The sequence below is a fragment of the Halichoeres trimaculatus genome, unplaced genomic scaffold, assembly GCF_033239565.1.
Source record: "Halichoeres trimaculatus isolate MK-OKI-2021-1 unplaced genomic scaffold, fHalTri1.1 fHalTri1_scaffold_5, whole genome shotgun sequence".
In the NCBI taxonomy this organism is placed as follows: Eukaryota; Metazoa; Chordata; class Actinopteri; order Labriformes; family Labridae; genus Halichoeres; species Halichoeres trimaculatus.
This window is the reverse complement of record NW_027437183.1, coordinates 32,814,381-32,954,612: the sequence shown is the minus strand read 5'-3', so window position 1 is coordinate 32,954,612 and position 140,232 is coordinate 32,814,381. Positions and strand designations below refer to the sequence as shown.

The following is a 140,232-nucleotide window of genomic DNA, read 5'->3' as shown; positions in this document are numbered from 1 at the left end:
TTTTTAGTTGGTTGTTATCCGGTCTCGGACACAGAGGAAAGCTTTCTTGACATTACATGGAGCATCGTTGAAGGGCTGCGGAGCTGTAGGAAAACACAAAAGACAGCAAGTGATCAGACACCACACTCTGAGAGACCATCTTAATTCATTTGTTGGTTCGTCATGACAGTATTTGCCCAAAGTCCTTTTCTTTCAAATAACTAATTCAATAATTTGCTTTACACTCAGTGTTTCCAAAAGATTTCACCAAAGTTACAAAACAGCAGTGAAAGTAAATTTGTACGTGTGTGCATCAGCTCCATGCAGCCTTCTGGTCCCATGTGGTTGTTTGGTTCACCAGGGGGCCAAGTGAAGACAAATTTTTCACCATTGCTCCATTTCCAAGCCCCCTCCTGAAGTGGGAAAAAATGATGATGAAGATAAAAATTATATCTGTGCACCTCTTCACCTACCAGAACTGTCGGTTCTAACAGTCCTAACAAGTCCTCAGCTGCCACCATCACCAGTGACGTGACAACACGGATACTTTCCTGATTAAAACCTTCACACAAATACGTATGCCAAGGACCTTGTGTTACATCAGTCTAATAAAACACGTTTTAATAAATACCCAAAGTACTTAACCTTTTATTTTTTCAGAAAAGAACAGTTTATTGCAGTCTGTAGTCTGATCCTCTCAGGTCTGTGTTTACTTTGCAGTGTCTACACTGGTTTATCAACTCCAAGTATTTCTCTGAGTATAGCAGTCAGTATCTCTTTATATAAACAATCTGACATAACTCACCTTTACTGCATCATAGCCTCCAAGCCAAGTTCGTGTTGGTCCACCTGCTAACTGTTTCACCAAATTTTTGACGAAGGCAACTTCATTACTACGAACTGAAGCCAGATTTCCACCTTTATCTATGCATTCTTTCTAAAGTGAGCAAACAAAGTGAGAGGCAGAATTAGAAGCAGAAATATAATCACCAAATAAAGGGTTAGAGAAAATATTAACATCAGAAAGATTCTTGTAACAAAGACATGCAGTAAACACAGTGTTATGAGTACCTCAGCATCACTCCAGTCCTTTGGGTCGTTCAAAAACTGGAAACAGCGAGAGCTATATGCTATCCAATCTTCAGGGCAGACCATGCAGCAGTCTTCAACAAAACAAATGTTGTGTTAGAAAGACTTTTAAATACAATCAGCTAAATAATACAGAAAGTCCATCAGCTGACTGAGAAAGGATGGAGAGTTATCAAACCCTCTGGTCTCTGACTGTGAGAGTGTGCTCTATGAGCCCTGTGTGTGTTTTTAGAGGATATCACCTCAAACTCCTCCCTCCACTTTATTTTCTCTCTTAAACTACATCACAGCTGATAGAGCTGCTGGAAGCTGCAGCTGGACTCAACCTGAACACGGCTTCATCTCCAGCTGCTGCTCAGACAACCTATACAGCACTATTTCAAGGACAGACTGGAACCAGAACTGAGACCAGCTCAGGCCTTCAGAGCACTTTGACAGCTGGAGACCATCTGATGCTTGGCTGCAGAATAGGGATAGACCTATAATTGGCCAGGCCGATTATCGGGGCCAGTATTTGGCATTTTGAGGCATGTCGCATGGGCCTTTTTTTTTAATCCGACGGTGGATAAGAAACAAATGGAAAACTGCGTTGTTGCTGCTCCACTGTCTGCAGTCACTACTCAGTCCCCAGCACTGTCCCACCCACAGTACCATCTGATTGGTTACAAGCAGAGCCATGGCTCGGTTAACAGCCAATCAGCGGAGCAGTTATTACTGTTATTGCAGTTATATTGAAATTTTGGAAAATCTGTATTTACTGTAGAAAACTTCAGCTTTTTATTTTTTTAAGTTTTCATTTGACTTTATAAAACATGCTGCTGAGCTGTTTAATAAACTTGTGCTTAAGGTATTTGAATGAAGTTAAGCGTTGGAGTTTGTATTGTTGAAAATTTTGACACCAATATTTTCACTTTGACTGCAAATTAATATCAGCTTCAAATATCAGTTATCGGCCTCCTTGACTACAAAAAAATCAGTATCTGTAGCAGCTCTGAAAAATCCATATCGGTCTATCTCTACTGCAGACACTTGAAATGACTTCATTATGACACAGAGACCAGTACCTACCTGATTTACAGTCAGCCTGTGAAAAGAAGAAAAACATTTTCATCAGTTTAACCCTCAAGATTAAAGCTGAAAACATGATGTTGGCGGCTTAACTAAACAGAAGTTTACTTTCAGGATTTTTGGAGAGGACATTTAAGAAAGAAACAGAAAAAAGGAGCCGTGACAAAGTCCACTGAAGGAGTTTGGCTTCAACTGTCATCATTAAACATGTTCGCTTTCCAAAAGTATGTGGATTTAAATCTGATTGAAGAGTTTCTAAAGTGACCAATATTATCTGTGATCAGATGTTTGTAGTTGGAGCACACAGCACAGCCCACAGAGCTCCAGAAGAATCCAACAAGACTTACATCTGCTCCCATCCACAGTCCACTGCTCAAGCCAAGGAGCACAATGAGTTGATAAGTGAGCGCCATCTGCAGGAAACAGAAAGAGCTAAATGTTAGCATAGCATGAGAGTAGAGTGATCCATTTGAACAGCCAGAAAGAGAAATGTCATCTGAACTGATAGAGATGAGAGAAAGACAGGACTGAGAGAAGCTTCACCACATGACTTCTCAAACGTCCATTTGGAGAAATCACCTCTGAAGCTGGAACTTAACAATATCTGATTCCCTGTTGTTGGTGAATGTCTTCTAGTTTACATCTATTATTGTAAATGAATAAGTACAGTGTGGTACAGGTCAAGAATATATAATATGAAGTAAATTCAGGAGTAGAAGGTAAAAACCAAACCCTTACCTTGTTCTGATGATAAGATCAGATTGGATTTGTCGAGATGTGGTGAAGTCATGGTAAGGAAACGCTCTTTTTATACATTCAACAGATGTTTAGATTAAAAAATTTGCATATTACAAGGTATACAGAGGACAATATTGATACTGCAATGAGCTTTGACGTACATATTTCAGCAGCCTTTAGTTAAGGCTGCTCTAAAAAAACATTTGCAGGGAACTTTGCTCTGTGATGTTCTTAGGAAGAAGAATGATAAAGAGCAAACATGTCCTGAAAAGTTTCTTAAACTCATATACATAAACCAATTTAGTACCTCCTCTGATCATATGGTCTCTTTATTTTTCTTCCCATGTCATCATTTCATTTACATTTTAAGCACAAACTCAAACAGTCATCAATTGTCACCTGAGAATTGTGGTGACATGTTAATGCCTATAGTGTCAATATTCAGTAATGATCAAATCAACACTCAGTAACACTTCAAGGCTTTGTCAGGTCATTTATATATACACTGAAATGGTTAAAGGTCAGTGGACACATTAAGAAAAAAGAAATGGTCACAAAGGATCACTGATGTTGTTCAGGTAAAAGGATGAACATGTGTTTTGTGGTGTTGTGTTCCAATAATTTCAGATTTGTCTCTGTAAAACACAACGGCCCTGCTCTAGATGATGTTGTGGCTTGGTTTAATGAGTCTTCTCTTGAGCTGAACGTGTCAAAAACCACAGACATGATTATCAACTTCAGGAAGTCTCCCTCTTTTCCTCCACCTACTGGTATCAAAGGTGCTGGTGTTGAGATGGTGAGACCTATAAATATCTGGTGTGGTCCTCAACAACATACTGTGTTTTTAACCCCATGTTGACGCAACCTCCAAGAAGGTTCAACAGAGATTGTTCTTCCTGAGGAAAATGAGAACCTTCCATGTTTCTACTGAAATGATGACTCTCCTACAGAAGTTTTATTGAATCTGTTTCAACCTTTTGTATTCTTGTTTGGTTTGGGAACCTGAACCTCACTAACAAGAATCGTCTTGGCAGTCTTGTTAGAACTGCTTGAAAAATCTCAGGTTGTCAGCAGGTCGGGGTAAGTGTTGAGAAAGGCCAATGACGTTCTGGATTGTCCCAATCATCCACCTGGGAATGAGTTTGAGCTTTTGCCCTCAGGTCCCACTGCTATCTTTTAGCCAATGGCAGTTAACCCTTAGGTTGCTCTTATTCCTGCACTTTTAATGCTCATTTGCACATCCACACATTGCACTTTTAGTTTACTTGGTGGCAGTGGCAGCTGCTGGTCAGTCAAGGAGGGGAAGCTGATTTTTTTTCCAGCCAACATCATTAATTTGTTTATTTATTTAAACGTAAATTCTACCCTCCGTTCCTTTTGAAGAAAATGATCTATGACCCTGTCGTACCAACCAGGTGTTTTTTCCAGGGATTTTATCAGTGTTCTCTCAATGGCCAGCAGAGCTAGACTGCTTAAACGGCCTTGGCCCATTGTGTTGAGGGTGTAAGACTTGAGCCGCTTTAAACAGGAGAAGCTCCTCTCTACAGAAGATGCTCTGGTGGAGGGTTATACTTCAAGATCTCTGACTGGCTCATTTCACTGTCAATCAAAAAGGGATTCGGCCTCAGACAGATCGTCCATTTCTCATGCAGAAGCCCAGCATCCAGGCCAGCCCACTGCCTTATAGACCCCCAGAGACGCTGAGCGTCCGATGGGCGGGATAAAGCCCAGCGTTTATCCAATGACAGTCCAGTTTCCACAGTGAAACAACCCACTCTAAGTTTCCCCACTAAAGTCAGAAGAAGCCCAGCGTCCGACTGTGTTAAAGTGCTGAGACGCTGTGGGGATGAATGAGAAGGAGGTGGAGCCAGTTACCTGTGATAGGAGCTGATTCTGAACAAAAGATGAAGGAATTCTAGCGCAGATTTTGTCTATGAAATGTACACACAGCAGAACATATCACCACTTTTTTTAGGGACATTTTAGGGGAAGCTGAGCTTCCCTTGCAGTATTAGAGCGATCACCACTGTTTTGTAGTAATTTTTCATTTTGGTATGAGCTCTGAACTAAACTTTTAGGGCTCTAATTTCGTGGTGCAGCGCAGAGGGCGCAAGCCTGGTGCACCCTGCGCAGTGCTAATATCGTGCGACGCACCACAGTGCACTGCCAATTTGACAATTTGGTAGACCGTCTGCGCAGAGATGGGTGTGACTGCGCGCCAGGGGGAGTTGACGGCGCACCAGGGAGAGGTGTCAGCAGATTCATGTTGGCGCAGTGACAATTTTGTGCCAAAAAAAGTGCACTGAAAGCTCGCCAGCTCCAACCTGGTCTATCTTCGGCGCAAAGCGGAGCACACCCTCCGCAGCTGTAATTTGGTGACAGGCGCACATGTGCGCACATGTCATCAAAGCCTCAGAGGCAGGTTTCCAGAGTGTCAGGCACATTTTAATGCAATAAACAATCACAGCAATCACTATTTAATGTAACCGTCTGAACCAGCATATACATTTATATCTATATTAACTGTCCCGTCACATCTGATGTCAGATTAAAGCCATTTGTCATAATGGAAAGTTAACCTGACGGCAGCTGGAAGTTTGATGCACATCTTACAATTAAACAATAAACAGCTTTAACATCTGATACTGAGTAAATATCTGGCTTCTCTCATTTCATTTAATTCAAAGAAAAGAGGGAGAGAAAAGACGAAAAAAAATAAATAAATAAATGTATGTCGCTCAGGATTTACCTGTGATTTCCCAAATTTCTCTGTTTTAGTCTTTATTTTTAGCCTGATCTAAAAAGATGGAGTAAATTATTGTAAGGAGGATGAGGTGGAGACACTGGGAGAGTATACAGTGTATCACCAAAGGTTCTGCTATTTGGCGATGACAAACCAGAAGTGCAGGTGGATCAAAAGTATTCTGAATGGATAAGCCAGCTGTGTAACTGTCTCTTAATTTTTTACTCCTATTAATGACAAAGGAACAGATTGAATCTGTCCTGGGAGCTGGCCCACACGGTGACGCGCTTCGTGTCCTCCGATGCGCCCAGCTGTCCATTCTCCTGCTGCAGGCACAGCGGCTCTGACCGTTTCCGCTACCAACACTGTTTCCACAGTGCTGGAGATCAGTCAGACCAATCAGACGCTGCGCCTCGGCCGCAGGGCATTTAAAGGCGAGGAGAGGCGCTCATTTGATTGGTCAAAACAGCGCTCGGCTGTGTTGTACGCACTCACGGCTTTTCTCCTCCCTCTCTGCCGTTTGCGCGGAGGGAGGCGTGGACGCGCACCTCTGTGCTCCTCTGCGCCTGGACTGCGCCTCTCTTGGCACTGCGGGAAACTTGCAAAGTTCGCCGGTCACGCCCTGTGCGCACGGCAAAGGCTGACGCAGGGCAGGTGCGCCTGCGCCTGCACCTGGTCTACGAAATTAGAGCCCTTATTTTTTTGTGTATTTTTATGTTTTTCAACTTTTATTTTCTCTAACCTTGTTGTTGTTGTTACCTTGTCTTTTGTGTGTCCTGCTGCAAAACATAGTTCCCTCCACGGGACAATAAAGAGATTCTGATTTTGATTTTATATATATATATATATATATATATATATATATATATATATACCCAACCAGGGACAAATTGTACTCTGAACTGTCCCTGTCTAAACTCATCTACATTTTCAAATAATGTAAGGATTCAAACATTTGCATATTACGAGGTATACAGAGGACAATATTGATACTGCAATCAGCTTTGACGTACATATTTCATCAGCCTTTAGTTAAAGCTGCACTGAAAAAAAAATTGCAGGGAACTTTGCTCTGTGATGATTTTAGGAACAAGAATAATAAAGAGCAAAAATGTCCTGAAGAGTTTTCTTAAACTCATATACATAAACCAATTTAGTACCTCTGCTGATCGTATGGTCTCTTTATTTTTCTTCCCATGTCATCATTTCATTTACATTTTAAGTACAAACTCAAACAGTCATCAATTGTCACCTGATAATTGTGGTGACATGTTAATGCCTATAGTGTCAATATTCAGTAATGATCAAATCAACACTCAGTAACACTTCAAGGCTTTGTCAGGTCATTTATATATACACTTAAATGGTTAAAAGTCAGTGGACACGTAACACACTGAGGAATAAGAAATGGTCACAAAGGAATCAGTGATGTTGTTCAGGTAAAGGGATGAAGATGTGTTTTGTGGTGTTGTGAGCAAACACACGACGAGAATGTGTCTGAGTGTACAAACACAGCTCTCACTTTGGCCATTCAAAGGTCGGATAGCTCATCACGGCAACAGCCCCAAACCCCAGAGTTCTACAGAATCCCTGCACACACAAGATGCACACCTTCTTGTAACCAACAAAACATATGTAGACTGCATGGGCGATCTCCTATCCCCCCTTAAGAAGCCTTGTAAGGCTATAGAGCTGGTTCAGTATCCCATGGCCATGAAGAAACCTGCAGGGACCAAGTGAGGAACTGATTTCTGCAAGGCCCTGCTATGAGTGGTGGAGGACAGCACCTCACCGGGTCCGGCTTTGGTCTCTTCTCTGCTGAACTAGGGTCAGCTGGGTGCCACATGGCCAAGACAGGATCTGACGTGGGTGGCTCTGATTGCCACCATGAGACCTACAAAAACTTATCAACCTGGTCCCAGTCTAGGGAGACCCACCAATTTGCCTTTGAATACCAAACAAGCACAACTAAGCAAATCTTTGAAATAGTGTATCTTTAAAAAAAAAAGTCCAAAGCAACACAGAGGGAGGACCCAGCTGCAGAATAACTCAAGATTTTATCTAACAGAGCCAAAAAGAAACATAAAGAAAAAAGACTTTAGAGTAGACTGGCATAGAAAAGATTAGAAAAGCTGGCAAAGAGCCGAAGAAACACAGAGAGATAGAGATAGAGAGAGGTAGACAAAGGATAAATGAACACAAGTGTGAAACAAATCATGGGTGAAAACCATGGGTAGAAATCAAGGCATGAAGTAAACACTGGGGTGTAACCGGATGCTTCTGTGGCACTCCTTGCCACCGTAAAGTGCTGTGCGAGTCTCCCTGGCACTTGAGGTGTGTGTTGGTGCTGGCCATTCAATCAGTGTCGACACAGAACAGCCTCACCTTTCTGCAACATCTGCAGGGGCAGCACGAATTGTTTGGTGTGGTCTGGACGTTGATGTGAGTGTCTGGGTAAAACAGATAAGCTGATCATTTCTCGCCTGCTTGGTGTACCACATAGAGCTGCAGTTAGCTACAGACAGTTTCTCTTGTCTTCTCTTCCCCCGTGCAGCGCCGCTGGTGAAGCTGCAGGGAGGGAAAAGAGTTGTGTTGCTATGGAAGAATTTCAACACCCAACTGCGTGGCTGGTGTGGCTGACAGGGTGGTGCTGTGGCTCGGCTTGGCTGAAGGGGTGGCCCTAAAGAAGAGCAACTTTAGTGTAAGTTGCCTTCCCTTGCTCAATGACCAAAGCATTTTGATGTTAGGTTGTGACACATTCTTTTCTGCCGTACAGATTCGAGCTTCCAGCATTGATCTCGTCCTTACAACCAGCCCTGGTTTCTCCCTGTGCAGCTGTGGTAGGACGCCAGCTTTAAACGGCCATCACTGGAGCTGATACTGCTGTTTTGGTTATACCAATCTGGTTATGCTATTGTTTAGTTCAGTTCTTCCTTTTTTTTTTCTTTTTTTTTTTTTCTCTTAATTTTGTTTTGGTTATTATCTACTTCTGCTTCACTTAGATGTGTTTTTTTTTGTTTCACTCATTTCATCAGTTTAAATTTTAATGCATCAAATTTTATTCCTATTGTGAGAAAATCTGGCTGTGTTTCCCAAAAATAATCTTATATTAAATCAAATTCAGATAATTTAGATTTAGCTTGTTTGGTCACATGATCCACGACCTGACCTGACGTGCCCTGAGCTAAGCGCCGCCCTGGCTGTAATTGCCGATGCCTACTGCTGACGGGCGGACAATCAACTGGTCCAGTGAGTAGGTTTTGCAGTGGTAGTGTTTAGTTTGTGCACAGTTTATTCTTGCAAAAAGACTGAAGTTAGAGTGAGCAATAAGCATCCTCTGTCTCAGCAACTGTTGAATGTTCATTCTCCAAACTGAAGCGAAAACAAAACTTTGCTCTGAGGAGAGGTTGTCTGAGGTAAAATGTCACTGTTATGTTTAAAAAACACAGAAAGACACTGACAAACACGCACACACACACACACACACACACACACACACACACACACACACACACACACACACACACACACACACACACACACACACCCTCCTTTATCCTCTTTCTCCAAATATTTACGTGTCTCTTTATGTTCACAACAGTTATTTAGTGTGTTATTTTTGTTTTTTGGTGTGAATTAAAAAATAAAACTGTGAAATTAAAATAAAGAGCTGTCATAACTGCTTCATTTTTGTCCTCCAGTTGCTACAATTCAGCTGGTTATATTGTAAGGTATGTACTTTCTGTATGGCATTTTAACTTTGTGCTCCATGTGCTCCCTTTTTAACTTGAAACACCTGCCCCTCCTGAAGTCTTTGCACGTCCCTGATTATCTTTTTGTTGCCCACAGGTGCCATTTTATTGTTGTTGTTGTTTTTTTGTTTTTCTTACTTTAATATGGTTTAAGAAGTGACCCTTCATGAACACAGGCATTCTGCGTAAATGTATTGATGTTAGACTGCGCTAGAACAGTTTCAGAATCCATCAGTATCCAACTTCACCGTACCCTTAATACCACACTCTCTGACAAAGAACTAATTTTTTTTTTTTTTCTTCGTGTGAAGACCAAAACCTGAAGGATATATCCTGTGTTGAAATCGTGCAAATATCTTTAACAGGCTTGGTGTGTTAGCTCTTGCAGTAAACAGTGGATTTCCTGCTGCAGCTAGAGGGCAAAGAGAAAAAAACTGAACATTCTGTTAATTCTGAAACACTGAGCTTTAAGAGGTCATAAAGAACATACCCGTCGGCAAAAACTAAAACTAGCAAAATGGGGTCTCCAGGATCTGAAGTGTGAGGGCCTCAGAATTCAATCTGTCATAACTTGCTGATGATGTTGTTCTATTTGCCTCTTCAGGCTGGGACCTCCAGCAGGCAGTGGAGGAACAGAGTGCAAAGCTTCCTGACTTTATTCCTCGAATAAAAATCAGAATCTCTTTATTGTTTCGTGGAGTGAAATAAGTTTTGCAGCAGGACACACTAAAGACAAGTTAACAACAACAGGGTTAAACAAAATAAAAGTTGAAAAAGATAAAAATACACAATACACAATACAGAGGAGCGCAGAGGTGCGCGTCCACGCCTCCCTCCACGCAAATGGCAGAGAGGGAGGAGAAAAGCCGTGAGTGGGTTTAACACAGCCGAGCGCTGTTTTCACCAATCAAATGAGCGCCTCTCCTCGCCTTTAAATGCCCTGCGGCCGAGGTGCAGCATCTGATTGGTCTGACTGATCTCCAGCACCGCGGAAACAGTGCTGGTAGCGGAGACGGTCAGAGCCGCTGTCCCAGCATCAGCAGAATGGACAGCGGGGCGCATCGGAGGACACGAAGCGCATCACCTTGTGGGCCAGCTCCCAGGACAGATTTAATCTGTTCCTTTGTCATTAATAGGAGTAAAAAATGAAGAGACAGTTACACAGCTGGCTTATCCATTCAGAATACGTTTGATCCACCTGCACTCCTGGTTTGTCATCGCCAAGCAGAACCTTTGATACACTGAATACTCCCCCGGTGTCTCCACCTCATCCTCCTTACAATAATGTACACTATCTTTTTAGATCACATTAAAAATAAAGACTAAAACAGAGAAATATGGGAAATCACGGGTAAATCCTGAGTGACAAACATTTATTTTGTCTCTTTTTTCTTCGTCTTTTCTCTCCCTCTTTTCTTTGAATTAAATGAAATGAGAGAACCAGATATATACTCAGTATCAGATGTTAAGGCTGTTTATTGTTTAATTGTAAGATGTGCATCAAACTTCCAGCTGCTGTCAGGTTAACTTTCCATTATGACAAACGGCTTTAATCTGACATCAGATGTGACGGGACAGTTAATATAGATATAAATGTATATGCTGGTTCAGACAGTTACATTAAATACTGATTACTGTGATTGTTTATTGCATTAAAATGTGCCTGACACTCTGGAAACCTGCCTCTGAGGCTTTGTTGACATGTGCGCACATGTGCGCCTGTCACCAAATTACAGCTGCGGAGGGTGTGCTCCGCTTTGCGCCGAAGATAGACCAGGTTGGAGCTGGCGAGCTTTCAGCGCACTTTTTTGGCACAAAACTGTCACTGCGCCAACATGAATGTGCTGACACCTCCCCCTGGTGCGCCGTCAACTCCCCCTGGCGCGCAGTCACACCCATCTCTGCGCAGACGGTCTACCAAATTGTCAAATTGGCAGCGCACGGTGGTGCGCTGCACGAAATTAGCACTGCGCACGGTGCGCCAGGCTTGCGCCCCCTGCGCTGCGCCACGAAATTAGAGCCCTGAAAGTTTAGTTTAGAGCTCATACCAAAATGAAAAATTACTACAAAACAGTGGCGATTGCTCTAAGACTGCAAGGGAAGCTCAGCTTCCCCTAAAATGTCCCTAAAAGTGGTGATATGTTCTGCTGTGTGTACATTTCATTGACAAAATCTGCGCTAGAATTCCTTCATCTTTTGTTCAGAATCAGCTCCTATCACAAGTAACTGACTCCACCTCCTTCTCATTCATCCCCACAGCGTCTCAGCTCTTTAACACCGTCAAGACGCTGAGCGTCTTCTGACTTCAGTGGGGAAGCCTAGAGTGGGTTGTTCCACTGGGGAAACTGGACGGTCATTGGATAAACACTGGGCTTTGTCCCGTTCAATCCCTGGAAAAAACACCTGGTTGGTACGACAGGGTCACAGATCATTTTATTGAAAAGGAACGGAGGGTAGAATTTACGTTTAAATAGGGTGACCAAGCATCCTCTTTTGCCCGGACATGTCCACTTTTTACGTCCTGTCCGGGGTGTCCGGGCGGGTTTAATAAATTCACGAAAATGTCCGGTATTCACTGATTTTCATAGGACCATCACGCGCGTCCTTAAATTGACCGCCGCTTGCAAACAATACTATCATGCGCATCACTTACCGAGAGGCTGCCTTGTGGGCAGGTCTGCTCTACGTGTGCACACACACATAGAGAGTGAGAAGATCAGAGAGAAGGCGAGAGAGAGAGAGACATAGACGTTGAGCGGAGAAGACGGGGCTGTTTGGACAGCGGAGCTGTATTGCACTGAAGATGCCTAAGCGTAAGTGCAGCTTCACAGATGAACTGCAAAAAAAAATTTCCGACATACCGTCCCAATCGGGACAAGTGGGAGGCGGAGTGAACCGTGTGCAAAGCTGGCACATATGTCTCAGTGTCCAATAAAGGTGCTGGAGATCTCAAAGCTCACATGATCACTGAAAAACATGACATGACAGGGCATGTTTGGCATTTCATACTGTAAAACACCACAACAGCTACAGGTCCATGGATTGCACCAGTGCCTTGCTAAAAAAAAGACATTTCCTGACTCTGACGTTGCTAAAAAGTTTAGGAGTGCTGGCACCAATGCCCGGTACCTGGCTACCAGTGCTCAACGGTACAAATTTTCGGTACTTTTTTGTAGTTATGTGGTAAAAAATATCAATTTCTTTAACAATATTACATATATTTTTTTCAATTTAACATATATATCCTTCAGTATATACCCTTGCAATGCTGTGTTCATGTCCATCATGGAAAATTGACTATTCTTTCACTTCCTCACAGTCACAAGGATGTGTTCAGGTACCCAAACGTGGTACCTTTTGATTTCACATGAATCGGTACTCTGTACTTTTGACATTTGGTCGGTACCTTTTGAAGTACCCGATTCGGTACCCATCTCTAGGTGTAAAAGCCCCCCGTTATGTTGAAGTCACTCATGAAGCACTCAAAAAAATCCAGTACTGTGGTGTTTCCACAGACGGGAGTAGCCACGGGGCAGTGAAATATTAAGAATATAAGAAGTCTGTCTGAATTAGTGCCTCGAGGCCAGTGCGGTTGTCCTCTTTTTTGGAAATCAAAATATGGTCACCCTAGTTTAAATAAGTAAACAAATTAATGATATGATGTAGGCTGGAAAAAAAATCAGCTTCCCCTCCTTGACTGACCAGCAGCTGCCACTGCCACCAAGTAAACTAAAAGTGCAATGTGGGGATGTGCAAATGAGCATTAAAAGTGCAGGAATAAGAGCAGCCTAAGGGTTAACTGCCATTGGGTAAAAGATAGCAGTGGGACCTGAGGGCAAAAGCTCAAACTCATTCCCAGGTGGATGATTGGGACAACCCAGAACGTCATTGGCCTTTCTCAACACTTACCCCGACCTGCTGACAACCTGAGATTTTTCAAGCAGTTCTAACAAGACTGCCAAGACGATTCTTGTTAGTGAGGTTCAGGTTCCCAAACCAAACAAGAATACAAAAGGTTGAAACAGATTCAATAAAACTTCTGTAGGAGAGTCATCATTTCAGTAGAAACATGGAAGGTTCTCATTTTCCTCAGGAAGAACAATCTCTGTTGAACCTTCTTGGAGGTTGCGTCAACATGGGGTTAAAAACACAGTATGTTGTTGAGGACCACACCAGATATTTATAGGTCTCACCATCTCAACACCAGCACCTTTGATACCAGTAGGTGGAGGAAAAGAGGGAGACTTCCTGAAGTTGATAATCATGTCTGTGGTTTTTGACACGTTCAGCTCAAGAGAAGACTCATTAAACCAAGCCACAACATCATCTAGAGCAGGGCCGTTGTGTTTTACAGAGACAAATCTGAAATTATTGGAACACAACACCACAAAACACATGTTCATCCTTTTACCTGAACAACATCAGTGATCCTTTGTGACCATTTCTTTTTTCTTAATGTGTCCACTGACCTTTAACCATTTCAGTGTATATATAAATGACCTGACAAAGCCTTGAAGTGTTACTGAGTGTTGATTTGATCATTACTGAATATTGACACTATAGGCATTAACATGTCACCACAATTATCAGGTGACAATTGATGACTGTTTGAGTTTGTACTTAAAATGTAAATGAAATGATGACATGGGAAGAAAAATAAAGAGACCATACGATCAGCAGAGGTACTAAATTGGTTTATGTATATGAGTTTAAGAAAACTTTTCAGGACATGTTTGCTCTTTATCATTCTTCTTCCTAAGAACATCACAGAGCAAAGTTCCCTGCAAATGTTTTTTTAATGCAGCCTTAACTAAAGACTGCAGAAATATGTACGTCAAAGCTGATTGCAGTATCAATATTGTCCTCTGTATACCTTGTTATATGCAAATTTTTTAATCTAAACATCTGTTGAATGTATAAAAAGAGCGTTTCCTTACCATGACTTCACCACATCTCGACAAATCCAGTCTGATCTGATCATCAGAACAAGGTAAGGGTTTGGTTTTTACCTTCTACTGCAGCCTCTGCTTCATATTAAATATTCTTGATCTGTGCCACACTGTGCTTATTCATTTACAATAATAGATGTAAACTAGAAGACATTCACCAACAACAGGGAATCAGATATTGTTAAGTTCCAGCTTCAGAGATGATTTCCCCAAAGGGACGTTTGAGAAGTCATGTGGTGAAGCTTCTCTCAGTCCTGTCTTTCTCTCATCTCTATCAGTTCAGATGACATTTCTCTTTCTGGCTGTTCAAATGGATCACTCTGCTCTCATGCTAAGCTAACATTTAGCTCTTTCTGTTTCCTGCAGATGGCACTCACTTATCAACTCATTGTGCTCCTTGGCTTGAGCAGTGGACTGTGGATGGGAGCAGATGTAAGTCTTGTTGGATTCTTCTGGAGCTCTGTGGGCTGTGCTGTGTGCTCCAACTACAAATATCTGATCACAGATAATATTGGTCACGTTAGGGGAATTTCCAGAAACTCTTCAATTAAATCCATACATTTTTGGAAAATGAACATGTTTAATGACGAGGGTTGAAGCCAAACTCCCTCAGTGGACTGTGTCATGGCTCCTTTTTTCTGTTTCTTTGTTAAATGTCCTCTCCAAAAATCCTGAAAGTAAACTTCTGTTTAGTTAAGCCACCAACATCATGTCTTCAGCTTTAATCTTGAGGGTTAAACTGATGAAAATGTTTTTCTTTTTTTCACAGGCTGACTGTAAATCAGGTAGGTACTGGTCTCTGTGTCATAATGAAGTCATTTCAAGTGTCTGCAGTAGAGATAGACCGATATGGATTTTTCAGAGCTGCTACAGATACTGATTTTTTTGTAGTCAAGGAGGCCGATAACTGATATTTGAAGCTGATATTAATTTGCAGTCAAAGTGAAAATATTGGTGTCAAAATTTTCAACAATACAAACTCCAACGCTTAGTTTCATTCAAATACCTTAAGCACAAGTTTATTAAACAGCTCAGCAGCATGTTTTATAAAGTGAAATGAAAACTTAAAAAAATAAAAAGCTGAAGTTTTCTACAGTAAATTAAGTTTTCCAAAATTTCAATATAAGTGCAATAACAGTAATAACTGCTCCGCTGATTGGCTGTTAACCAAGCCATGGCTCTGCTTGTAACCAATCAGATGGTACTGTGGGTGGGACGGTGCTGGGGACTGAGTAGTGACTGCAGACAGTGGAGCAGCAACAACGCAGTTTTCCATTTGTTTCTTATCCACCGTCGGATTAAAAAAAAGGCAGATGCCGACATGCCTCAAAATGCCAAATACTGGCCCCGATAATCGGCCTGGCCAATTATAGGTCTATCCCTATTCTGCAGCCAAGCATCAGATGGTCTCCAGCTGTCAAAGTGCTCTGAAGGCCTGAGCTGGTCTCAGTTCTGGTTCCAGTCTGTCCTTGAAATAGTGCTGTATAGGTTGTCTGAGCAGCAGCTGGAGATGAAGCCGTGTTCAGGTTGAGTCCAGCCGCAGCTTCCAGCAGCTCTATCAGCTGTGATGTAGTTTAAGAGAGAAAATAAAGTGGAGGGAGGAGTTTGAGGTTATATCCTCTAAAAACACACACAGGGCTCATAGAGCACACTCTCACAGTCAGAGACCAGAGGGTTTGATAACTCTCCATCCTTTCTCAGTCAGCAGATGGACTTTATGTATTATTTAGCTGTTTGTATTTAAAAATCTTTCTAACATGACATTTGTGTTGAAGATTGCTGCATGGTCTGCCCTGAAGATTGGATAGCATATAGCTCTCGCTGTTTCCAGTTTTTTAACGAACCAAAGGACTGGAGTGATGCTGAGGTACTCACACCACTGTGTTTACTGCATGTCTTTGTTACAAGAATCTTTGTGATGTTAATGTTTTCTCTAACCCTTTATTTGGTGATTATATTTCTGCTTCTAATTCTGCCTCTCACTTTGTTTGCTCACTTTAGAAAGAATGCATAGATAAAGGTGGAAATCTGGCTTCAGTTCGTAGTAATGAAGTTGCCTTCGTCAAAAATTTGGTGAAACAGTTAGCAGGTGGACCAACACGAACTTGGCTTGGAGGCTATGATGCAGTAAAGGTGAGTTATGTCTGGTTGTTTATATAAAGAGATACTGACTGCTTTACTCAGAGAAATACTTGGAGTCAATAAACCAGTGTAGACACTGCAAAGTAAACACAGACCTGAGAGGATCAGACTACAGACTGCAATAAACTGTTCTTTTCTGAAAAAATAAAAGGTTAAGTACTTTGGGTATTTATTAAAACGTGTTTCATTAGACTGATGTAACACAAGGTCCTTGGCATACGTATTTGTGTGAAGGTTTTGATCAGGAAAGTCTCCGTGTTGTCACGTCACTGGTGATGGTGGCAGTTGAGGACTTGTTAGGACTGTTAGAACTGACAGTTCTGGTAGGTGAAGAGGTGCACAGATATAATTTTTATCTTCATCATCATTTTTTCCCACTTCAGGAGGGGGCTTGGAAATGGAGCAATGGTGAAAAATTTGTCTTCACTTGGCCCCCTGGTGAACCAAACAACCACATGGGACCAGAAGGCTGCATGGAGCTGATGCACACACGTACAAATTTACTTTCACTGCTGTTTTGTAACTTTGGTGAAATCTTTTGGAAACACTGAGTGTAAAGCAAATTATTGAATTAGTTATTATAAAAGGAGAGGACTTGGTTGGGTTGGGGGGGTATTTTTTGATGGTACTATCTTCAATAAATACTGTCTCTCAGAGCGTGGTGTCTGATCACTTGCTGTCTTTTGTGTTTTCCTACAGCTCCGCAGCCCTTCAACGATGCTCCATGTAATGTCGAGAAAGCTTTCCTCTGTGTCCGAGACCGGATAACAACCAACTAAAAACCCTTCTTCAGTGATCCAGATGGAAATCTCTTCACTGCCGTTTTTGATAACATCAGTGTTTAAAGATATTTTTGACATTATGGATTATTTGAAATGTTTCAATAAATCAATTCCCAGCATTCACCATGACTCCCTTTTTTGAATTCTCTCCAACGCTTGTAATCAAAAGTCCATGTAAATTTCAGCATCAACACCAATGATTAAAATGTTTAAATGAGGTTAGGGTTTGACAAGCAGGGCAGATTTGATCATTTACAAATGACAAGAAAAAAAGAAACACCTGAAGAAAAAAAAAACACTATAACACTCTTCAGTAGGCTTTATCACAGGGGAGAAATCAACTTCTGTGAAAAGTACCAACAACACAATAAACAACAATAAATGTGGTTTCAGCAGCAGCAGAAACACAACCCGGACGGTGAGAAGAGTTTAGGGAGACTGTGGAGAAAGACTTCTGACTGGCCTCAAGGAAGCTCTGACAAACCAAGCTGTCCCCATCAGGGGTGGAGGACTACTCAACCAGACTGGGGACATCATCAGGTGGTGGAAACATCACTATGAAGAACCTCTTATTTCAGCTGACTCGTCCTCCTCTGAGGAGGACGAGTGAGTCCAAAGACTTGGAGGAAGGCCGAGTCATATCACTAACAGAGGCCAATGAAGTGGTCAAGGGGTGGATGAGATCCACCCAGAGGTGCAGAAAGCTCTGAACCAGTGATTCCCAAACCAGGGTTACACAAAGTAATGTAAGGGGTATGTGAAAAATAAAAACTTGATTTGAAAACAGCTTGATTACATATTTAAACTAGCTTACACATAGGGGAGAACGGGGCCATGTGAGACATTGGGTAAATTGAGACAACTCCTGTATCCTGGCAACAGATCATATTTGTGGTCATCTGGCCATCATGTTTTCAGACCCCTCCCATTTCCCCTTGGCCATGAAGGAGAAGATCTCATGGTGCAGTGTGAAGTATGTTATTTTTAAAGAAATATTTATTTTGCATGTAAAAGTAAATTTTCTTGCTGTCAACTTAATCAACTGTTGTGCCAAAGCAAATTAATTTAGTGCTACCAAACTTGGTTGACCAATCTGAACCGCATGCGCGGTTCAGATTGGTCAACTAGTCCATCCAATCCCCTGTCTCCCGCGCTTCACACCGTCATGCTCATGGTCTCACCTCGTCCTTCCCCACTACCCCTCTCACGTCAGCTAGCTGCTCAGCTACCGAAGCGTCATGGAGCCAGAGAAGACCGAAACCAGGAAGCTGTTACTTTTACCCTCCACACGGAAGGGAAGAAAACGAAAACGTTTCAAGGAAAAGGCTGAAGCAAGGAAGAATTATGAGCGATACAGGTGCTAACAGAGACTGAATATTGGAGAAATGTACGACTGGTGGAAAAAGCTGCAGAGAGATTTGGGACTGAAGACTGACGCCGAGACAGCTGAGTTTCTGTTGAACAGGTAATGACTTTGTTTACCACAGTGGGAGATGTCAGCTGAATAACTCTGGTTAGTCTGTGCCTATACTGGCTAATGACTGAACGCTGCTAGTCGGAACAGGTCGGCTCTGTCAATAGATTTAAGTTAGCCACACATCTTTAGCATTGTAAACTGAGCTGGTGAAGACACGCAGAGAAAGGTAAAGCCTTGCCCACAGTCGGCTCTGCTCTGATCAGCTGGCAGTGGCAACGTCAGACCTGCTTCGTCGGCTAATTCAGGGTTTTGATCGCGCCAGTCCAATTGAAAATGCTACCACTTTGTGTTACAAGGAGGGTGACTGTTGTATTCGTTACATTTTCTGTCGGCCAGCTTCTTGCTCTGTCGGAGGGGCCGTGTTATTAGGAGGCAAAGGGCGATACGAGCTGGGGGGCGGGATCTTGGAACACGGAGGGGAGGGGTGAGTGAGGCTGCGTTTTTCAAATGTGCCTCATCAGCCAAACTGGGTTTCAGATCGTAGACCATAGCTTCAAGCCCTGTTTCCACCAAGCAGTCCGGTATGGATCATTGCAGTGTGGTACTGGTTGGATCAGCAAAGCCTGATCCTGTTTGCGTTTCCACAGTCAACCGTGTCCTTCGACATGAAAGCCAGGTAGCCGTGTCAGCTACACAATAGCATAGGAGCAAAACTCAGAGTCCCTGGCTAATAAGTCAAACAGGGAGGAAAAATGCAACACAGTAAACACAGAGCACTGATGGAAGATCAGATTCTTTGTGATTGGCATGCAGCTCTTTGTTACAAAGTACAATCAAGGTTTGCTTAAGAGAAAGCTGTGTGCCAGGAAGAGAACTACAGCAATCGATCAATGGACTGCAGTGTTTCTAACTTCACTTTCTGGGGTTGGATCAGTGTGTCTGGCACACCAACAGAAGGGAACCAAAAAGAGGGACAGTAGGTGTCGGTAACTTGGGAGAACTGAACTGCTTGGTGGAAACAGGGCTTCAGAAACAAACAGATGGACTTCACAGATTAATCAGAGTCAGTTGATCTTCAGTCAGAAGAGTTTCTACAGAGTGCACAGAGACAACGAGGCACCAGAGTTGAGCCCAAACCCGGGATAAAGAGGTTCAGTGAATGTGGTGCTGAAGGTGTAGAGGTGGATCAGAGAGTCAGAGGAGACTCTGTAGAAGGACAGAGTGCCAGCAGAGTGGTCCACATACACTGCTACTCTTTGAGAGTCAGAGGAGGTGAGAGGAGGAGAAGGGATGATTGTCTCTTTTCTGTCGTGTCTTGCATAGTAACCTCTTTTGTCAGAGCAGAGCAGAGCCCAGGAGTGATCATTGAATCCAAATGCCTTAGCTTCATTTTTTTCTTTCCTCTCAATTCCTCTGTAACTCACTGATATTTGAACCTCTCTTGTCCACTCAACCTCCCAGTAACAGCGACCAGTCAGATCGCCTCTGCAGAGCAGCTGTTTCCAGTTGTCGAATCTGTCTGGATGATCAGGATAAGGCTGAGGCTCTCCCACAGTCTTCACCATCCTGTTGTTGCGCGACAGTCTGAGATCTCTGTGAACTGTGTTTGTGTCCACTTCCAGGTCACAGGCGTCTGATGGAGAGAATGAGACACAACAGCTGCCGGTGATCATCTGTTCATTCATAAACAACATGACTGACAGTTACCAGGAGACAATCAAACTAACATTAAAATTATCTGAATAACAGCTCTGATGATCAATAATCCAGTTATATTTAAATAATTTGTATTTGTTCATTATTTTGTGGACAGTCCTCTTTAATGTACTGTACAAAGTAAAAGAGGCAGCTTTAGCCTTTGTGGCTAATTTCCAGCTGCAGTCCCCGGCCAGATGTCAATAGGCAATGAAAAAAAAATTAAGGTACAATAAAATGCATTACATTTATAATCATTTTAATTGGCACCAAATCCACACTCTCTGAAATAGACACCTTCTCCCTCGCCATCGACAGCTCCTCGGTCCTCCCCTCCCCTCAGGTTAAGAGTCTGGGTGTCATCCCCGACAGCACACTCTCTTTCCATTCTCACATCAATAACATCACCCGGTCCACTTACTTCCACCTCCGAAATATTAACCGTCTTCGCCCTTCCCTCACGCCTCACAGCACCTCCATTCTTGTTCACAGCCTCGTCACCTCCAGCCTAGATTTCTGTAATTCACTCCTCTTCAGTCTCCACCAAAAGTCACTCCATAAACTTCAACTGGTCCAGAATTCAGCTGCCCGCATCATCACCAGAAGCCCCTCCCACCATCACATCACCCCCATCTTGCAGCAGCTCCACTGGCTCCCGGTCAAGAATAGGACTGAATTCAAACTCCTCCTGTTAACCTTTAAGGTCATCCTCAACCTTGCCCCTCCATATCTTTCTGACCTCCTCCACATCATCACTCCTGCCCACTCCCTCAGATCCTCCTCCTCCACCCAGCTCACTGTGCCCTCTGCTCGCCTCAGCACCATGGGGAGCAGGGCCTTCAGTTGCTCTGCTCCCCAGCTCTGGAACTCTCTCCCCCCGGACCTCAGAAATCTAACCTCCCTGCCTCTTTTTAAATCCAGACTCAAAACCCACCTGTTTCGATCCTCATTTTCCTTACCTTGAATATTCCCTCTCATCCACTTATCCATCACCTTCTGTTCTATTTTGCTGATTTTAGTTGTATTGTTTTTTGATGATTGGATTGATGTTATTGTTGTTTTATCCTGTACAGTGTCCTTGGGTGTTTTGAAAGGCGCTTTTAAATAAAATGTATTATTATTAAAATGTATTAATAACATCAAGTCCAAACTAAAAAAGAGAAGACACAACAAGTTACACACAAATTGAGCAGACACACACACTTATCAAATCAGTTCATTAACACATATAAAGTACCAGTTGCATTGCACATTGCCCAGCAAAAAAAATCAGAGACAGAGCCCCCGACACAATAAATATACAAGACAAGTACGCAAGTTCAGGCCTGGTTATGACAACCAGTTCCAGTAGCCAAGCTTTAAGCTGTTTGGTTAAAGAGGTCAGGGTTGGGAGTTCACGTATCGTGCTTGGAACTGAGTTCCAGGTGTGAGATGCGCGGACAGAAAAAGTGGCTTGACTATAGGCACTTTTTCTTAAAGGAACAACACAGTCACCTCTGGAACCGGATCTCGTTGACCTATTTTTTTTTTACAAATTCTTGTAGAGGAGGTGGTGCTAGGCCATGGAAAATGTTGTATATTAAGATAGCATCAGTGTGTTTAATAATTTTGTCCCAGCTCAAGCGCTCATGCTTTTTCAAAATCTGACAGTGATAGAAAGTTTTGGGTTTCTTATTTAGAACTTTCAGGGCTTGTTTATAAACAATTTTGATCTGCCTTAGTGTTGTCTTACTGGTCGCTGCCCAGCTTGTTACACAATAGAGTACATGTGACATGATCATGGTGTCAAGGTACAACTTTGTGGACTCAGGGGTTAGGTTGTTTCTAATAAATCTAAAGTTAGACAAGTTAAACTTAATTCTGTTCGTGGTCTTTTTTATCTGTTGTTTCAAAGTAAGTTGTGAGTTGAGCGCGATTCCCAGATATTTGACCTCTTGTACCACTTTAATTGTTTTACCTTGTACAAAGACGTTGGGATCATCGTCATTATTTGCCCTATTTGAGAAATACATGCAGACAGTCTGTTTTTTGTCTTTTGTATGGACATAAAGAACAGCATCATCAGCATAAATTTGACAAGTGACATTTGAAGGGCAACAGCTTAGCAGGTCATTTATCAATAAACTGAAAAGCAATGGACCCAGGACCGATCCCTGTGGTACCCCAAAGTTGTTGGCACGACATGTTGACTTAATGTTCTGTATTCTAACACACTGTGTTCTTAAAGAGATACAAGATTCAATCCAGTTCAGAGTGTGTGATGAGAAGTTGAAGTGAGACAGTTTGGTTAACAATATCTGATGATGTATAGTGTCAAAAGCTTTCCTGAGGTCAATAAAGACAGCACCAATAACACCACCTACATCCAACTTTGATTTTAAGTTTTCTAGAAAGAAACAGACAACCGTCTCATTCCAGTGATGTTTTCTAAAGCCAAATTGCATCTTATTTAAGGTATACGGACTGCTATTAAGATGTTTAATAATTTGCTCCAGGCACCATGTCAGTCAGGATGTTTGGAGCTGAAATTGATGGAGATCTGAATCAACAAACACATGAGCTGAATAAGTATCAGTAATAAAACTGAACCATCAGCCCTCTCAGACTAACCTCAGGGTTCACATTTTGTTTAAAGGTCAAAACTACAACTTTTTATCCCCAACCCCAATCTGCTTTTTTTCAAGTTGTTTTTTCCTGCTGTTTGCCAAGATAACTGCTACAAGAGCTGAGAGTTTTAAGATGCTTCATGTGTTTTCTCTTTGACAAAAACAGGGTTAGGTTTGAGTGAGGACTGTCCATCTGTGTTTTGGATAGAGGAGGGACTCACAGCAGCACTCACTGCTCATCGAGGAGAGTAAGATAAAAACATGCTTTAAAGTCATAGTCTCCATACTCCAGAAAAGTCGCCAGAAATTTCACAAGAGGGGTCTGAAAAGTCACTAAATATAGTGACAAAGCTGCTTAGTTGGCAACACTCAGTCGTGGTTTCTTATCGTGGTCATTAGACCTCACATAAAATCCAAAGTGCTCACAGACAACAGAATGACACAACACCACAGGGACACCCTCTAACCCCACTCGCCATTTACTGTACACAGCACACATGCCTCTCTCCACAACTGTCCTGCTGCGCTCCTCCACCTTGCTCTTCACATGTGTATGGTTGAAACCTCACGCTCTAAACTGAGTGGTAAAACTTTTTTTTTTTTTTTTAAAAAGAGGAAAAACATTAACCAAATAACAAAAGAATCCAACAGATTGGATTTTTCTCATAAACCATTTCATCTGTAGTAAACATCCAAAAAGCCTCCCTAATTATCAACAGCAGGTTGTAATCTCATCATTTTGCACCTATGATACAATCAGGTGTGCAGAGCTTTTAGAACTTGGGTTAACCTGAACCTAACCCTGAAATTATCTTTATTCTAAAACTGTTTAACCTTTTATCACCAGATGTGTCTGCGAAGACACATTTGGGCAATAGCATTTTGAATGACCGTTATTTATTACACAATTAAGAAAGTTTCAACGGTTTGTGATAGTTGAAAGTTGCTATTTCAGCCAATATGGGGTTTTAACAGTAACTTCACTCGAGTATTTAGGGAAGCCCGCACAGAGCAGAAAAGATTGATGACAGGAGCACACAAAGAGAACAGAGCTGAGTTCTCCTAAAAATGCCAAAAGAAGATCCTCCAGGGTTATAAAACCTCCACAAAGGTTTCTGCATGATTTTGAGACCAAAATAGCATCTAAAGGAGTGACTTCACATGAAAAAAGGTAACATACGATGGGATGGATGGGGCTCTATCTAGTTTTTACTTTGTGCAAACAAGTGTACATGAAGGTTGATGCTTGTATTGAGTAGTGAATAAGAATTAGTGCACCAAGTCTTATTTGTACAATATGTGTGAAATTCAGCAATAACCTTTTAGAAGGTAAAATTTGTTGCGGGTGTTTAATTAATGAGTTTTTTTCCTTCCCCTCGACTCTAAAATCCAATTCTGGTTTTGTGTCTTTCATATTAAACTGTTGTACTCTGATATAACATGCAGTAAATTGGAAAAAAAACTCTGGATACTGACAGTTCCAAGTATTCCCCAAAATTGGCCAAAGCCTTAATCCCAGGGAACTTTCTAACTTTTTATAACCAAAATAAGTAAAACGGTTCAGGCAGACACTCAGGCTGCACTCAGGCTCAGGTGTTAAAGGATTAAAATATAAATCATTTGAAAATGAGAAGTGACTAAATCCTGGTTTAAACCCATCTTTGTGCAGTGGAGTTCAAATATATCAGACACACTCACACTTCCTCAGTCCCCGTCTCAGTCTCTGCAGTCCACCATGGTCCAACCTGAAGGAAGAAACAAAGCTATTTGCACAGATCTTTTTCTCCACAGGTGTTTTAATGTTGGTAAACTGCTACATCTCAGTCTACAAGCTGTGTGTGTCTGTACCTCAGTGTCTCCAGTCTGCAGTCTGAGTTCTCCAGCTGAGCGGTCAGCAGCGTCTCTCCTGGTTCTCCTGGATGATTGTAGCTCAGGTCCAGATCTCTCAGACAGGAGGAGAGAAGAGCTGAGGCCAGAGCAACACAGCCTTCCTCTGCAACCAGACAGCCTGACAGACTGCACACACACACACACACACACACACACACACACACACACACACACACACACACACACACACACACACACACACACACACATTCAAACACAGTGTAATTGAAATAATACATCAGATACGTCTGCAGTGTGACTCCATTGTGCTGCGTCTTGACTGTGTTTGTCAGCTCACACCGGCTGCGTGTTCAGCCCAACAAGCTGCATGACTGACAGACAGCTGGAGTCACGGACCGAGGAGTTCCCACCAAGGTTATAATAGGTAACTAAAACGAAATTAAAAATGAAAACTAAAATTTAAAATACATTGCAGTTAACTCAAACTAATAAAAACTAGGAAGAAAACAAAAATGATAAGTAAACTAAAACTGTATCTTGTGCTCACAAAACTAACTGAAACTAACTAAAATTATTTAAAAAAAATGTCCTTAGTTATAGTTTTTGGCAATATTAATAGCCTTAAGAATTTAAATCTATCCAACACTTTTTCCCAACCAATTTTATGACAGTTTTCGGCAGTTGTCAGTGCCTTACAGAACCATCATAGCAACGTACTGGGACGAGCTTGTTTATGGCACTGATTGGCTGTGCGCTGTGCTGCAACAAAACATAGTGGAGCAATAAATCAGAGCATCTGTAATAGTTTAATTTCATGTGAGTCTGACTTAATTGTTACAGAGTCCAAGTTTCTAATTATTTAAGTTTATATTATATTGTTTTATATAATTTATGTTTATATCATTTATATTAAGTTTGTATTATTTTCTTGTGTTTAATGCAGCAACCAACATTTCAGTATCAGCATTGACTGAGCAGTGCGCACTATGTTGAACTGGAAAATAAACAGTATTAAAAAATATTTACTCTGACCTTTTTGAATCCTGCACCTGGTTAATAAGATATGAAAAACTAAAACTAAACTAAAACTAAGCCTTGTTGCAAAAATCAAAACTAAATAAAAACTAGATTGCCCGCTCTAAAACTAATTAAAACTAAACTGTAATGGGAAAAAAACTGTCAAAACTAACTAAAACTAAACTATAATGACAAACCCAAAACTATTATAACCTTGGTTCCCACACTCTCTTCATTCATGTTGGGCTGTAAAACCTCAAACCTGTTGACTCCTGGTCTGGCTCCGCTCATTATGTCTGTTTATCATCATAGCCATGCTAAATACAAACTGATTTTCACACGGTCTGTTTTATGAACATCACTTGGTGTTTTTAGGTAGTTTCTGGTCACTACTCCCTGTCCCACTCGATCTTCCCTAAACTGAATTTATGCGTCACAGCTCCACGTCCAGCAAAAATAGGATGACTGAGTATTACCTGCAACACGAAGGAGCAGCCACGCAGACGGACTGTAACAGAATGGATCTAGTGTGAGTTGCCACACTGAATGAAAGCTGTTTGATCCATTTGACGTAACTGAACACAGACGCACTGCAGACGCATCTGGTGTATTTTAGCTGTAACAGGTTAAAATGAGTTAAACAGTTTTAACTCTGGTTTTTCTGACAACTCAAAGTTTCCAATAAGCTGCACACCAACCTGAGAGTTTCCAGCCTGCAGTGCTGAGTCCTTAGTCCAGCTGACAGCAGCTCCACTCCTGAATCCTGCAGATCATTGTTGCTCAGGTCCAGCTCTCTCAGAGTACAGGACTGTGAGCTGAGGACTGAGGACAGAGCTTCACAGCTTCTCTCTGAGAGGTTACACTGACCCAGTCTGAAAGAGAATCATAAAACATTAAAGTGATTAACTGAGTGATAAAACAGTGTCATATCAGAGAGTTTTACTTTCACACAGCGCTGTACCAACCTGAGAGTTTCCAGTCTACAGTGTGGACTCTTTAGGCCCTCACACAGGAGCTTCATCCCTGAATCCTGCAGGTTGTTGTTGCTCAGGTCCAGCTCTCTCAGACTGGAGGACTGTGAGCTGAGGACTGAGGACAGAGCTTCACAGCTTCTCTCTGAGAGGTTACACTGACTCAACCTAAAGAACGGTCAGAAGAACATAAAAGAAAGTCGTTATGAAGAATGGTGTTTTCCTCTTAATGAAGAAAATAAAGTTTTATTCTGTTTATACTTTAGTTTTCACGTACAGAGCTTTACTGGATACTTTGATCACAGGCAGCAGCCTCAGCAGAGCATCGTCTGAAGCAGAGTATTTCTTCAGGTCAAACACGTCCAGATCCTTTTCTGACGACAGTAAGATGAAGACCAGAGCTGACCACTGAGCAGGAGACAGTTTCTCTGGGGCAAGACCCCCGTACGTCAGGGACCACTGGATGTCCTCCACCAAAGAGCAATCGTTCAGCTCGTTCAGACAGTAGAACAGGTTGATGTTTTTCTCTGCTGAGGGATTCTCATTCATTCTGGTCTTGATGTACTGGACCGTCTCTGTTGTATCTTGTGAACCACTTCTTGATTGTGTCAGCAGACCCTGAATGTGATCCTGATTGGTCTCCAGTGAAAGACCAAGGAGGAAGCGGAGGAACAAGTCCAGGTGTCCGTTTGGACTCTGTAAGGCCTTGTCCACAGCACTCTGATGGAGATGTGTCACTGCTGGTTTGGTTTTTCTTTCTCTGGACGTCAGGGATGTTGTTTGTTCTTCTTCCATCAGGTTGAGTCCAGACTTGGTGAAGGTCAGATGGACGTGAAGAGCAGCCAGAAACTCCTGAACGCTCAGATGGATGAAGCAGAACACCTTGTCCTGGTACAGTCCTCTCTCCTCTCTAAAGATCTGTGTGAACACTCCTGAGTACCAAGAGGCTGCTGTGACATCAATGCCACACTCTGTCAGGTCTGATTCATAGAAGACCAGGTTTCCTTTCTGCAGCTGCTCAAAAGCCAGTTTTCCCAGAGACTCAATCATCTTCCTGCTCTCTGGACTCCAGACAGGATCAGTCTCAGCTCCTCCATCATACTTGATGCTCTTCACTTTGGACTGAACCACCAGGAAGTAGATGTACATCTGAGTCAGGGTCCTGGGCAGCTGTCCCCCCTCTCTGGTCTTCAGCACATCCTCCAGAACTGTAGCAGTGATCCAGCAGAAGACCGGGATGTGGCACATGATGTGGAGGCTTCTGGAGGTCTTGATGTGGGAGATGATGGTGCTGGCCTGCTCCTCATCTCTGAATTTCTTCCTGAAGTACTCCTCCTTCTGAGGGTCACTGAACCCTCTGATCTCTGTCACCAAGTCAACACACTCAGGAGGGATCTGATTGGCTGCTGCAGGTCGTGTGGTTATCCAGAGGCAAGCGGAGGGGAGAAGTCTTCCCCTGATGAGGTTTGTCAGCAGCACATCCACTGAGGTGGACTCTGTACCATCAGTCAGGACCTGATTGTAGTTGAAGTCCAGAGGAAGTCGACACTCATCCAGACCGTCAAAGATGAACAGGACCTGGAACTCTTCAAACCTGCAGAGTCCTGCTTCTTTGGTTTGAGGGAAGAAGTGATGAACCAGTTCCACCAAGCTGAACTTTCTCTCCTTCAGCACATTCAGCTCCCTGAAAGTGAAGGGAAATGTGAACTGGATGTCCTGGTTGGTTTTGTCTTCAGCCCAGTCCAGAGTGAACTTCTGTGTTAAGATGGTTTTCCCGATGCCAGCCACTCCCCTTGTCAGCACTGTTCTGATTAGTTCCTGTCTTCCAGGTGGGCCTTTAAAGATGTCTTCTTGTCTGATGCTAGTTTCTGCTCTGTGTGGTGTCCTGGATGCTGCTTCAATCTGTCTGACCTCATGTTCCTCGTTGACCTCTCCAGTCCCTCCCTCTGTGATGTAGAGCTCTGTGTAGATCTGGTTCAGAGGGGCTGGGTTTCCTGCTTTAGAGATCCCCTCAAACACACACTGGAACCTCTTCTTCAGGTTAGACTTGAGTTTACGTTCACACACTGCATCATAGGTTCCTGAAAATTAAGGCAACATATGAAAACTATGAGTGCATCCTGTAGAAAATCTTCTTTGTATCAATTAATTGATCAACCAGTGCATGTTTTACGAACGTGATAATTTTCCTGTATGTCTATATCCCTTATTCACAGTGTATCCTGTAAGTATTCACAACGCTTCATTTTTCCCACATTTTCTTATCTTTCAGCTTTATTCTAAAATGGAATACGCCCATTATTGCTGTGAATGCAGCAATGCATTCACAGCATATGTTCTTCTGTGACAAAAAAATTTCTTCTTCTTCTTCTTCTTCTTCATTCTTCCGCCCGCTTTTTTGGACCGCTAAAACTCCAGCAAACTTCAACCGATTTTCACCGTTCAAACTTCAAAACGTGTGTTTCAGTGGGGACAAGGCAGCTATGACTCTTCAGAAATTTTTCACGAATACTTTCCGAGATATTCAACGATTTACGAAATTTCGGTCCCATAGAGATGAATGCGAAATTTTCAAAATTTCCTCTCTTCAGGACATTTTTTCAGCCTGCTTCAAACCCTCCTCATTCAGTCATACATTCAGCTACAAACTCCATTCAAACTTCAAAATATTCAGCTATCTTTTGGCTTCATTCAGTGGGTTTCAAATGTTTCCTAGCATTCATAGTTTCTTCACAATGACCCTTCAAAGGTCATGATGCATTTCAGCTCTTCGAGCCGTTTAACATTGGTGTGTATTGGACGGAATGTTTCGGCTTAGAGTGGGAGAGGGGGAAACGAAACCTGGAAAATTTCTGGGTAAACTGCTCTTTTGGTCACAATTTTTGCTCCACATAAGCATATTATATGTCAAAATGGAGGAGGGCTTGTCCTGCTTCTGACAAAGTGGTTTTTAAAGCAAAAGGATGGAGCACTTTTTCACAAAATGGCCAACTGTCATGAGAAGTTAAAAAAAATCCCCATATACCTCCATGTTAATTCCTGAGGGGTTTTCTCAGAGATCAGTAAAATTTCCCTCATCTATCTATCGCTCTCGTGGGTTCGTTTCTTGACCGTCATGCATGAAACTTAGATTGACAGCTTCCTCTGGGTCTCAGGATTCCTACGGTGTGTTCATTTTTATTCTAGCCCACACGGTTTTGGCAAGGTGACAGGAGATTCGGACTCTTGCTTTGCCACAAAATCTTCAGAAGATTACAGTAACAAGGGCAAAGTTGTGCACCTGCACCTGCTGCCTTTAACGAGCTGGTCACCGTGGAAACCTTTGATCTCATGCAGCTGTTTATAGTAACTCATCAAAACATCCAGGAACAAAGACAAGCATGTGTCTGTTAATTTATCAGTGATCACCAATGCAAAATCTGGCTTCAGATAAGCCTCAGCAGACAGGTTTACATGACTGAACACACACACACACACACACACACACACACACACACACACACACACACACACACACACACACACACACACACACACACACACACAGGGCAGAAAGTATCACACTTTAACAGCATTTGACTTCCATTTCCCTGAGTCAGCTCCTTATTTTCCTAGATTTTTTTCTTTAAATTTAAATTCCTTCCTTTAATTCCTGAATTGGTTCAGCCATTCAAACTTTTAAATCCAATTTTAGATTACACTGATTCATGCTTCATGATCATTCTTTTTGTCAGAATTGCAAGCACCTTTACACCCTGATTTCAAAGGGATTGTGTTGGAATCAACAGACTCCACCAGCTCTCTGATGGCAGTTGGTAAACAATGATCACCATGGCAACATCTGGCTTCAGATGGGCCTTAGCCTACAGGCTTACATGTTTAAAAACTAACACATAGGACACACAGGATTACATTTTAACAGGGTTTAAGATAGCCGACTTACATTTACCCTCAGTCAGGTCATTATTTCCATCAATGTTCTTTAAAATTTGATTCATTCCTTTAATTTTTGAATGGACACAACCATTTCAACTTTAAATTCCTTCATCCATTCCATTTATTCGTCCATTCCTTTCCTTTCATCCAAGAGTTCATGGCATGCTAATTCAGCATTCTGCATTAGCAGTTGAGCGCAAGCTTTTACAGGAGTTTTTAAAACAATTTTCAGACATATCCTCAGTCATTCATGATCAGCATTCTACATCAGCAGTTGAGCACAAGCTTTTAAAGACTTTATTCAACCATTTTAAGACAAATCTTCAGTCATTCATGTTCAGCGTTCTGCATTAGCATTTCAGTGCAAGCCTTGCATGACTTCATTCAACCATTTTCAGACATATCTTCAGCCATCCATGTTCAGCATTCTGCATTAGCAGTTTAGCGCAAGCTGCTTCAGCATTCTGCATTCACAGCGCACTTTCTTCAGAAATTGCTTTTCTAGTTATTTCACTGAAATTCTTCACACAACAGCCCGTACTGGCAATGTTAAAAAATAAAATCAGAAATTTTTGCAAGTTTATCAAAAATATAAAACTAAGATATCACATGTACAGTATTCACAGTCTTTGCTATGAAGCTCATATTTGAGCTCAGGTGCATCATGTTTCCACTGATCATTATCATTACAATGTTCCTACAGCCCAAGGTTTTAATAGTTTTGGATTTTCCATTACAGTTCAGTTTAAATTAGTTTTAGAGCGGGCATTCTAGTTTTTATTTAGTTTTGATTTTTTGCAACAAAGCTTAGTTTTAGTCTAGTTTTAGTCTAGTTTTAGTTTAGTTTTAGTTTTTTCATACCTTATTAACCAGGTGCAGGATTCAAAAAGGTCAGAGTAAATATTTTGTCATACCGTTTATTTTCAAGTTCAACATAGTGCTCACTGCTCAGCCAATGCTGATACTGAACTCTCGACTGCTGCCTTAAACACAAGAAAATAATATAAACGTAATGTAAAAAATATAAGCATAAATTATATAAAATAATGTTGACATTAATTACATTAAAATGATATTAACACAAATTATTAAAAAAACAATATAATATGAGCTTCAATAAATAAAAACTTGGACTGTAACAATAAAGTCAGACTTAAATACAATAAAAACTTGGACTCTGTAACAATTAAACTATGACAGATGCTCTGATTCATTGCTCCTCTACGTTTCGCCGCAGCACAGAGCACGGCCAGTCAGTGCAGTAAACAAGCTGGTCCCTGTACGCCGCTATGATGGTGCTGTGCGGTACTGACAACTGCCTAAAACTGTCTAAAATTGGTTGGGAAATTGTGTCGGATTAATTTAATTCCTCAAGGCTATTAATATTGTCAAAAACTATAACTAAGGGAATTTAGTCCGTCATTTTAGTTAGTTTCAGTTAGTTTTGTGAACACAAGATACAGTTTTAGTTTACTTATCGTTTTTGTTTTCTTTTCTAGTTTTTATTAGTTTGAGTTAACTGCAATGTATTTTAAATTTTAGTTTTCGTTTTTAGCTTTGTTTTAGTCAACTATTACAACCTTGCTACAGCCTCATTTGAGTCCACCTGTGGTAAATTCAGTTTATTGGACGTGACGGAAAGTGGTAAAATGTATCCTTTACACTCTAAAGGATCTCTAAATCCTACCCTGGAGGGCCGAGAGGCTGCAGGTTTTCATTCCAACCAAAAACTTCACCAGCTGATTTCACTGATTAGTCCCTGCTCTCTGCTTGAAGGTGAGGTAATCAGTGATATCAGCTGGTGGAGTTTTTGGTTGGAACTAAAACCTGCAGCCTCTCGGCCCTCCAGGGTAGGAGTTGGAGAACCCTGCTTTAGACCCAGTGGCAGCTGGCCAATAGAGGGCACCAGGGCACCGCCTCACCATCATTACCGTCAACATTACCTTGAAGAATGAGACATTAAAAAAGACAAAGAAATAATAGAATATAATGTCCTGAACTTTATATATATAGAGACAGACAACCTCTCACGCACTCACTCACACCTACATACAATTTAGAGTGACCAATTATCCTGGTGAGCATGTTTTTGGACTATGAGAGGCTGGAGTACCCACACATGCACGAGGGGAACATGCAGACTCCACACAGAAAGGCCCACCTGCTGACCTTCTTGCTGTGAGGGTGCAGGTCTAGATCCAGATCAGTCAAATGTCAGATGCCAATTTTTGGTGCAGAGATCGACTGATTATCAGTACTCTGGGAGGTACCAGGAACTCCAAACTAGAGTCAGTAGCAACAGCAGAATAAGCTGTTTGGCACTGGCAGAGAAGATTTGGCAAATTTTCATTGGTGCAACTCAAATATACATGTCCCTTACTAATGTGGCTCCATGTAAAAGAGAAACAAACAGGCTTCACAACAATGAAAGGCTTATTACCGAGAAGCTCTGTTACAACAAAGAAATTATCTAAACACAGATTTATTCACTTTTTGTGATAACTTTACAAAAGATATTGTCTTTGAAAAGATCTTTTTGGCTTTGTTGTGCCACCGACATAAAGATCAAAGGAATTTGAAAAAGACTAAAGGGTTTATTGACATCAGATCAAAGGATGGATCTAACATCCAGCCAGTGGGGCTGAGCACTCTGTTATATTCACTTACTGCTCTGCAGACAGTCAGCCAGCTCCTCCTGCTTCATTCTCTTCAGGAAGTGCAGGGTGATCTTCAGAAAAGCATCTCTGCTCCTCCTCTGCTCTTCATCCTCACCATCCACAACCACCCCGTCCTCACCCTGACCCTCTAAGCATGCTGGGTAGTCTGATCTCAGGGCCCTCTCAACTCTCTTCAGCTCGTCCTTCACAAAGTTGAAAATGTTTTCCTCCAGCAGCTGGAACAGAATGAAACACTGAACATTAAGTTTAGTTTAAACTGGCAGACCACAACATCTCAGTCATCTGTGCTCTTAAAGATCAAACAGAACGATGAGACAGCATTAACCCTGAGGTTTGTCTCCTTCATCATATAAATGTTTGGTACATGCCTTTAATACAGAGTCCAGGTTGGTCAGATGCTGCTGGTCGGACTGATCCCTGAGATCCTCTGAGCTCTGTTCATCTCTGTGGAGGAAACGTGAAGTTTTAGGAGTTAATGAAGGAAGGTGGTTTAAAGGTTCATGACACCAACATTAACACGGCCAGAATCCTGAGAGATCATGTTTGAGCTGAGTGGACCCAGAGGAGAACAGACTGAGGAGCTCAAAGAGGGTCGATCTACAGAAGATGTTTGAGCTCAGTCTGAGCCAGAGACAGTCGGTCTATACAATATCTATCCCATTATTTTGCTTTAGTCTCAATATGATGCTTTTATACGTACAATCAAACCAGAATGTCAACACTTGATATACACAGATATATATTTTCATGATTGCTATTGATTATTTATTAATTCTATGAACATACTGGACCTAAAGTTACAGAAAAACCAGTAAAGCAAAATCAACATTTCTCTACTGTGGAAAACACAAACATGTGCAAGAAATTATCTTTATGACTTAAAATGTGAATATAAATTGTAAATATGTAAAAACCAATGACCAAATTTTCCAAACAGTTGAATACAACTACAATATTTGAATCAAAACAGAAAACTGCCTGGCATTTTTGTACAATTTCTAGCAAAACCTTCAAATGTCACAAGAAGATTCTACAGAATACTTATCATGAATTGCCTCACTGATCTTAGAAACATATCACAACTACACCGTGCACCAATAATGTAATCCAAACATGTCAAAGGTTGAAAATCAATCAAAACTCACTTTTCTCTCTGTAACTCCCTAACCTTTCCCTCTATCCCAGCAACCATGTAATTCTGTGATTGGCTAAGGTGATGCATTTTCTCCCAACAGGAAAGCAGTGTCATGTTTCTCATTTGTTGTTTTTTTTCAATCACTCTTCACAGAATCACAACAGGTTTTTCGACATTCTTCACAGAACACATTTTTCTGCTGCTCATCTGACAAATTGAATCCCAACCATCTCTACATTATCCAAGCCATCGGTTATCTTTCATTGATCAACTCTCTTCTTTAGTAACAGACCCTGTTTGCTGCAATGAGTATGAGCCTGAGTGAGGGGAGGGTTTTTTGTCACAGAACTGGGGAGGTGGAGCAGAGAGGGAGTAGAAGGAGAGGAGAAGTAGGAGGGAACTTGCGTCCATGTCAAGAAATGTATTGCTACATGAGATGCAAAATGAACTTAATCAATACAAACGATAGTGTCCCATGCTATATCCCAGATAGAAATCTATTGATATAATGCAAATATCAACATATCCCCCAGCCCTAATGTAGCCTACATAATAATAAGGCAGCTATACCAGCTGTGTATTTGATATGCTAAAAACATGACTTAGCTAAATCGCAGACATCTTTAAGCTTATTTCAATTATCAACAAAGAATGTGCAGTGCATCCCTGTGTGTATCGATTAAGGTGGTTAGGATTGAGAGTGAGTCAGAGGCAGGTGCAGTGGAGACAGCTCTGTTCCTGAGGTCAGGGCTGAAAGGTGACAGGTAGCAACGGAAAATGTCACATGGCTTATTGGGAAGTTTATCACACTAAAAAGAGGAGTTACAAAATTCAGCTTCAGATTTCACCTTTCATCAGCAGGAAGTCCACCTTCAAACTCAACAGGATGACCCATAGACTGGACAGCCATCATGGACACACAGCTGGGTCCAGGAGACTCTGGTCTCTGATCCCCCTCCATCCTGAATCCTGATAGAGAAAAAGATCATCATCAGTGACTGTAGTTCTTCAGTGTTTCAGCAGCAGATGTGACGGTGAGTGACGATGGTGGAGGGAGGTGATGAGCTGTGACCTGGACAAGAGTCATGGACAGGTAGAGACCCTAATCTCACCTCAGAGAGACTTCAGAGGGAGAGGCTCCCTCCTCTTTGCTCTCTCTGTCTTATAGCAGAGCGCCCCCTTCTGGTAGAGGGTCCACTGTCTCTACAGCACCAGCAACACTGACAGAGTTTAGCTGAAGTCAGATCCAGTCAGAGACTTTGTAGCTCCAGCTGGAAAGGAAGCACAGAAAGAGAAGACGCTGATGATCCACCTTCATCATCACAGTGAGTTTTTCAGTTTTAGTCTTTGAGATTTTTTTGGCCACTTCTGAAAAGATGCAAAGAACAAAAAAGTCTGAGGACAGTGGATCAGGATTTTTGTTTCAAGACTTCACCGTAAAAATGTCAGTCTCTATCAAAAGTTTCATCAAAAATTCACCCACACAGCAGCTGATCTAATGTGGCTCACATGTTTGTAATAAAGTACAACAGTCATTAGCAATCATTTTTGTTTGCACCTGCTAACAGTGGGTAAGACAGAGAAAAAACAAAGAATAAGTGAGGTAGTTATGCAATGTTGTGTTTGAGTTTGATGAGGCCATTATTACTCATAGTGTTCCTCTTAACTGAACAAATTTAATTTGTAGAAATGTGTGACATGTGGCTGTCTCATCTGTGCAATCTGAAAAACATTAAGTCGACTAGAATTACTTGACATCTAAAGGTTTTCTGTCTTTAAATCATTTGTGTAGCTCATCAGAGTTTGGTATCAGAAAAGTGATATAAGAACAGGTCAATGTTGTCATGTTGGTTTTTACAGAGTTTCATGTTTATGTTTTGTAGAGATTAAATGTGATGTGAACATCAGTTTGATGCTAGGACTCTTTGATGAGCAGAAGTTAAATTTATGTCACCAGAGAGAAAGAAATGAATGGTTAAGTCCTCAGGCGTTGTTGCCATTCTCACCATGTTCCCTGCAACTTCCTTCAAGCTGTGAGTCAGGAAAACATCTTCTCTGCATCAGCTGCTCTGGAAATGACCCTTAAAGCAGAAACACTGCACGGTTTCCTTTAGCTGTCCCAGTTTACCTGAATCCACCCTTTGTGTAAATTTAGACAGAGTAAGGCTGAAAAATTGTTTTACATATCTCAACTTACAGACTGTTTTTCACCGTTGGTTTCCTCTCTGGTGTTTCTTGTTTCAGCTCTGTGTGTGTGTCTCTCCCTCTGTCTCTTCCTGTGTGTCATGTGACATTACTATAAACTCTGGGTTATGTCTTCAAGACACATCTGTAAATAGTCCCACTATCAGAGAGAGCGCATTAATGCTCAGAAAGTCAGTACAGGACCTTTCACACACTTCACCAGTCGACAGCCCTCACAGATTTAGTGTGAACACGCCTCAAAGTCAGTGAGCGTGTGTGTGAGTGAGGACAGATTTTTAACTTCTGACTCTGTCCGTTTGGAGCAGAGAAACTTTGTCACACATCAGTTCTCAGAGCAGCCGAGAGCCCAGAGATGAACTATAAACTCACAGCTGTGTTTACACTGTGATGAATTCAACCAAGAGTCTCTAAAACAGTTAAAAGTGTCACTTACCAAAACTTCAACACAGAGAGCAGCACTGGACCAGACGCTGAAAATGAACTGCAACACATCAGGGGGAACCGAAAGTAAAAAAACTCAGAGAGGAAGTAGAGAAAAGCATGAGACAACAAGAAAAAAAACTGTTCCAAATTTTACAATATATATATATATATATATATATATATATATATATATATATATATATATATATATATATATATATATATATATATATATATATATATATATATATATATATATATATATATATACATATATTTATTTATTTATTTATTTATTTATTTGTGTGTGTGTGTGTGTGTGTGTGTGTGTGTGTGTGTGTGTGTGTGTTTTTGTTTTTTAAGTTTTAAAAGCAAATAAAGCCCCGAGAGCACCTACAGACTATAGAAGGACTATGTATCAGTAACGGTTTGGTGGGACTTACATTAAATTTTGTTTTATATAAGTATCAAAAAGATTTTTTTGTTGTTCTTTTCAGTGGTTCTTATGTTTAGCTGTTAAATATTTTATTATAAAAGGTGTATAATATTATGATAGGTGATATTTAATATGGTTGTATAATGGGTGTTTGTGTTCAGTCGTTCACAGCAGGTGTGCAGTTTGTTTTACTAAAAAAGTGATCGAGGGGTTTTTGTCCTGCTTTTTGAGTGCTGCTGTTCCTGTCGAGCTCATGCACACCAATGTGTGTCTGGAGGTGCTTCGTTGTAGCTAGAAGGTATTGTTACTTGTTTTTGCAGGCAAAGCGCAGCAGTGACTTGGCTACAAATGAATAAATGCCTAAGCGAGAACTTATAGCCTTAACATTTCAAGTCCTCCTTGAGCAGTTATTAAGGGTCACAAACAACTACTTTCAAGAGCTGTGATTGCTTGAGTAGGGTTGGAAACGATGAATGCTGAGCATCGTGTCCTGGACTTGCGCAGTAAATAAAGGTATTTATTTTTAGCTTGACGGTAACCATCCTTCTTCATACTTCTTTTAATGAAAATCAATGCTTTTTTTTTCCAAGTAAAAAATTATACCTGATTTTTTAAATATGAAATTTGCTTTAAAAGAATGTACATTTACCAAAAAAAGTGTCCAAAATCACCCAGTGAATTAGATGTGATAAAAATCATTTTATTGATAAAAAAAAAAAAAAAAACGTTACAAATTTTAATACCTCATTAATATGTTTTTCCGTGGATTTTGTTGAGAGGGTCAATAAATAGGGTTAAAACAAAGCATTTCAGTTAAAGGCTGAGTTTCTTTACGTTTCACTCTTCTGATGTTTTTTATGTAATTGTTCCTTTTGATTCCTGATTAGTGTTTCTGTGTTACCTGAGTTAATCGAAGTTATTCTTTCTGTTTTCCCTTGTGTTTTCTCAGGGGTAATCCACTAAGCTGGCTATAAAAGGCTGGGCTATTGTCGGTAAGCATAGCTTAAATAAGTGGCCACTTTAGATAAACATTTTTTGGTTGAATCTGCAATTGGGTCCTCCACCTCTTGTTTCCTGCTCTGTTGTTCCTGACACAGGGGCCTTATTGATGAGACTGACTGCAGATTGGAAGAAACTGTTTTTATGGCGTGATGTTTTGGTTCTGATGGACCACAGCCTCCTGCCAGAGGGGAGAATCTCAAACAGTCCATGTGAGGGGTAAGTTTATTTATTTCCTCCGTCATGTTTCAGTAGGTGCTCCATTTTATAATGGCAACTTCAACGGATATGTTTGATGGTGATATGCTAATTACTCAAACCTTAACACGTTGATGATTTGTGTTTTCATTTGCTTATTTTATTCAAGGATATTCCAAATCATCTGGCTCTGGGTGGATGCCCAAAGAAACTGCCAGCAGATTGTTTGCCAGAAGCTGCAGAAGCTAAGGCTATACCACCAGGAAGTGGGGTCAACCCTGACACAGCTGAAAATAAATGTGCACAGCAGCACTCAGACATTTCTGGACTCTTTGGCAATGCTGTGAACGTGGAACCAACCGGTTTTTAAAACAGGATTAAGGTCCTCATTGATATAGTAAGAAGATATGTGTAAGTGAAGCTGGAGCTACTGTAACACGTGTATGTCTTGCTTGCTGTTACTTGTTATTCGAAGATTTAAGATTTTTATGATGTAATGCTATTAATGTGTAATTTTTACAGGTTTTTCTTTATCTTTCCTTACTTTGTTCTTGTCAGATAAAATGTTGGTGTGCAACCTTTACAAGTTTTACAGATGGCTGTGGTCCCAGGCTTTGGTCTCAACTCTGCTTAATTTTCTTGCCTCCTTAAAAATACTATTATCTATCACATATAATGCTATATTACATATATCATATCATGTTATAACATGACAAACTAAGGCAGTTCAGCACCACGGACAGCACAGAAGCCCTCAGTCTTCAGTACAGTTCACTTGTTGGTAAAAAGGATTTTTTTTCTTTGCACTGTGGATTCATTTGGCACTGTTTCCCTGTTAACTGGCTTGTGTGGCTGCACCATAACATTGTCACAAGTATGATCATACTTATTACAACTATGCTGATGTGCCAAAAGATGAACTAATTCCTTATCTGGAAAACCTTTACCCAGGTATAACTTCACAAGGTGCTCCATGGTCCTCATTTTATATAGGCCCTTTCCTGATAGGCTTTCAAGTTAAATTTATGACTTAAAAAAAATAAATAAAAAAAAATCTACAATTGTATTCTCGTAAATTTATGAGATTTATCTTTAAATTAACTGTTTTTAACGTTGCCCTAATCCTCTGTCCTGGGAATTTATTCAGATTGTTTTTTATATTCAGACTGTTTTGACATGCAAACATTTTAGCCCCAGATGTTTCTTATCCTAACAGAGCTTTATTTTTTTTTTTTACAAGTAGCCTCTGCACAGTCCAAATGTCGTTTAGCGAGATGTTACAAATAAACAGTTGTTGAACTTCAACTCATGATTTATACAGTGTAAGAGGCAAGTTTGGTTTTCTTCTAATTTCTTGCAGATCAATTAGTGACTGTTTTTATTCAGTCGTCCTCAGGAGCCCTCTGCTGCTCCTCTGACGCCCTCTACTGGCAGTGGCAGGTCGCTGCAAATGAAAGCACGGCGTCTCCTCTGGGCGTCCCTCAACTTTCCCAACAACCGTGAAGCGCAGCCTGTCATCCCCTCCACCACATCAGCAAATCTGGCCCCAAGCTCAGGGGGAGAGCAGATTGTTAAATTCACAACATCTTTAGTGTATTATGCTGTCACCTCTGTTGGCTGTCAGAGATGTTTTTCCATTGTTTACATGCAGTGGTACACTCTTTTAATGTGGGAAGAGCATGGCCATAGACCGCTTCACACACTAAAGCGTTAACGAAAACAGTTGGGAAGTTTTGATTTTGAAGCAGTTGTAGCTTTTTTGACTCTTTGTCCTGTATTTTCAGTGTTTTCTTGCACCGTGTTTTGAGCCATTTTCCCTAAGTATCTCCTAAAATTATAACTAATAGTACTCTACTTTGCAAGTTTTCTGGTAGAATATGGTTAGTACATTTCAGATGGTCTTGAGGGTGTCTATTCAGATGAACAGCTAAATATTTAAGCAGTTTACATTTCCATATTAAAAGCCAAGGTTGACAATATGTGAACGATCAAGAAAATGTATTTTTTGAAGACAATAATAAATATATATATAATTTATGTCCTTATTTCATTAAAAAAAAAACGTCATCATACAGTTTTCACCAATCAGAGCCCTGGATTAGTTTGACATCATCGAAATCATTCTACGGGGTTTCCCAATCGCTCCACGAAGTTATATTAAATTTTCCCATTATTAGAGCTGTTTAAACCGTCGACGTTGCGCAGAATACAAGGTAAGAATAAATTTTACCATATATAAAGTATGTTTACGTTAATTAATAAGATATAATTACAGTAATTGTGATTACACCAGTCCGTTGTCATTGGCGCCTCCTAATGTCAGAGGCCTGTGCTTAGTAAGCTCACATTGGCTAACGTTTGTCTAAAAAAAGCAGACATACTCTGTCTCCCTTTTCCAACTCTCAACGTTGGGCTGAATATAAGTAACTAAGAACTAAACCTCATATTAAGTATGTTTACGGAAACTAATTAGATGTAATTACAGTAGTCTTGATTACACCAGTCCGTTGTCATTGGCGCCTTTTAACGTCAAAGGCCTGTGCCCTGTTAGTTAGCGCACATTGGCTAACGTTGGTCTAACAGAAAGCAGCCATAATCTTTTTGTCTGTCAGGTATTGATAAAGTTTCCCTAAACTCAGTTCAACTGTAATTTATTATAAAATTTAATGAAAAGGCTTGATTTTTAAAAAGATATCGAGTATTGACCTATTTTAACATCAGATATACTGTGTAGAAGTGCTGAAATGTAAAAACCGTTATGCTAATGGGACGTTAGCTGCAGTGACGTTGTGTGAGAATCGGCAAATTTAACTCAGTAACCTGCCAGTATTTCGATTCACTAATAGATAAATGCAAAAACAAGTTACAGACACCAACGGGACCCAACGTTTAAGTTTTTCAGCCCCGATATATTCCTACAACAACAGACTTATTCTGTCGGGGATGATTAACGGCCAAAAATTAAGCCTAGCGTTAGTTCAGGCAGGTCACGACGTCAAGCTCTAACAACATAGCTGTCATCATCAGTGCAGATCAGCTGATGGCTCGGCTGACTCCAGTGTCCACCTCCTATTGGAAAACTGCTTTTAGAGCGGGCTATTTAAGCTGCTCCTGTCAAACCTACTTCCTGCTTCCTCTGCTGGCACTTCACAACCCACCTCCACCCCAGCTCCTCCTGTTATTTTATTCATGTGTGCTCTGCTCTGTCTGGGTTTTTATTTTTGCTGCTGCGCTCCCTGTTTATGTGTTCGTGATGGCTCATGATGGGCAGGAAGGTGTGCTCTTCCTGCCTCAGGCTTTCCACGCAAGCGTGTGGAAGAGCAGGGAGTCCCAGAACAGAACCATACCGCCAAATGAAAATTGTGCAAGTTAATGAAGTTTATTTTTGACAAAGTGGCCCTGACTGAAATCTAAAAAATAGTTAAGTTTCAGATAAATACCAAGTTTAAATACCTCTGTGTCAGTCCGCTATGTTGACCAATGTCACGATCAACTGTGTGGACTGGGTTGCGCACAGGATTGGTAGATGCGTAACTCCGGATACCAACCTGCTCCTGTCCTTTTCTCCTCTGTAGTCTCACTTTTCCGTTTTTAAAATGTTTGTTTTTCTCGTCAACCCCAGTTATGTGACATATTTTGTTTTTATCAGTATCTTTGGAACACAAAGTTGCCCAAGCTTTTACTTTGTGTTGACAACTTCTGATCACTAAGGGGCATTGCAGTCATACAAGAATATTTCCAGACTTTCATATTTTGCACAGTTTGGATCTATAATTCACTCTACATGAGTCTCTGGCTCACACTTCCTAAAAGAGAAAAAATGCAGATATGTGCATATTACATGTAGAACTTGAAGTCTGTAAATAATGTGGTTTCAGAGCTCTGACTTGAGATTGGTGAAGGTCTTGGACTTGACCAGTCACCAGATGATCTAGATGATCTGTCTATTGAGTGCTTGAATCACTGCTGGGTTGGTATTTTTAGACCACAGGGTCAAAGGTCATGATAGCTCTGACTGAAATGCTATAATGCAAATGCCAATCTGCAATATTCCAGATTACAGCCGAAAGCACAGAGGTCACAACCTGTGAAGAACGAATATAAATGCTTTTAATTTACACACTAACCGCCACACACAGATATTTGTTTTGGACAAACTTTGGGGGAGGTTTGATCGTGTTATTTCTATCTTAGCTCTGTTGCTTCTCTCTCAGCTTGTTTTAAGTATTAACTATCAGATGAATGAAATTTAGAAAAAGATGTCTTAAACTGTATAATGTTATAAACCGTATCACCTAAAATACTGGTGTGCAAAAACTTTCCTTTATGATAAAAATGAACTTTGGAGTGTAAACAATACATGTAGCCAGTTTTGACTTTAAAGTGAATGAGGGTCCTTTGTGTAATAAGTTGACTACAGTATGGAATGGCAGTCTCACAGTATCTCAGTAATTATTCATTTTCTCCCCATGCAGTCACAGAGTACCCACTGAGCCAGTGTTTATTTGGAAGGCCCCTGCAAAAGTCCCTGAAAAGGAGACATGGCCAGCCACTCTTCCCGAGGGGCCAAACGTGGCCGACGTGGTGAGGCCCCCCATGGAGCAGGGTTCAGATGCTCACTCCAGGAGCTTCGCTTACTCATGGAGCACAGGGGACCAGAAGCTGTGACCAAGATCCAAGAGCTTTATGGAGATGTTAATGGACTCTGTGCAAGATTGAGGACGTCACCAGTTGATGGTAAATATGTTCAGGATAGTGCTGGACAATATGTCAAAAGAGATGTATCACAACAAGATCAGGCCTGGCATGAAAGATTGATCTTTTTTTTCACTCTAAAAGCAGCTGGACGTTGTGTTTTCAATGGGGACACTTAAGGGTCATTATATTGAGATAACTATTGTAATGTTGGATAACTGCTGACTGTCAATGTTGGATTTTCCCCTTGTAGTTTCATGCATGTATTGTGGTGTGAGTCACCCATTATGTATGTTGGATTGATCAGAGGACATGTTTTAATGCTTTGTCTCCTTTTTTCAGGTTTGAAAGGAAGCGCAGAAGACATCAACCGAAGAAAACAGGAGTTTGGACAGAACCTCATACCTCCTAAAAAGCCAAAAACCTTCCTGCAGCTCGTCTGGGAGGCTCTGCAGGACGTGACACTAATCATCCTGGTTTTGGCAGCCATAGTTTCATTGGGCCTTTCTTTTTACAGTCCACCAGACGGTAACAGACAGAGTAAGTTTATCTACACACTTAAGGGTTGCTCTTTGTGTATCTCGGCCATTGGCTTGTTTTTGAGCTAGCCTCTTGCTTTGGAGAGGATCATTTATGGTGATGATGCATTGGCAGAGCAATCATTTGATCAGGTCATAACATTTCTGTGCTTTTCTCTCTTTGTCTGCTCTTGAATTGGGGGGCCAAAGTTTGTGGCTGAGTTGGGCCAACTACCTGTAATATTTGTCTGCCACAAAGAAACTTTTGGTTAGCTGATCTGTCCCTTTAACACAAGATGGCTGTAACATTAAGCTTGATGAATACAGGGGGTTGATCTGCTGCAAAGAAAATCTCCACAAACATTGACACTGTCACTGAAACTTAAACTGTATTCTGTTTCATCCTCATTCAGATTGTGGCAGTGCCGCTGGAGGTGTGCACGAGGAGGGTGAAGCGGAGGCCGGGTGGATTGAGGGGGCTGCCATCCTGCTGTCAGTGGTGTGTGTGGTCCTGGTGACGGCCTTTAATGACTGGAGCAAAGAGAGGCAGTTCCGTGGCCTTCAGAGCCGTATCGAGAAGGAGCAGAAGTTCACGGTGGTCAGAGGCGGGAAGGTGATCCAGCTCAACGTGGCTGAGATAGTGGTGGGAGACATCGCTCATGTTAAATATGGTAAAGACCCAGAGCATCTGCTTATTCATCCAAGTGCTCACAACTGTTCCAAAGTCACAGCATAAGTGTTGTGCTTTTGAGGATGCACCTCCGGTCTATTCAATAATCCTGTAACTATGATATTTAACCTGGTGCTATAACTAGTTAATCACTAATTCATCCTAAAATTGGTCCAGTGCCAACATGACAGTAAAACCTCAGGCCCAGGCACCAGGCTGCTGAGTTTTTGAATTGTAGAACTGAGTTGTCACCATACAACTGGAAAGTCGTATCAGTAACCCTGAAAGAAACCTTGATCACCACTTTTTCCTGAAATTCAGAAATGATGATGAAGATCAAATCACTGTTTTTGTTTGGATTTGCTCTAGCTGTAATATGACCCACAGGTGTTGTGTTGGTGATGTAACATGGCCTGGTGATGGCCTGCAGTCATTGAAGTGTTTGTGTTCCAGGTGACCTCCTTCCTGCTGACGGTGTGTTGATTCAGGGCAACGATCTGAAGATTGATGAGAGCTCTCTGACTGGAGAGTCAGACCATGTCAAGAAGACTCTGGACAAAGACCCCATGTTGCTGTCAGGTGCCTCTATTAGTATTATTTATCTAAATCATCTGTTAAGTCCTTAATGACCTGATCTATAACTTTCAGCTCTCACAAACAATTTCTGAAGTAAATTCTCAGGTAGATTTCAGTATCTTTTTTGTTTTCACACCTGCACACTGGTATTCTGAGGAGTAGTTAAACATGAGTATCATCGTGGTGTTTTTTTTGTACAACATGTCAGTTCCATTTCATTTGCTTAACGGGACTTAGCTTTCCTTACAGCCTGCCCTTTGTAGACCCTCATTTTTTGAGTAGATGAGTTAACACATTTGTGTTGCAGAATCTAAACACAGCAGCAGAAGAAGGATGCCCTGAAAAAAACTCTGATGTACTCATAATGTGGTTTGTTACCTTTGGACAGTAATACAACATTGTAGCTCCTCTCTCCTGCTCTCAGGTACCCATGTGATGGAGGGCTCTGGTAAGATGCTGGTCACTGCTGTTGGTGTCAACTCTCAGACTGGAATCATCTTTATGCTGCTTGGTGCCGGTGAAGAAGGTGATGGGGAGATGAAGGACAACAACAAAAGTAAGATCATCATAGAAACAAGATCAGACTTCTCTCTATGACTTCTCGTTATCTCATCTCGTCCTGTTTTATTGACTAGAGCTTAAATTTTGGTGCAAGTCTTTAAAACTAAAGAGGAGTAATGTAGCAGCACTGTAAAGTGACTGGCTTAGACCAGATGAAATGAGTAGAAATGAACCTTTTTTTATCATTTTACTTTTCAACAACCTGCCAAAAGCAGCTGGTTCCCACGTTAGTTTAGGATCACCAGCCGTCGCTCTCTTTTTTTGTACCTTGGCTCTTTATTTTGAATGAGTTGGTATTTTAAACCTGGCATCAGTCTCGTATAACGGTTGGGCCATATAGCTGTTAACTTTGCTTGGCGTGAATTGTCTGTTGAAGTTGTGATGGTTTGTTCTCGAGCAGATGAATGTTTTGCTTGATTCTTTTTGCCCTCTGTAGGAAAAGACACGGATGGAGCCCCTGTTGAGACGCAGCCTCTTGAAGAGGACGCAGAAATGGGTCGAGTGGAAAAGGAGCAGAAAGCTCCACCAAAGAAGGAGAAGTCGGTCCTACAGGGAAAGCTGAACAAACTGACTGTGCAGATTGGTAAAGCAGGTATGAAGATAAAAACACAAAAATGATGCAGAGATCTTTATCACATGGGCTGCACGGTGGTGCAACGGTTAGCACTGCTGCCTAACAGCAAGAAGGCCCTAAGTTTGGACCCCGCTCGGCCTGGTGGACCTTTCTTTGTGGGGTTTGCGTGTACCCCTGTGCATGTGTGGGTTCTCTCCGGATACTCCTGCTTCCTCCCACAGTCTAAAAACATGCTCGTCAGGTTCACTAAAACTGTCAGTAGGATGTGAGTGTGTGTGTGAAAGGTTGTCTGTCCTCATGTGTCAGCCCTGAGATAGACTGGCGACTGGTCCAGAGTGTCCCCCACCTATTGCCTCAGGACAGCTGGGATAGGCTCCAGCCACCTGCGACCCTGAACAGGATGACTGACATAGGAAATGAATGAATGAATGAATGTTTCTCACATGTAGGAGCTGAACACCACATCACTTCTGGAACCAGTGATTTGCTTCCCTTTTATCACCCTGACCTTATTTAAGTGGCCTAAAATTATCTGTCACCTCCTGGTTTTACTGGACCTGTTGTGGTTGCTACTAAGCTGAAAATCTTTAGAGTATTACTGAATTTACCCCTGGGATTTATAAAGTATTTCTGATTCTGATCCTTTCAAAAACAAGAACTCAGTCCTGAGACACTGTAAAATTCTAGCTTTACTAAAATGTGACACTGATTTGAGGACTCTAAGGGTAGAAATCTTACTTAAATCTTGTCTTGAATAACAGCACATTAATCAACAAAGGTTGTGTTGTTTTGTCATATGTGAAACAAAAATGCAGGAGTGTAATTTGCAGCATATTTAAGTATTTCTCGCTTTAATCTGATAGATCGACATTTTTATCCACAAGGTGTCAATATGAGCCGCAGTTAGAGGCTGCATCAGTAAAAAAATATTTTCACAGTGACACTCATGGCTTGAGCTCTTGTGACAATATAACTTGGCCGCACACTTACCTGGCTTCATGCAGCAGGTACGAAAGCATGTTTCAGTTTCTCCCATTTGTGAGTAACCTTCACCTGTAGCTCTGTCCTACCATGAGCTAAGCTCAAGTCAACCCCACAACTGATTTCTAGGATGGAGTCAGCGATGCTGGTTTTAGATTGTGATGATGACAGGGGCCAGTCAAAGTTTTGCTTTCATTGAATTTAAAGCTTGAAAGGCATTGAGGTATAATTTGACTTGAGCTCACTCTCACCACCTGTGTTGCAGATGTACCCTGCCCTAAGTCCATTTTGATGGGCTATAAAGTTTGTGTGAAATGTAACTCTCCTCTCATTGTTCATGTACAGGACTGTGTATGTCATCTCTGACCGTCCTCATCCTCATCGCTCGCTTTGCCATCGATACCTTCTGGATTCAGGGCGTTCCCTGGTCAAAAGCGTGTGTGCCCATCTACGTGCAGTTTTTGGTCAAGTTCTTCATCATTGGTGTGACCGTGCTGGTCGTGGCTGTGCCTGAAGGTCTCCCTTTAGCTGTCACCATCTCCCTGGCTTACTCAGTCAAGGTCTGTCTACTCAAGGACTGTATAGTCCTTTTTTAGTCGACCACCTGAATACACTGAGGCTGATCAAGTTCTTATCCTTTGTCTCTTAATATGTGATTTTAGAAGGTTACAGTTATTCTGGATGAAGTCTACAAAAGTGCTAGAGGGCTCTGTCTGTCTCATTCAAGACAATCCCTGATCAAATATTGTTCCTTCTGACAACTTTTCGATTCGTGCAGATTAAAGCCCTCTTCACTACTATTGTCTCATTCCAGAAAATGATGCAAGACAACAACCTCGTCCGCCACTTGGACGCCTGTGAGACGATGGGAAACGCCACAGCAATCTGCTCTGACAAGACAGGCACCCTAACTATGAACCGCATGACTGTGGTGCAGGCCTACATGGCAGAATGCTTCTGTAAAAGGGTGCCAGAACCGGACCGGATACCTGCCAAGATCCTGGACCTGCTCGTCCAAGGAATTGGGGTCAACTGCGCCTACACCACCAAGATTATGGTAGGCTGTAAAAAAAGCCTTCCATTCAGGAAGCACCGTGATTTAAGCATTTGGCCTAAAGTGAGGGATGGTTTGAACTAGGGCTGTCATTTTAACGTGTTAATTAGATTGATTAATTACAACGCAAATTAACGCGTCACAAAAATTAACGCAGATTTATCTGGATCCCAAACCCACGAGGCGTTCGAAGACGCACTTATTTTCAAATGTCTAGCATTTACAAACCGTTTGTCCTACATGAAAAAAGTGGTATTCTCGTCAGATTTTCAAATTTCCGACGGTCCCTGAATGTATCACACCGTGCAACATGCTTTGAACCGGGGGAAGAGAGAGCGCGCTTAAGGGGACTGCCATCCACATCTCGTTTATTCACACGTCCTTTTTGAAAATCTACAGAAAATCAACCGTTTGCTCTATCTCAATTCTGTAAAAAAACAGGTAATTTTACACTCTTTACTGCATCAAACAACCCCTGAATAATAGAAAAATGTCTCGTATTTAAATCTAAAGAATTCTTTGAAAATTTCCTTCCATCTTCCTGGTGTCATATTTCAGCTTGGGGCTGCTCTGCACCAATCAGCAACAGTTTGTGTGTTCAGAGCATGTTAAACCGAAAATACTTCACTTTTCTTTGATCTGAGACTTGAATTAAGTGTTTTGTACATAGTTCCTCACAGTTTTTAGCCTTTAGCCCTGGTTCTCCTGACCTCATAGAAGTATAGAAGTTCATATTGCAGTGAAAATTGAGTCCACATCGCGTAAAAATGTGAACAGAAGCAAAAAAAATGTCCTAAAAATCAAATCAGCTTATCTTAGGTGCAGGACTGTGTAGATTTTGTAAAGATAGAACCATAACACTTTTTTCATGTGTTCCTTATGCCTCAGGGTACCTACAATGTGTTGTATATATTCCCACCTTATTTTTAAATGTCTTTTAATGTAATTTTAATGTCCTGGAATTCAAATTCTTTATTTTGGGACCTTAAGCAGATATGAGATTAAAATGCAATTAATTAGATTAATTAATTACAAATCCTGTAATTAATTAGATAATTTTTTTTAATCGCCTGACAGCACTAGTTTGAACTGCTGCCAAAGAAGCTTAGGACCCATCTGATCACTGGATCCTGGATTCACAGCACAGATCAGAGTACAGGAGAGACTAGTAGGATGCATATGAGGCTGATCAAGTACCAAAAACAGCATTTCACCAGTTTTTATTCCATCCCTTTTTTGCTTCGACTGCAGCAAGAAATAATTTTCATCGTCTTAATTGATAGAACAATAACCTTTAAGCCCTCTTTGTAAATGATGAAGACTTGGCTGACATCGTCTTCAGATACTTTCTCTTTATCCTTTAGTCCATCTAGCATGCTGATATATCACTGTTATTTTTTAAACTTCACAGCTTCCTGTAATCTCCACATATATACTTATACGTTAAAGAGGCAGGAATTAAAAACACAATGAGACACGTTTTGACTTTAGTGACATCCACTCTGCTTCTGCCTCCTGCAGCCTCCAGAGAAAAGAGGTGGGCTTCCTCGGCAAATAGGAAACAAGACTGAATGTGCCTTATTGGGGCTCACCCTGGACCTACATCGGGACTACCAGACAGTACGCGACGAAATCCCTGAGGAGAAACTGTTCAAGGTCTACACCTTCAACTCTGAGAGGAAGTCCATGAGCACTGTGCTCAAGAACTCCGATGGCAGCTATCGAATGTACAGCAAGGGGGCCTCTGAGATCCTGCTCAGGAAGTAGGTTCAGGGATGCTCATTGTTCACCTGCTCTGCACTGTTGGAGGGAAACAGTCTTTGACTCTTTTCTGTGTTTACAGATGCTGTAAGATCCTCGAGGAAAGTGGTGATGACAAACCCTTCAAACATCAGCACAGAGAGGAGCTGGTGAAGAAGGTGATAGAGCCCATGGCTTCAGATGGTCTGAGGACCATCTGCCTGGCCTACAGAGATTTCCCTGCCTCTGAAGGCGAGCCCGACTGGAGCGATGAAGCCAACATTCTTACTGGACTCACCTGCATCGCAGTGGTCGGCATCGAGGATCCTGTGAGGCCTGAGGTGTGTGTGCCGTGTCTGTACCACAATAACAAAATCTCACAAAATCTCAAGCTGTAGTCAAGGGAGAGTTTTTGTCTTCATTGTTGTGTCCAGGAGTCTTTGTGAGCCTCACCATTAATCAGCCTTTATTTTTTTTTACTGTGCTGTTCTCATCAGGTCCCAGAGGCCATCAGAAAATGCCAGCAGGCCGGGATCACAGTGCGAATGGTGACCGGGGACAACATAATTACTGCCCGAGCCATCGCCGTCAAATGTGGCATCCTGCGACCTGGAGATGACTTCCTGTGTATGGAGGGCAAAGAGTTCAACCAAAGGATTCGCAACCCCATGGGAGAGGTCAGACAGCCACAATACACCACAGGGACAGCCGTGTCTGCCCAACACTAAAGCCCCTAAAAGATGGAACGCTTCATGGCTTATTCTGCGTTTCCGTATTTTGATGGTCAGGAAGGCTGCACCCTCCTAAGTTTTCGTTTTTTTAGCCTGCATTGAAAACAGACTGAGTTTCTGAAAAATGAGAAATGTTTCTGATGTATCGCAGCAGACATCTTTTTCAAATATCTTACACCAGGATCACAATCTCTCAGTTTCTTTTTCTTATTTTTGCCCCCCCACAGACTGCTCCACAGTTTTTCTACTCCAACACCTCATTACATCTTTTGTCTTTCCTGCAGATTGAGCAGGAGCGCATCGATAGGATTTGGCCCAAACTCAGAGTCCTTGCTAGATCTTCTCCAACAGACAAATACACTCTGGTGAAAGGTTGGACACAGTTCATCCAGCTCAGTTTATTCACAGAAAACTGCCAAACACTGTTTTATAGCCTCTAATGTTTATGTCATTGTCAGTCCTGAACGTCTTCTGTTGCTGATTGTCGTCCTCTGTCTCAGGTATCATCGACAGCACCGCTCTGGAGCAGAGGCAGGTTGTTGCTGTGACTGGAGATGGAACTAATGATGGTCCCGCCCTCAAGAAAGCAGATGTTGGCTTTGCCATGGTGATTATCCCAACATGGCTTCCTCTGTAAACATTCAGCTAGGAGGTTTTAAGTAGTTATCAGACCAAACTAATGTTTACCTGATATCTAGGGGGTCACCCTGGCCTTCCATGCTGTGCCTCAGCACATTTCAACCCTAAAGTCCAGTTTGTTTGGCCAGTGTGACCACTTCATACCACACTCAGGCACCGTACACGTCCTTGTTCAGTACACTTCCTTGGCTTTGGCACACTTGGGAGAGGTGTGCTTTCACTTCAGATCCCAGTCTCAAGGGTCCACTGGGGTTGCAGGGGGTTGCAGGGGGTTGCAGTCGTCCTTGAGTTCAGCACAGTACGAGTGGCTGGTTAGACCTTGCCCTAAGGCTGCATCCTAATGAATATTTAGCTTGTAGCTCAGGCTTGATTTGACCAATATTTTAGCTCACCTGCATGTTTTGTTCTGCAGGGCATCGCTGGGACAGATGTGGCCAAGGAAGCGTCTGACATCATCCTGACTGACGATAACTTCACCAGCATTGTGAAAGCTGTGATGTGGGGCAGAAATGTCTACGACAGTATCTCCAAGTTCCTGCAGTTCCAGTTGACTGTCAACGTGGTCGCTGTCATCGTGGCCTTCACTGGAGCCTGCATCACCCAGGTCAGAGCCATGAGACTCCTCTAGTCCACCTACAGGCTGGAAGGAAACAAACAGCAGTAATGTTTGACAGTCTGATAGGTCAGTCCAAACTGGCAGTGATGGCTCTAGAGGAGAGGATGGTTCAGACTTTAATCAATCCTATTTGGGTCTACGTTTGAACAAGAAAAGTGTTCTTTCACATCCTTTCAGTGCACTAGTTTAATATTATGTTTTATTTTAACTTAAATGAGTATATCTTTATTTGTTCTTCTCTTAACAAAGTTTTTTATTATCATTAAAATTATCTTTATTTTTTCTTCCTACCACTTAAGCTCTAGTTTATTCTATTTTTGTCATATCAAATGTGTATTTACAATAATTGTACAGAGAGAGTCTGAGTCAAATTCCTTGTGTTCTTGAGATACTCGGCGAATAAAGGCGACTGATTTATCGTATTCTGATTCTGCATTGGCTCACATAAACGAGGCGTGTGTGTGTTTCCAGGACTCTCCTCTGAAAGCCGTGCAGATGCTGTGGGTCAACCTCATCATGGACACTTTTGCATCGTTGGCTCTTGCCACAGAGCCGCCAACTGAGGCGCTGCTGCTCAGAAACCCTTACGGCCGCAAGAAGCCTCTCATTTCCTTTACCATGATGAAGAACATCTTTGGACATGCCATCTACCAGCTGACCGTCATTTTCACGCTGCTCTTTGTTGGTAGGTGACTACACCTTTAAATGAAATATTGTAAATGGTTTAAACTTTGGGATGATGGTGCTCTCTGAACCTGTTGATGATTCCTCCTCACTCCTGCCCACAGGTGAGAAATTACTCCACATCGACAGCGGCAGGAACGCCCCACTTCACGCACCGCCCTCTGAGCACTACACCATCATATTCAACACGTTTGTCCTGATGCAGATCTTCAACGAATTCAACGCTCGCAAGATTCATGACGAGAGGAATGTCTTTCGAGGGGTCTTCAACAACCCCATCTTCTGCTCCATCATTCTGGGAACCTTAGTGGTGCAGGTAATCTGTGAAGAGCGTTCACTGTGTGACCTGGTGAAAGCATGGCTCATGAGGTGTTTCTTTCTCTATCAGGTCATCATTGTGCAGTTTGGAGGTAAACCATTCAGCTGTGTGAGTTTGAATGCAATGCAGTGGCTGTGGTGTGTTGTCCTGGGCCTTGGCAGCCTCCTGTGGGGACAGGTGAGACCCAGACTGTTTTTCATAGCTGATAGGAGATTTGAAATCATCCTATTAAGAGGAGTGATGTCACAGTCAGCATCAACAGAAACCTGTTGTGTCTGATAAGGACAGAATATTTGTGTTGTCCCCCTCTCAGCTGGTGTCCAGCATCCCCACAAGCTGGCTCAAGTCTTTGAAGACAGCAGTAGTTCGCAGGACGCAGAGGCCAGACAGCCCTGAAGATGAGCCACAGGAGATGAGGGATCCAGACGAGGTTGATGATGCTGAGATGAGGAAGAGCCATGTGCTCTGGTGCCGTGGCCTCAACCGCATTCAGACACAGGTATGGTTTTTCCCTTGACAGAAAAATCCGAACAGGTGATCCAGCCATCTTTATTCTCATCAAAATGATGAATTCTAACAAGGATTGTTTCAAATAGTAAGAGCTGTTTGTGGACATTAGTATTTCAATCAGGACAGACTTATACACCAGAAAGAGTTACAACAGATTTAATGAATAAATGCAAAGAAAAGTTTGGCAGTTAGACTCATCAAGGGTTAAGCAAAATTATCAATGTAGGGGGTACAAAGGCGTTATGAATAATGAGTATTGTGGGCTGAGGAGCAGAACTGAGCGATGGAGACTGGAGGTTCCCAGGGAGAAGGAGGGTCGTGAGGAAAGCCTGAAGACAGCTGACAAGCAGAAGAGATGGCATTTAAAATTTGACAGCTATGAAAGAGGAGAAGCGGAGTGGCTGTGATTGGAGAGAAAGAAAAGTTGACACTTCCCCGATCAGCTGATAGAGAGAAGCGGGAAAGAGTAAGTGAAGGAACAGAAGAGTGTGAGCACCCAGTCTTCCTGACTGAACTTTCTCTAAGCTTCATAAAGAGAACAGGCTAAATGCTGCAAACACTCCACGATCACCTGTCTCACCTCCAGTTGCTGAAATTTAAAATAATTTTTTTTTAAAAACTTTAAATGTAAAATTGTGAACTAGTTCAAAGTGGTTAGCATGTTTTGTTCAGTTGCTAAAGCTGACATGCTAGCTGGTTTGTTGAGGTTTGTTGTTTGGCTGTAGCTGGGATCACTGGTCTTAACTGTGTGTTGGGCATTGTTGCTAGAGTTTAGTCATGTACAGAAGGCCAAAGCCAGACCTGATCTTAACTCTGTTTCTTTTTCTTCCTCAGATCCATGTGATGAACTCCTTCAGAGATGGCTTGTCTCATGAAGGGCTGCAAACACACAGGGTTGTTCACAAGTCCATGGGCCACCCCAAGGTCCCCATCCCTGAGGGGACCCCCATGTGAAGCCCCGCCCCCAGACCTGAAAAACTCCCTGTTCTCTGTTCTCTGCACTCTCTGTTCAAAGCCTGTTCCTTTCTTTCTTTCTTGTTTGACTGTTCAATTGTTTGAAAAGATGTTGGAGATGTTGTTCACGTACTGTTCCTTTCTTTCTTTTTCTTTCTTTCTTTCTTTCTTTCTTTCTTTCTTTCTTTCTTTCTTTCTTTCTTTCTTTCTGTCTTTCTTTCTTTCTTTCTTTTTGTTTCTTCTCTTGTTCAAAAATATGTTTAAATAAAAGTTATTAAAGATGCTGTGAGGAGGACCTGTTTTGACTGCACTTCCTTGCCATCTTATGGCCTGGATTCTCCAACTATTTAAGTTGTCACTTAAGCTTAAGAAAACATTAAACGTCACTTAAGAAAACATTAAAAACAGATTTTATAAAAGCATACAATCTTTTCAGACAGTCTTCAACAAGGGGGGAGGGGCTGTGCCGCAGCATGTGGCTATTTGTACAGGGTAGTTATTGTAGGGGGATGAAGGGTTTTATGTGGTTTTATGCAGATATGCAGAGGCTGTCAGCCAGTCTGCGCTCGATTAGTCTCCCTTGAAGGCACAAAATGACACAATGGTTGAGCTCTGAATTGAAATTGAATTTTAAACTGAATCTGCCTTTTGTGAATTAAAATTGAATGCTGTGTTTCTGAGTTTAAAGTGTAAAAAAAAGTTGAGTTTTTCTGTGTTTTTTTAATTTTAAGTGTAAAAAAAAATTGAGTTTTTCTGTGTTTTTGAATTTAAAGGATAAAAAGTTGAATTTTCATAGGTGAAATACAATTTCAAATTCAAAAAATAGAACAAATCAATTAAAAAATCAATAATAAAACATTGAATTTCATTTCACATCATGCTTTTCAAATTCAATATTCTAGTTCAAATTCAGTTTCTGGTGGCTCAAATATAACCTCATAGATGTTTAAGAGTCTGAAACAATTTTTGTTTCATCCTGTGAAATTCTTATGTGGGAGAAAAGTTTATCTGAAAACAGAAAACGCTTTACTTCATTCACAACTTCATTTGTGTATTTATTAGTGCCAGAAATGAGCCACACTCATAAATATGCTTGACAGTTCACAATTTACTCAATTCCTCTATCAGAGTCACTGATTCAGCAACACTGGAAAGGTTAAAGCCACCATTGGGAAAATACCAAAGACAATATTTACAGTTTAGGCTAGCTAGCCGCGCAAGAAGCTTTCAAATGAGTCCACTGCAAATAAAAAATGTTTCAGAGAAAGTTCCCTTAAGGACTCTCTGTATCTCTGAAACAGACTGGTCGTTTGACCTGAATTACTTTTGTTTGTGCTTGAATGTTAGTCAACATGAAAATGTTTAAAGGGGACATATCATGCTTGTTTCTTCTTTTCACTATGCCAGACTAGGATGCCTGTAAAGCATTTCTGCCCTCAGTACAAGTCATTTAGTTCCTTCATTGCCCCACAATAGTGTTCTCAATATCCTCAGTTTAGGCCATTCTGAAGATCTCGTTGAAACGCTCCGTTTGGAGAATGAACTCCAGTAACCTCGCAACGTCACAGCCCTTTGTGCTCTGATTGGTCAGTTCTATCAGAGGGGTGGAGGGGGCAGAGCCAGGGGGCGGTTTTTGCAGCATGGCAGTATTTACAAAATCACCATATTGGATGGGGCAGACCGAGTGAGTTTGCTGTTTGCCAAAACTTCACCGTAAGGCATTTATAGCACTAATAAAATGGCAGAATGTAGGATACGTCCTTTTGTATTGGACCCCGAGTCAGACCCAAACGGTTCTGCAGCTCATAAGGAAGAAAATCCACCTCGACACAGATCATCTCAGGACACTTCAGTGTGGTGGGTCAAACCGGTACCGTAACATGTATAGTTTATATGTGGAAATATAGGCAGACTTCACCAATAAACTATTTCTATAACAGGGCTCCATCCTGCTCCTTCCCTTTTGTCTGTCTGTTTTATCCATCATGCTGAAAGTGTCGTCTAAAGGTCGCCTCTACCGTCAGTTCCTCACTGTGTTATTACCGCTGTTATACTCAGCTCTTGGTGGGTGTATCCCTCGGTGGTGGTTGTGTGACTAACTGACATTACAGAGGAGCTGCTTTATCAGATTACTCCAATAAAAAGAAAGGATCCTCATGTCGTCATTGAGGTCGAAATCTCGAAGCCAAATGTCAATGACCTATTTTCAGAGGCATCAAATCTTGTTCTAGGATATCAGAAAAAATACAATATCTCATTTTTTGAAAATTCAGGGGGTGAAAGGTCTTGTTTTCAACTTTACTATCTTATATGTGAGTATTAAATCATGGACCAGCATGATATGTCTCCTTTAAAAGTGAATCATACCACTTACCTGGCCCCGGTGTTAAAGACGACAGTGTTAAGGGCTAGTTATACTTTCGCCTGGCTCCATTCGCGGGTGGCACGCCCACCTCAATTGAACGCAGTGGCATTAATGCTTGGCGCATTCTGTGTTGTAATATTCGCCACAAAGACAGGGGCGGTACAGAAAAAAATGTTACAGAAAGCAGTAAAAGCAACCAAAAGACGAAGAAGTGAAGTCACACGGACCAAACATAGGGACCAAAACAATGGCGGCCCGAAAGTTACGAATGGAGGAGAAGGAATTATTATGTTTACTGTTGTTGAGCAGACAAAAGCAGCGCCGGAGAAGAAGGTGGTCTGTCCGCCCATTGCATGCAGCAAGGCATCGGGATGGGGAACACACCCAACTCGTAAAACCCATTCGGGCTGCAGATGAGGAGTTCAGTGCCATTTGATGGTCTTAATGACTGCTTAATGATGGATTATATAAATGTTCATATGAGCGTATCAGCTCAGCAAGTCTAAAGGCGCCACTAGTGGCTCTTGCAACACGTTTAAAAATTTTGGAGGTGCACGACCACGTGAAGCGCCAGCGCGCCCTACTGTCGTGAAGTGCGTGTTGACGTCATTCATGGCGCATGAACCATACGACCACGCAACTGCATCAGATATAAACTAGGCTTTACTGTCCATAAGTGAACTACGAATCCCATAAAGCATTGAGACTGAATCATCCAATCACTGAGCTTGAAAGCTGTTGATCAATCACTCACAGTGATCTGAATCTCACCTACATGGTGATGTTTTCAGGCTTTAGCTTATTTATTTATCAATAACTTTTGATCAGTTCACATTCATCTTTCTTTCATTGTTTTTCTGATTTAAGTAGCGAGAAGACCAGAGAATCAAAGGGGGAAATACGAATAGGCTGTTTCTTTGTGGAAAAACACTGCTCATGTCATTGTAAAAATAAAATGAAAATAAAATAAAAAGATAAAATAATAAAATGATTGTTGATGTGAAAGCTGAGGGAAAGGAGTGTTTAGTTGTTCAATGGGAATAATTCTCACAGCATCAGTTATCGATGTGGACGGGTTTATACTGAAGTGGATGACGCACTGCCGAAGTGATTCTGAAAAGGGTTGGCACGGTTTCAACAAAAGAAATTCAAAAAATTGTGCGTGTTTTTTGAATGAAACTCCAAAGACATTGTTTTAGAGCTGAAGTTTCACTGAAGATTAAAAAAAATAACGCTTAATCCTACTGTCAACAAAAGCTGCTACGCTGGGATCTCTTCCTGGCTTGACTTTATGTAGCTACTTTAATGTTTGTTGTTTAACATTTATATGCTCCCATTGGCTCAGATTATAAAAAACAACAAAGTCAGTTACCATAACTATGCTGACGACACACAGTTATACATTTCAGTGTCACCAGGTGATCATGGCAGCATACAGGCTCTGGGTAAATGTATTGAACAGATCAATGATTGGATGAGCCTAAACTTCCTCCAGCTAAACAAAGACAAAACTGAGGTTGTTGTTTTTGGAGCCAAATCAGAGAGAGTCAAAGTCAGTGAGCAGCTCCAGATATTACAGTTAAAAACCACTGACCATGCCAGAAACCTAGGCGTGATCATGGACTCAGATCTGAATTTTAACAAACACATTAAGACAGTTACAAAGTCAGCCTACTATCACTTAAAGAATGTTTCCAGGATTAAAGGACTGATGAGTCAGCAGGACCTGGAAAAACTGGTCCATGCTTTTATCTTCAGTAGGCTTGATTACTGTAACAGCATCTGTACAGGTCTCCCTAAAAAATCAGTCAGACAGCTGCAGCTGGTTCAGAACGCTGCTGCTCGAGTCCTCACGAAGACCAAGAAAGTGGATCACATCAGTCCAGTTCTGAGGTCTTTACACTGGCTTCCTGTTTGTAAGAGGATAGAGTTTAAAACACTCCTGTTGGTTTACAAAGCTCTGAATGGACGAGGGCCAAAATACATCAATGATCTTCTGGTCCCTTATGAACCACCCAGACCACTTAGGTCTTCTGGATCAGGTCTGCTTTCAGTCCCCAGAGTCAAAACTAAACATGGAGAGGCAGCATTCAGCTTCTATGCTCCAAATATCTGGAACAAGCTGCCAGAAAATATTAGGTCTGCTGAAACTCTGAGCTCATTTAAATCCAGGTTGAAGACCCACCTTTTTACAGCTGCCTTTTATTAGAGCATTTTAACAAATCATTTTAATATCTTGTCTTTAATTTTGCACTGCAAATTTTATCTTAAAATCTGTTTTTCAAATCTGTTTTTAAATCTGTTTTAAAATCTGTTTTAAAATCTATTTTAATCTTGTTTGTTTTTTTGTCGTTGTTTGATTTATTGTATCTTTTTAATTAATCTCATTTCTAATTGAATTTTAATTGTTTTCTATAACTTGTTTTGTCTGTAAAGCACTTTGAATTGCATTGCTGAAATGTGCTATAGAAATAAACTTGCCTTGCCTTGCCTTTAATGTTTAAGATGACAGAAGACGAAAAAAGCAATAACACCTTCTATAACAACAACAACAATAATAATAATAATAAAAGTAATAATAATAAAATTTATAAAATGTATAAAAAATGACACAGAAAAGAAATCACAGAATTCATCTTCTAATAAGGTATAACAAATGAAATGCATGCACATATTTTGCAGGAGAACATTTTGGATTAAATGAGTCACAATATTAATTTCCTTAAAGTTCATGATTTCACATTTTTTACATACAACCCCCCAAGATCATGCACTGTATCCATGGCAACCAAAAGCGTGACCTTTGAACCAGGTTACCTTAACGCTCTGAACTTGCATTATTCCAACCAGAAACTTCACCAGCTGATTTCACTGATTACCTCACATTCAAGCAGGGACTAATCAGTGAAATCAGCCGGTGGAGTTTCTGGTTGGAAAGAAAACCTGCAGCCTCTTGGCCCTCCATGGCACGAGTTTGAGACCCCTGCTGTAAACAAACTGGACAGGCTGTCAGACCCGTCGCAAACTGCTCAGCTGATAAGTATAAATCTTAGAAAAAACGCAGTCTTTACCAGAAAATGCACACCTGGACACCTTTGAAGAGGAACACCTGTGGACAGGGTGGAAATAGACTTTAGGAGGGGCAGGTGTTTAAAGTTAAAAAGGGAGCACATGGAGCACAAAGTTAAAACGCCACACAGAAAGTACATACCTTGCAATATAACTGTCTGAATTGTAGAAACCCATATTCATAAAGAATGTGACAGAATCATTGTACCATATCATTGTATGTGTATGTTTGACCTAATGGCTGAGGACACTGAACAGCTTCTGTTGAGGGGTTGGTGAGGAGGGTGCTGGTGCTGATTCTGTTGAAAGTGGACTGTATTCATCTGGGTGTAGAAACTAAAAGGAGCATGGGAGAAATAGTAGCTGATGAAACAAGTGTTATGTGATCATGACAAGATGCAAAGATTAACAGCACTGAAAATGACTCCCTATATCTGACCTGTCAAACTGTTGTGTGTGTGTGTCTGTCTGTCTGTCTATGTTTGTCAGTGTCTTCCTGTGTCTTTTTTTCACATCACAGTGACATTTTACCATGCTGCAGTTATAACAGCAACTTTCTGTTGCCCATGCTCTAGAAAATGTCGATGACTTCACTGAGGTTGACTGGAATTTACTTTTCAATCACCAGTAAAGAAACTCGGACAACCTCTCCTCAGAGCAAAGTTTTGTTTTCGCTTCAGTTTGGAGAATGAACATTCAACAGTTGCTGAGACAGAGGATGCTTATTGCTCACTTTAACTTCAGTCTTTTTGCAAGAATAAACTGTGCACAAACTAAACACTACCACTGCAAAACCTACTCACTAGACCAGTTGATTGTCCGCCTGTCAGCAGTAGGCATCGGCAATTACAGCCAGGGCAGCGCTTAGCTCAAGGCATGTCAGGTCAGGTCGTGGATCATGTGACCAAACAAGCTAAATCTAAATTATCTGAATTTGATTTAATATTAGATAATTTTGGGCAACACAGCCAGATTTTTCACACACTCATTCCCTTAAATCCAAGTGACGACTTTGATTTTTTGGCCAGGCAGTGTATTTGATTCAGTCAGCTTACTGGGAAGCTACATGACTTACAAAAACATCTTCAGGACAACCAGAAACCCACTCCTTCCAGAGAATCTATTATCAATCGATCAAAGGTTAATCATGAATAAAGGACTCACCATGTCATCCAGATAATCATTCAATTCAATTGTTGTTTTAACATGTTTTCCCTAAGTATCTCCTAAAAATATAACTAGCACTCTACATTGCAAGTTTTCTGGTAGAAAAAGGTTAGTTCACTTCAGACGGTCTTTGAGGTGTCTATTCAGATAACCAGCTAAACATTTCAGCAGTTTACATTTCCATATTAAAAGCCAAGGTTGATAATATGTGAACAGTCAAGAAAATATGCGGAGCGACTCGCTGGATATTCAATTTTCAGATTATTAGTGCTGGTTAAACTCTCAAAGTTGTGCTGAATTTAAGGTAACTAAAAATTCAACATGTGGGTACTGTGCATATAAGTTTGAGAGCTCTGACTCAAAAATTCAGTGAGTTAGAGGTGCTGAAAGAAAAAGTGTTACAACCATACCTGGTCTCCCCCACCCTTTAAGATGAGTCTTTTGAGCTGTGGCCAGAAGCCCCCCACCCCATCAACACTGTCTCCAGCAGAGGCGTTTCTTCCGTCGCTAAAAAAAAAGATACTGTTTCATACATAAAGAGATGGGTTCAAACACAAAGGAGGTCACATTTTTGAGTATACCGCACACCCAATAATCAACGGAGCTTCCTGTGTCTTTCTCCCACCTGAGTTTTACCTGTGTTTCGCAAGTTTTTATTTTGTTTGGACTTCACAAATGTTAATCCTCGGAACACTGAGATGAAATTTAAATTGTTTTCTGTCCAATTTCGGAAGTTGTTTAGAATATTTGCGAAGTTATTGACAATTACATAGTAACGGTATTTTTCCCGCCTCAGGAGCAGGCTATGCTCGGCTGCCTGTCTGCTTCTCACGGTAAAAAAAAAAAAAAAGGGTTTGTACACCCGAGTGTTGTCTGTCAGGCATGTCGCTAAATCCCGTAATGTTGTTTGATAAGGCTCCCTCCAGCTTTCTGTGTCTTCCTCCCACCTGAGTTTTAGCTGTGTTTCGCAGGATTCATATTATTTGAAGTCTATATTCTTGGGACCCGCAACAGGTGTTGTTACTTGTTTGCGCCGACAGAGCGCAGCAATGATTTTTACTTCATGTTGGATGCCTGCCACGACACGCTGTATGTTCACTTGGTTACGGCTGAATACATGCCCCAGTGAGAATTCGTCGTCCCATCATTTCAAGTCCTCCTCAGGCAGTTATTAGGGGTCATAAACAACTATTTACAAGTGCTGTGGTTGGTCGGGGGGTTGGAAACGATGTGCTGAGCACCGTGTCCTGGACTTACGCAGTAAATAAAGGTATTTATTTTTGTCTTTACGGTAACCGTCTGACTCAAAGGCTACCCAGAAACGATGTGTGGGTGTTTGTGTGTGACATGGGTGAAAGGTGTATTGATATTTGGCAGAGTCTAATTTATCCGGGCTGTTGAGTAGACTCATAACATTCAGCCATGGACCGTCCGGGGGTTCTGATGTGGACATGGACACTGTGTGTTTACCTGAGTTGGACGTGTGTGGATCAAGCTGTCGCAGGGCCGTGAGTTCACCGAAAATATCCAAAAACTAGCACGATATTCAGATGATTCTTGAAAAAAGTTCTTTAGAGTGTCAGAACTCCTTGTTGTAATACTTTTCAAGACATTCACTGTGTGTATTTCTACCTGTGTGTAGGCAGTACATGGTAGCTATTCCTGCAGTCATCGAGGCCGGAGCTGAAACATCTTTGTGTGCAAGTCTCATGAAGCCCAACGAGACTCTGGTCACGACCGTCATTTTAAGGTCCCAAAACCAAAACATGACCCTGATGGAGGAAACCTCCAGTCTTGCATTTCACACCTGCATTAAGTTTCAGGTCAGCTGACTAATTTTGTTTATTTTCTGAATATACCATATGTATAACATCCTTTAATTCAGAGCCTGTAAATTGTAACTTAAAAATAATGTTTAACACAGGCCAGTTCAGGTAAGTGAAGTTTTTTTTTTTTAATACTTATATTTTATTCGCTTTTTTATGAGGTTACAGGAAAAAAAACATTATCTTACAACTTGGTGTCAGTTAACAAAAGTTCATATAGCCTCCTTGGAAATAGTCAGTTCTCCTCAGTCTTTCGGGTGGGTTTTAAAGTCCATCCACTTTTTCCATTTCTTTTGACAAATAGATTGTTGAAGTCTCAAATTGTGTGTAAAGATCCCCATGTCATGTAAATTCTCTACAATGTCCATCCAGTTATTCAGAGTGGGAGGGTCCTCCTTATACCATTTTCTTGTTATGGCTTTCTTACATGCCACAAGTAATATTCCAGCCAGGTATCTCTTTGTTTTGAAGAATTTCTTGTGTTAAGTTTCCCAAATACAACACTTCACATGTCTTAGGAATTACATAACCCAAGATTGCTTTCATTGCTTTCCACACTTCATCCCAGTACTTGTTCATTTTTACACATTGCCAAAACACGTGAAGTTGGTTTTTAAACATGAAAAAATGTCAGCAGTAGGTAGTTATTGTTGGTATTGTTTTATGTTATCATACACACCTGATAGTTTAAAAAAAATGTGATCTTCTTATTTTAAGGGGCTGTGAGGAGTTCCTAAGGGATCTTGCCAAAGTCTCCCTTGGTTAAATGTATGGTGGCCCTGAAGGGCAAAGGGGAATAAATATTTCAAAAGCAAAAAATAAATTTCAGAAAATGAATGGTGGGTGCTTGAAACTTTTTTGGTGATTGGTGAGAATTATTTTGTGATCAGTGAAATTTAATTTGTGATCCATGATTCTTATTTGCAGCATGTGAAATGCACTTGTGTTTTTTGAAATATATATTTTTGTTCTTTTAAATCTATTTATGTTCTGTGAAATGTATTTGTGGTTTGTTAAATGTGTTAGTGCCTCTGAAATGTATTTTGCGCTTTTTGAATATTTATTCCCATTGCCCTTCAGTGCCAGTAATTCAGGTTACAGGTTATTTTAAAATGCTTCTTCTTTGCTTCCCAATCGGGTCGAGCAGAACTGGAATGATTTACGGCACCTCTAGGTCTCTATGACAACACCACGCCGGTTGATGAAGTTTAGTAATGAGAAGAGAGATCTGTGTTTTTATCTGCTGAAAATGATTGCTGTGATTGATTTTGTTGTGATGGTGGACACAGGAGCCTAACTGTCAGACAGAAAAAGGACAGAAGAGCAGAAGAAAGATAAACAGGAGAGTTATACGGCTAATTAGCCTTTAGCTCAGGCTGTATAACTCTATATAGCTGCCAGCTGTGCTAAATATAAACAGCTACTAAACTACTTACAAACTGAGAAAGTTTACTTGTAACGTTAGCCTGCAGATACCTTGGAGCACGGGGCTGCTAGCAGTGCTACACATATACATATATACATATATATAGCAGGCTACTTTAACGTTTGCTTGATGTCACATTTCAAACATTATCTCTATGTAACTGTACTGATAAATACTTAACCTCAGTGCGTTGTATCCAGAAAAAAGTTGCCTTGGACAAAAAAAAAAATTGTTTTCATCTTATCTCCATTTAATTCTAAAACAAACACACGCCTTGCTAAAAGTAATTTCTGACAGTGTGTGTGAGACTCCAGGCCAGAAGGTAGTGGCAGTCTAATTAAAACAGATCCTCCTCACAGCATCTTTAATGTAAGAAGAAACAGCATGATATAATAATAAAATGATGTTTTTTATTGGAACAGTTTTTACAAGAGGTCTTTGACTGAGTGATGATCATTTCTCAGATTGCTTGAAAACTATCTTTCTCTCTCAGCCTCCTCTGGTGCAGAATGAAGTTTGGAGGTTGGAGGTGGAGGTGCGGGGACAAACATTTTACTCAAAAGAAGTCAGAAAAGTCATCATCAAAACCTACGCACCCCGCACATTCATCCAAACCGATAAACCCATCTACCTCCCTGGACAAACAGGTAACTTTTATTAGTTTATCCACACTATGGCACCAAGACATGAGCTGTTTTTCATGTTTTATCACCAATCACCTTCTTTTGAATATTAGTTGGGGGTAACGAAAATAGCTGCTATTTTGTTTTTAATTATAGATTTCAATAATTGGATAGATTTTTCCTGATGGGTTTCCATGATGTGTGTTACTTTATACACATTGTGTTAATGTAAGTGTAAAGCACCGTTTCCACCAAGTGGTTCAGTTCGGTTCGTTTCGGTATGGCGCGCATTTTGTGGTGTTTCCACAGACTAATCCTGGGACAGATCCCCAAATAACCGAGACAAGCCTCCCCACTTTTTGGCACCCTTCTGTTGGGGTGCCAAACTAAACCAATCTAATCCCAGAAGAAGGTGTAGCTACAACACTGCACTTCATAGCCCTCTCTGAAACAAAACTTGATTGTGCTTTGTAACAAAGAGCCACATGGAAATCACAAAGAAGATGAATTGTCGGATGTTTCCCATTGTTGCCCTTTGTTTACTGTGTCGCGTGTTTCTTCTTTGTCGGATTTATTAGCTTGGTACACTGTCGAGCTGCTATGGCGTCACGGTATTATGTAACTGATGCTGTTGGCATCCTGCCTACACGCCCCCTACCACAAAGGGGCACAGTTGGCTGTGGAAACAAAAAACAGGACCAGTCTTAGCCGAATCAACCCGTACCAAACCGTACTGATGTAAACCAGACTGCTTGGTGAAAACGGTGCTTAAGGTAAAGTTGCAACCTCTGTTGCTGAAAATTCAATCAATCAATCAGTCTTTATTTATCTATCACCAAATCATAACAAACATGATCTCAAGACACTTTCTGGAAACATTAAGAGGCATCAAGACAAGATAAGGAGTCTGATCTCATCTTAACCCACCATGAACACAGTACTTTGCAGCATTTAGCAAGTTTCAATGGAGAGAAAAACTTCCCTTTAACAGGCAGAAACCTCAGACAGAACCAGACACTTATTAGACAGATATCTGGGGAGACTGGGATGGGGTTAAAAAGAGACAGATAGAGGACCGGGGGTAGGGGGGTGTAGAGAGAAGGAGAAGGGGGAATGATGACAGAAGGAAAGGGAGAGGGAGACACACACACACACACACACACACACACACACACACACACACACACACACACACATACAGTTTAAAGTTCAGCGTTGTGGCGATGGTTAAGGTGAAACTATGGGCAGGCCGTCCACATCACTGATCCAGAGGAACCTTTGAGACAAACTCAGAGCTCCCAGAGAGGTGTATGGTGTTGTGGCAATTTTCCTGTTTCTGGTGAAGAATGAAATAGAGACTTCTGCCAGCCAGCAAGGTTTTATTTTCCTTTGCAAAGAAAAAGGTCAGTCAACACGCGAGCGGTCAAAGTGAAGAAAAGACCCCGAACCTAGTTCGAGCTCAACATTTATGCTTGAGAGAAACGCCCCAAAAGGTACTGTTCACACCCCTCTGTCTGCTTCAGGAAATCACATTGAGATCAGAGGCCTAGAATTTGGGCTGAAGGTGTTAGAAGTCTAGACAGAAGACAAAAGGGTCTGGATGCTTATTGAAGAATCAGGAGATGGGGTGTCTCAAGGAAGCAGGATATGGGGCATCTCAAGCAGTGAAAACAAAGACAATAAAATTACCATTACAATGGTCAGTCACTGTAACAGGACATGGGTTAGGGTTAGGGTTACCCTAACCCTAACCCTAACCCTAACCCTAACCCTAACCCTAACCCTAACCCTAACCTAACCCAAGACTAGAAGTTAGACTGACAGATAGAGAGGGAAACAGGAGCCCTGAGTGTCAGTTTCCCCCTGGCAGTCTAAACCTATAGCAGCAAAACTAAGAGCTGGTTCAGACCTGATCCAGCTCTAACTGGTATGTTGAATTAATGCCGCTCTAGGCGTGCAGTGTGTCCACTTCAGGCTGGCTCAAAAAGTTAAGTAATCCCCTCTGAAGCCCAAATTAAAATATTCATCTTTAAAGCAAAAACAAATATATTTACAGCCTGGATTGAAAATAGTTTTGTTTCTATTTCTTATTTCTGTGGAGACTGCCTACACTAGGGCTGTATTTCCTGAACACATCCTTTAGGTTATACAAGGGATAAGAGTTTTGTCCATTTTTAAATTTGGGGCACAGCCGACCTGACAGACAGGTCAGTCCTCTTTCATGTTTGCTAGAAGGCTAAAGTCTATCCCGACCCAAGCTCTTGGCTAGCCTGCAGCTTGATCCATCTTTAACTTGAGTCATCATTTCCAAAATAGCAAATATCAGTTTGTCTTTGAAACACCTCTTTAGAAACCAGTGTATAAAGCCAGTGAGGCGTGCATGCTTTCGTCAGCTGTAGAAATAGACCATCTGATATGTGCTCTAACTGAGGTGTGAAGTGAACTGAAGTTTATTTCGCACCCTAGTGTTGGCCTCATTTGTCAACGCCAAGTTTGCCTCCTGATGTGCCCCAGGCAGCAGCTCTTTCTGGCAGGATAGGAGAGTTTGTTCATGATAGGTATTCTTAAATATGCAACCACATCAATTGAAATCTGACTGCAGTAATTATTTAAATTATGAGCATCTGAAATCCAGCTTTTTTTTTTTTTGGATTAGATAAATTTAAAAGGTACAAGTAACTTTTTGTTAATTTCTCAGTACATTTCAGAGTCATATCACTCGACAGCAAGCTCAGACCTGCCAATCAGTCAGTGAGTATTTGACCAGCCTTTCCCTTCTCTTTTTTAAAATCTTATTAAGATCTGCTGGAAAACCCACAACACAATCTGTGCCAGCTGTTCAAAAGATAAGCATCATCACAGCTGTGTTTGAGATTTCATTAAACAAGATAATATGACAGAAAAACTGAACTTTCTTTAACTTTTGTCTCTTTTTTTCCTTTTTCTACAGTACAATGTCATTGAAATTGAGGTAAGACCACACACACCTTTTTTTTGGTGAAAATTCAGGTTGGTAATCAGTTGAAGCTTTCAAGCAACAGAGGATTCACATTAATCCCCAATGTATGTGAAAAACACAGGATTCTGCAAACAACAGAGTCGGACAGTGGCTAAAGCAAAGCTCCAATGGCAAAATAGTGCAGCTTTCTTACTCACTGAACTCTGAGGCCCGTGAAGGAACGTACAAAATCATCGTGCAGATTGGTGGACAGAAACTTGAACATAGTTTTAAGGTGGAGAAATATGGTGAGTTAAAACTTTTTCATTTGTGTTGCATTTGTAACAAAGCAGCAGTGCTAATTCATCAAAGTTTCTCTGCAGTTTTGCCAAGATTTGAAGTAAAAATCAAGACCCCTGATGAAGTTAGCATTGGGCAAGAAGACATCAGAGCTCAAATATGTGCAAAGTAAGTCAAAGCACAGTCCTCACTTTTATGAATGATACAACAAACTTAAAACTCACCTTTTATCTAATGTAAGATAAAAGGTGTGAAACAGAGATATTTATTCTTTTTTATTTCTTTGTATCAGTCGCATGCATGTCGACCGCATAAACAGCATTTAGGCCCCGTTTACACGACAACGTTTCATCTGAAAACGCTAAAACGCAGTGAAAAAATCTGCATTTACACGGAAGCGCCAATTGACTAAAATAGCTGTAGTGAGCATGCCAGACCTGTAGGTGGTGCTATAACTGTCTTGTCCAGAAACCGCTTTGGGGGATCTTCTCCAAAGTAGAGTTGAGCCGGTCATCTGGTGTATACTAGTATTCTGATGGAATACTAAGGTAAAAAGTGGAGTAACAGATGCACATTTTGTATAAAGACAGTCAGCAGATTCAGCAGGTTGAGCAGCACAAGCACAACATGGTAGTTTGCGACGATCGTAACAATGGTACTGTTGTCCTGTTGAATATGCGAGCGCGAGGTGGAGAGTGACGCTTACTGTTTACACGGCAACGGTGTCAGGAGCGTTTCAGAAAAATCCCACTCTGGAGGCCATTTTCAAAAGTTTGCATTTTAGGTCAGCTAAAACGCCGTTTCCCCGTGAGCACGAGGCTGAAACGCAACAAAACTTTTAAAACCATTGTGGTGTTAAGTGCCCCTTAGCTCCAGTCATTCAGATGAGTTAGCGTTTTTTATACGCTAAATTCAACCTGTTAGAAGCATCAAAATGTGCGGTTGTTCTCTGTGGTCAGTTATTAGAAACGATACTATACAACAGAGGCAGCGTCTATTAAGTTTTGATCGCTATAGCACAACTGGCTTTTGGAGATAATAGCGACCATGCTAACTTGTGAGTGACTTTCAGTCGACGGTAGCAGTGATAAACCATAAACTGTATAGAGAGTGGACAGTGTTGCTCTGCCATTTACCATTGTATGGTTCTATGCTCAGAACGCACGGGTGACGTCAGCGACGCTTCGTCCATTTTTTTTTACAGTCTATGGTTTTGAAGCATAAATACCCCTGTTACAGGCGCCACCACTGAAGCAGTTGTGCAGCCAGAGTCTGCGCAGTAGAGACTGTAAGGGATTCTTGGAGAACGGCAGCTGTCAATCATTGTTCAACGTTACGTAAAGCCTTGTTTTCAACCTCGTATAACTAATGAAAACAAAACTTTCAGAAATAAAAGAGAATTTGAATTCAAGACAGCCAAATAATATCTTCAAATCACCACAACAATCGGACATAAGAAACATTTCTACAATGTGTATTAATTTTTTACAGTTTGACCACAGCTCATCTGACTGGAGAGCCAGATTTTCTAACCTATAACGCAGCCAGCCACCAGGGGGAGCAGTTTTTGTGGAGACCTCACTTCTAGCCAAGCAAGAGCACATCCATTTTTCTTACAGTTTATGTGATTAACGGTCTACAGTCACTGGTAACAGAGTCACACTTTACACTGATACGCCAGCGACGTCTGGGTGTGTGTAATTAATTGTGTCTTCTTCATCCAACCTCAGCTAACCAGGTTTGACAGCAAGCAAGCAAACAACATTAACTATCTATTAACCCTGAAATACTCAACCATCAATATTCTGATTCGTTATAGTTCTCTGGACATAGTTTTCTGGTTCTTTTATTGTGAACTGGGTCACAGTCTGATAAGTGTCCACGGATAATGCAGTCATGAGCATGGAGTGACAGTCGTGTGTTTAAATTGCTCTCTGGGTACACGCCGGATTTCTCCTCTAAAAACGTCTGTCCACTTGCTGATCTCTTCTGTCCACTCACTGCTATTTCACAAACCTGGGAGCCATTAACCATCCGTCAAAGTGATGATATTAAGTTAAAAAACATGTTTTTTTGGTGGTTAACTCCTCCACGTCAGTTGACAAACCATTATACTCCGCAGTGCTTCTGCACCCAAGTTGCGGGCACATCCGCCATTGTTGATAAGCAAATAATCCCTCTATAAAGTTTGGTTTCTTTACAAGCTGCTACAAACCCTTTGTCCTCAGAGGGAAAACATTTGTTTTAATTGGGTTAAATTGAAATGAAGTCAAAGTTTAGTCATTAAAAAGACCTGTATAAATAACATTTCTTTTCTTTGTCCATGTAGGTATACATATGGACAGCCTGTGCCGGGCACTGTGAGATTTGAGTTGTACCGACCTTTAAAGCGCATGGGCTTAATTATTACCCAGGTATGTCTATAATCTGTAACTCTGTAATGATAATATAACATTTTACTTTTCCAATATGAATGTTTCTTACTACCTAAAGGTTAGGTGATGTAAATGTTATCAAATATATGTGTAAATACTCAGTGCTTAACAAATCTATTGAACCACCTGTCATGAAAACAAGAAAACGTCCAGCCTCATGAAATGCTCACATTTGGACTCTTTCTTTCTCAGTGAGTTTTCTACGTGTTGAATACTTGAAACTAGAGTGAGGAATTTTAAATATTTTCACATTACTATTCCCAAATTTAGGCCAGGAAACTGGAATCCTCGGAGAAGCCTGTAGTAATCGAGAATAACGAACCACCAAAGCACATTTTGTATGATCAGGAACGGAAGTGAAAGACTGGAATTTGACAACCAAAATATAAACCCATGCTCACATTTTTTCTGTTCTTTTTCTTTCTTTTTCATTCTTCATTTATTTATTTAATCATTTATAATTTTTAGTTATTATTTTTAAATAGTACAATTGAGAATTCATGGGTAACAAAAAGGAAGATATCTGGAAATAAAGATATCATTTTGATTAAAGAGCTTGCACGAACTGCTGGATTAACCCGGATGGAAACACAGGGCAGTGCTAGCAAACACCTTTTAGTCTATCACTGGGAGGTGGTCCAATACATTTGCTAAACACTATACACACACATACACTGGAACGCGTGTGTGTGTGTGTGTGTGTGTGTGTGTGTGTGTGTGTGTGTGTGTGTGTGTGTGTGTGTGTGTGTGTGTGTGTGTGTGTGTGTGTGTGTGTGTGTGTGCGTGTGTGTGTGTGTGTGTGTGTGTGCGTGTGTGTGCGTGTGCACCCACACATTTTGTTGTTCCAGATCTTTGGTCTGATACATTTTCTCTGACTGGACCTTTTTGACTTTTAGGTGGATAACCTGACCACTGAGGCCCCTCCCCCATCATCCAGGGAGATAAGACAGGTACGCCTGGAAATACAGACAGAAATACTTTCTCAATTATATTTCCTTACCAGTCAATATTGATAACTATGACAATTAATGAAAATGTAATTTATTTCAAATTTCTTAGTTTAATTCAGACAATTAATTCCTGTCATAGATGGGGTTTTGTCTTCTCTGACAAATGAGACTTCTGGTTTCTCCATGTTGGAAGAAATACAAAAAAAACTGACACATGGGCCATTGAACTCTCTATAACTCTGTGTGTACGCTTCACACCTACGCTGTGGGCAAAGGGTGCAACAGATTGCAACACTCGAGGAGAATTGCCTTCTCTGAAATGTTGTGTATTTTTAGGAAAACATCCTGCGTTTTTACCCTTGGCCTCTTGTTTAAATATTTGAACTGCTGTGTCCAGTTATGATGTTTTTCATACAGAGCCAGGGGGAGTTTTGGCAGGTACCAAGGTTATAATGGTTTTGGGTTTGTCATTATAGTTTAGTTTAGTTTGTTGTGAATTTTTTTTTCCATTAAGTTTAGTTTTAATTAGTTTTCGAGCGGGCATTCTAGTTTTTATTTAGTTTTGATTTTTGCAACAAGGCTTAGTTTTAGTTTAGTTTTAGTTTAGTTTTAGTTTTTTCATATCTTATTAACCAGGTGCAGGATTGAAAAAGGTCAGAGTAAATATTTTGTAATACTGTTTATTTTCCAGTCCAACATAGTGCTGACTGCTCAGTCAATGCTGATACTGAACTGTTGGCTGCTGCCTTAAACACATGAAAATAATATAAACTTAATATAAAAAATATAAACATAAATTATATGACAAAAATGCTGTTAACATAAATAAAATAAAAACAGTTTAAACATAAATGATATCAAAACAATATAATATGAGCTTAGATAATTAGCAACTTGGACGTAAACTTATCGTTTTTCTTTTCTTTTCCAGTTTTTTTTAGTTTGAGTTAACTGCAATGTATTATAAATTTTAGTTTTCATTTTTAGTTTTGTTTAAGTTAACTATTATAGCCTTGGTAGGTATACAGTTGAAAATTTTCAGACACAGATGCAAACACACAGCAGAGTTCACAGAAAGCGAAAAGGTTTAATCAAGTTCAGGCAGAGATTAGTAAAAAAATAGAATTAGACAGAGGTGTCCAATAAACGTGAGGCAAAAGGAAAGGTTAAAGAACAGGAAGGATTTAAAAGCATGGCAAGACTAAGACTAAGGAAAGAAGGCTGGAAGGAACACTGTGAGGTACAACGAATTGGCAACAAGACAATGAGAGAAATAAGGTTAAATACAAGAGGTAATGAGGGTGATGGGAAACAGATGGGGAGGAACAATCAGGTAGCATGTGTGACCAAACGGGGGCAGGACAGACAGGAAGGGTTCTGGGGGGGCGGGTGGGCCCCGCTGGGTCATCTATCCCTTGGTGGGCTGAGGTGCGCGATCCTTCAGCCTGTTTCTCGCTGGGGGCCTCGGCATGGCGGGCCCCCTGTGGGGTGCTGTCCTGTGCAGGTTGCCGGGGGCCTCTCCTGTTGCTTGGGCAGCGGTCTCCAAGGCCTCTCATGGCCTCAGGTTTTCTGGGGGACGGGCAGTGACCTCTTATTCATCGCTACATGCCCACATCTTACCCCACCTGGCCTGGCTGTGGTTCGGGGCTTCTCCTCTGGGGAGGGGTCTAGTCCTGGGGGAACTGGCTCATGGGTGGCTTGGGGCCTCCGGCCCATGGGGGTGGCTGGGTGCTGGGTGTGGGGGTGGCTTGGGGCTGGGCGGACGGGTGGTTGGGGAGGGTGGGTGCTATCTGCAGGGGGGCTGCTGCTCTGGGCCCTGGGTGCTGTCTTTGGTATCGGCGGGGAGGCAGGTTTGTGCCCCCTTGGGTCCTGGGGTTGTCCCTGGGCCTGGCAGTTTGGGGACTGTGTGGGGGGGCCCGGGTGCCCTGGTTGCCCATGGGGCGCCTGTGGCTGTGTTTTACTTACTTGGACATTCGGTGACCACCTCACACGCATGCAGATACTCAAGCTTCTGTTGAGACTAACTAAGAGATATGATAGATCCCGTCAGAGCATGCTGAGTCGGGTACTATTACACATCTTCTCACATCCTGTGATGCATGCCACTTCATCTCCTGTCCACGTAGGCCCACACTCCCCACACTATCAAGACCCCACATTTCTGGTGTCCCTGGTTTCGTACAGCCTTTACTTCCTGTATTGACCTGAATTAGCCCAGCACTTGAACTGCTATCTCAAATCAACAACAGTAGACGTTTGTCCTCCCTTCTGTTTGTCTTGTCTCGTCCTGCCTGTCATTATTTCCCCTTCTTTCGCACTGTGGTGTGGCACGGCTCTCCCCTTCAGCTCACATCAAGGGTTAAATAAAGTTTAGAATGATGGAGTAGCCTACAGGGAGGGCTGGTGATGGTCACTATAGCAGTTAATCATATTCACATCTCTCGGACTGCTAGAAAAAAAATGCATTGGTCTTTTCAACACTGTCATATGACACAGTGCTCAGCAGAAAAGATAATGCAGACAAGGGAGAAAAAAAGATAAAAAAACAAAACAAAACATGAAACATGAATGTGAACAAAAATGAAAGAAATTATACAGACATGGAATTTATCTAGTTCATTTTGACTTTCCAGATGGATAACACTGGCTGTGCAACTTTTGTCACCAAGATGTCTACTTTTACAAAAGCTGATCAGGACATGCTGTATGACTCTCTGATGCTGACAGCCACTGTGGAGGAGGCAGGAACAGGCAAGTGTCAATGTCATATTCTCATCCATAAGATCGTCTCCTTGCTCTTGTCATGATGGTAATTAATACCACCACAGCATGCTGAATGTTACATTTTACTGAAAAAGACTTAAAGACAGCTAAGTTCAAGAGACAAAAGTCATCTGCACTTTGTGTCAAAGGGATTAGAATTGTCACCAATTTACTCTGAGCTCAAACGACCAACCACAGTGCATCAGCAAAGTATTCACACTTTTTAATGTTAACACATTTTGTTATGTTAAAGCCTCTTTCTAAAATGGAATGAATTCATTGTTTTCTGTAAGGCTCCACACATTAAACCCCATAATGACAACATGAAAAAAGATTTTATTTGATTTTTTGTAGAGGTCGACCGATATGGGTTTTTTGGGGGCTGATGCCGATGCTTTCCAAATTTGGGCAGCCGATGCCGATATGCATAGCTGATTTTTCCAATTTGATATTCAGGCCGATTGTTAAATAAATACATATTTATCACATTTTTGTGAAACGCAGCAATTTCTGAGCAACTAAAAGAAATCTATTACAAAAAGTCGTGTCCAGTCCTCTGAACATTTATTCAGCTTTCAAAACAATGAAATATTTTGTCTGAGTAAACACACAATGTAACAAGCAGTAGTAAACATTCACACTCTTCTTAAAATGTCAAAAAAGAAATTTAAACTTATTAATATAATTTGAACAAAAGTATGTAATGTATCCAAGTGGTTCCACAAGTTTGAGGTGCTCATCTTTTTTGTGCCTGATCAAAAATTGCGTCATTTTATACAACGGATCAAAACTTTTTAAAAGAAAATACGGCCGATGGCCGATAGAGACAAATGTCCAAATATCGGCCCGATATATCGGCCGGCCGATATATCGGTCTACCTCTAATTTTTTGCAACTTTGTTAAAAACAAAAAACTAAGACACCAATTAATCATAAGAATTTACAGCATATGCCCAACACTTGGCAGCTGTGGATCTATTCAGATCTTTCTGGAGATGTTCAATCGGATTCAAGTCTGGGCTCTGGCTGAGCCACTCGAGGACATTCCTTTGATCCCCATCCCCACAGCATGATGCTGACACCACCATGCTTCACTGTAGGGATGGTATGGTCCAGGTGATGAGCGGTGCCTGACCTCCTCCAAGCATGATGCCTGGCGTTCAGACCGAAGAGTTCAGTCTGTGTCCCATCAGTGCAGAGAAGTTTCTTTCTTCCTTGGTCTGAGAGTCCTTCAGGGGGCCTTTAGGCAAACTCCAGGTGGGCTGCCCTGAGCCTTTTACTGAGGAGTGGCTTCCTCTAGGGCTAGGCGATTATGGTAAAAATAAGAATCCTGATTATTTTAAGTGATATTGAAATCACAATTAATATACACAACTATTCATTTATTCAAAAACTTCAGTACTGATTTAAACACAACTTTAAAGAGGCAGCAAGTGGCACATACAGTATTATTGATACACATAAGTCACACACACTCGCTGTGGCTGCACATGGAACACAGAAGAGCTATGAAGCACAGGAACTTGCATACATCTACACCGTGTGGCATATTAATTGTTTTTCTTCGATTATATTGTTTTTATGATTGTCAGATAGCAAAATTGAAATCACGATTAAAATCCAATTAATTGTCCAGCCCTAGCTTCCTCTGTATACTCTATATACCTGCCTGATTGGTGGATTGCTGCAGAGATGGTTGTCCTTGCGGAAAGTTCTCCTCTTACCACAGAGGACCACTGGAGCTCTGACAGAGTGACTTTTAGGTTCTTGGTCTCCTCCCTGACTAGAGGCCCATTGATGCTCAATGTTAAATCTGGATCCGGATACAGAACGGAGCCTTCTGTCCGTTCTCTTCTTTCATTTTGTCTGTTTTCCTGCACTTTTCCATGAAGCTTACGAATACGGGCAAAACTGAGCAGTACCACCGGAAACCATGGGCAGCTTTAGATACAGGAAGAAGAAATAACAATGAAGGAACTTTAGAAATGTAATTAACTGTCTCACCGACTGCCACCTCTTATAGCTGCCTCTGTTTTTGTCTTTTTAATGCAAGCGGTACATTAGCAATACCTCCTCCACAGTTCCCATGTTTGTTTTTATGTTGTTTAGACTTTTGACTGTGGGCTGCCCCCCTGGTGGATATATTGGTTAACAGCAATGCCAACTTAGAGGATGCATGAAAGTATGTGGGCAGTGACGGTAACATCAGTTAAAAGGGCCAGATACATTCTTGCTCTGATGTCCTCTTGTCAAGACGGTTGGGCAGCTCTAGAAGAGTCCTGGTGGTTCTGAACCTCCTCTATTTACAGATGGTAGAGTCCACTGGGCTCTTTGGGACCTTCAAAGCAGCAAAATTGTTTCTGGACCATTTCCCCAGATTTGTGCCTTGAGACAATCCTGTTTCTCTGAGGTCAACAGACAGTTCCTTTGACTTCAAGCTTGGTCACCTGCGGGACCTAATGTGGACAGGTGTGTCTCTTTCCAAATCATGTCCAAACAACTGAATCAGTGAGTCTGGCTCTCAGTATGTGGAGGAGGTGTGAGCGAGTGGAACATAGGGAACATGTTGGGTTTTGTTGGTTGAGAAGTTCTTTGAGGTGAAGGGGTATCCGTTGATATCCATAGGGACTATGTGGTCATGTTTCCGCACTCTCATCAGGACCCCAGCTGCACAGTCTTGGATGTATTGGAGACTCTAAAGACTCTTGCCCAGAATCAGATATCAGAATAAGAAGTGCGTTGCAGTAATTCAGTATGTAGGAGATGAACGCATGGACCAGAGTTTCAGCATCTGAGAGGGGGATAGTGGGTGGAGTCTGGTGATGTTTTGGAGTTGGTGGAAGAAAGTCTTGCAGAGATGATTGATGTGGGATTCAAAGGTGGGTTGGGGGTCCATTTTTACACCAAGATGTGACTGATGATGTGAAGGGGATGGGCCCCTGGAGGACACCGCAGGGGGCTGTAAGTGGGTTTAATTTGGAGATGTACTCTGACGGTTTGTGGGGCATGATTTAACCCAACTGAGGACATTGAGCCCAATAGTGAGCTGGAGCTGGTTTAGTAAAACGCCATTATCAACTCTGTCAAATTTAGCTGTTCTTATTCACATGTGATTTCTTAATTTTTATTTTTATTACATTAGGGTGAAGAAAAATATGTGAGTTGGGTTAATTTTGGAATGAGGCCGTAACGTAAAACGTTGAAAAGGGACCTGCATGAACAGATAAACAACCAAACTTGAACTCCTGACAAGTGCATATCTTGTCTGTCATGTTGACTTGAGACGTTATTGAATCACTGGACGTTAGTGAATGATCAACATTATAACAATGTGTAACAGCTTCATCCTTGAATTAAATATGATTTTTTCCCCACTCTCAACACCAGCATGAGATGGACACTAATGTCATACCACAGTGTCAGCAATAAGAGAGGGAAATGTGCCTCTAATCAAACTGATATGACGTGTGTGATCAGGCTGTTCCTGCAGTTGCTGTCAAAAATGATATTTGTTGTTCACGCAGAGTTTTAACACAAAGGCTTTTTTTTCAGGTATTTCACTCCTAAATCAGAAGAAGCTGCAGATCAGCTATGTTATTGGAAAGCTGATCTTTATAGACACACCCAAGGTTTATGAGAAAGGATCAAACGTGGAGGGAAAAGTAAGTGCAAACACTTTCTCCTCAGATCTTTCACAACTTGCTACCTGGTCCAAAAACTTTGTGCCCACCACAGATCAGAGCAGTTCGTCACGATGGTACACCCATTGCCAACATGTCGGTGCACCTGTTAGAGGGACAGCGGTGGTCGGCTCGTCTGCAGCAGAGTCTCAAAACTGACAGTGAGGGTATCGCCACTTTCACGATCAGCGCAGCTGAGCTGAATCACGACCTCCATCTCCTGGTACGTACAGTGTGAAACTACTCTTCAGTCTGCAAGATACACTGCCTGGCCAAAACCAGGCAATTAGGTATAAGCCTCCTGTGGGATAATTACTGCAAGGTGTTGCAGATGTTTCAGCTGTCAACAAGTTATTTGACCCAAACTGATGCCGTTGAAAAGCTTTTCACTTCTTAAACAACTGTGTCAAAAGACACGTCCTTTGGTCGTGGAAAAAGCAAACAAACACATCAAGCAAACAAAAATCTAAGGAGATTGTCCAAACTCTAAAAATCGTGTTCCAGCCCAATATTAAATCCTGGAAGGAGTTTATTCTGATCTGCAATTATCGTCTTCCAGGAAGAAATATGGTCGGAAAATAATCCTGAATGATGATGATCGGCGATCACTTTATCGTTTGGTGAAATCAAATGAAAGAAAAACAACAGTAGGACTATGGGCTATGTTTAATAGTGAAAGTAAAACCAATTCCACACACACACAATGTGAAGGGAACTCAAAGGATTGGGACTAAACAGCTGTGTAGCCTTAAGAAAACCATTAATCAGTGAGGCTAACCTGAAAAAAAGCTTCAGTTTGCTAGGGAGCAAAAAGATTGGACTCTGGAGCAATGGAAGAAGGTCATGTGGTCTAATGAGTCCAGATTGACCCTGTTCCAGAGTGATGGGCCATCAGGGTAAGAAGAGAGGCAGATGAAATGATCACCCATCATGTCTAGTGCCTACTGTCCAAGCCTGTGGGGGCAGTCTATGATCTGGGGTTGGTGCAGTTGGTCAGGTCTAGGTTCAGCAACAGTCTGTGCTCAAAGAATGAGGTCAGCTGACTACCTGAATATACTGAATTTCTTCCCTGATGGCACGGCCATATTCCAAGATGACAATGCCAGGATTCATCGGGCTCAGATTGTGAAAGAGTGGTTCAGGGAGCATGAGACATCATTTTCACACATGGATTGGCCACCACAGAGTCCAAACCCATTGGAAATCTTTGGGATGTGCTGGAGAAGGCTTTGCTCAGCAGTCAGACTCTACCATCATCGATGAAGATCTTGGTGAAAAATGAATGCAACACTGGATGGAAATAAATCTTATGACATTACAGAAGCTCAGTGAAACAATCCCACTGCGAATGCATGCCATAATCAAAGCTAAAGGTGGGCCAGTGAAATATTAGAGTGACTTTTTTGTTTTTTGTTTTTTTGGGCTGGGCAGCGTAACTTAAACTCTAAAAACTCTGTTTTCATGAACACCAATAGACCCTCGTAGGTACACTTAGAGTAGCTGTGAGGAGTTTGAAAGTGATCTTCCAAAAGTCTCCCTTCTACATATATGCCTGATCATAATCTACACTTTAAAACAAGATTATCAGCACCAATATTGCTGGTTGCAGATTATTTCAAAATACTTCTTCTTAGCTTCCTGATCTGGTTGAGCAGGACCAGGTTAATTTATGGCACATCTAGGTCTCTATGACAACACCACAAGGCTGACAAAGTTTATTAGTGAGAAGAGAGGTCTGTGTTTTTTTCTGCTGAAATGATTTCTGTGATTAACTTTGTAGTGATGGTGGACACAGGAGCCTAACTGTCAGACAGAAAAAGGACATTGGAGCGTAAGAAAGCTAAACAGGAGAGTGATAGAACAGAAGCTTAAAGCCAAAACACGGGCTTAGGGCACAGGAGCTAAACTGTTTGTGATAATGTTGATTCCAACCCACAGTCAGCAGTTTTTCTGCAGTGGTCTGTTCAAACTTGAGAGTCTATCAATAAAATGAAGAGTGAGGTTACGTTAGCTCTGCTTGGTAGATGAGTGGCAGGATATAACCAGGATTCACTAACGTTACACTGACATGTTTAAGAGCACCAGACTGTCAGCTGAGCTAAATATAAACAGCTACTAAACTACTTACAAACAAAAGACAGTGTTTACTTGTTGTCACGTTAGCCTACGGATTCTTAAGAGCACCAGGCTGCTGATAGCACTACATATAGCCTGCTTCTTCAACGTTTGCTTGAGGTCACGTTTCAAACCATTGCGCTACATAACAGTCCTAATAAGTCCCTTACCTTGGGGCGTGTTGTATCCAGTAAAAAGTTGTCTTGAACAAAGAAAATTTGTTTCAATCTGATCTTCATTTAATTCAAAACAAACCTCGCTAAAAGTTCTTTACGACAGTGTACGGAGACTCTAGGCCAGAAGGGGGGGGGGCAGTCCAGTTAAAACAGACCCTCCTCATAGCATCTTTAACATTTCACTTGAACACTTCTGTATCAGAATATTTGAGGCTCATAAGTTTTTCTTGATGAGCTTCTTTCTTATTTTTACATTTAATCATCGTGCTTTTGTTCTCAGTTTATTTGCACTGAACACTGACCTGTAACATCCCAAGTCTACCTTTTCAATTCTTCACTGCTAAACAAATGGTCAAGTCCATATCATCCATAATCCTAATTATACAGCCCCTCTTCATGAAACTGATGCCTCCTTTTAAAGCTTAAATATATTACAACCAATATCTTGAGTTGTTGTTTCCCAATCAAGGCAAGCAGCAAACCCCAAATCAGGCATGAGGAGCAGACTCCGATCTATCAAACCGGGGAGCACAAAGTGTTGCTGGCCAAACCTTTTACTCCTTACGCTAAAACAACCAGCTCCCTGGAGGTGCAGCAGAAGAATAAACAACTCGCCTGCGACACAGAAGAAGACATCCACATCAAATATTTTGTAGTCGGGGAAGCTCAGGGCACGGCAGATGTCATGTATCTGGTGAGTGAATCACTGAAATGTTCAGTGTTTTCCATCAGAAGAAATAATGAACCTGATTTTAATTTGCTGTTGATAATTTGGTGATGGACAGAGGACGAATTTATTCTATTTATTTATTTTTCTATGTCTTTTAAATTCTGCAGGTCTTATCCAGAGGAACCATTGTGATGCAGGGATTCAAACAGGTTGAAGTCCAGGATAAACCAGGTAGGAAGACACTTGTTTTTATTATGAATTTGGGAATAAATCTCACCCATGAGGGATGGGATTAAATATGAATTCTGTTCTGAGTGAAGCCAGAGGTTTTTCACTCAACTGAACTTTGCTTTAAAGCCACTGGAAACCAAAATCCACCAGTGTTTGTCTTTGCACCCCGTCACATGAGATAAGGGAAGTGAGCATCTGTCGAGATTAAAAGCACAGTTTTAATCAAGAGGTCTGTTTCAGTGACTGAAGGCCAGGTGTCCTTTAAGTTGAGAGTGTCTCCAGAGATCACCCCGGACATCCAGGTGGTGGCTTACGCCGTCCTCCCCAGTGAGACGGTGATCGCCCACAGCGCTGCCTTCACCACTGAGAAATGCTTCAGCCACAAGGTCGGTGTGCAGGCGAGTGTCAGAGGTGCACTACACACTGGTGTTAAATTAAAGTTAGCTTCTCCTTGTGTCAGGTGTCTCTGGAGTTTTCTCCATCCTCAGCTGTCCCAGGTGAGGACAACACTCTGCAGGTGAAAGCCCATCCTCACTCTCTGTGCGGTCTGAGCGCCGTTGACCAGAGCGTCCTCATCAAGGAGCCGGGGAAAACTCTCGACGTAGACAAGGTAAAGGCAGGAACCAGCCTCAGGGGCTGTTTACACCAGTGCTTCCCAAACTCTTTTTCAGGTGACCTACCTTTCTAGAAATAAGCCTCGGCAACCCAATCCAAAATATGTAAATCATCTGTAAATCATTTGACAGGATAAAAAAGGCTTCTTTAATCATGCTTCTGCATCATCTTACATCTTTTTACCAGCTAACAGGCTTAACATATTTGAAAAATGCCTTTCAGCTTTGTTCTGCCACAGCCACACCAGACACGAATTTGCAGACGCACATCGAGATTACATACAAAGTCAAAGCAAAGACGCCTTTGGATGCAGATTTGGACGCGTGTGAAGCAGGGTGTATGGAGCGTCCAGCACGTTTGGGGGCGTCAAACACCTCTACACTGGAGTTGAAAATGTTGAACAAATTCGTGTGTCACGGCGGCCAATCGGCGATGACATCCCCCCCCGACGTCATTGATTTGATGACATGTGACACTAATTTGCGAGTGTGAGGAGCCAATCATCAGTAAACAAATCAGTGAGGGGAGACTTCTTCTGGTTACGGAAAGCATACATTTCATGTAAACATTCTCAAAACTAATTTTGTGACCCATAAAAAATCCATGGCAACCCACCTTTGGGTTAGGACCCAGACTTTGGGAATTACACAACAACGGTTTTAGGATGAAACACAACAGTATTTTTGCGTTTTGGCCTCTTGTTTACACAGAAACAGCATTTTAGCCTCTGCTTCAGTGGAGATCCACCAAAAGTCGCTTCTGGATAAGACGGTCCTGGCGCCAAATACAGGCCTGGCATACTGACTACAGCGTTTTCAGTCCCTTAGTGTTTCTGTGTAAATGCATTTTTTTTCACTCGCTTTTGCGTTCTGGGGTGAAACATTGTATAATGAGGCCTAAAATGCTTTTTCAGGCAACATGATGACAGGTAAAAACCTTGTGTATTTCTCAGAGGCAGGGTATGGTAAGGTATCTACTTCTCAATTAACTGTAAAGCTCTGTGTCAAAAGCAACTAATGGACTGATGGGTCCCCTCCAGTTCTCTTCGCCCAGGGAGGTCTGGAGAGTGCTCATCTTAAAAACAGTTAAAATGACAGCAGCTGAAACAAAGCATTTCAGACAGAGGCTGTAATAGGTGTTGTCATGGATGCCGGTCTGAGCAAGTTGTTTTTGAGCCATGAATAATGTTCAGTGACTACACAGCTATCAGAAGGATCAAACCATAAATGAGCACAGCACTCACTCAGATTTGACTGGAATGCCTGACCCACTCCACTGACTCCTCGTGTCAGGACGGACTGTTGTTAAGCTTCAAATAACTATTTTTTTCACTTCACACAATTGTATCTGTTTGTCTTTCAGATATTCAACCTTTTACCTGTGAGAAAGGTAACTTCAGTTCCATACGCCGCTCAAGACCCTGAAGAGTGCCTTCGTTTGAGATGGTATCACCGGAGACGCCGCTCCACTGCAGATGGCGCTTTTTACACTTTCCAAGTAATTTTTAACGTTTTTATTATGCTTGTGTTGTATTAAATAAACTTTGACCTTTTTTTGTTCTTTTTGGGTTATTCAGGGCGTTGGGCTGAAGATGGCAACCAATTTGTTTATTCGAATGCCTTCTTGTGTCTCATTTAGAGGAGTGGAATACTATGAAGGACCTATCGGTAAGTTTTTTTTTTTTTTAGTTTGTCAAACCAAAACTTTGAGCATTTGATAACATTAATATTGCCAGAGAAACAGGAAATGATGAGACAGAGTGGGGAATGGCATTCAGAAAATCAGGTCATAGACTGATCCTGTGATGAGTGCTGTAGTGGAGCCTGCTTGTACAGCATTGTTACGTTATCTCCTATTAAAATGTTTTCTTGTTTCTTGACAGCTATGGCAATGGAACACCTAGAACTAGATGATTATATAGCTTATGATTCTATGATTGATGTTGATATGGAGCCTGAGCCTGAGCCCATTAAGACAGTCCGCAGATTTTTCCCTGAGACCTGGATATGGGACCTGGTGGAAGTTGGGTAAGCTTCTTTCATGTGACAGCAAGCCTTATCAGAGAGTTTTACCTTTTGAACATGACTGTACTGGTGGTTGGATGTTCAGCTGTGTGAACTGGTGTAGTCGTTAATTCAGTGTGACAGTGATCGTGGGATATTTTTAAACACATCTTTGTGTCAGTGAGATTTGTCTGTTCCACAGCAGAGGTTTGTGTTTTTCTTTTTCTGCTGATTCAGAGCGTCTGGAAGTAAAGACGTGCCTCTCACCGTGCCTGACACCATCACCACCTGGGAGACGGAGGCTTTCTGTTTGTCTCCTCAGGGTTTCGGCTTGGCTCCTCGTAAAGAGCTCACCGTCTTCCAGCCCTTCTTCCTCGAGCTCAGTCTGCCTTACTCCATCATCCGAGGGGAGAACTTTGAGCTGAAGGCCACTGTCTTCAACTACCTGCCCAGATGCATCATGGTAATCAGTGGCTACGTTTACATGTGTGAGCAAACAGGGTTAATCCTGTTTACATGGTATCCCGATCAAAACGCATGGAGAACGTCATGACGCAATATAGCAGAGGTCCATCTAGTGGGTATTGTGCCACTGTAATGGTAATGACTGGTTGGTAGGATGTCAAGAGGATTTGGAGACTAAAACACACCCAGAAGCTCAAATAAAATGATAAAATTTATAACAACAGATACAAGAAAAAGCAAAGCAATCAAACTAAGAAACATCTAAGAGATTAAAGAATAAAAAATAAAATCAAGAGACATCTAAATAAGACACTAAAAATATATTCAAAGCAAATAAAAGTATGTTAAAAGATTAAAATTGAATCTAAAATACTTAAATTTAAAAAGATAAGAACTATATCAAGAAAATACATAACCAAATAGTAAAAATGGAATAAAATATCAGACAATAGAATATTAAACCAAAAATGTATTAAAAAGAATTGTTTCTCAGAAATAAATAATTATAATAGTCATTAAAATAATAAAATTCTACATAAAAGCAAGGCTGATAAGTGAGCTTTTGAATTACATCTAAAAGTTTCTTCATTTGCAGCTTTTCTCAGACCCTCTATGAAGTAACTAAACCTTGTTTAATTATTATAACTATGATACACAGTGAATAAAGCATTCCATGTTTTTATTCTACTGCGCAGGCCTACCTCTACCCATGCCAACAGTATGTGTTGAATCTTAACAAGAAAGGATTACTTTAGATGTAGATTTGCAGATACTGTGGTTGAAAAGTGAATATGAGGTCTTTGAAAATGATTTTAATTGAAAGAACATTTTTATCATTGCAAATTCAATTGCATAACATGAATAACATGGCAAACGATTCCACACACATTTGATCATCAAGTAGTCGTTCATGAGCCCACAGCTTTTCCATCGCGAACATATTTCTGGATTTGGAGTCTAGAAGTACTGTCAAGGTAAGCTTTAATGATAAAACTGAGGTGAATATATTTGATGGTACCATTTAAGTAACAGACTCATTAAGGTTAAACAAGCAAATGCTCGTCGAAACCTGTGTCATTTTTAGAGACTAGCTACAACAGTTATTCATGACACTTCAACTGAGTCAGGAAAAATTTCTGGAAATTCCTAAAAATTCATTTATAATGTCATAAAAATATTGCACGTTAGCAGCTATGTTAGCATGCACGTCTGGTTATGACAAACTAAAATGTTTGATATTTATACATGTATATGACAGGTAATGCAGTTAAGATAAATTGCTGGAAAATTCCCCAAATTCCTGTTTATTCCCATTAGTTCTCAAAAATTCCCATGGAAAATTTTCAACTTTGTAAACTCATGGAATTTTGCTTTCCTACTTTGAAGTATTTCTACCAGCAGTGTCTCTGTAAAGCTAGCTGAACCTTACCTCATGTTCAGGATTTGGGGTGCACGATATCTCAGTATCAATATCATCCGAGTCCAGGTCGCAGGGACAGTAGCGCCATCAGTGGCATTAGTGGCTTCAGCAAAGACCAACAACCCCTGTCCCCAGCCATTCCCACCAGCTCCTCTGGGGGGATACCAAGGTGTTCCCAGGCTAGTCGAGTATATAATCCCTCCAACGTGTCCTAGGTCCAACCCGGGGTCTCCTCCCAGTTGGACATGCCGAAAACACCTCCCGAGGGAGGCATCCAGGAGGCATCCTCACCAGATGCACGAACCACCTCATCTGGCTCCTCTCGATGCAGAGGAGTAGCGGCTCTGCTCGGAGCATCTCCTGGGTGCCCGAGCTACAAACCCTATCCCTAAGGCTGAGCCCAGACACCCTCATTTCAGCTGCTTGTATCCGTGATCTTGTTTTGGTCACTACCTACAGCTCGTGACCATAGGTGAGGGTTGGTACACAGATTGACCAGTAAATTAAGAGCCTTGCCTTATGCCTCAGCTCTCTCTTCACCACAATAGACTGGTACAGCATCCGCATCACTGCCGATGCTGCCCTGATCCGTCTGTCAATCTCTTGTTCCATTTTCCCTCACTGAACAAGACCTCGAGATACTTGAACTCCTCCTCTTGGGGCAAAGACTCTCCTGACCTGGAGTGGGCAGTCCACCCTTTTCCGACTGAGAATCATGGCCTCGGACTACGAGGTGCTGATCTTCATCCTTGCTACTTCACACTCGGCTGCAAACTGCCCCAGTGTGAGCTGGAGGTCAGTGTTCGATGAGGCCAACAGGACCACATCATACGCAAGAAGCAGAGCTGGGATCCTGAGACCCCAAACCTGACTACCTCTGCCACTTTACTGCACTTAGAAATCCTGCCCATAAAAGTAATGAACAGAATCGGTGATAAAGGGCAGCCCTGGTGGAGTCCAACCGTGACTGGGAACAAATTTGACGTACTGTTGGCAAAACAGACCAAGCTCTCACTCTGGAAATACAGAGATTGAACAGCTCGTAACAACGGGCCATCACACCATATTCACGAAGCACACTCCACAAGATACCTCGGGGGACATGATCAATAGCCTTTTCCAAGTCCACAAAGCACATCTGGACTGGTTGGGCAAAGTCCAATGCGCCCTCTAGCACCCTTGCAAGGCCAATGTCTAAAAGTGGGTCGGCATTTACTCATTAGCTGCAGGCCATTTCCAGAGCATCTTGAACGATCTTCCAAGACCCAATTATCATATAATATTGTTTTCTATGACTATGTAAACACCAAAACTATCTAAGAGGAGTGGACCCTCCTCTTTATGTCTCTCTTCCTGCTTTGATGAAAAAAAAACAGAAAACAAACTTTTTTTGATTCATCTCGGGCACTCCATCCTTTGATCCTCTTCATGTTCATCTTTTCTCACAATCCCACCACTTTTTTTCTCTGAACTACCTCAACACATCATCTCAGATTGTTTATGATTTTTTTTTTTTTTTTTTTTTTTTTACCAATATTGATATTGGTAAATATCGGTTATCTGCCATAACAGCAATATTAAAAGCAGTATTGGTCAAAATTTTCACATCGGTGCATCTCTATTCAGGAGAGAACCAGACTTAAAGTGTTTTTAATTCAGAGGTTAAGACCTAGGCTGTATGCTCCAGGGCTGTCCTCATGGGACATGAAACCTGACCACTGGACCAAACCAGCACCACACTTCTTCAGTCTTGTTTCTTTTGAACAGGTCACTGTGACTCCATCCCCCTCCTTGGACTACACCCTCACCCCCCTCTCTGGGGAGCAGTATACATCCTGTTTGTGTGGCAATGAGCGCAAGACCCTCAGCTGGATCCTGGACCCCTCAGCCTTAGGTAAGGGTCAGGTTTGTCTTCCAGCTGTACTTTGCCTGGAATACAACCACAAGAAGGCAGTATAAGCAAAGTAAAACCATCACTGAGCATCTAAGATTTTTGCTGTTTGTTTGTCTACCTTGTTTTAGGGGTTGTGAATGTGACGGTGACTGCTGAGGCTGTGGCATCCCACGCTTCCTGCAACAATGAGATCGTGGACGTCCCAGAGAGAGGTCGTATCGACGTGGTCACAAAATCCCTCATAGTGAAGGTTGGTACCCTTTAAACCAGTGATTCCCAACCAGGAGTACACATTGCAGGGGTACGTGGAAACATTGTATAATTTATTTCCAGCTTGGAAGTACTGAATGTGCGCTACAACTACTTTACCCCAGGGAGATAGTAACTTGTGCCATCAGCTCCATCAAAATCAAAACACTTGCTTACCTGCAGGCTGAAGTGCAGGGTTTCTGCTACATATGAATGATCGTGGTGCACTGCAACAATCACATACAAGCAGAAGCAGAAGTGCCCCCTGTCACTGTGTGGTTTAGATTAACTTTAAACTTCATCCTGATCTGTTTGTGAGACTGTAAGGCTGGTTGGTGCTGTGAACCCAGTCGAGCATATTCTGCATCAGCTGATTTTCAACCCTCTTCCCACTCCTTCAGGAGTCACCTTTATGCTCTCTTTGAGGCAGAAGTTTCAGTTTGTCAGTCTTTCCCTTCCTTCTATAAAACTTAACAGAGGAGTTTTCCTCCAGCTTCTAACAAACCTCAGAAAAAAAAAACTTCTGTAGTGGGTCTGAATACTTTTTCAAGTGTTTTGTTCCTGATTTGTAAAGTTTAAATGTCTTTCAAAGGGGACTTACTCAACTTTTTGTCGTAAATGTTACAGGAGTTAAATCTAACAAAGACAGGTTTATTATTTTGATTTCACATTTATTTACATTACTTTTTTATTTTCAAGGCAACATAATATTTCTTTTCATTTTTTAGATTAAAAAGAAGAAAATGTCAGAGATTTAATGTTCAAATTGAGAAGATGAAATACAATGATTTTTTTAAAATAATCAGTTGCTCTGCTTTTGAAGAATCATCAGCAGGAATGAGTGGGGGAACTCATGACATGACAAAAAGGATCAGGGGATACACAAGACTAAAAAGGTTGGGAACCACTACTTTAAATCATCAACTGGTGAACTGTGGTCCAGGTCAGGACCATAGACTGTAAAAAAAAATGGAGGTCCGCTTGCTCGGCTTGAAGTGAGTTCTCCACAAAAACTGCTCCCCCTGGTGGCTGGTTGCAGTACAGGTTAAAAAAACGGCTTTCCAGTCATTCCAGATGGGCTGTGGTCAAACTTCAAAAAATTAATACACCTCGTAGAAATGTTTCTCACATCTGGTTGTTGTGGTGATTTGAAGATATCATCTGGCTGTCTTGTATTCAAGTCCTCTTTTTTCTGAAAAGTTTTGTTTTCATTAGTTATATTAGGTTAAAAACAAGGTTTTACGTCACATTCAACAATGACTGACAGCTGCCGTTCTCGTGTATTTTTTTCAGGGATGTTTGAATATGTCCGGAGGTAGAGTCAGGAAGTGATTAGACTCTCGAAAGAAAAAAAAGTTATTTTTGTCACCCAGCTCCACTCAGATTCTCCCAGAATCCCTCATGTTCTCTACTGCACAGACTCTGGCTGCACAACTGCCACCAATGGCTGCGCCTGAGACGGGGGAATTTTGGCTTCAAAACTGTACAATGGTAAATGGCGGAGCCACGCTGTTCACTCTATATACAGTCTATGGTCAGGACCCAGAATCCATCCTATAGGGACCTGGAGCTATCATCAATAAACTACAAGGGGATTTTAAATTTGACAAAACGCTTCTATGTTCACTGGCGCAGCTTTTCTGAGCATTTATCAGTTGAGCAGCGCTGCGTTTGAGTTAAGCAGTCCCACACAACACTTCCCAGCCGATGAAGTCTCTGCAATCTAGGCTTTAAATATTGCTGCTCTGCAGAAAACCATCCAAAGGTCAAGGTATGTCCAAACTTTTGACTGGTAGTATAGACATTATTTGTTTGTTTGTTTGTTTGTTTGCTTGTTTGTTTCAAACATTTAAAAAAACTCTATAAAAAATTAAGGTATAACATCTGTTAAAAACACTGACCACTGCACACTTACTGCAAAGATAAACTGACATAACTAAAGTTCTGTTGAGAAAGGCGTGGGAGTAAAAACAAAAGTTATTTTGTTCTGTCACTTTCAGCTCTTAGAAAAATACAGTAATACAGTTAGAGTAGAGGTGGAATGGGGAGAGGAAATGTAACACAAAAAAATAACCTTCAGTTCCCCAGAAGTAAACAAATGTAAACTTCATTCGAACTCGAGAATCTGAGCTGCAGAATGAACCGGCCTTTCTGCTGTTGTATCTGAAAGCATAATGTGTGTTTTGGTTTACAGAGATCTGTCTGCTGCCTCAGGATTGGTGCAGAATGAGAATATTTACACTACACCGGAAATAAAAACGTTTTCCTGATATTTTACACAGTAAATATTGACATTTTGCATTGTTTTTTGTTAATAAGTTGATTGAGTTTTCAACAATTTTTGGGACACACAATTACAATGAAATAAATTCTAAGGACAGGGTGGGCAGGGTGGGCAAGAAAGATTTACCCATCGTTTTTTCCGCACTATCCAGAAATGCTTGCAGACAAACATAACAAACATTGAACACAGTTTCTATACTTTATTCTTTGTCACCAAAAAGATTTACATCTCAACATGGCCGCCCTTGCCTTTATCACAGCCTGGAGATGACCTGGCACTGCCTGGCATGAGCGCCGCACTGTCTCTGCATCAAGTTATGACCATGACTTCATCAGAGCTGGTGACACACCACAAAGTGGTGACACTTCTGTGAGAGACTCTTGAGACCTCCCTCTCCAGGATAGACCAGATCGCAAAGTCCTTTGGATTGATGTCCGGACTTGACGGAGGCCACATGTTCTTGTCCCAGAAGCCAGGAAAGTGCTGTTTGCACCAGGCCTGTGTGACATTGGATGTGCGAGCTGCTGCACCATCCTGTGTGAAGACATACTGGTTTCCAAACGCATTGGTACACCAAGGCAACACTTTTTCTTCAAGCATTTGAAGGTACACCTGGCTGTTCACTTTCACACCCTCCTGAATGAAGACCAAAGGAGACTTTGAGCCATCAGATGTGACAGCAGCCCACACCATGACTCCAGCTGGCTTCTGACAACGAAAATAAGTTCTGCAGGTGCTCTGCACTATGTGCATAAACCCTGTCATTCTGGGAATTGACCACTGCCTGAACGGTGAAGATCTTCTCATCAGACCAAACCAGGACTTTGTCTGCGGCACTCTGGATCTCCTGCAGCATCATTTCCCCCTGTCAAGCTGTTTTTAGAAGCGGCTGAAATCGGTTGTCTCTGTTGCATTTTTAGTTCTTTCAGTCTGAGATCCTGTTTGATGATTCTTCTCAGTGATGTTGCTGTTGCCCTCATGCTCCTGCGAGGATTCCTTTGGATTCTCTTCCTCACCTTCTCAACAACCCTTTTGGTCCGGTCTAAACACTTTCTTCCAGTGATTGACTTGCTGGTGTTATTGCCAGTCTCCTTGTATCGTTTCATATCGTTGTAGACAGTCTTGTGACAAACATTCTCCTTTTTCATGATTTGCATTGTTGTCCATCAAGGCCACAATCTGGTCGCACTTACCCTTCGATGCCATACTCGACAATCACTAGGAGTAAACAAATGAACTCAGGTACATCAAAAGCTATGCCTTTTAAGAGAAACTATCCAAAATTTTAAGTTTCAAGGACAAAAGCTAAGCAAACAAAATAGAGATAAACGATGGGTGAATCATTCTGGCCCACCCTTATAAGTTACAAACAAGACAAAACAAAAACAAAAAAAAGACATCATAATAAAAATAATCATAATCCAAAAGAAATAAATTAAATTACACAAAGTTGATACCTTGTTCCCGTCTGTATAAAAGAAAGATTACCAAAGGGAGTATGTCGCCATAGGTGATTTGTTAATCATACATTTTGCATTGTTTAACGTTATGTGACGTGTTTGGCTGTCCAAAGTAAATAAGATGAGATTTTTGGTCAGACAAGCGTAGCCAAAAGTTCCTCACATGTACTCTAAAGTCAAACAGTGCAGCTTGTATCATTAAGACTTCATTTCCTCACCTCTCAGGCTGAAGGAACCGAGGTGACAAAGACCCACAACTGGCTGCTCTGTCCTAAAGGTTAGTGTGGCTGAGACCAAAGGTCCCATGAACACTTCACCTGTTTCATGTCAGTGTGAGTTTAACATCTGAGTTCTTGTTTTATTCCCCTGAATGACGTGTTCTCTGTCTACAGACGAAGCGGCTTTGAAGGAGGAAATTGGCATAGAGCTCCCTGATAATGTGATTGATGGATCAGCCCGTGCTCTTGTCTCAGTCCTGGGTAAACTGATGGTTTTTGTCATGAGTGACTTAGTGTGGCTTCTTAGCAAATTAAGATGTAACTGATGGCCTATCTGAGTGAGATGGTGAAAATCTGAACAAATGAGAGGGGATTAAATTCTTTGAGGTGAAACATGAGTATTGATGACCTTTTAAAACAGCAGAGGGCGCTGTCCTCCTTTAACTTCTCTTGTATGGTGTCATAACGCCTCTGACATCTGTATCTGAATCAAGCTGTAAAGACACAGCTGCAGCAGGTAAAGACTGTGCTGATGAGGAGGCACCACCACATGCTCTGACGCGTCTCTGTGCAGGGGACATCCTGGGCCGAGCTCTGAAGAACCTGGACGGGCTGCTGCAGATGCCGTACGGGTGTGGAGAGCAGAACATGGCGCTTCTGGCCCCCAACATCTACATCCTCCAGTACCTGAAAAACACCCATCAGCTGACCCCAAAAATCATGGATAAAGCGGCAGAATTCCTGACCAGCGGTGTGTATTTGTAGTTTTCAAATCGTAATTAGACTCCTCCATCTCTTTTTAACTTATTTCTACAAAGAGTTGCTACCTTAAACTGTTGTTGATGTTGAGTGTCTCTGAAGTAAGTGAGGGGGAGGGTGCGAGCTCTGAGGGCCAAAGGATCATGGGAACTTAGGAGAGGAAAGATTCAGCATGGGAGTAGATTTAGGTCCTTTCTACTGACTGTATGAAATATGGACGTAGTCTCTGCGACGTCACCCTTCTTTTCCTGATACCGTGAAATAAAGCCAATCTGCAAACGCAGCCACATTGGATATGAAGCTGGCTTTGAGCTTCCTTGCTAACAGCTACAGCGCGCCTGTCAGTCACATGAGCTCGAGTTGTGCCTCTGATTGGAAAATCAAAAGATTCTAACAACTTCTTAACCATAAATATAAAATATTCACTCACCGTACAGTGTGTGCTGATAGAGAAATCAGCTTTTTAGATCCAAGCAATTTCTTGAACCAGGCTGTAAATATGTCTTCTAATGCCGTAAAAGTTTTTTTTTATGGCTGGGTGTGTACGTGACTTCTGATCTTTCTGCAGCCAGCCTCAAGCGGATTCTCACTGAACAGCAACTTTTAGCACTTCCCCATAGGCTTCATTATTACTGACCAGATGTTGCCCCTTCGTCCTTTCTCCCCTTCAGAGCTCCTGTACATCCTTGTTTTGTTCGCATAATTAATTCAGCTGAACTAAACTGCCTTAGTAAGAAAATCTTCTTATGTTCTGGAGAAGTGAATCTCACAGTGCCAACAAGTATTTATGCCTTTAACACAGGATACCAGAGACAGTTGACCTACAAAGACGCTCGAGGTGCTTACTCCACTTTTGGAACAGGACCCGGAAACACCTGGTGAGAACATTTCTGAGCCATGTATAAAAAGTGATAAAAAGTTCAAGACCAGTTGAAAAATTGCAAGAATTCACATTTTGCGGCGTTGGATTTTGAGAAGGTTCCAAGTAGAGTTTCAAAATACAAAAAGAAGAAAAGAAGAAAAGCAATGCAGAGAGCAAGCAAAGCATGCTGTCAATGACATCTCAAGATTAAATTCAGGTTGAATGATTGAATGAAGACATTTTTTATTCTTGAACCCCTTCTCTCACAGATGCTATCTGGTTATTAGGCAGCAGTTGGCACCAGTTAAGACCTTAATCGGGGTCAAGGATCATTTAACAGACAGCCAATCAGAGCGTCCGGTTCAGCCCCAGGTCTACCACTTGACTTTTTCATTCTATAACCCTGAGGATCTTTGAAGAATTTCAGATTGACAGTCTTACTGCGTCCAACGTCAGCAGTGATGGCAGGTTGCCCTGCTTATGCAGCTCAACAATCTGACTGCGTTCAAAGAGAGAAAGCTTTTTAAAGCCAACAGGAGGAATACCTGACTGTCGTAAAACGGCCCTACCTCCGCTGCAGGGCCACAGCTGGCTACGAGGTGCTCGCTGCTTAGTGTATCAGTCCGCGTGCACGGCGTGCCAGATATAAACAAACGCAGGTAGTCTGCCAGGAGGAAGAGACACGATGAGAACTAGAGCCTTATTTAGTGGTGTTTTTGTGTGAAAGTAACGTGCTGAAAATTCTCTAAATAAAGCGTGAATGCAGATCGATATCAGACTTTTTCGGTGGGAGTCAGTTTATTTGTGTTTTTGGTCAAGTAAAATATGGCCCCGTCTGAGTGCAGAGGAAACCGGCAGAGGAGCAGGGAGGGGGTGTTTGGTGCCAGCGCTCTGGGCTTCTGCTGCACAAAAACACTGCTGCAGGGGTAATTTCTGCCCTAAACCTTGTGATAGGACCCAACTTGTTCCATCCCGGAGTATCACTTAAAGGTCCAACAGTGCAAAATGTAAGTCAGGCAATTTCCAACTGGTGTTAAAATTTTATCAGGTGTTGGTAACACTTTACCTAAGAGGTCCTCAAATTTCATCAGACTTAGGTAATAATTAGACAAAGTTTTTTCTTATTTCTTTTAAATTACCCCTGAAATTTCATGAGAATTTGGTGAAAATGAGCACATAACTTCTGGCCAGATTCTGTTTTGCGGTGTGCCTGTACTCACAGTGTCTATCACAGTCAGGTAAGGCCAATTTACAACCCCGCTCTTGGTGAATATCACATCTGAAGCCTTTAGTTTTATCATGTAAAACATTACAGGCCTAATCATAAAGGTATATCATTTTGCTTTTAAACTCAATTATGCATATCAACAAACTCAGTACTAAAGAACCTGGTGAAATTAAATAACAAATAGCTAACTATCAACTGCTTATTGGGAAACTGAATTATTGACTGAACATTTTAAAGGTAATTATCAGAGGAAACAATGAACCTAACTTCCATTTTCAAGAACAAAGCAGCTATTTATCACCTGCTTCTCTGGAAACAGCAGAAACGTTGGGATACTTCTAAAAACATTTTGTGGTGGCTTGTGATTTAATTTCAAATGAATCATTTTCTAATCGTCACCTTCTTACCTTGCAATTTGGAGAAAAAAAACAGTAACCTACCAAAAGTGACTTGCGACAATAAATATTTGGAAATTATTTTAAAGAAGTTATGCTCTAGTTTCAAAGAAATAAGAAAAGACATTGTCTGATTATTACCTAAGTGTGATGAAATCTGTGGACCTCTAAAGTAAAGTGTTACCGGTGTGTTTTGAGAAAAACTTTTTTAGCATGAACTTTGATTTTTAAGTTTGACCCATGTCCCATTTATTATCATGGGGGACGCCTCATGTTGTGATGACAGAAATGACAAACAGCCAGGCTTCACGTCTGAGAAGCAAACAGTCTGTGATACAGGCTGATACGTAGACAGTGCAGTCAGAAAGATTGAGAAACAGACATTTCTTTTTTGCTGTCGTCAAGAAAAAATGGACAACCCCCAGCAAATCAGATTCAAGTTGTCACTTTGACAGTGTAATAAAGTCTCTCTTGTCTTTAGGCTGACAGCTTTTGTGGTAAGATCCTTTGCCAAAGCCCAGTCCTTCGTCTTCATTGACCCAGAAAAGATTCAGCAATCAAAATCATGGCTGGAAAGCAAGCAACGGCCAAACGGCTGTATCGAAAAGTCGGGAAAACTTTTCCACAACAGAATGAAGGTGAGCAGAAACAGTACATGGACTGGGTCAGAGTTGTCTGTTTCTCATAATCAGGTGACTCTACAAGGAAAAAGAAAACTGCATGTACAAGGGGTGGTGTTGGAGATCCCCTGATGATACATACCTGTTCAAACCTTCCTCTCTGCAGGGTGGTGTGTCTGATGAAGTCACTCTCACTGCATACATTGTTGCCGGCTTCCTGGAGATGAACCGGTCTGTTCATGTGAGTAGACTCTAGAAAGTCAGCTGGAAGCACAAACTTCCCTGTATGCTGAAGAATTGACCTATGGCTAAGCCACGCCCCCTCCACTCACTCAGACAAACAATGAACGATCAGTAACAGGTGCTATGGCAGGCAACACGGTGGGAAAGATTTTGTAGGATGTTTTTGATGATTTTTGAAGTCAGAAAGATCACATATCTAGAAGTCACCAAAAGGCTCTAAAGTCCACATTAGAGGGATATATGAATCATTTTATTATTGAGAAGGTCGATGAAAAGCTTCAGTTGCAGACTAAATTTACAGCTCCCAGTGTTAACCTGATAAACAGCATCTGGTCAGCGTCAGCATCTCAGACAACAAGACAGAGGATCAGCATTGGCCAGGACAAAAATATAACCTCCTTTTTACCATCTTTACCAAGAGTGTGTCTCTGTTAGTTTGGAGCTACAGTATTTACACAAATAGTTTGCCAACCTTTGTTATCTCAGCTACTACAGATAAGCAGACAATTGGACTCAAGTCATAGAGACTTGACTCGAGTGGCAAATTTGACAACTTGCAACTCAACTTGACTTGAGGGTAAAAAACTTGAGTCTCAACTTGACTTGAAAGACAATGACTTCAGACTTGACTTGAGACAAGCTGAGTTGGATGACTTGTAGCATGTTCACCACACTATAGGTTCACACTTTTATTGATTGATTGATTGGAGACAAGTGTGTAGCAAGAGCACAAGTATGCAAGTAGCCAATGGGTACACACAACAAAGTGCGGTTGTCTTCTAATAATGGTTTAAAGTTGAAAAACCTCCACTCTAAAGGAAATACAAGGAAAGCACAATGCAAGATATGCAACGCTAAAATAACTGAAAAAGAGGGAACAACATCCAACTTTATCGGCCATTTAAGGACTGCACACGAAGCCAAGGAAGTGAAACCAAGCTAACACTATCAAAAGTGTGTGCGCGTGTGTGTGTTGGTGATATGTTTGTCAGTCTTGTTTTGAGCATTGTTGCTAATAATAAGACAAACAATTTCACTCACCACCGTCTTAAACGTTGATGTGGGCTACTGTAGCCTATGTGACTGCATCAATAATCTCCATCCATGGCAGCAAGCCCCGTCTTCAACACTTCATCACTCTTCATAACAAACATCCAGTCATGACTCGTCGGCAGAGGAAATAACTCCCCCACAAAACCTTTATTCCCTCTCATTTAGCCTCTGATTAGTTTTTCCTCTAGCTATAGCTGCATTTAGTCCACCCTGTTATTCTTTTGGAAGGTGGATGGAGGACCCTATGCCAGCAAAACAAATGCACATGGTCAGGCATGGCAGCTAAATCTGTGCCTGATGACAAATGACATATTAAAATTATAATATCATTATAATATTAGAATATATGGTTTAATGCAGAGTTGCAGACTAATCTGCATGGTATTTTTTGACATTTACTTTTTTTTCTTCAAGATATAAACCTGAGGTATCACCATTGACTCAACTCCATAACCCTGTGACTTGACTCGACTTGACTTGATTTGCCCACAACAGAAAAAGTTAACGCTTGCTTGAGGCCTGGACCAAATGACTTGCTACTCGCTTGGGACTTGGCTCAGAGGGACTCGTACAATTGTCTGCAGATAAGCTAATGAAGCTAAGCTTCAGAAGCCAGCATTAGTTTGACTAGAGCCCTTTGGACAACAGCTAACAATGATGTACAATAACCAAAGATCAAAATCTAGAACAGAACAGGCCGATTAACTCCCAACAAACAAAGAGACATGATGAACAACGCAGCTATGAGCTAACGTTAGGCTAACTTTAGCTAACTTTAGAGAAAATCCCAAAGCATCCGTCATACTGCAGTGGTGGTTCTAGTGTCAGAGATAACGTTATATTTCTACACAGCAAAGTCACAACCTGCTTCCTGAAATACAATGTCAGCTTACTGTAGAAAAGGTGTAGACATTCTTGTTTGTTTTATCCACATTCAGTTGATGTTGTGGTCCACCCCACAACTTTATACCAAGAAGATACTTTTCTTGGGATAAACATCCTGTCTCCCAGCCTTTAAGGATACTTAGTGTTCGACTTGCATGTACCCCTTGAATACAGTTTGACTATTTCTAAACTCAAAATCTCAGATAAACCTCATAAAGCCGTAGAAAAACTGACTTTCTGCAATGTATTTCAATGGACATCCAGGCAGAGAATGTTTGAATGTATTGGAAGGCTATACGCACAGTGATTGGTTCATTGTGTTTGTAAGTGGGACATAGCCATAGATCAGTTGTTCAAGTTTACAGCTCGAGATAGTTGTTTTTACAGGCAGGAGTAAACGTCTCCTGAGCTTTTATAAGTGTGAGAGACACCAGGTCTGAGTGCACATTGAAACCAATTGTTTGACAGTGGCTCATCAGTCATTTTCTGTGATGGTTGTTCAATGGACTGATGGTAGGAACCTGTGGTGAACAACAGCTTGGCCTGCCTCAGAGCGTCCCTGGGGGACCTCAGCAACACCTATGCCACAGCTCTGATGGCGTACGTCTTCACTCTGGCAGGAGACATGGAGACCCGAGGCCAACTCCTGAGGCATCTTGGTACAGCTGCGATACGCACAGGTGGGTCATCTACGGTAGTTGATTGTGCAATTAATGTACCATACTTTTCTGACGTTAGCACACTTTGTCCACAGAGGGCGCTGAAACCAACTCAAACATGGGATCATGAGAGCTTTAGACACTTCCTTCTGTGTCGTCACTGTGAATGTATCTCACCACTTGCATGTCTTTCTGTTTATGGCTGATTTTAGGAGGTTTCGTCCACTGGTCTCAGACATCAACAGACACTTCCAGCTCTCTGTCTGTGGAGATCAGCTCATATGTGTTGCTGGCCATACTCAGCGTCCCTCCTTCTGCTGAAGACCTGGGATACTCCACCCCCATCGTCCGATGGCTGATCACCCAGCAGAACTATTACGGAGGCTTCTCCTCCACTCAGGTACCCCTCAAACAAAAGCCCCGTTTCCACAGAGCGGTTCAGGATGGTCCATCTCAGTACAGCACGTATTTTATGGCGTTTCCATTGACTAATTCTGGGACAGCTCTCCAAATAACTGAGACGAGACGTCTCACTTTTTGAGACCCTTCTCTAAAGCCGCGTTTCCACCAGGCAGTCGGGTTTGGTTTAGTCCGGTTTGGCACGGTTTGGTACAGTTAGGCCTGATCCTGTTTGCGTTTCCACAGCAAACTGTGCCCTCTTGTGGTAGGTGACGTGTAAGCCAGATGCCAAAAGCCGCAGCTGTTAAATAATGGCGTGACGCCAGTGCGACACAGTTTGTCCCGCTAATAAATCCAACAAAGAAAAACGCAACACATAGCATAGAGCATAGATGGAAGACATGAAGCATTTCGTCCTCTCTGTGATTGTCATGTAGCTCTTCGATACAAAGAACAATCAAGCTTTGTTTCAGAGAAGTCTGTGTGCTGCCAGGAGAAATGCAGCCGCTGTCGGGGTAAGTGACGATTCTTTTGACCAATCAACAGTCTGCAGTGTTGTAGCTCCACCTTCCTAGAGCAGATCAGTTCAGTCTGGCACCCATACGAAAGGGTCCCAAAAAGTGGGACTGCCCGTCTCGGTTATTTGGGGATCTGTCCCTGGATTAGTCAGTGGAAACGCCACAAAATGTGCTGAGACGAGCTACAACACTGCAGTCTGTTGATTGGTCAAAAGAATCATCACTTACCGTGTGACAGCAGCTGCTGTCCTGCTCTCCTGGTGGCACACAGACTTCTCAGAAACAAAGCTTGATTGTTCTTTGTATCAAAAAGCTACATGGAGATCACAGAGAGGACAAAATGCTGCATGTCTTCCATCTTTGCTCTTTGTTGCAGTGCACGCCGCCTACCATGAGGGGGCACTGTTGACTGTAGAATTGCAGGATCCGGCTTAACTGATCCTGGACCAAACCATACTGATCCTAACTGGACTGCTCGGTGGAAACAGGGCTATAGAGGACAAAGTTTGGGACAGTAACAATGCAAAAAATGTTCTTCACAGAGTCCACTTTCTACAAGCAAAGCCACTAAAACAGGATTAGCCTGAAGAGGATAGTAAAAAGCAGCAATTTTAGACTTGAAACAGCATTAAGGTCAACCACTCAGCAGAAAGTAGATTTTACAGACTCCACAGTGTGTTAGGACTTGGTGGAGGAGGTGAAAGGAAAAAGCTTGTGTTATCAACAGGAGCTGAATGTGTTTTTATTGTTGTAGTGGTCAAACAGAGAACTGCAGTTTCTCAGTGAAACAGTCCTACAATCCTGTCAAATGTTGTTTCTGTTTGCATGTTTTAGGACACAGTGGTGGCTCTCCAGGCTCTGGCTCTCTACTCCACTCATGTGTTCAGTCCAGATGGTTCCAGCACAGTGACAGTCCAGTCTTCTGGCGGTCAGCTGATGTTTGACGTGAACCAGAACAACAAACTACTGTACCAGGAGGAGCTGCTGAAGGATGGGACAGGAAAGTACAGTCTGGAGGTGAAAGGAACTTCATGTGCCTCAATTCAGGTCAGTGAACGTGTTCTTAGTGTCACTGGGGACTCTGATCTTTCTCTGAGGGTTGGCCTCATAAGCTTCTGGAGCATGCTGTGTGTGGTTTCCTGATCTTTATGTGGGAAATCACAATCAAGAATGTGTGGTCCTTGATGTTTTTTGGGAAAAATATTCAACAGCACACATTGTTTACTAAGGGGTCACTCACATCAGGGAATCAGTACCGTTTCCAGGGCCCAGTTTGTTTGAGTGGTGTGACTGCTCCAAACCGGGCTCTCCTGGTCCTGATCAAATCATATCATATCATTATTTTTTAATGTTTCATATCAAGTTGTTTGTATTTTTTTTCATCACCAGTTGCATTATAATATATATTTTTTATTTTATTTCATTTTGTTTCCTATCTCATCAGATGTTTCTGATCTAAAGACTCATATGGTTATCTAAAGTTTGATGCGATTGGTTTAAACAAAGCATTGTGACCATAGACTGTATATAGAGTGGACAGTGTGACTCCGCCATTTACCATTGTACGGCTTTGAAGCCAAAATTCCCCCATCACAGCCGCAGCCATTGTGGCAGTTTGGAGCCAGAGTCTGCGCAGTAGAGACGATGAGGGTTTCTGGGAGAATCTGAGTGGAGCTGGGTGACAAAAATATTTGTTATTTTTTTCTTTCGAGAGTCTAATCACTACCTGACTCCACCTCCCGACACATTTTACAATCCCCGAAAAAAATACAGCAGCTGTCAATCATCATTAAACGGTAAGTAAAGCTTCGTTTTTAACTTCGTACAACTAATGACAACAAAAAATTTCAGAAAAAAAAGAGGACTTGAATACAAGGCAGCCAAATAATATCTTCAAATCACCACAAAAATCGGACGTGAAAATCATTTCTACGAGATTTATTAATTTTTTAAAGTTTGACCCATCTGGAAAGGCTGGAAAGCTGTATTTTTAAACATATACTGCAGCCAGCCACCAGGGGAAGCAGTTTTTGTGGAGACCTCGCTTTGAGCCAAGCAAGCGGACGTCCATTTTTTTTACAGTCTATGATTATGACGCTTTCAGTGGTGTGAGTTAACTCGATAATGTGGTTGAGGTTTCACAGCTGCCTCAGTCACAGCTAAGGAAATTCTTACATCATCATTATTATTAACCTGTTTTCCAGATTTCTCTTCACTACAACATCCCAACACTTACTGATGGCACCAAGCTCAGTGTGGAGGTCCAAGCAGAAGCCCCCTGCACAGTCACAGGCAGACCCAGGCTTGCTCTGAAGATCAAGTCCCTGTGAGTTTGAATCCGGAGCACTGGTCAATGAAAGTCCTGCTCTGCATTTGGCAACAGAACTGTTAATCATAGCATCGTACTTCATTATATATCAGCAAAAAAATAACCCAACTAAACTAAATTCAATCAATATCAAAAACTTGAGCACTACAAAAAAATGTAGCTTGACAGGCAGAGTAGCAGCAAAGACCCCAAAGACATCACAGAGTGAGCATCAGCGACACTGGTAAAATCAGACACAGCATGCACGGAGGACAGTGGAGGTCAGCTGTAAAGTGGTGTGCAAGGGGAGCAGCAACAATTGATTTCATAGTTAAGTTCTTATCTGTTAACATGGTGGAGTTGGACTTAGTGTCAAACACTGCAGCCAGTCAGTAGGGGGAGCTCTAAATGTTTTGGCCTCTCTTCTTGAGCTGTCACCCTCAAACACTTCTAACGCTCTGATGCACAAAATTAAAAGTCCCAGTGATGTTTGCTTCAGTCAGCTTTAATGGAATGACTGGACTAACTCTTGCAGACGGGCACTTTCAAAGGTACAGTTTGTGGTGATCAGGATATGGAGCAGACAGTGATGCTGTCTTGGTAGTGACTCAATTGTAATGTTCTGTTTCAGGTACTTTGGTGAGGAGGGGACTACAAACATGGTGATCCTGGATATCAAGATGCTCTCTGGATTTGTCCCAGACCCTGTGTCTTTGATGAGGGTAATTTTTTTATAGTAACATTTAATCAAAGCGTTCTTTGATGTCATGAGGAAGATGACAATGACTCGCCTAAATGTGGTCTTTCACAGCTCAAAGGCGCCCTGCTGGTGGATCGTGTTGAAGAGAAGAAAGGTCACGTTATGGTGTATCTTACTGAGGTGAGAGAAATCACCGTGAGGAGAAATGATAGTGAACAAATGTGCAGATTTGTTACTGATCATTTCACTGGTTTGTCTTCCACCAGTTGCCCAAGAATGAACCCATTAAACTCGAGCTGGAGCTGATACAGGAGCTGCAGGTGCAGAACCTGAAGCCAGCTGTGGTCCACATCTACGACTACTACCAGCCAAGTAAATAAGATATTCTGACTAACATAGACGGTGAAGCTTTGTGTTTTGATAGAAGTTCCTAAAATGAAAACTGGTCTCTGATGTAGCCAATACTGGAAATGCTAACAACTGATCTTTACAATTGGACACAAAACAAGAGCAGACTGAATAGATCCAGCAAACTTTTCAACATCTCCTCCATTCTCTGTGAATCTGACTGCGCTTTTTTTTTCCTCCAAGATGACCAGGCTGAGACTCAGTACACCTACCCCTGTGCAGGTAACAGTCTTTGAAAGAGTGGTTGACTTAACAAAGATCTTTAAATCAGTTTCCTGGCTACATAATATCAATTAAACTACATTTCATAACACCTTTCAAAATTTTCTAGTAGACATATTGAAGTATGGTGGACACATTCCATATTCCAACAGTTCCAGGTTAAAATAATAAAGAATCATTAAATTGTTCATTCATCTATTTTCTCTTCATTTGCAGCTTGAACCCAGTGTTGTCTCAATGGTCCTAGGAAGATCCCAAATAAACTTCAATTTTTTGAAAGACATCAGTGAACTGTTGTTTTTTAAGCCTCCTTAAATTTATTCATCATAGCTTTTTAAACCACCTTTACTGACTTATTAAAGACTACCAAAAAAGTCTTTGGAGCTGAAAAAACGACTGATTTGACCACAGATTTAAGCTGAGTAAGAACAAAATAATTGCACAAAAAGTGTTCAGACTCATATTATTTTGTAATGGTGAACCCCTGCGTGTTTTCTCATAACTGGATTTTTGGTCCAACTCTCTGAAAAGAAATTCTGACAAGTCAAGAATCACATAGTAAAAGCTCACTAACTGAACAGATCAAGTCAACAGTAAAATGGTAATTTGAGGACAGTCAGGCCTGCCCCCATGTGGAGAAACGTATGAACTGCATCAGACAGATGGCAGCCGTCTTAAATGGATAGACTTGTTCTGTGTGACCTTCCTAGCCTATAATCCTTCATTGTCCTTGGAAAAAGCTGAATCAAAAATCAGACAGTCTCTTGATTGTGCATAATTGTTTATTCGATTCAACAGACCAGTTATGCCCACTAGGTCTAAACTTGCTCAAAATTAAAGGTGAATTAAAGAACCCTCCAACAAAAGAACATTTTATCCACCTTTCTCCCCAGGTTTCACCAGTATTTACTAAATGTCAGCAGTTCTGTACGGCTCACACCTTTCCAACACTGAAATGATTTAATTGGGGGATGTATTGTTTGAGGTTAGTTATAGTCTATAACAGGAGGTGACACAGAGGAGAAAATGAATGAGAAGAAAGTGCGTATTTATAGTTAAATTCAGCAGAATATACTGGATCTCTGTTGAACCAACAGACCTAATCTCTTAATACTGTGTCTTCACTTCCTTACTATGGTACTGGAACATTTTGGGTTTTTTGTGTTGTCACAAAATTCTTGGGCAATTATGTCAAAGCAGCAATCCCTCAAATGTGTCCTCTGTGAAACACTGAAAGAAATCTAATATTGACCAGTTTTTATCAGCTCTACACTGCAACCCAGATTAAATACCTCAGAGCACCGAGAGACAGGAAAGACTTTATGGAGCTCATATCTGCAGCTGGCTGACTGCTATTCTGATATAAAGCACCTTCAAATCATCTTATCCGTACTACTCAAGGACCATTGATGCAACTCTCAGGGTGAGTTCAGGACAGGCGAGTCCAACATCAACCCAATCAAGTATCTGAAAGTCATAAAACGCATAAAGCATACATGAGGACCCACTGTTGCTGTATTCCTGACTTTGCATTAGAACAAATGTTCTCCATGAAGCTCTCAGTGCGACAACAGTTTGTGGCAAAGCTTTGATGTAGCTGTAGATGAATGAAAATCAACCTGGTGGTGTGTCAACCAAAAAAAAGGATCATGTCCTCAAAGCAACAATTACAAGTAGCATGGACTCTGGCTCCATTCTGAAGCACATTTCCATAAGTTAAAACTATTTGCATGGAAGTAAAAACAAGGAGAGGGGGAAGATCAGCTAACAGGAAAGGTTAAATGGACTTCAGTGTTTCTACTTGGTGTGAACCATAGATGTGCTGAACAAGAGCTTCTGCTTTTTCTTTTTCTTCTTTCCTCCTTTCTCATCTGAAAGAGAACACACCAGTGATAAGTCTTAACATTTTCGCACCAGAATTAATATCTCAATTTGTTTCAATGAGAGGTTTCATCTCCAGATGTCAGACCTGGTTCAACCACAGGCTGTGGAGGAGAAGCTGGACCACTGTCCAGCTGCAGAAGCGCTCTCTCAAAAGCCTGACTGAAGGAGTTTTGGAAGCTGGGGACAGGGACACGGTCCGACCCGTCACTCTCTCCATCACTGTCTGCAGCTGGGGGAGCTAGCAGCTTATCTGTGCGGCAAAAAAACCACAAGAGTGACATTAAGACGCCTCCAGGGATAGCACTGCTTGGCAGACCAAAACAGGTTTTACAGGAATGATATGACAAACGTGTGACTTGTACAGATAGACTCACATTTTCATGAACAAAGCAACCAGTGAAAACAGAGATGAACATGTTTGTGAGGCAAAAAGATCATTCAGCTTTCAAAACAGTGTGGGAGTTTAAAGGAGCTGGTACTGATAGATATTACAAAGAAACATCAAGGAAAATATCTTACTTACTGAAACAACATTTATCAAAACAGACTTTAGATAAAACACTAAGATGAAAACATATACAGTCGACTGGTTTTAGATTCAGCTGAAAGCTTTGCAGTCAAGGCTTCAGCTGAGTTCAGTTGATGGATCATTTTTGTTGGTTCTTAAAGGGGCTGTGAGGAGTTAACGAGATTATCGGCGCCAATAAAGTTGTTCCTAAATGCTACTTCTTAGGCTCGAACAGGACCGGGTTGATTTTAAGTCTCTTTATAACACCACGCCAGCTGACAAAGTTTAGTAGTGAGAAGAGATAAAACACAGAGATCTGTTTTTTTTCTCTGCTGAAAATGATTTCTGTGATTGATTTTGTAGTGATGGCGGACACAGGAGCCTAACTGTCAGACAGGAAAAGGACAGAAGAGTAGAAGAAAGACAAACAGGAGAGATACAGCCCAAGCTAAAGGCTAACACAGGAGCTAAGCTGTTTGTGCTAATGTTCTCTCCAACCCACAGTCAGCAGTTATTCTGCAGTGGTCTGTTCAAACTTGAGAGTCTATCAATAAATAAAGAGTGAGGTTACGTTAGCTCTGCTTGGTAGATAACTGGCAGGATATAACCAGGATTTACTAACGTTACACATTACTGACATGTCTCAGAGCACTGAGCTTTCATGCTAAATATACTTAACGGCTAAACTATGGTACAAACTGACAATGTTTTGTTTGATGTCACGTTTCAACTGTAGGGCTATATAACTGTACTGATAAATACCTTACCTCGACGAGTTGTATCCAGTAAAAAGTTGACTTGAACAAAGAAAATCTGTTTTGGTCTGATCTCCATTTAACTCCAAAACAAACACACGCCTTATTTAAAGTCACTTTTTCACAATATTGTGCCTGAGACTCCAGGCCAAAGGGCGGCACTGTAGTCCGATTTAAAAAGCTCCTCCTAACAGAACGTTTAAGAAAGGTGACATTAAAACTTAACATTTAGGTTGTGTTTACCTTTAAAAGAGGATCATTTGTTCTTCAAATGTCAAAGTAAAACTTTGAGGAGCTAAACTGAGACTCTGAATGAAAACAGCCTGAATGAATGCAGCTTTACCTTTCTTTGGGGGGACCCTGGGTCCAGCGTCAACTCGAGCTTTCCCATCTCTTAACATCTGTACAGGAAACAGAAAAAATCCCAACATGTCGTGAATGAGTAGTAGTAACATGCTACAATATAAGCAGTTTAGTTCTGCATCATGAAGTTATCCTGAATTCATCACACACACACACACCTGTGCAAAGGACATGCAGTGGGAGTCATCCTCCACACTGCCCACGACAGGTGAAGGGCTTTGCCCGTTCAGACTGGGGAATCTTAATCCATCTGAAACAACAAAAGGAAAACTTCACAAACTGTGTTTGAGGTGTGTAAAATATCAGCTGAAAGCTCTGAGCAGTAAATCTGGAGAGGACGGAGCTGCTGGTACCTGAGGAGGGGCTGCTGCTGAGGGGTGACGGGGGGTTGAAGGTGAAATCAGGCTGAACTGGAGGGCTGCTGTGGTGAGGTGGAGACCCGAATGCTGGGAAATGGTGGAGGTTCTCCAATCCGATATGCACCTCAGGAACTGGGAACAGATACAAAATAAAACGTAGCTGATCCTTCTCTTAATCTCAGAGTAGCTACATTTGTTCTGATTCTTAATTTTCAGGAGCTGTTACTCATTCAGCTGCACTTACATTTACCCTGCTTCTTATTCTCCTCAATTTCAATCCGCTTCTCTCTGCGCTTCTCATCCCTCAATTTTTTCTGCCTCAGGCGCTTTCTCTTCTCCAAGTCATCTAGAGGAGAAAAGAGCATCAAATACAACAGATTAAATCTAAAATCTGTAAATGAAGAAACAAAAAGAGGGAGAGAAAACTGCTCTCACCTGCAAAGGAGTCCAGAGTTTCTTTGGAAAGGATCGGGGGGTGCAGAGCTAACTCACAGAGGCTGAACTCGCATGTCAGTGGCAGGTGAGCCAGGTAGCGATGTCGCCGACGGAGCTCCTGCAGGAATACACGGACTGAAAATGAGTCAAAGCTACACCTGCACCTGCCTGGTACACTGCATCAAAGCTGAAACTGTAAAAGTTAGTTTTTCTGAGCGGTACACTGTTTAGTGCATTTGTTTGCCGACCTCAGTGACTGTTTGTCCCTCGATCTCCACCACCTTGGCAGTGATGGAGGCAGGACTGCCCTCCACACTGCCGTATTCACGAAACAGACAGCGTACATTCACAGGATGCAGGAACATCTGCTGGCAGTCCTCAGCTGGAGGAAGAAATATAAGAGGGAAGACGAAGATATTAGAAAAAGTTTGATTTAGAGCTGAATATTAAAAAAGAAGGACGACGGATGTCAGGACCAACTCAACAGGTTGAGGTATCAGTGAAGAAAAGCACAAACCTTGGTAGAAGTGATAATAAGGTCCATGCACTGCGCTGGTTGAGGGGCGGCCCTCAGCTTGGTTAGCAGGACCCTCGTCACCAGGTTCAGCTTCTGGAGCTTCATCCATCACAGCCTCAGGAGGCTCCTCCAGGACACAGTCCAAAGCACCTTCAGAGAGTCCCGGCGGCTCTGCAGAAGCAGCCTCTGGAGTCTCTGTGGCCTCCTCAACCTCAGCAACCTCCTCAACCTCAGCAGCCTCCTCAACCTCAGCAGCCTCCTCCACTTCATCATCAAAGGCAGAGGAATACTGCAGTACAGGCTGCAAAGACAGGACAGACAGGTCAACAATTACAAGACGTAATGCTGAGACAGTGTGAGAGAAAACACCAGTCAGATGATTTAATTCCATCACCGCTTGGTGTCCATGTGGAAAGCTGTGAAAATGAGTTTTTAGACCCACCTTAGTGCTGCTGGTGTGAGTAACCACTTCCTCCACAGGAGAAGAAGGTTCCTCCAGGGTCAGACCGGACAGGTCCAGGTCCTCTCCTGTGTTAGCCTTCTGCTTCTTCAGCAGCATCTGCTCTCGCTCCTACACAACACAACACAACACATACAGTTCGTCAGTAAATACCGTCAGTCTGCAGCTAAGTAGCATTTCATGTACAACAGGTTTTATACTTTTTGAGGCCATACTTTTATTCAGCTGCACCAAACCACCTGACATTTAGCAGTCATATTTGTTCTGTGCACTGTTTTGTACGACGGCGTATAAGGGCCACTAAGAAATGAAATAAATAAATACATTTTCGAGAAAAAAACTCAAAATTTTCGAGTTTCTAAAATCGCAAATTTACGACTTTAGAAACTCAAAGTTTTGCAAGTTCATTAAGTGGAAAATTTACGACTTAATAAACTAGTAAATTTGCAAGTTAAAAAAGTCACAAATTTTGGACCTTGTAAAGTCGTAAATTTACTGGTTTATGACAAGTCCCGGGTGTTAGTTGATGCACAGGCACAGGGGATGCCACGCTTGAGAGATGCAGATAAGCTGAAAAAAGCTAAGTTGAAAAAATTGTAAAATTGAAGGTTGTTTTGTGACAGATATGGGAGATGTCAGATGTTTTCATGCGTCTTTGTACAATCTATTTGTCCATCTGTGATCTACTGAGAAGTCAGAGTGGACTGTAAACTGTAATCTATTGCTCTGGTCTCCGCTGCAGAAGTGCGAGATCGGCTGTTAACTTTTTTTCACTCCTTCGTTAAACTTCTCAAGTCCAGTGTGCTGCTTTCTTCTGAATAGCCCCATGGCACGACAACGTCTTTTCAGAGCTCGTAAGAATGCAATGACTCTGGGCTAAAACCAGTAGTATCTCCTTATTGCCGAGATCAACTGCAAAGTAAAATCTTAGGAGGCTGACAATTCGGTCCATCTTGCAGTGAAGTACATAACTACGACGGCGTATTAGGGCCAAATTTCCGACTTTATTAACTCGCAAATTTACTAGTTTATTAAGTCGTAAATTTCCACTTAATGAACTTGCAAATTTTTGAGTTTCTAAAGTCATAAATTTACAACTTTACAAACTCAAACATTTTGAGGTTTTTTTTCTCTAATTTTTTTTTTTTTTCTTCAGTGGCCCGAATACGGCATCGTAGTTTTGTGCTTTCTTCCCACTATTTTTGCGTTTTTTACCAGGCAGCAAACTCTGTCTGAAACTACAAGACAATGTGAAAGTGCTAAACTCTGCTTTTCATGGAGGGTCTGCTTGAGGTTTGCTCTGGGAAGTACCAGAAGTCACATACACACCAAGCCAAAAAAAAAGATGTTTTCACTGCAGAAAAAAACAATCAGAGGCACAGCTTATTTCACATGACTGACTGAGCACCCTGTAGCTGTTAGTGTGGAGACTTTGTCCATTTATCAAACAGTCTTTGGTCTGTCATCTTATAGATGTGCTGTCTGTTGCTTGCGGGCTTGAGAGGAGCTGTACTCACTTGCAACAGACAAAGAGCACTCTGGATGAAACATCCCTGGCTTTCCCCCTCCTGGCTGAGTTTGACCTTCAGGATTTCTCTCTCCTCAGCTATCAGGCTCAGGACCTGGTCCAGGGAGGCCAGCAGCAGCTTGGAGTACTGGCTAAGACGTGCATCTGAAAAACATGTGATCACACGTTTATTTATGCTTTTTTAATTTTATTTTTGCTCAAAGAAGCCTCACAACAATGACCTTAAATACTGAACAATAAACAAGGCCTACACAGAATGTACTGTATCAGTCGCCGACTGATAAGGTGTCGTTCTTAGGATACGACTAAAAAACAGTGCTGCCAAACTATCAAGAATAGCAAGGAAGTTTTGTCTTAACCATTAGAACCATTGCGGTCAAACAGACATACTGTGTAGTTCTGTTTCTATGTGTTTTTTTAACTTCAAATTTATCAGTAAGAAGTCTGAGCTCCTGAAACTGTGTGATGACCTGGCTCCCCTCCCCCACTTACATACCAGCTCCTTCATCTCCCCTCTGCACACAGCCTCTTTCCTTCCCCCTTTATTTATGTTCCTCCCTCCTCACCACTAGAGTGTTTGCTAAGTAACAGAAGTTGAGTTTTTCACCAAACAAAACATTTTTCACAGCAAGTGAGCCACACATGGAGGAGCGTTCTTATGGAAGTAGTGATGCTGTGTTTGAAAATGAGTGTGTAGACCTTCCACCCAACAGGTACAGACCAAATTGATTGATCAATAATTGTAGAAAGAAGGCTGTTAATTTTGTTTTGATTTGTGTCGTATGCTGCATCACAGGGTTTAGATACTCCAGCACCAAAGGCAACAAGTAACTGAGAAGAGTCATCACAGCATTTGGAGTCTGACTTTCAAGAAAGAAGATTCTTCTTTCTCTCACCTCCAAAGCGAACTGGCCCCTCCACCTTCACCCACTTAGAGATGGGCATGGCCACCAGAGTCCCCTTCTCCCTCCGCATCAGACGCATGGTGATCACATCACCAGCCACATACTGCCTGGTCTCCATTGCAACCACACTGCAAAAAAAAAAAAAAAAAAAAAAAACACACAATATAAGTGACTGAACAATATCTGAATACCACACAGGGAAGTTTTCATGCTTTTCTTTTCTTATCTACCTCTTCAGGTCATCGGTATGCACGGCCTCATAGCAGATGGGGCACTTGGACCAGTTCTTGTCACTCAGAGACAGGTAGTGCAGCATGCATGGCCAGCAGAAGATGTGCCCACACCTGGTGATGCGGGCTGCCACAGGTGGGTAGAGGCAGATAGGGCAGGATGGCACCTCATGACTGTAGATGCGCTGGAGAAGTACACAAACAGCTGGTCAGTAAATACTCAGATATTCAAAGTGGAGTTCATGTCTCATTTATATGCACCAACAGCACAGCTCATCAGAGGAAATCACTCACCACTTGTTGCACACAGTCCCAGTTCACCAGAGTGTCTGGATCAGTGCAGTGAGCCTTGTAGTCCTGGTCGTCAGTCACCACAAACTGGCAGCTGAAACACACACACAGTGAGCTCACTACCTTGTAACTATGCTCAGTATTTCATGTCATGTGATGCACAGGGAGGCTGTGTACTTGGCCTGCAGAAACAGCTCCTTGTTGAAGGGCTTGTGCTTATGGCCCCATTTATTACGACGGCCCCAACAGGCATGGCCACCGTCTCCAACACCACCACTCCCTCCACGCGGTTCAAAGGTGAAGTTCAGAAGGTGGTTCAAGCTTATTTTCTTCGGTCCAGCAAATTGAGCCGGGCTAAACTCGGCCCGGCGTGTCTCTGCTACCTGGATGAGCAGAGATAGAAAACCATTTTTACAGTGCTTCTTAAAACTGACTTTTGTTTTTCAAGTCAGAGGCTGAATCTCTATGTCCACACTCACTGATTTGAGGGCTGTCCCAATATAAAAAAGGTAAAGTGCGTGAGGGCTCTCAGGCCGACTTTCTGAGCTCTTAACTCATCCTTACTGTAAGTCAGCATGGTTGCAGACTTACTGTGAGGGAATTACCCAGAGTTCATTGTAATGTGATGTGAAACCATGGAAACATGGGGTTCCCAGAGGAAGCCCACAAACACAAAGAGCGATGCAAACAAGAGCCACGGAAATAAAAAACAGTGTCGATGTTTCATAACTTTAGGTCTGCCTGTCTTTAAGAATAAACATATAAAACCACTTTAATTGGCCCAAATATCTATATCTTTACACATACAGTTTAATTAATAAATTCAGACTTTGTATATTCATATTTCTTTCAGTTAAGTGGATAAACTGCTTTGACTAATGGGAGTGTGTCAGTAAAATGACATTTGTTTCCATTTAAAGCTGGTGCAATTCTTACTGCTGCTCAGGTGAGACACATTATGACATGCAGGTTGAGTGAGAAGTGCTGTCCAAATCACAGTTACACTATTTTGAGCCCCTGCAGACTCATGCACTCAGACACTTTCCAGGTGATTCTAAGTCCAAGGGCTCAGGTCTCAGGGTTTAAGGGGGACTTTGAGATTCAGCCCAAGTCTCCAACAGAGATAAAGGGTACTCTTTAAAATACCAACCTCCTCGCGTCGTCCTCCGCCTGTAACACCATACTGCCGTCCTCCACCTCTCTGGGGGGGTCTCTTCTCAAAATTTTTGCTTTTCTGTGTATTGGCGCGGCGAGTGCCTGGGAAACTGTCCGTTTTGGGGAAGGCTGGCTCACGCTTGCGGTTGTAGCGCTTGGAGCCCCCATTGTTTTTACCCTCTGAAACAGAAATGAATTAAACAAATGTGACACCATTCCATTAAGAAAAGCCTGTGTTGGATTGTTCTTCTGACAATATGACAGAATATTAAAGTAAGTCACCTGACATCTTTTGATTGCATGAACATAGCCAGTTAAATGAATCATAGTAAATACTACATAAAGACAGGATATGAATTAAAGCACTGTTTTAATGAGCACAGTAAAATATCAAAAACCCTAAGCTGTGTTTTTAAGCCACTTATTGATGTAAAAACATCTTACAAACAGTTGAAGAAAGTCTTCAAACTCTACCAAAAGGGTATTCAGTCAGATTTTGAGGGGATTTACAAAATAATGCATAACGGTTATTCACTAATAGTTTGAAATATCGTATGCTCAGTAATGATTTGTTTTAGCAACCTGCTGGGAACAAAGCTGCAGATCTGCAAATACTCAAAAAAGTGCATTTGTCTGTGCATCCATCATGCACAAATGCATGGCAGTGTTGGAAATACAAATATAGTGCAGTGTGCAATTATTAGCTGCATTTCTGACAGTTCAGAGGGTCAAATGTTTGAACAACGACGTCAGCCCTATCAGATAAACAACCTCTGCGCTACTGCTAGGCCTCACAGGCCAAACAGCGACGAGCAGTCAGCAACAGTGCAGACGTTGTGTTTAGCCAGCAAAGAGTCACAGTGGTGTTGTTTAGTGAAAGGTTTTCACCTGTTTTAGGTTTAGATTCGCCTGGTGTAGGGCCTGAAGAGCTCGAACGAGGTGGAACCTTGGTGCTGGTGCTGCTGTTGGGATTCTTCTCCATGTTTGTTTCTGTGCAGTGAGCTATACTGAGGTCGAGCTCCGAGCAGAGAGCCGCCGAGCTCTCTAGCATCAAACTGAAAAACTGAGGAGGAAAGCGGGTTGCAGTGAGTGCGGGAAAGGCGACGAAGGCCCTGGTTCATTTCTGTCAAACGCGGAGACCCCATCACGGCGACATCTTGACAACAAACAAACCCGAGAAAAATAAGAGACACGGTTTCGGCGTCTCAAGTTATGGAGGCTGTTGGAAGAGAGGACGTAAACTCGCCACGCGGGGCCAAGACCCCCTGAATTTAAGGTTTAAACTCGTTTGGGTAAACAAAATGCCTCTGCGAAGGCGGCAGGCGTTTCCCAAACGCTAAAAAACGCGTCAATCTAATGATTTTTACCAAAAGATAAATTCGTTTCAAAGCGCTCTCACTAATGGCGACGGGTCGCCAGATCGGAACCTGAGAGACCCGGATGTTTCTTGTACCGTCTGAAAACACATTCAGTGTGGAGATACCCTGCAAAGCATCATGGGACATGTAGTACCGAAAGATTTGTTTTAAAATAATCGGAAGTACAGAACACAAATACACCAAACGTTTATGTTAAGTGATGCATGTAGTTATGAAACCATATTGATTTTCCATACCTCAGTTTTGAGAATTTTATACTATTTTAATACGTCCAAGTTTCTCAACAGCAGTGCATGCAGAAGATATATTAGGACACAGAATACAACATTTTGTTCAAAATATAAATTTAATATATTTATAGAAGTACAGATTGCTACAGAACATGTTACCAATGCAGTTAAAGTCATTAACAAAACAAAGACTCTTTCTACAAACAAAAGTCAGTCCCCATTTCTGCCTTGTATTTGTAAATCCCCATGAGACAGCTTTGGTTTATTTTGATCACCTTTAAATATACAACCCTAAGTGTTCCTCAACAGAGTTTTTTCTGGATGTATGGGAAGTGCATTTACCCTCCAACTTTCTTGCTGTTTGCATCACAGATCCACAACAGCAATTATTTTTAGGCTCATAAACTCATTCATAATGCTGATGGTCTCAGTGGATTTCCCGAGTATCAAAATCTCATCAATATTGTTTTAGCCAGGTATATAAACAAGAAAAATGTATTTTAAAAAACTGGGGCAGAGCAATTTAGTATCAGTGTTCTGTATCAGTGAACAAAACCAAATGTAATGTCTCTCTCTCTCTCTGATAAAGAGATGTATATGACAGTTTTTTCTTTAACAAAAAAGGAATCTGCATTTGAAGGGCTAAATATTCCTTCAAATAATACATTTCTTTTTTCCATAGAAACAAAAATTCAGACAGAACTTCACAGCTGTCTTTTCACTGCATGTTCTAAAGTCATTGCTCTTCATCTTCATCACTCTCAGATTCGACTTCAAATTCTTCTTTTTCTTTTGTGAGACAGCATTTCAGAATTGCCCGCCGAACTTGTTGTTTTTCTTCTGTAAAAACAAAAAAAAAATGAAAATTACAAGAAAAGCAACCATGAATTTTATTTTATCAAGTCCTTTTGAAGTTTTGTATTCATGTCAACGGTAATATTGGAAAAAAATCGTACAATTTTAAAGTCAAAAATTGGTTTTTATTCATGAAAAACGCTTCAGCAAATAAAACAGATAAACAAATAGTAAACAAATCACTCTCCTCACTATTTCTGTCTAAATAATACTTAAAGGCTGTAATCAATTTTCTTACCTTCATTTTTACATTTAGGGAGCATTCGATGAATTTGCTGGGTATTGTATCGGATCAGAAACTTCTGACAAGTTCTAATGGTTCCTGGAAAACATTACACCTTTGTTACTTTTTCAATTAACACTTAAAGGATGTTTCAAATATTTTTCTAAATTCTGATTAATGCTGAAAATGGAAATGATTTTTTTCTTACCTCCTACATTCAAACAGTTGAGAAAGCACTCAATTTTCTCCCCCCTCGTCTCTATACTGGTGATGAAAGGTAATGCAGACCAGAGGATTTTATAGCAACTTTTGGGGAAACGCAGAAACACTATTCCAGTAACAGAATTCAGGTATTTAACTGGAAAAGAAAAAACATAACGTCAATAGATGGGTAGTTAGGTAGTTAAGTTGCAGTGTTGGGTAAAAAAATAAATGATCTTTAACCTTTAGTAATGATTTTTATGAAAAGATCAATTTTTATTTTTTCAACCAGTTAGGTCCAACATCAACTTAGGGGTGATGTGCTTACTTATTAAAAAATGAAATAAAAGATCCCTTAAATATTTGACAATTACAATAATAAAACATGTTCATGTTTAGTTTAAGTTAACAGTAAACTCAAAAAAAAAAAAAAAAAGTGTATAAACAATTTAAAAAAACGTTTTCCAACATGTCTAAATCTAAGAATTAAGATCTTTGAATGTGCTGAATGGTTTGCTTTGTGCTCTCTTTACTGCAAGTTAAGATTTTACATCGGAAATATGAAATAAGTTACATGATAAAACGTTTCACATCAAGATAAAATGAAATAAGATTTAAACTGTTGTCCAATAATCACCTAATTTACAAGTGTCGTCAGGTGTTGGTTTCAACCTGTTCAATCCCACAGACAACATTATTGGCCGACCTTTTATTTACTAAGTCATTTTTTACCTATTTAATCTCTTGGAGTGTTGGATTGACGTAGGGTACCTAATTATTTTTTTAAGTAAAACGAATATGGTTATAGAATACTTCTACTACTACTGATATAATACAACACACAAAGATAAAATTGTTATTGTCATTTGCGGTGTAGAATTTGGGATTTAACGGTTTAATGCAGCAAACTGCATCAAGGTATCTTTTTTTATAAAAAGTTTCACTGGCGCAGATAAACTTACACTACCGGCCCACATGTTGTATTTGAATGCCAACATTGTAACGATATAAATGTTTACTTTTTACCTGAAAACTGCAGATGAAGTTTTTATCCTTACTGACCTGAGAATCCCACACTGCAGAGAGCCGCCCCGTAGTCCCCATGTATCCTGGCCACTGCTGATTTCACTGCCAAGGCAACGGCTCGGTCATCCAGGAGTAACAGGCGACTCCTGTCCGACACAACAACCTCACACAACAAGTACCTGCAGGCAAATGAATCACGAAAACGATCAATTGTGATTCAGGTAGACGAAAACCGTAAATTTTAAACTGTGTATGAGGGAAACGCTTCTACCTCGATTTCACCCGCACCATCGCAGCGTGTCTTCTTCCGTGGGAGCTTCCGTCAACACAGATAAAGGATGCTTGGTTAATTTCTCTGGTGCCACCTGCTGGACAGACATAGTGATGCTTGAGGTCCTTACCACTGCACTCGACACTCAGGGCAGCACGACTTTCTAGTTTTGCGTTCAACACTGTGTGAAATGTTTCCTTCTATTCGAATACTTGTACAAAGTTGAATAATCAGACAAAGAAGGGATTAACTTCCAGACTTGATGAAACAGTCATCCCAGTCCGAACATTGTTTACAACAATTCGCCTGGAGAAGAAACGGGACCTCCTCAAGATTAAACCATACATACCCTTTTGGTAACTATGACAATTCCCATCTCCATCAGCCAATCACAAGCTTACTTTTCCGTCCCCGATACACGTTTCACGCCATCTTGAAAATACACCCTCAGTTTGTGAAGTCGTCCACAAATTCAGAAAAACTAAGAGCAACATCAGCTCTTTCCTTTATTACTGAGGTGGCCGGCATGAACGGCTCACGAAACAAACCGGCATTAAAGAAAAACCTAACGGACGCAGAGCCCGGCTCAGAGACGAACCACAGAGAGAGAAAGACTGCAGGAGGAATGCTGAAGAAACTGAAGTCGAGGCGCAGTCAGACCACGGAGAAGTGGCCTGTGGTCACAGAGGATGAACTCCGGGCTTTGGGAGGAGATATTTCCCCGGACCATGTCCTGGGACTCCGGGCTGTCACGGAGGGTAAGTAATAGAAAGGCTTTTCGGGTTTAAATTAACTCAAGTAGGTAAAACGACACCGCTCATTATTTCCCCTTGGGTGAGTAAGGTTTAGTGAGCAGACTTCTCAGTAAAGTTAGTACTAATCGTAACATTTATACTGCCAAAACGATTTGACGAGTTGTTTTTGTTTTGGGAAAGATGCACCCCGGGGTATACCTACACTCTCCACCGAAAGTACAGTACAAAAATAATTACCTGAATGTACATCTACATCACAAAAATAGTCAAACACAGTCCGGGCCACCCGAATCACAACATTAGACAGATTACCTATTATTACGGTTACCTATTATTTTTAATGAATATACCATGTAAACTTAAACAGTGCTGGGTGGGGAAAAGTGTGTGAACCCCTGATTTCTCCAAGAGCTAACTGGAGTCAGGAGTCCGCCAACCTGGAGTCCATCAGTGAGACCAGATTGAAGGTGTTAAGCTGCCCTCAACTACAAAGACATTTACCAGTACTATTGTTGTGACCTAGTTGTAAATCAGAAAACATTTGATGATTTATTTAAATATCCAGGTAATTCCAAGGGGTTAACATACTTTTTCTTGCAGCTGTATTGTGGAGGCTGTCTGGGTCCTCTTGTTTGGGGTACTACATGTTAGGGGACCTTTCAGCCACTTTAAAGATACTAATCGAACAGCGGGGTCGAGGTAATCTTAATTAATATAGATACAATATGTTGAGCAAAAAAGAGATGCAACACTATCATAAAAGTACAAATTAAGGTAATAAATGCGTACAGATAGAGGCAAGGAAGAAGATGCACAAATGTAAACATACACTATCTAAACTCAAACACTCAGCCCCAAGATACTGAAATATGTGAAACTGGTTTAAATTTGAAGGAAAAAATACAATTAAAATGCAAACAATTGCAGTCATAGGTTTTTTTTCTTACATTGAAAGGATGGAGGAAAATAAGAGCTTCATTTGATCATCACAGTGCTTCATAGGGTAATATCTGGGTTTACAATGTCAGTCCTTCCCTGTACTATTTCTACCAGCTGTTTCAAACACAAAGTACTCTTGAATTGGTGCAGACATGTACCAATGGCTACAAGGTCCCCACATTGACCAGTAGAAGTTAAAAACCCGCCGTGTCTGCTTTCAAAACATTGGATTCACAATTTAAACTTTCTCCACATTTCACCTCAAAACCTAGTAAGTTTAAGGACACAAATATTTCATACTCTGCCTTTTAATTGACACGCATCCTGTCTTTTTCCTGTAATCTGAAAAAAAAATCTACAGTTATAGATGACCTTTGAGAAGAAGATGTAAATCCTGCCCTCAAAGTTCAAGCTTATGTTGAAACATGACAAATTCAGCACAGCTAAAACCCAAACTGCAGAGAATCAAGTAACAAAATGTGAGCTAACCTGGGTTCTTCTTGAAATAAGAAGTGAACTTCTAGGTTTTAAAGCACAGCTCTACTTATGCTGTGTATTTCAGTAGTTTGAGTTTAGCTTTAAGCGATTAATTAATTTACTTTTTGTCTCCTGGACTTGTCCCAGTCTTCCACCCACATGTATTTGTCCTGCTTAACTTGCCTCTGAGTCAGACCTCAGGGTCTGTCATCAGACACCCAGTCTGCCACAGAAGCAGCCAATTCTCAAGCTTCCCATTGTCTTTACCGTTTTCCTGGACCAAACAACAATGGCTGAACTTCCCGTCTCTCTTACTACTCTGTGCTGAAAAGCTCGGACTATAGCATTACTCACCACTACTGCAAGGAGTAGCAGCCAGAAAGCAGATACTGAAACTCTAGCTGTTCATGGAGTGCTCTCGCAGCTTTATAAGCCTGTGTGGGACAAAGTAAATTGAGTCAGAATGCATCATTTTACCAACTCTCTGTGAAATTAGACCCCTGTTTGCAAACAGGTACTTAATTTCAGACACACAACAGGCTGGCCTCTTTAACATTTGTCTAAACAAACACTAATTGTTGTTTCACATTCCAGACTATCTTTGCAAACCTGAGGACAACATCTACAACATTGACTTCACACGTTTCAAAATCCGAGACCTGGAGACGGGAACGGTGCTGTTTGAGATCGCCAAACCTCCTGTTAGTGGTAAGTCTTAGTGTATCGTCGATCACGTTTTTCTCCTGAAAGATATCAACAAGACTTTTGTACAGACACAATGATGTCATATTTTTCTATTTGTCCCATAAACAATCTTTTTTTTTTTAAACACATCCTGTTTGCTAAAACATGCTGGTATGTCATACTTTGGTGTTAAAGATTGAAAACATTGTCTTCATTAATTTACTGTTCTGATTCACTTCTCTTAAAAATTGTCTTATTTTTAACATTTAGTGAGTGATACTTTAAGTTATTTCCTGTCTATTCATGAGCCTAACATTTTTTCTGTTCAGGTCCTGTAGAGGGTGAAGATGAGGTTGGAGAAGTGGACACCAGTGCGGGTCGCTTTGTGCGGTATCAGTTTACACCAGCCTTCCTGAAACTGTGTACCGTTGGTGCCACGTAAGTGAACAAAACACGACTTTCTGCAAAAGTTGCTCTAAAAAATCTGATTCTTATGTGGTGTCTCCCGAATCTGTGCTCCTAAGGTGAAGCCTGCGATCACCTTGTTTGACTAGTGGACATTCTACCCCCAATTCAGATAAATCAATGTTTGCCTTGGTGTGTTCACAACTGGAAGATGCAAAGAAAACCTCTATTCCAGCCTCTGAAACTCTTTGTTTTATTTGTTTTTATTTTATTTTATTTTATTTTTTCGCTTTTTTCCTTTTTTTTTAAAGGAAAAGAAGGAAAAATAGGGGAAAAAAGGGGGGGGGGGGACTCTTCGTTTTCGCTGCTGTCTCTTTAAGTCTCTTTAAGGCAAACCCCCTTCCCTCTGATTGGCTAGCCCTCTAGATTCCTGTGGAGGATGAAGCTATGAGCAGATTATGATGTTTGAGGCTCCATCCCCCAAAGTGTCATGAACCAGTCTGGAGTTCCTTATGTGATGACCCCATTATTTCAGCAAGTCTAGTAAAGATCTCACTCATATTTAAAAAAACACTTTGATCAGTTTACAATCACATTAAGAGATGTCTACAACATATGAATATATAGAGGTTTAGTGTTAACATCCAGCGTTGTTACTTTATCTCCATTTTAGAGGAAATCGGTTTAATATAACACCTGACCTCTGTTTCTGTTTATAACAGCAGCTCTCCAGTACCTACCAGGTATCTCATTAAAGTTCCTGTGAGGTTTGTTACAGGCTGGTTGGTTTGTTGTTTGGAGTAGGTGTTAGACAAAGTGGGAAGCAGCATGCTGAAGACACAAGCTGTTTTGAGTTTAGAAGTGGGTGGTATTGATGTGATGATGCTGTTAAACCTCTCCCACATTTTCCCTGAGTATTCTTGTGACTAATTAAAAATCATATTGTATGGCACAGGAGGAGCTGCTTAATCATTAATTCACACAAGCAGCATGATGTTAGCATAATATTAAAACACTAACAATGACAAAAACCTCTTCTGATTTTAAGCACGCTGAGTTTTACTTCAACAACCCCATCTAAAACTAGGTTTTTATGCTTCTTTAGATAACTTTTAAATAACTTTTAAAGGAAAAAGCAAAGTAGTGTGCCATTGCGAACAGAGGTTGAGGGGAAAATTGATCTGAAATAAGTCAGATCATCAGAGAAGTGTGTGAACTGAGACTGAAGTCTCTGTTAGAAGAGGAACACTTGATTGTATTAATAGCTCCACCATGCCCTGGGTGCACACCATGTGTGCTCATTGGTGGTTATGGATGACAGTGTGCTCACACAGATATCAGGATGTCTGCTTGAGGCTGGCTGCAGAAGTACCAGAAACCACACCATGTTTATGTTTTCTGTTTTTACAGCAGACATAAACATGTTTACTGCTTGGTTTAAAACATGACTCCAGTCTGAATAGCTCATTTCTTTAACAGCACACACTGCACAGAGGGCGGTTTCTTTCAGTTTAGAAGTCATTAAGATCACAAGTTTGTCCAAGCAGATACAGCATGACTGACAGACAACTAGAGTCACAGTCTGAGGAGTTCCTGCACTTCCTGCTGCATTAATGAGCCTCTCTTCAGTCATATTTGGTTGTTAAACCTGAAACCTGTGGATTCCTAAGGTGCGTCTCAAAGCAATAAAGTTCCATCCTTCCTTCTTCCACTTGCGTCGTTCACTTGCGTCTTGGTCCCTTCCACTAGAGATGAAACGAAGAGATTCATTTTTAAGAGTAATGGGACATCCACCCCTCCGGCGACGTGTTTCAGTGATGACAGCATCAGCTGATCACCTCTGGATCATCTGTCAGTCAGCTCCAACAGCTGTTTGTGTGTCTTGGCATGTGCGCTAATAACTGATCAAACAGAAACAGTAACAGAGATTTGTCTGTTCCTTTAACCTGTTTAACACACGTAACCATGAAGAAAACCTGCTCTCTGTTTATTCTGTGTGCTGTTTAGAAGCTCACAGACCATTTAACCAGTAAAATGCATCATTATTAGATTAAGATTAATTAACTACTTAGCCTTTCTCTAGAGCACATCTGATCGTGACCTTATCCATAAAACCCACCTTATTGTGTCTCAGGAAGATAATATTTATCAGTCAGTTTTCTGTATTAATTCTCTGTTATATTGATTTAATGATGGTTGTGTTCAGTGTTTTGTGCTTTAAACTCACAGCGAACACTTTGTTACCAGATTTATGATCAGTTTCTGAACGATCCTCTGTGCCTGTCCTCAGCTCGTCTTTTCTCTCACTAAACTCTGTTGTGTTTGTGAAGTTTCATGTAAAGTCGGAGCTGCTGCAGCGTCCAATCAGAGAGTGATATTCCATATGGGGGCGTGTCGGTCAGTGAAAAGACTTCCGCAAAGCCGGCTCTCGTGTCTCCTCGATCATAGCTCCTCCGATCAGTCTCCTCCATCCTCTCTCCTCGAAGCGCAATAATCGCTTTGAGAAATCCTTCAATTTGGTGTCTCAGAAAATACTCCCGGTGCCGCAGAGGAGATAGGAGAGAGGAGACTGCAGTTCTTTGCTTTGAGACACACCCATGGTTTGGCTCCGCTCATTATGTCCGTTTGTCATCATGGTCAAAAGCTAAATACAAACAAACTGTTTTTGAGACAGCTTGTTTTATTTTGAAAGTCTGTGGGTGTTTTTAAGAAGTTTCCAGCCATGACTTCCTGTCCCGCTCAATCTTCCTTACGCTAAATTTATGCGTCACAGCTCCATGTCCGTCAAAAATAGGACGCCTGTGTGTTACCTGCAACATGACAGACCAGCCACGCAGACGAACTGTAACAGAACGGATCAGGTGTGAGTCTACACATTGACTTGAATAGAAACCTATTTGATTGGTTTGGTGTGACAGATTGGAAATGGACTGCAGACACATCTGGTGTATTTTAGCTGCTAGGGCGAGGGCTCACAGCTTGCTTCTTAAATGCACATTACAGCAATAGAAACTTGGTTGAGTTTAACATTTTAATTCCAAATAATCAATGAATGAAACAATCTATGGTCATTACACTGACTCTGTCTACAGTGACATTAAATAAACTCCTTACTTTCCTGAAATTTGCAGCTAAATTTGAAATGTCCCCTTTTTTTGTTTCAGTGTGGAGTTCACAGTGGGCGACCGGCCCATTAACAGCTTTCGAATGATTGAGAGGCATTACTTCCAGGGACGCCTTCTCAAGAACTTCGACTTCGACTTTGGGTTTTGCATTCCAAACAGCCGTAACACGTGTGAACACATCTACGAGTTTCCACAGCTTTCAGACGACACCAGTGAGTTCTAATCCGTTTCATCCATTGTATGTCTTAACATTATATTCTCTCATTGATCTTGTTTTTTTTCATGTGCCGCCTGCCCTTTCTTCCTCTTTCTCCCCCCTAGTTCGCCAAATGGTGTCACACCCTTATGAGACCAGATCAGACAGTTTCTACTTTGTTGACAACAAACTCATCATGCACAATAAGGCAGACTATGCCTACAATGGTGGTTTGTAATACCTGAGAGGAAAAATGTGTGCAATACTTCCCAGAGGAATGATTTCATGGATTACAACCACCCAGAAGCTTCTCCGGGGACAGAAAGTATTCCTTCCTTCTCTCCTTCCTTTCTTTCTCCATGGACAGAATGTTGGACATTCTTCAGAATCATTGGACCACATCTGCCTTCATGTGAACCACGGATCCATTCGTCTGTACCTCATTGGAGCTCTGTTTTTGTGACTCTGAGGAATTTTCTGTCAATTATTTCTCTGTTAAATCTGACTGAAACTGTTTGATCCGTCTTAAGGTTTGTTGTGAGTTTCGTGTCACTGCTTGAACACTTTTGCCTTATACATCTCTGCTGGAAAGGGAAACTTTGAGTTACTGACCTCTCACTGCAAAGCTGTTAAATTGACAAGAATTTACTTTACCTGAAGTGCATAAGGGTTTTTTTTAAGTTGTTTTCAGTTGAACTACCTTTTGCAAGTGACAATTTCCTTTTTGGAAAAGCTAGCATGAACTAGTCAGTTTACAGTATTGTTAGCCTTAGCTGATCATGTAGCATTAGAAACAAATGTTTGCGTTTCCTCTTCAGAAAAAGTTTCTCGTGTCAGCTGTTAGTCTCAACAACTCAGCGCTGGACATCTTTTCACAAAAACATCTCAAGCTTTCCTGACGATGCCAGGTGTCATTTCATCCCTGTTTGTCGTGGAGTCTGTTCTGTCAAACTGCAACATAAAATGAACAAAACAGTTTAGAGTTTTAAGTTACTGATCTCTCCCATACACAGTTATTTAACCCCTTAAAGTCTGTCTTTCTGGTTATTTTCTTACAAAACACTGTGAATCCTACTTTTTAAGAATCCAGTTTAGCAGGCAATTTATAGGTTACCTGGTTAAATTTATCTTTTGCTCTCAAGTTTCTGCTCCACCAATGAAGTATCACAGTAACACATAACATAGCAGCACAAAGTGATGTCTCTTTCATTGATCTATTTTTAAAGAGACATCAGGAGTTAACCTTCATCTTTTTCTATTTATTGAAGCCCTGATGTAAGGACAGGACTCCTGGCTTTGCATGCAAACGTGTAATTTCCTGTTTCTACATAGAGTCAGTCTACACCATCATTTTACTCTGAGTCGTCTTTCTGCTTGTTAATTCTTGTTTCACTGAGGCTGATTTGACTGTGGTCAGGCTCTCGTGTTGTTTGTTGTTTCCGTCGCCTGACAGGTGTTTCTGAAAGGTTTGAAGGTCCTTAAAGGGTCGAGCACTCTGAGAGTGAGAGTTTAGATTGGTCTCTGCTCTCCAAGTCATTTCCAGTCTGGATTTAAGGGGTTGTTTTCATTCCTTAGAGGAAAACAGAGGAAATTGAAAAAAGGTTACTCTCATGGCCTGCAGTACTTTAACAATATGTAAAATACACAATCTGAGTTTCCCACCCTGTTTATTATAAAACAATCAATGTGCCTTGCGTACAAGTGATATTTTTCATCTTTTTTAAATCTTTTGAATGAAATTGAACTTCATCTACCTGTGAAACCCAGCAGTGAGCTGATGGGTAAAATATTCCACTTTTCACACCACCTCTCTTACATTTGATGACTTTTTCAACATCAGTGTCTGTAACGGGGAACTTTTCAATCATGTCATTTCAAGCATAATTTATTGCTATAAAAGTAAATAACTTGACAGTTTTAGGGATTATCAAAGCATTACATGTAGCTTATTTATAAACCTTAACTGGTGTGAAGTGAGGCACACACTTGCACCTCTGTAGCCTTCCCACTTTGACCTGATACAGTTTTGACCTCAGTTTTTGTAAGCAGGCCTTCATGAACAAAACATTAGGACTTCTTTTTTAACAGCACTGCTGAATTATTTTGTCATTCAGGTTTAGTTTGTTTTTGTTATCTGAATCTGATAACCTAACTGTAATATGTCTGCACAGAAGAGACCACATGACTGACCCAAAAACTGTTTGAATCTATTCTTGAAACTGTTACCTTGACTCCTCTTTTGTACCGGCTGATTTTGTAAATGATACTTGAGTGTTGTTCCTGTTTTATGTAAATAAAATGAATAACTGCAAAACACTTGTAACCAACACTTTAGACCTACTTCAATGTTATACTCCCTGTCTGCTACAATTTGGTGTTAGCTGCAGGTTTGTATGATAATTTGTTACCTGACTGTTGAAAATTATGATGACCCAGTACATATTTTATATTCTGAATTCTTAGTATCCAGAATATTGCCAGGATCTGGATCGTACTTTTACCTCTGTCAGAAATTATGGTGACCTTGTCTTGTGTTGTTTTGCAAAGCAATCCGACCATTTATGGTGGAGTTATATACACAAATGGTGAAAACAGCCCTATCTCACAATAATGAAGAATCCTTTACAAAAATCCTGGATCCAGATCACCTCCAAAATGTAATCACTTCTTGCTTATCCCATTTTGAACATTTCCTGAAAGTTTCACCAAGATCCATTTGTTACGATTTGAGTTATGTTGTTCTCAGACAAACAGACAAACTCTCCCAAAAACATAACCTCCTTGGTGGACTTAATGATGACACAGAGCACATGCCAAGAGGTGTATGGAAACAAGAGCCCTGTTTGTCAGTTTCCCCCCGGCAGTCTAAACCTATAGCAGCATGACTAAGAGCTGGTTCAGACCTGATCCAGCTCTAACTGTAAGCTTTATCAAAAAAGGAAAGTTTTCAGTCTACTCTTAAAGGTTGAGACCGTGTCTGCTCCCTGGACCTCAACTGGTCAGTTATTCTAAAGAAGAGGAGCCTGATAACTAAAAGCTCGACCTCCCATACTACTTTTTGTTGTTTTCGCCCGACACAGCCCTCTAACACCCCCGCTTTGTTTAAAATGATTGTTGAGAGATGCGCTTGCGGTGATTATACGTAATAGAATGCACGCGCTGTCCGCGTGCTTGTGCTTGTGCTTGTGCTCGTGCATGAAGTAAACCGTGCCGAAGCCCACCTCTCCAAAGCGTGCCGAAGCACGGAAGGGAATCGTGCTTGAGCACGGCACGGTTGCGGTCACTCTGGCCTTTCCAAACGTGCTTTGCGGCTGAAGCGTGCTTAGGCACGGCACGATTGGCCAGTGTGACTGCATCCACAGAGACCCTAGGTATAACAGCAGACCTGCATGTTGAGAACGCAGTGACCTAGACTGATAATACGGAAAAAATAACTCTTTAAGATAAGATGGCCCGATGCCGTTAAGAGCTAAGTCCGTAAAGAATTTTAAACTCTATTCAATATTTTGAATGTAACCAGTGTAGAGATGCTAACACTGGAGAGATGTGCTCTCTCTTCCTGGTCCAAGTCAGTACCTGAGCTGCAGCGCTCTGAAACAGCTGAAGAGTCCTCATAGACATATTAGGACAGCCGGATTAAAGAGAGTTACAGTAGTTCAACCTGGACGACACCAAAGCATGGACTAGTTTCTCAGCATCACTTTGAGACTAGATGTGCCTGATTTTCCTGATATTACGGAGATGAAAAAAAACTCTGTCCTTGAGGCCTGTTGGATGTGAGATTTAAAGAACAGGTCCTGATTTAAAAAAGCTCCCAGGTTCCTGACAGTGGTGCTAGATGCCAGGCTGATGTGGTCCAAGACGGTGATCTGGTCAGAAGAAGTCTCTCTGAGATGTTTAGGTCCAAGAACAATGACTCCGGTCTTCTCTGAGTTCAGCAGTAAGACGTTTCTGGTCCTTGTATCCTTGAGGCATGCTTCCAGTTTAGACAAGCGGCTGGTTATTTTCGGCTTCATTGAGAAACACATTTTCTACCCTCCTGCATGGACTAAATGGAGTTTGGGAATGAGGCACACAGATGAATGAACTACATCACATCAAAGCAGTAAAGGAGAGAAAATAAGAAGTAAGGAAATAAAGGGCAAGGAGCTTTCACAAAAATCTTCCTGACATACATTATACCAAACTATTGAATATGAAATAAAATAAAAAATAAACAATTACAATACTAACAATAAACTGGAAAAAGTACAAAGCTAGGAATTGAAATAAAACAATTTCCTCCTCAGTGGAGCAGCTGTACAGTAGCAGTTATTAAATCCAATTTCATGAAGCTATACAAATAGGCAGCCATCTTTGATGTTTGCCAAACCACAGTATATAAAACCACAATATTTACACAATAGTTGATCACCCACACAATTCTGTATAACCTCGTAAGACCTGGGACCCATATGTGGACATTACATTTTTGCCTCTCAGACCCATAATACTTAATTTTTTCAACTTTGACCTACTAGCCACAATTTAGGGCACTGCCCACATCATTTTGTGGTGATATCACAACATTACACCCATTTCAGTGAAAAAAAAAAACCCAGTAGTACAATAACACTAATTGCTAACTCATGACCAACAACCCCACTTTCTGTACAAAGTCCAAGTTTGGTTATTATACTTATTAGGTCCTACTTATCCCAAACAGCAAGTAGAAATAAAATATGCACACAAGATAAAAGTTTGGGTCTCAGGAGGTTGAAATATCAATAGAAATAATATTACATAGCAAACTCAAGAAAATGAAGACCGTTTTTTTTTTTTTTAACAACAACTAAGGTTGTGGCCATTTAGGAAAATGAGCTGAAAAACATTTCATCTTTTCTATCTGGGTTTTGGACCCTCGGACCAGAAATGTTCTGAAGACCCTTATCTCCAATATGGAGCAGAAAATAAAACTTGTGCGTTAGTTTAAAATGACTGAGAGCCTAGACATCCCACTACTGATCGAGATACTACATTACCCAGAATCCTCAGCTCAAAACAGACCGCGGTACCCTGCACATGTTTCCATCATGGCCGCCCCCTCTGAAAAGATGGTCGGTGTTGGTGAAGACTCCAGCAGCAGTGACGACGAGGTGCTGAGGAGATGTCAGGAGGCAGTGTGGGAGACTAAACCAGACAAGAAGAAAGGTGAAGGTTTTTATTGTTACCACGTTAATAATTTGGTACAAAGCGAACACATTAGTGCAAAGACTGACAAACTCCTGACAGCAGTGAGATACTAGCACTGTGAGATACCCAATGCTGCTCCTCATTCACACACAGAGGAGGTAAAAGTGTGTAAATGTTTGGCCGAGGTTACAGGACAGTCAAACTATTGGAAACTTTTTATTTACTGCTTGCTCGGTCCAGCTTATTGAACAAAAGAGGTGACTCGGATTCATGTACACATCACTACATCACATGCAAATTATTCTTGAGTCCTTTTTTAAACAACTTTTTTGCAGATGGAGACAGCATTGTACCACAGTCAAAGCGGTAAGAAATCCTACTATAATTGTCTAACTTTACTTTGAATAGCTATTGAACTGTAGCAACAGTACGGTGGCCCTTTAGTGTAAAAAACGACAATAACAACGACAAAAAAAGAAAACACAAACAGGAAAGATGATGCAAATAAATCTAACTCAGCAGTTAACTCATAGGCTGCCAACCATTTTCAGCACTGAGAGCCCCATACTGCCAGCCTGTTTTAGAGTATGTGGACAGTCTTTCAAGACCCACAGACGACTGTTTTCTATGACTACCTAAACACAGAATCTACCAAAAGAAAGAGTAGACTCGCTTCTTTCACCAGGAAAAAGTTTGTTTCTACCCTTTTGCCATTCTTTATTGATCAGTTGAAGGATTTTGACTGGTTTCACCAAAAACACCTATTTTGACCATTTTTGATTAGTTTTCACCGCTTATCATCCAAATAGAGCAACGTTGACACCAGCTGTGCTAATTTGTCAGTACACTAGTTTATAAGCCTGATGTTGACGACAAGCTCCACCAGACTGTCCCCAGCCTGCCCCAATGAAAAACATAATCAACATCAATCGACGTCAATGGCAACCAATGTCTTAAGAAGATATTGTGGTCACGAGTTGGTCTAATAAGAGGCACAGCTCACACGACAGAGAGGTCTGCACCCTGTAGCTGTCAGTGAGGAGGCCCCAAACCCTCCTCTTGAGTCAGCAATTTCAGTATGGCCCCCGCCAACGATTGACTTTATTACTGTATCAGGAACAGATGGGTGATGTCAGAGATTCTTTCCATATATTAAATTATTATATATTGTACAGTCTATGGTTTAAAAGAAGTAGAGTTAAGCAGACAACAGAACTTTTTTTTATTCTATAGCTGAGGTTAGAAATGGCTTTTCTGAGCGAGCTTCACGGGCCGGGCAACTTTTAGGCTATTGGACAATGTGGCAAGTACTGCAACAAAAACAAACCAAAATGTCCTCTGAAAACGGAAAAGAAGTGACCCTGCTGCACTTACATTGTGTTTCAAACCCACTTACAAAACCCTTTCTGTTTTCTCTTAAGTGTTTGTGTTTTCTTTCTTTGTTTTCCATTTCTTTTCTGTTTTTGCATTTTTTTTTTTGGTTGTTGTTTCATCTTTTTTGTCTCATGTTTTGTACTTCAGGGCCACCCTTATATAGTCTATAGAGTGTAAAAGTTCAAAATGATAGAGTCTTAGTGTTCAGTAATCTAATAGTACATGTCTGTTTCAACTGACAAATGATATGTTCAACAAAATCAATGGGCACACATCAGCATTTAAATTTCATACAAAGGTGTAAATATCAGAAGTTCATAAAGTATTTTTTTCGCTGTGTTTCAGTGTCGTTGTTGCTGAACACGAACATGATGGAAATGAGCTCCAGGTCACAAAAGGTTTTCAAACACACGTGGCCAAAAAGTTGGGGAGTTTCCTCGACAGGTAAGTTGTAGTTTAGCTTTTCTGCTATCCTTTAGCACAGAAACGTTTTTATTAAACCACCAGCTTATAAAATGCTTGTTTCTGTCAGTTATATCACAGAAAAGCAGATCGAAAATTCAACCTGTGTTGACCCTACAAAGTGTGAGGATGATGATGATGATGATGATGAAGGTAAACTTGTACTGATAAATTGGCTGATTTTATTGGGATCCTGTGCTCTTTAAATGTGTGCTGCCCCACCTGTTTATTTATTAGATTTTCCTTTTGTAGGATTTCGTCTGTTCTCTTCATCAGTCCCAGGAACAAAAGCTGATGATCCTCCTGCCCCTGTGAGGCGTCGACCTTTACCCAGCTCAAGGTTTTTGATCTTTTGTGGAATCTTTGAAGAATAATTTAACTAATGCACAAACTCTTTGGTTTTTCACATTTGCACACTGAATGTTTCTCTGTTTGTTACAGTGACAGTGACAGTGAGATGGAAACGAGGCTCAGAGAGGCAGCAGTGTCAGTCAAAGACCTACTACCCTCGGCTGCTGAGCCTTCATCGCTCTCAACTCCCTCTGCGGAACCTCCCAGCTCAGAAAAAATCAAGAAAAAGAAGAAAGTAGCGGAGGAAGAGGAGAGTCATGTTGTTAAGAAAAAGAAAAAGACTGGAACAAATCAAGAAGAAAGTGACTCTGAAGCTTCTCACAACAATGCAAACTTAGAGGCTGAGCACACAGGAACTAAAGTGAAACGGAAAAAGAAAAAGAAGCAGAAAGAAGAATTAAACATGGCAGACTGAGGATCTCCGACCTGGATCACCTCTTTAGGGATTTTTGTTGGTCTCCCAGTCTGCCTCCAGCTTGAACTAACAGAATGGTTGTACATTTTTACATAGTTTTGTATACAAGATGCATGGAGCTCATTAAACTAAAAATGAGAACTTTTTCAGTAAAAACCTTCTCATGCTTGTTCCTGAAATAGACTTTACTTTATGAAAGATACACATTCAGAATGTGAGAGCATTTCAAGGCAGTGACATAAAAAATAAAGGTAACATTTAATAAAAGTTTTAACTTGGTATACAATTTCTCAATATTACTGCGAGCGTTGTAAGAAAACTCATTTTGGTGTTGATTTCTAGATTAATTGTTTTATCAAGTGAATCTTCTCTCATGTTGATCGTTGTTCGGATTACAGTTTCAGAGGGTCTTTGACACATCAGAGCTGAGTCCTCCTACGTGGTCCCTGACTCCCAAGTTTTCAGGAAGTTCACACCAGAGGTAGCCGCTCAACCCAAACACAGTCACACTGCAGCTGAGAGAAACTGAGCCTTTCTACTGGGCAGTGGACACCAGCTGAGAGGGAATATATGAGATGTCTGTCGGTGAAGGTGAGAGCAAATGAGACTGATGACTTTCTGTTGATTGAGAGGTGGGATACAGCTCCAGGCCCTCAGAGGAAGCTGTCATAAACAGAACAGAAAGTTGTTAAACAGAACCAAAGTATATCTAGTGAGGTCTCACTAAACTACATTTGGACTGTGCACAGGCTACTTGTATGAAACTAAAGCTCTGTACATGCAGAAACTCAACAACTCTTACAGCTGACGTCTTGAAATGAATGGATTTATCATGATGTGAAAATGTGAAAGTTTAAAAAATCACATCAGAGGACACATGATGAGATTAAAGTTATGAAATAAAGCAAAGAGGTTACTCGGAATGCAGAGTCAGAAATATTTGGGGCCAAGATGTCGTTTTCAGGTGAAAAAGTTCCTGGTAAAACTCAGATCCTGATCCTGACATAAAAACATCCTGTCATATTTTCCACATATCGCCCCCTAATGGAGAACATGTTCCTTGGTCAGTAGCAGATTTTGCCGATGTTTACGCAGCACGTAACACTGCAGAAAACTGAACACTTATCATTTTATACAGTCTAGGTTACGCACTCAGCCATAAAAAACAGACTCTTACAGCATTAAAAAAAAACATTTACTGCAGAGCTCAGAAAAAATCTTGGGCTTAAAACGCTGATTTCACTATTGGCACCCACTGTACATTGAGTGAGTTTTTTTTCTATCTCTGCAGTTTGGAAGTCATTAGGATCGTTTGATTTTTCAATCAGAGACACAGCTTAGGCCCTGTAGCTGTTAAAATGAAACTCACAGCCGAAGTCATAAAGAAGGTGGATGCGTCTGCGGATTGGCTTTATTTCACGGTATCAGGAACAGACGGGTGACGTCACGGAGGCTACGTCTATGCTTTATACTGTCTATGGTCTATGCTGATAAATAAAGAGCAGGTCTACAGACAAAGGATCTATATTCCTGATATTAGGTCTTTTGATAAAATACAACAATTGAATTACATCCAGTATGCAACAAATATAATAATCTAATGACAGAGGTTTTTTAACTGCTGATTTGTGGATGGAGTTCTAATTAATTCATGAACACAGAATTGTGACGGGTTATGGTATAGATTTCAGAACATTTGGATTGGGATTTGATATGTTGTCAGTTAGGATAAGAAAAGCTTATCAGTAAAGGAGACAACAACAGCAGTCACCGTTTTGTACTTTGCCACCGAACTGCACAATAAATATATCTGTAAGCCTCTGCACAAATTTCTGCAGCGTCCAAAAATGTCATGCAGATGTGAGTTATTTTTACTTGACTCAACTTAAGCGCTGAACTGAGGCAAATTTATTGACTTTGCTCAAGCAGTGATTTACCAATAAAGAGGCAGACGCTTTCTTGCCCGGAGTTACATCAATACACTTTCTGCGTCATACATTTAAAGCTATAGTTTAAAAATATAGCTACAGGAACTGTTAAGCTCAGTATACCATTAGTCCTGAGACCATGGGTAACAGGTAGTATATCTCAGTCCAGAGCTATAAAAGCTGAGCTTGTTGTTTCATTCACTGGCAGTGTCTCTTGTTAATATGTACAAATATTGAAGTGTAACTACAACAGCTTGTGGATCTACAGATATTTATAGGGGAGCTGTTTTTGTTTTTCTATGTGTAGCCAAAATGATCAAAAGTCCCTCAAGAAAAGAAGATTTGCAAACATTTGAAGGAAAAGTGGTTACAGCATTTCAGAACAAAACACTGTAGATTTGAGGTAGGGGACCTGTTATGTTCAGATGCCCACCTGGCACAGGTGTGTGTGGCTGCAGATGCAGAGAGTCTTCCTGTAGGGGTGGGTCAGTCTGTTCTTCAGGATCTGCTGTCAGAATCTACCACAAACACAGATTTTTTTTTTTTAAATCAACATAAGTTAAACTCTATATAACTGACCAACAATGATGCGACTTGGTTACCTGTCTGACGGCGGCCAGGCTGGTCAGCGTCCCCAGGCTGCTGCTGTCAGTGATGACCATGGCCTGAGACAGCAGACTGGAAGGATGGTACTGGGGTGATTCAGACTTGTTGTACACTGTAATGACAGATTTATTAATATTTACTCAGTAGTTGTGTTAAACTTGTGTCATTGTGTGTCTGCAGTCTTACTGTGACATGGCAGCTGTGCCATTGTTGCCATGAAGGGATTGGCACCCATGTGACTGTGGAGCTGCTGTGATAACGGCTGCTGGGGCGAGCCATGGAGCTGCTGCTGGAATGAGATGGGCTGCAGAGTGGTGAAACCGGCCCCCACGTTGTTGATAACAGGCACGGTCTGAGGCTGTGCGGAGGCTAAACCTGTGAACCAATCAGCAAAGGTGTTATTCTTTGTATCTGCTTTTCAAACGCTGCCAGAAAAGAGGAATTCAGAGAGATGAAGTTACCAATCAGAAGTGAGGACTCTCCCAAGCTCATGACGCTGGGCAGGGAGGCCATGATGAGGCTCTGTGAGGAGGCGGGGGAGGCAGACAAACTGTGCAGTGAAGTCAGGGTGCTCACAGGGGGCAGTGGGCCACTGCTGGACACCTGAGACCAAAAACACGTCAACATGCAGTAAATAAAGCCAGGCTGCAGTATGTCAACTGGTGTTGTGCTGTGACACTCACCTGTTTGGGGGTGTGTGTCTCAAGGAGTGTGTGGCTGGGTTCCAGTTGGACAGGGCTGACCACAAGACGCCCGGTCCTCTCCCCTCCTCTGCTTCTACCTGAGATCACGGTGTCACACAGAATCTGCTGGCTGTACTTAACACCTGGGAAACAAGAGGACCTCAGATCTCACAACTCTGACATAAATCACATTCGAACATCATAAGATCAATGAGCGGTTTGAGCAGGAGGACCAGGAGCAAGTGCAGGCATGTCTACAAGAGTGTGCAGCAGGTTACAGGAAAGTCCACAGATCTTGCACAGTCAAGTCTAGTTTCGTCTCACTCTTCCATATTTAGAAGAGTTTTGATTTCACTTTTAAAACTTTGTTTGGACTTGAGGGGTATTACCATGCTCAGGACTTGGTGGCAGGTTGGGGTGAGAGGAGGAGGCAGATTGGTTTGCATAAGGTGTGTCGAGGGCCAGTTTGTGTCTGAAGGCCTCCTCTTTGCGGCGGTTGGCGAACCAGTTGTACACCCGCACCTCAGTGACGAGGTTTGAGCCCAGGCCGGCCAGCTGTGAGGGAGACACCCCTCTCTGCAGACACTCTGCCCTGGGTTTGAGGAAGAGGAGGAGGACATGTATCTGATCAGTAAGGATTTACATTTTGTCAACACATTCAAGCACAGTATCCCTTTGAGTAAGACCAAGTGATCACTTAACTCAGGATGTTAGATTTTAGAGTTGCGTTCAATGTAATCAACAACTAACACTGCACTACTTAAACTTTAAGTGTTCTTTTCTCCTTATAGGTAAAAAAACAAACGTAGACTTAATACAAGACACGTTCACCTGACAAGTCAAAAAACCTCTTAGTTCAATACATTAAAGACAAAAGTTACACCCTGCTTGAAAAATGTGTCAGTGGGGTGAGAACAAAACAAATACTTGTCAAATATTCTTGAAATAAGAACTTTCTAAAACAAGGAGCTTGACACGTTCATTTTTGTCTCTTTTCAGTATTTGCAGCGAGGTTATGTCAGCCTGCTGTTGTTTCGTCAGAAACAGGGCCCAAGTCAAAAATGCTTCATCAAGCTGTTTGTAGTTTGCTTTGAGTTTTAATGAAGAACATTTTTCTTTTATCAACTTTAAACTGTGAACTATTCTTTTTTAACTTTAAATCCTAATAGATGTAGCTTTATGTTGCCACTCTGTTTGATTCAGTATTTTTTTTTCAGTATTTTTTTTTACCACGCTGGTAGATTGTTTGCCCCTTTACAAGCTGCTCATGTACATTTTTTGTCATTTCATATCGTAAAGTAAGACATTTTTTTGTACATGTCAGGTAAATGTGGCTCATATTAGGTCTTTATGATAGTTCTTATTCAAAAATAAAAATTAACACTTGTTTTAGGTTTCAGTTTTTGCAGTGTTAGACGCTTGTTTACACCTTCAGCTCAGCAGACGGCAGGTGATTTTAGCATCAGACCGGGGGCTGAGTTGAACAGAAGTAGGCCTAAGAGTCATAACATGATTACTGTCTCTGGTCTTGCTGCTTACAAGGATCTTCAGTGTCTGATTCAATTTCAGATTAAAGTGAGTTGTGAACGTTGATGCTAACTGAAGTACTGTGTAGTCACTTTGGCTAGCTAATTGGCTAGTAAGCTAACCCTGATTTGTCATTTGGTTCTTGGCAACCCTTCATTTTTTAGAGAAGCAGGCAAATATATCAGTCATTTATGATATTAGTATTACCCGTGACAACACAGACATGCTTTCAAGCAGATTCATTTGCGTAAATTCATTTAGTTTTCGTTACAGACAATGCTAACACGCTTATTAGCACTTAGCTTAATTTCGAGCTAAAAGATGATCAAATGCAATTAGGTTTTTTTTTTTGTAAAACAGTTATCGGAAGCTATCCTTCAGGAATAAAAACAGGAAAATCCTCTACATGGTAAATGAAATCGTTATCCCAAGAGATACACCATTTGACTGTCAAAAATGTCATTAAATTTAAATTTTTAAGTTAAGCTTATTTTATTCTACCTAAATACTCAAACTGATAAGACAAAGATGCTCTATTTTATCAGACCAAAGAGGCTCATAAACTGTAAATACATTCACTTGCCCATTAAACTAGAATAAATCATTTTCTGCCTCCTCTTATGAAATTTGTGTGATATGCAAAGGTTAATTGTGGTTGATTTTCACTGTTTGTATTTGGAAGAGACTGACTAAAAGATAATCACTTATTATTCTACATCTCATTTCATGAGATGTAGAAAATATTTCACCTTTTTGGGCAGAAGTGTTAATAGAAAACCAGGAATAGGCATAAAGGTGATCCTCACTCAAATTTTTAACTTATTCAGTCTTTAAAATTTATTTGTAGAATTAAAAAATATGGCTCAGTGATAAGTACTTGGCCCCTTCACTTATATAATACAAAGATTACCTCCCTAATCCCACACACGACTTGGTCTCATTGGGCTGTGCTGACAAAACAAGCAGTAAAACTTGGAGAAAGTAATTTGAACCCAGGTTTAATCTCAATCCATCGCTGTGTCTCACCTGTTGCACTCATCCACTAACCCCTCCCTCTCCTCCTTGCTGGGGTTCTTCTGTCGCTCATAGGCGTGGAAGAGGATCTGGAGGGATGCTGGACCCCATTTGAACCTGTTTCTCCGTCCTTTCCTGTTGTCTTCCCCCGGCTCCTCTGCAGCTGCAACCCCGTGTTTGGCATTGGTGAATTCTGAAAGATGATTTTATTTTTATTGTGTAATTTCAACACTTCATATGTGATGTTTCCTGAAGCAGTTAGTGTTAGTGTGTGCAGCTCTCCAGCTGCTGGTGTACTCACGCTGGCTGATCTCACACTGCTTCTTGACATACCAGGTGTACAGAGCAGCTCTCTTCTGGTTTTTCATAGGCGTGCCTTTGTTGAGGTGCTGGGAGAGGTGGGACTGGTTTAATCCTGTGGACTCCACCACCTCTCTCTGAGGGAGGTTGTGCTGCTGCATGTAGCTCTTCACCATTTTTGCAACCTGCCAGGGGTCCCCTCTTTAAGACAAGGACATGCTTTTTGTTTGTACTTTCTAACTTTAAATCTCTTGTGATCAGAGGTCTGTTCTTCCTTTGTCCCTAAGAGTTAAACTCTTTCTTTGTCAGGCACAGGGACTCACATTAGACATAAAACAGGGTCACTCAGCAGAGAAGGAGAGGGAGCTTATTGACTGAAAGAGATAAGAGAAAGCACACAGGAGCAAAGTCCAGCCCTTTGAAACCAGTGGAGGGGAAAAAACCTGTGAAAGGTTTATGAGACCTATTTTAATACTTTCTAACTGAAATGTTAAGACCAGAAAAATACGCAACATCTCTAAAACACATGATTTTGATGCATTTATAGCCAGCACATAGGCAGATTTAAACATTGTTTTAAAAGTTTAAAAGTGTTAATTAAGAAATTAACCTTTCTTATGTCTGTAATTTATTATTTAATAGTACAAAATGAACTGTGAACTGGTATACTCAACGTGCACAGTGCAAAGTGAATCCAAATTTTTATAAATTAAAAAAAAAAAAAAAAACAGGCCCAAAACTCATAGGTCAATATATGACTCATGCATTATGTAAACCCAGCTCCACATGTCCAGCCCTGCTCCATTTATCTTCACCTATGCATGTAGCTTATTTATTAAGAAATGGTCACAGAATAATGATGGAGTCGGGTAATTAGTAACCAGCAAAGGAGGAACCCTCTTTAAATTCGCCTCAGAAGCCAGATTGCTGAGAGAGAGAGAGAAGCAGAGACACGGGCAAAGGAGGGAGGTTTAGGTAAAGAGAGGAGGAACGAAGCTTAGGGAGAATAAATGTCAAGAGGGGATGTGATCAGGTAAACTCTTTGGTTTCTTAGGGCATTTTTTTGTGTTGCAGAGAAAGAAAAAGAGAGAAATAAGGATTAGAGGTGTTATTATTTGGCCGGCTGAGGTCTTTTTTGGAGGAAAAGACAAATTGCAGAGTGAGAATAAAAGTTAATAATTAGATATTGAGGGATTTTTTGCCGTGGAGCTTGTTTTGATCTACTCACTGCAGTAGATGATCAACCTCAGCCCTCATTTTGGCCGCGTCCTCCGGGGGAAGCTTCTCCAGCTCTCGGAATATAGGTGGTGGGAAATCCATTTCTCCCTCCTCAGAGCTCTCCCCGTCCCCCCTTTCTCCCCTCTCCACCCTGGCGCTCGCCCTGTCTCGCTCCAGTTCGCCCAAGGCCTGGATCAGAACATCCCGGGACAGTCCTGATCCCAGCAGAGCCCAGATCAGCTGCTCCTGCAGGGCGGTCAGACGGCTCGGCCTCGGCTTGGCCCTCTCTTCTATCCTGTCCTCCATGACTCTGATGGCTCACCTCGCTGCTGCCTTGCAAACAAACACTGCTCTCGTGTGCGCTTGTTCACTCATTCGACAGCCAGACAGGCAGCAGTCTAACCTCCCTTCTTCTTCTTTCCCTCTTCAGCTTAAGCATTTACTTTCATTTTCCCGAGTTGAGTTTCCTCTCGTTGTGTCCTAAGCTGCCTGGATTTTGCTCTCCACCTGCTGTTTTGTATTCAAAGGTCAATTTTTCTTTTTTTCCCCCTCCTGTTCACCCCCTCCTCCTTACATGCGCCCTGTGAACTTTGTCCCCTCTCCCTGAGTCCCAAACAGTGACCAAAGTACAACTTAAAAAACAGTGCATTAAAGTGAGGGGATGTTACTCTTGAATGAAGAGCTGCAGAGAAAACAGATCAGATCTCAAAGCAGAGAAGAAGACGAGTAAAAACACATCAGAGAGCTGTACTTTACTATGGATGTAAACATTTCTGATTCTAACTTAAAACAAACTCTGGGTTGCTTTCAAAGCTTTTCTTAACATTTCACTAGTAATCACTTTCAACAGGATAGAGGAAAAGATCAACATTAAATAACCCGAGCCAGAGAGACTATGTGTGTTAGTGTAGCCACACACCACTAGGGGGTGCTGTTGTTTCATGTATTCATCTGAAAGTCCCAGAGACAGGATGTGTCCATGTACCAAACATGTCAACTGTTAAAGGCTCTTAGAAACACACACAGGGTTTCTCTGTTGATCACAAGTTTATTGAAACCAAATTCAAAGAAAAAATATAAAAAAGACATTTTGTTCGTGTAATTTTGTGCAAAAGTTGGTGGATATGCGTAACTTGCAGGGTAGTCAGTCACACACCTATATTAGGTACTTTTATAGGTACCGACCAAATTCTGTCAAAAGTACCAGGTACCGATTAATGTAAAAACAAAAGGTTCCATGTTTAGGTAAGCAACACATATTGAAAGAGTTGAATAACTAAAACAATAGCATCAAATGAATGAAACAAGGCAAGGATTAAGGCAAAATATCAATTAAACAGGCTGACTAGTTAAAGAAAATAAATAACCACAATCCAGTAATTTAGAATCATCAGGTGAAAAAAATGGTCAAGAAGGTCAAGAAAGACAAGTTTTAAGGAGAAATTTACAGGGTATATTAACTTCTGATTATCCTGGCTGATTCACCTCAGGGGTCTTGAGATAACAAAGAAATTTGGAATTCAGATAAAACTTTTTCTGTTTGCTTGTTTTTATACTAAATGTAGAACCTGTTTTTATTTATTTTTGACAATACTGGATGTGATATTGGAAATAGCTTTTGATTGAAGCCATTTCTCAATCCCAGCTTTTAAATAGACTTGTCTTCATTGGTAATGGTAAGAGTGTGCACACACAGGGAACACTATCCAAGTACTCTTTCTGTTTTAACTGATCATATCTACCTTTCGCAACTAGCATTATTGTATAACAAAGAATCCTATATTTTTATATTTC

General features: G+C 41.3%; 9 protein-coding genes across 14 annotated transcripts in view; 4 read left to right on the top strand and 5 right to left on the bottom strand.

The window, feature by feature from the left end:
- Positions 1–1,274, bottom strand: part of LOC141789822 (galactose-specific lectin nattectin-like) — a 1,278-nt gene extending 4 nt beyond the window's left edge. Inside the window, exons 1-4 of the mRNA XM_074669296.1 lie at positions 1,051–1,274; positions 785–916; positions 284–392; positions 1–83 (exon numbers count right to left, since the gene is read on the bottom strand). The exon at positions 1–83 is cut by the window's left edge and continues 4 nt beyond it. Coding sequence (XP_074525397.1) covers positions 4–83; positions 284–392; positions 785–916; positions 1,051–1,134 — 405 coding nt within the window. The 5' untranslated portion in view covers positions 1,135–1,274 and the 3' untranslated portion in view covers positions 1–3. The remainder of the gene's footprint in view (positions 84–283; positions 393–784; positions 917–1,050) is intronic.
- Positions 1,275–19,459: 18,185 nt separating this feature from the next.
- Positions 19,460–37,237, bottom strand: LOC141790861 (NLR family CARD domain-containing protein 3-like). Of its 2 annotated transcripts, none has more exons than XM_074670978.1 (11): positions 37,187–37,237; positions 35,661–35,819; positions 35,397–35,517; positions 33,782–33,857; positions 33,403–33,628; positions 27,077–28,880; positions 26,794–26,967; positions 26,527–26,700; positions 24,809–24,976; positions 24,659–24,705; positions 19,460–20,292 (listed from the first exon to the last, which is right to left on the bottom strand). In XM_074670978.1, exons 3-11 carry the CDS (start codon positions 35,507–35,509, stop codon positions 19,751–19,753), a joined length of 3,324 nt encoding a protein of 1,107 aa, XP_074527079.1. In that variant the 5' UTR covers positions 35,510–35,517; positions 35,661–35,819; positions 37,187–37,237; the 3' UTR covers positions 19,460–19,750. The 2 variants fall into 2 exon arrangements, with proteins under 2 accessions (XP_074527079.1, XP_074527080.1); XM_074670979.1 differs by having other exon boundaries at positions 20,162–20,292; positions 24,809–24,902.
- A 3,706-nt stretch (positions 37,238–40,943) lies between these two features.
- On the top strand, positions 40,944–54,669 carry LOC141790206 (plasma membrane calcium-transporting ATPase 1-like). The gene is made up of 20 exons (XM_074669908.1): positions 40,944–41,022; positions 43,285–43,546; positions 43,847–44,044; positions 44,436–44,693; positions 45,146–45,271; positions 45,693–45,824; positions 46,266–46,421; positions 47,730–47,944; positions 48,199–48,441; positions 49,960–50,201; positions 50,282–50,519; positions 50,676–50,855; positions 51,194–51,281; positions 51,410–51,516; positions 51,961–52,152; positions 52,636–52,849; positions 52,953–53,164; positions 53,237–53,344; positions 53,481–53,666; positions 54,512–54,669. The coding sequence occupies exons 2-20, from the start codon at positions 43,351–43,353 to the stop codon at positions 54,629–54,631; spliced, it is 3,411 nt and encodes a 1,136-aa protein (XP_074526009.1). The 5' UTR covers positions 40,944–41,022; positions 43,285–43,350; the 3' UTR covers positions 54,632–54,669.
- A 7,636-nt stretch (positions 54,670–62,305) lies between these two features.
- On the top strand, positions 62,306–103,513 carry LOC141790987 (alpha-2-macroglobulin-like). 3 transcript variants are annotated; one of them, XM_074671164.1, is made up of 38 exons: positions 62,306–62,502; positions 62,638–62,740; positions 62,875–63,055; positions 64,978–65,131; positions 67,806–67,858; positions 68,058–68,078; positions 68,188–68,353; positions 68,429–68,513; positions 70,675–70,759; positions 71,677–71,730; positions 74,364–74,481; positions 78,046–78,155; positions 78,229–78,396; positions 80,934–81,158; positions 81,302–81,365; positions 81,606–81,751; positions 81,826–81,975; positions 83,343–83,477; positions 83,557–83,647; positions 83,863–84,007; positions 84,221–84,446; positions 87,636–87,762; positions 87,891–88,012; positions 91,981–92,032; positions 92,148–92,234; positions 92,548–92,724; positions 93,535–93,610; positions 95,699–95,855; positions 96,004–96,078; positions 98,536–98,698; positions 98,890–99,077; positions 100,429–100,641; positions 101,799–101,920; positions 102,534–102,624; positions 102,714–102,782; positions 102,869–102,974; positions 103,194–103,232; positions 103,449–103,513. In XM_074671164.1, the coding sequence occupies exons 2-38, from the start codon at positions 62,655–62,657 to the stop codon at positions 103,451–103,453; spliced, it is 4,332 nt and encodes a 1,443-aa protein (XP_074527265.1). In that variant the 5' UTR covers positions 62,306–62,502; positions 62,638–62,654; the 3' UTR covers positions 103,454–103,513. The 3 variants fall into 3 exon arrangements, with proteins under 3 accessions (XP_074527265.1, XP_074527263.1, XP_074527264.1); XM_074671162.1 differs by having other exon boundaries at positions 62,610–62,740; XM_074671163.1 differs by having other exon boundaries at positions 62,591–62,740.
- Positions 103,514–103,979: 466 nt separating this feature from the next.
- Positions 103,980–114,079, bottom strand: rnf10 (ring finger protein 10). The gene is made up of 17 exons (XM_074671165.1): positions 113,511–114,079; positions 112,618–112,802; positions 111,645–111,850; positions 111,471–111,561; positions 111,177–111,361; positions 110,938–111,074; positions 110,031–110,185; positions 108,496–108,624; positions 108,054–108,354; positions 107,785–107,918; positions 107,537–107,654; positions 107,346–107,447; positions 107,096–107,233; positions 106,901–106,992; positions 106,723–106,780; positions 105,202–105,366; positions 103,980–105,103 (listed from the first exon to the last, which is right to left on the bottom strand). The coding sequence occupies exons 1-17, from the start codon at positions 113,671–113,673 to the stop codon at positions 105,030–105,032; spliced, it is 2,433 nt and encodes an 810-aa protein (XP_074527266.1). The 5' UTR covers positions 113,674–114,079; the 3' UTR covers positions 103,980–105,029.
- Positions 114,080–114,328: 249 nt separating this feature from the next.
- pop5 (POP5 homolog, ribonuclease P/MRP subunit) lies at positions 114,329–116,901 on the bottom strand. Its single transcript, XM_074670823.1, has 5 exons — positions 116,808–116,901; positions 116,573–116,715; positions 115,518–115,667; positions 115,325–115,408; positions 114,329–115,071 (listed from the first exon to the last, which is right to left on the bottom strand). The coding sequence occupies exons 1-5, from the start codon at positions 116,825–116,827 to the stop codon at positions 114,968–114,970; spliced, it is 501 nt and encodes a 166-aa protein (XP_074526924.1). The 5' UTR covers positions 116,828–116,901; the 3' UTR covers positions 114,329–114,967.
- Positions 116,902–116,924: 23 nt separating this feature from the next.
- On the top strand, positions 116,925–125,693 carry unc119b (unc-119 lipid binding chaperone B). Its single transcript, XM_074670822.1, has 5 exons — positions 116,925–117,565; positions 119,573–119,686; positions 119,992–120,100; positions 123,232–123,404; positions 123,514–125,693. Exons 1-5 carry the CDS (start codon positions 117,070–117,072, stop codon positions 123,624–123,626), a joined length of 1,005 nt encoding a protein of 334 aa, XP_074526923.1. The 5' UTR covers positions 116,925–117,069; the 3' UTR covers positions 123,627–125,693.
- Positions 125,694–128,419: 2,726 nt separating this feature from the next.
- Positions 128,420–131,311, top strand: cunh12orf43 (chromosome unknown C12orf43 homolog). 3 transcript variants are annotated; one of them, XM_074669301.1, is made up of 6 exons: positions 128,420–128,578; positions 128,896–128,926; positions 130,280–130,378; positions 130,467–130,541; positions 130,647–130,736; positions 130,838–131,311. In XM_074669301.1, exons 1-6 carry the CDS (start codon positions 128,461–128,463, stop codon positions 131,160–131,162), a joined length of 738 nt encoding a protein of 245 aa, XP_074525402.1. In that variant the 5' UTR covers positions 128,420–128,460; the 3' UTR covers positions 131,163–131,311. The 3 variants fall into 3 exon arrangements, with proteins under 3 accessions (XP_074525402.1, XP_074525401.1, XP_074525400.1); XM_074669300.1 differs by having other exon boundaries at positions 130,467–130,544; XM_074669299.1 differs by having other exon boundaries at positions 130,467–130,549; positions 130,649–130,736; positions 130,838–131,310.
- A 218-nt stretch (positions 131,312–131,529) lies between these two features.
- On the bottom strand, positions 131,530–138,940 carry hnf1a (HNF1 homeobox a). The gene is made up of 10 exons (XM_074669298.1): positions 138,449–138,940; positions 137,222–137,421; positions 136,933–137,113; positions 134,769–134,971; positions 134,380–134,522; positions 134,158–134,299; positions 133,883–134,071; positions 133,693–133,808; positions 133,524–133,608; positions 131,530–131,825 (listed from the first exon to the last, which is right to left on the bottom strand). Exons 1-10 carry the CDS (start codon positions 138,742–138,744, stop codon positions 131,698–131,700), a joined length of 1,683 nt encoding a protein of 560 aa, XP_074525399.1. The 5' UTR covers positions 138,745–138,940; the 3' UTR covers positions 131,530–131,697.
- Positions 138,941–140,232: the final 1,292 nt, after the last annotated feature.

What these genes read in the sequence shown, in the direction of transcription:
- LOC141790861 (XM_074670978.1), bottom strand. Translation starts at nt 35,509, where the DNA reads ATGGAGGGGGATCAGAGACCAGAGTCTCCTGGACCCAGCTGTGTGTCC. An exon ending in TGCAGGCTGGAAACTCTCAG is followed by an intron (nt 24,977 to 26,526) that starts GTTGGTGTGCAG and finishes GTGTGTGTGCAG; the next exon opens with TCTGTCAGGCTGTCTGGTTG. An exon ending in GAGACGGGGACTGAGGAAGT is followed by an intron (nt 20,293 to 24,658) that starts GTGAGTGTGTCT and finishes TCTCTCCATCAG; the next exon opens with ACGCCTGTGACCTGGAAGTG.
- rnf10 (XM_074671165.1), bottom strand. Translation starts at nt 113,673, where the DNA reads ATGCTAGAGAGCTCGGCGGCTCTCTGCTCGGAGCTCGACCTCAGTATA. An exon ending in GGGACTGTGTGCAACAAGTG is followed by an intron (nt 111,362 to 111,470) that starts GTGAGTGATTTC and finishes GTACTTCTCCAG; the next exon opens with CGCATCTACAGTCATGAGGT. An exon ending in ACTGCATGTCCTTTGCACAG is followed by an intron (nt 106,781 to 106,900) that starts GTGTGTGTGTGT and finishes TTTCCTGTACAG; the next exon opens with ATGTTAAGAGATGGGAAAGC.
- cunh12orf43 (XM_074669299.1), top strand. Translation starts at nt 128,461, where the DNA reads ATGGCCGCCCCCTCTGAAAAGATGGTCGGTGTTGGTGAAGACTCCAGC. An exon ending in TAAACCAGACAAGAAGAAAG is followed by an intron (nt 128,579 to 128,895) that starts GTGAAGGTTTTT and finishes ACTTTTTTGCAG; the next exon opens with ATGGAGACAGCATTGTACCA. An exon ending in TTGGGGAGTTTCCTCGACAG is followed by an intron (nt 130,379 to 130,466) that starts GTAAGTTGTAGT and finishes TGTTTCTGTCAG; the next exon opens with TTATATCACAGAAAAGCAGA.
- LOC141790206 (XM_074669908.1), top strand. Translation starts at nt 43,351, where the DNA reads ATGGCCAGCCACTCTTCCCGAGGGGCCAAACGTGGCCGACGTGGTGAG. An exon ending in TTCGCAACCCCATGGGAGAG is followed by an intron (nt 50,856 to 51,193) that starts GTCAGACAGCCA and finishes TCTTTCCTGCAG; the next exon opens with ATTGAGCAGGAGCGCATCGA. An exon ending in GCAGCCTCCTGTGGGGACAG is followed by an intron (nt 53,345 to 53,480) that starts GTGAGACCCAGA and finishes TCCCCCTCTCAG; the next exon opens with CTGGTGTCCAGCATCCCCAC.
- unc119b (XM_074670822.1), top strand. Translation starts at nt 117,070, where the DNA reads ATGAAACAGTCATCCCAGTCCGAACATTGTTTACAACAATTCGCCTGG. An exon ending in CGCCAAACCTCCTGTTAGTG is followed by an intron (nt 119,687 to 119,991) that starts GTAAGTCTTAGT and finishes TTTTCTGTTCAG; the next exon opens with GTCCTGTAGAGGGTGAAGAT. An exon ending in ACAGCTTTCAGACGACACCA is followed by an intron (nt 123,405 to 123,513) that starts GTGAGTTCTAAT and finishes TCTCCCCCCTAG; the next exon opens with TTCGCCAAATGGTGTCACAC.
- LOC141790987 (XM_074671164.1), top strand. Translation starts at nt 62,655, where the DNA reads ATGGACCGTCCGGGGGTTCTGATGTGGACATGGACACTGTGTGTTTAC. An exon ending in CTACCTCCCTGGACAAACAG is followed by an intron (nt 65,132 to 67,805) that starts GTAACTTTTATT and finishes TTAATTTCTCAG; the next exon opens with TACATTTCAGAGTCATATCA. An exon ending in ATCACGACCTCCATCTCCTG is followed by an intron (nt 78,397 to 80,933) that starts GTACGTACAGTG and finishes TTCCCAATCAAG; the next exon opens with GCAAGCAGCAAACCCCAAAT.
- pop5 (XM_074670823.1), bottom strand. Translation starts at nt 116,827, where the DNA reads ATGGTGCGGGTGAAATCGAG. An exon ending in CAACTGTTTGAATGTAGGAG is followed by an intron (nt 115,409 to 115,517) that starts GTAAGAAAAAAA and finishes AATGTTTTCCAG; the next exon opens with GAACCATTAGAACTTGTCAG. An exon ending in CCCTAAATGTAAAAATGAAG is followed by an intron (nt 115,072 to 115,324) that starts GTAAGAAAATTG and finishes TTGTTTTTACAG; the next exon opens with AAGAAAAACAACAAGTTCGG.
- hnf1a (XM_074669298.1), bottom strand. Translation starts at nt 138,744, where the DNA reads ATGGAGGACAGGATAGAAGAGAGGGCCAAGCCGAGGCCGAGCCGTCTG. An exon ending in TTAGTGGATGAGTGCAACAG is followed by an intron (nt 134,972 to 136,932) that starts GTGAGACACAGC and finishes CCTCAAACCCAG; the next exon opens with GGCAGAGTGTCTGCAGAGAG. An exon ending in GGCACAGCTGCCATGTCACA is followed by an intron (nt 133,809 to 133,882) that starts GTAAGACTGCAG and finishes CTGTCATTACAG; the next exon opens with TGTACAACAAGTCTGAATCA.